The sequence below is a fragment of the Bos mutus genome, chromosome 1 (genome assembly GCF_027580195.1).
Source record: "Bos mutus isolate GX-2022 chromosome 1, NWIPB_WYAK_1.1, whole genome shotgun sequence".
NCBI classification, from domain to species: domain Eukaryota; kingdom Metazoa; phylum Chordata; class Mammalia; order Artiodactyla; family Bovidae; genus Bos; species Bos mutus.
This window is the reverse complement of record NC_091617.1, coordinates 56,265,141-56,405,094: the sequence shown is the minus strand read 5'-3', so window position 1 is coordinate 56,405,094 and position 139,954 is coordinate 56,265,141. Positions and strand designations below refer to the sequence as shown.

Genomic DNA, 139,954 nt, shown 5'->3' with positions numbered 1-139,954 from the left:
TTTTGGAAGTTCTGGCCACAGCAATCAGAGCAGAAAAAGTAAAAGGAATCCAAATTGGAAAAGAAGTAAAACTCTCACTGTTTGCAGATGACATGATTCTCTACATAGAAAACCCTAAAGACTCCACCAGAAAATTACTAGAACTAATCAATGAATATAGTAAAGTTGCAGGATTTAAAATCAACACAGAAATCCCTTGCATTCCTATACACTAATAATGAGAAAATAGAGAAATTAAGGAAACAATTTCATTCACCGTTGCAACGAAAAGAATAAAATACTTAGGAATATATCTACCTAAAGAAACTAAAGACCTATATATAGAAAACTATAAAACACTGGTGAAAGAAATCAAAGAGGACACTAATGGAGAAATCTATCATGTTCATGGATTGGAAGAATCAATATAGTGAAAATGAGTATACTACCCAAAGCAATTTATAGATTCAATGCAATCCCTATCAAGCTACCAATGGTATTCTTCACAGAGCTAGAACAAATAATTTCACAATTTGTATGGAAATACTAAAAACCTCGAATAGCCAAAGCAATCTTGAGAAAGAAAAATGGAACTGGAGGAATCAACCTGCCTGACTTCAGGCTCTACTACAAAGCCACAGTCATCAAGACAGTATGGTACTGGCACAAAGACAGAAATATAGACCAATGGAACAAAACAGAAAGCCCAGAGATAAATCCATGCACATATGGACACCTTATCTTTGACAAAGGAGGCAAGAATATACAAGGGATTAAAGACAATCTCTTTAAAAAGTGGTGCTGGGAAAGCTGGTCAACCACTGTAAAAAAAAAAAAAAAAAAAAAGAATGAAACTAGAACACTTTCTAACACCATACACAAAAATAAACTCAAAATGGATTAAAGATCTAAACATAAGGCCAGAAACTATAAAACTCCTAGAGGAGAACATAGGCAAAACACTCTCCGACATACACCACAGCAGGATCCTCTATGACCCACCTCCCAGAATATTGGAAATAAAAGCAAAAATAAATGGGACCTAATTAAACTTAAAAGCTTCTGCACAACAAAGGAAACTATAAGCAAGGTGAAAAGACAGCCTTCAGAATGGGAGAAAATAATAGCAAATGAAGCAACTGACAAACAACTATTCTCAAAAATATACAAGCAACTCCTACAGCTCAATTCCAGAAAAATAAATGACCCAATCAAAAAATGGGCCAAAGAACTAAATGGACATTTCTCCAAAGAAGACATACAGATGGCTAACAAACACATGAAAAGATGCTCAGCATCACTCATTATCAGAGAAATGCAAATCAAAACCACAATGAGGTACCATTTCACGCCAGTCAGAATGGCTGCGATCCAAAAGTCTAGAAGCAATAAATGTTGGAGAGGGTGTGGAGAAAAGGGAACCCTCTTACACTGTTGGTGGGAATGCAAACTAGTACAGCCACTATGGAGAACAGTGTGGAGATTCCTTAAAAAACTGGAAATAGAACTGCCTTATGATCCAGCAATCCCACTGCTGGGCATACACACTGAGAAAACCAGAAGGGAAAGAGACACGTGTACCCCAATGTTCCTCGCAGCACTGTTTATAGTAGCCAGGACATGGAAGCAACCTAGATGTCCAACAGCAGATGAGTGGATAAGAAAGCTGTGGTACAAATACACAATGTAGTATTAGCCATTAAAAAGAATACTTTTGAATCAGTTCTAATGAGGTGGATGAAACTGGAGCCTATTATACAGAGTGAAGTAAGCCAGAAAGAAAAACACCAATACAGTATACTAATGCATATATATGGAATTTAGAAAGATGGTAACAATAACCCTGTATACAAGACAGCAAAAGAGACACTGATGTATAGAACAGTCTTATGGACTCTGTGAGAGAGGGAGAGGGTGGGATGATTTGGGAGAATGGCATTGAAACATTTATAATATTATATATGAAACGAGTCACCAGTACAGGTTTGATGCACAATACTGGATGCTTGGGGCTGGTGCACTGGGACGACCTGGGGGGATGGTATGGGGAGGGAGGAGAGAGGAGAGGTCAGGAAGGGGAACACATGTATACCTGTGGAGGATTCATTTTGATGTATGGCAAAACCAATACAATATTGAAAAAATAAAATAAAAGCATACACATATAAAAATAAATAAATAAATATCCTTTCACCCGCCTCTCCCCTCCCATTTTCTCTCAGCCCCTGGAAATCACCTTTCTACTCAGTTTCTAAAGGATATGATGAAGAGCACACATGAGCAGCTAGATGAAGACTGAGGTCTGGAAAAGCCCTGGTACAGAAGCTTCTGTTGCTGTGGAGTTGGGGTGCATCACCCTCTCAGAGTGGGTGTATTTGCCAACCTGGAAGATCTCCAAACACCATACTGTTGGAATTACTGTTCCTTACATAGGCATGATCAATATTAATTTTTTTTAAGTTTCTAAATATAAAGGGTAACATGAAGTATTTGTCTTCTATTTAGCTTATTTCTGGTGAAATGCCCTTTTTAATCCATGTTGTTGTAAATGACAGGACTTCCTATTTTCTTAAGGCTGAATAATGTTCCAGTGTATATATACATCACATTTTCTTTATCTGCATCCTTTGAAGGATACCTGGGTTCACAATCTTGGCTATTGTGAATAACATGTGAGTACAGATATCTCCTTGAAATAATTATTTTACTTCCTTTGGATATATACCAAGAAATGGGATTGCTGGATCATGTGGTAGTTCAATTTAATTTATTGAGGAATTTCCATACTGTTTTCCATAGTGACTGTACCAGTTTATATTCCCCAACAACATATGTACGAGTGTTTCCTTTTCTTCATAACTTTGCCATCATTTGTTACCACTGGTCTTTTTCATAATAGCCACCCTAACAAATGTGAGATGATACCTCGTTGTGGTTTTGATTTGCATTTCCCTGATAATTAGTGATGTTGAGTATTTTTTTATGTACCTGTTAGCCATTTGGATGTCTTCTTCAGAAAAATCTGTTCAAGTACTTTGCTCACTTTTTAATTGGATTGTGGGTGTTTTTTTGTTTTTGTTTTTGGGGGTTTTTTGCTATTAAATTTTATCACTGGGGATAATGGGCATCCTTGTTCTGTTCCTGATTTTACAAGAAAAACTTTCAGCTTTTTCCCATTGAATATGTTAGCTGTAGGCTTATCCATAAATGGATTTTATTATGTTGGGATACCTTCTATCTGTACCTAATTTGTTGAGAGTTTTTAACATGAAAGGATGCTAAATTCCGTCAGATGTTTTTCTGCGTATATTGGGATGGTCATGTGAATTTTATCCTTCATTTTGTTAATGCAGTGTAGCATATTTATTGATTTGCATATGTTGAGCCATCCTTGCATCCTAGGAATAAATCCCACTTGATCATGGTGTATGATTCCTTTAATGTACTGTTGAAATTGGTTTGCTGGTATTTTGTTGAGGACTTTTGCATCTATGTTCATCGGGGATATTGCTCTAAGAATTCTTGTCATGTTCTCATCTGGCTTTGATATTAGGATATTGCTGGCCTTGTAAGTTTGAAAGTGTTCGTTCTTCTTCAAATTTTTGGAAGATTTTGAGAAGGATTACTATTAATTTTCTTTAAATGTTTAGTTAGTGAATTAGAATTAGTTAGTTAGTTTAGTTAGTGAATTAGAATTCACTAATGAAGCCATCATCATGGATTTTTCTTTGTTGGAAGATTTTGATTACTGATTCAATTTTCTTATATATGTTCAGAATTTCTCTTCATGATTCAATGTTGGTAGCTTGTGTGTTTCTAGTAATTCATCTGTTTCTTCTAGTGTCTAATTTGTTGGCATATATCATTCATAATAGTTTCCTATGATCCTTAGTGTTTCTGTATTATCAGTTGTAATGTCTATTTCTGATTTTGTGTCTTCCCCTTTTTCTTAGTCTAGTTAAAGTTTCTTTGGTCTTTGCTATTGTCTTTCTAGTCTCTGTTTCTCCTGCTCTGATGTTTGTTATTTCCTTCCTTTTGCTAAATTTGAGCTTAGTTCTTCTTTTTCTAGTTCCTTGAGGTATAAAATTAGGTTGTTTATTTGTACTCTTTCTTTTTTTTTTAGTGTAGCCACTTATCACTAAAAAATTCCTTCTTCATGTTGCCTTTCCTGCATCCATAGTTTTTAGCATGCTATGTTTTCATTTTTGTTTGTCTGAAGATAATTTTAAACTTTTCTTCTTGTTTTCTGTTTGACTCAATCACTATTTAAGAGCGTGTTGTTTAATTTTCATGTATTTGTGAATTTTCCAGATGCCTTGCCTGTTGTTGACCTAGTTTTATTCCAAGTTATTATAAAAATTACTTGGAATGGTTTCAGTTTTCTTAAATTTGTTGACTTTGTTTTGTGTCCTAACAGGATCTCTCTTGGGCAGCGTGTTCCATATACTCATTGAGAAGGATGTGTATTCTTCTGCTGTTGTGTAGAAGGTCCTGTATATGAACTTTCATTGATCTAGAGTATTCACGTCAGCTGTTTCTTTATTGGTTTTCTGGATAGATGTTCTACTCACAGGTGTAAGCAGGGTGTTGAAGTCCCCTACTGTTGCTATATTGCTGTCAGGTGCATGCATTTATTTCTGGGCTTTCTATCTTGTCCCATTGGTCAGCATTTCTGTTCTGCCAGTACCATACTGTCTTGATGACTGTAGCTTTGTGGTATAATCTGAAGTCAGGAAGGTTGATTCCTCCAGCTCCAGTCTTCTTTCTCAGGACTGCTTTGGCTATTCAGGGTCTTTTGTGTTGCCATATGAATTGTGAAATTTTTTGTTCTAATGCTGTGAAAAGTGCCATTCGTAATTTGATAGGGATCACAAAGAATCTGTAGATTGTGTTTGGTAGTATAGTCATTTTCACAATATTGATTATTCTTACCCAGGAACATGGAATATCACTCCATGTGTTTATGTCCTCTTTGATTTCTTTCATTAGTGTCCTATAATTTTCTGTGTACAGTTCTTTTGTCTCCTTAGGTAAGTTTACTCCTAGATATTTAATTCTTTTTGTTGCAATGGTGAATGGGATTGATCCCTTAATTTCTCTTTCTGATTTTTCATTGTTAGTATATAGAAACGCAAATGATTTCTGTGTATCATTTTGTATCCTGCAACTTTGCTAAATTCACTAATTAGCTCTAGTAATTTTCTGATACTATCTTTAGGGTTTTCTATGTACAGTATCATGTCATCTGCAAACAGTAAGAGCTTTACTTCTTTTCCAATCTCGATTCCTTTTATTTCTTTTTCTTCTCGGATTGCTGTAGCTAGCTAGGACTTCCAGAACTATGATGAATAATAGTGGTGAAAGTGGACACCCTTGTCTTGTTCCTGATCTTAGGGGGAATGCTTTCAGTTTTTCAACATTGACATAATGTTTGCTGTAGGCTTATCATATATGGCCTTTACTGTGTTGAGGTAGGTTCCTTCTGTGCCCATTTTTTGAGGAGTTTTAATCATAAATGGGTGCTGAATTTTGTCAAAGGCTTTTTCTGCATCTATTGAGATGATCATATGGTTTTTATCTTTCAATTTGTTAATATGGTTTATCACATTGATTGATTTGCATATATTGAAGAATCCTTGCATCCCTGAAATAAATCCAACTTGATCATGGTGTATGAGCTTTTCAATGTGTTGCTGAATTCTGTTTGCTAAAATTTTGTTGAGGATTTTTACATCTATGTTCATCAGTGATATCAGCCTACGGGTTTCTCTTTTTGTGTTGTCTGTGACTGGTTTTGGTATCGGGTGATGGTGGCCCTGTAGAGTGAGTTTGGAAGTGTTCCTTCCTCTGCAATTTTTAAAAAGTGTTTTAGAAGGATAGGTATTAGCTTTTCTCTAAATGTTTGATAGAATTCTCCTGTGAAGCCATCTGGTCCTGGGCTTTTGTTTTTGTGAGATTTTTTATCACAGCTTCAATTTCAGTGCAATTACAATAATTGGTTTGTTCATAATTTCTATTTCTTCCTGGTTCAGTCTTGGAAGATTGAACTTTTCTAAGAATCTGTCCATTTCTTCCAGGTTATCCATTTTGTTGCCATATGCTGCTGCTGCTGCTAAGTCTCTTCAATTGTGTCCGACTCTGTGCGACCCCAGAGACGGCAGCCCACCAGGCTCCCCCGTCCCTGGAATTCTCCAGGTCAGAACACTGGGGTGGGTTGCCATTTCCTTCTCTAATGCATGAAAGTGAAAGTGAAGACACTCAGTCGTGTCTGACTCTTAGCAGCTCTATGGACCACAGCCTACCAGGCTCATCCGTCCATGGGATTCTCCCGGCAAGAGAACTGGAGTGGGTTGCCATTGCCTTCTCCATTCATTGCCATAGAGTTGTTCATAATAGTCTCTTATAACCCTTTGTATTTCTGCATTGTCTGCTGTAACCTTTCCTTTTCATTTCTAATTTTGTTGATTTGATTCTTCTCTCTTTTGTTCTTGATGAGTCTGGCCCAAGGGTTGTTAATTTTGTTTATCTTCTCAAAGAATCAGCTTTTAGTTTTATTAATCTTTACTATTGTTTCTTTCATTTCTTTGTCATTTATTTCTGCTGGAATCTTTATGATTTCTTTTCTTCTACTAATTTTGGGGTTTTTTTGTTGTTGTTGTTGTTCTGTTTTCAGTTGTTTTAGGTGTAAAGTTAGGTTATCTATTTTATTTTTTTCTTGTTTCTTGAGGTAGAATTGTATTGCTATAAACTTCCCTCTTAGAACTGCTTTTGCTGCATCCCATAGGTTTTGAGTTGTCGTGTTTTCATTGTCAACTGTTTTTTAAAATTTCTTATGATTTCCCTTTTGATTTCTTCAGGAATCTGTAGATTATTTAGAATGTGTTTAAACTCCATGTGTTTGTGTTTCTTACAGTTTTTTTTTTTCTTGTGATTAATATCCTGGAGAATGTTCCATTCGTACTTGAGAAGAAGGTGTACTCTTCTGCTTTTGGATGGGATGTCCTGAAGATATCAATAAGATCCATCTCATTTAATGTATCATTTAAGACTTGTGTTTCCTTATTAATTTTGTTTCGATGATCTGTCCATTGGTGTGAGTGGGGTGTTAAATCCTCTTACTATTATTGTGTAACTGTCAATTTCTCCTTTTATGTCTGTTAGTGTTTGTCTTATGTGTTGAGGTGCTGCTATGTTGGGTGCATAGATTTTTAGAATTGTTATGTCTTCCTTTTAGATTGATCCCTTGATCATTATGTAGTGTCCTTCCTTATTGCTTTATTTTAAGGTCTATTTTGTCTGATATGAGGATTGCTACTCCAGCTTTCTTTTACTTCCCATTTGCATGGAATGTATTTTTCCATTCTCTCACTTTCAGTCTATATGTGTCCTTAGGTCTTAAGTGAGTTTCTTGTAGACAGCCTGTATATGGGTCTTGTTTTTGTATCCATTCCGCCAGTCTGTGTCTTTTGGTTGGAGCATTTAATCCATTTACATTTAAAGTAATTATTGATATATATGTTCCTATTGCCATTTTCTTAATTGTTTGGGGTTGATCTTGTAGATTTTTTTTCTTCTCTCGTGTTCCTTGACTGTATAAATCCGTTGAACATTTGTTGTAAAGCTGGTTGTTGGTACTGAATTCTCTTAACATTTGCTTGTCTGAAAAGCTTTTTATTTCTCCATCAATTTTGAATGAGGTCCTTGCCAGGTACAGTAATCTTGGTTGTAGATGTTCCCCTCTCATTACTTTAAATATATCCTGCCATTCCCTTCTGGCCTTCAGAGTTTCTGCTGAAAGATCAGCTGTTAAGCATATGGGGTTTCCCTTGTATATTACTTGTTTCTTCTCCCTTGCTGCTTTTAATATTCTTTCTTTGTGTCTAGCCTATGTTAGTTTGATTAGTATGTGTCTTGGCATGTTTCTCCTTGGGTTTACCCTGTATGAGATTCTTTATGCCTCTTGGACTTGATTGACTATTTCCTTTTCCATATTGGGAAAATTTTCAACTATAATTTCTTCAAAAATTTTCTCATACCCTTTCTTTTTCTCTTCTTCTTCTGGGACCCTTATAATTCGAATGTTGGTACATTTGATGTGGTCCCAGTGGTCTCTGAGACTGTCCTCAGTTCTTTTTATTCTTTTTACTTTATTCTGCCCTTCAGAAGTTATTTCCACCATTTTATCTTCCAGTTCACTGATTCGTTCTTCTACTTCAGGTAATCTGCTATTGATTCCTTCTAGAGTATTTTCAATTTCAGTAATTGTGTTGTCTCTATGTTTCTTCTTTAATTCTTCTAGGTCTTTGTTAATTGATTCTTGCATTTTCTTCATTTTTTTTTCAGGGTTTTTAATCATCTTTACTATCATTATTCTGAATTCTTTTCCAGGTAGTTTGCCTATTTCCTCTTCATTTATTTGGACTTCTGTGTTTCTAGTTTGTACTTCCTTTGTGTAGTATTTCTCTGTCTTTTCATTATTTTTTTAAAATTTATTGTGTTTGAGATCTCCTTTTCCCAGGCTTCCGGGAAAGTTGAATTCTTTCCTTGAAGAAGGTTGAATTCCTTCCTTTTGGTTTCTGCCTTCCTAAAGTTGGTCCAGTGGTTTGTGTGAGCTTGTATAGGGTGAGATTTGTACTGAATTTTTGTTTGTTTGTTATTCCTCTGATGGGTAAGGCTGAGCGAGGTGATAATCCTGTCTGCTGATGATTGGGTTTGTATTTTTGTTTTGTTTGTTGTGTCCTGCACAGGGTGCTACTGGTGATTGGGTGTTGCTGGGTCCTATATTCAAGTGGTTTCCTTTGTGTGAGTTCTCACTGTTTGATACTCCCTAGCAATAGTTCTCTGGTAGTCTAGGGTCTTGGAGTCATTGCTTCCACTCCAAAGCTCAGGGTTTGATCTCTGATCAGGAGAGAAGATTGCACAAGTGGTTTGTTAAGGCATTAAGTGAGATTAAAACAAATATCCAAAAACGAGAAACCAAAGATGAACCTCAGACAAATGGCAGTTACAAAATCAGGCAAATAATACTTAAAATAATGGAATATACACATATATGTATACACCCATAAGCAAAGTCAAAATAGTCCAACAAAAATAAAAGTACAATAGATTGACCTGGCAAACAAAGGAAGCCAAAAACTATATCTACCAGTTAAGAACAAAACTAACTAAAGCACAAACTGGAAAACAAAACTAAAGCAAAGTGCCAATTGGGGAATAAAGAAAATAAAAGTAATAATTACGTTGAGAGGAAAGGAAAGAAAGAACAGATATGCAAAATTAAATAGAAGTAAATAAAGAAGATTTATATGCATTAAAGATTAACTACAAGGGGGAAAGAACAGTAGGAAAAGCAAACAAAGGAATAAATGTAGCAAAAATAATAATCAGTTTAAAAAATTAAAATTTAAAAAGAGAAAAGAAAAAAATGGAAAACTCCACAGCACTGCAAAAGCCCAACACACAGGCAGAGGTTTGTAACAATTAAAAAAGTGAGGAAAAAAAAAGCTTAATTGGATATCATAGTGCCAATAAAATCAACAACTACAACAAAGGGTGAAGAAAAAGGAAAAAAAAATCCAAAAGAATCTACAGAACAAGTCAAAAAATAAGAATAATAAATATTTTTATTTATTTATTTATTTATTTTTTACATAATTGTATTAGTTTTGCCAAATATCAAAATGAATCCATCACAGGTATATATGTGCTCCCCATCCTGAACCCTCCTCCTCCTCCCTCCCCATACCATCCCTCTGGGTCGTCCCAGTGCACTAGCCCCAAGCATCCAGTATTGTGCATTGAACCTGGACTGGCATCTCGTTTCATACATGATATTTTACATGTTTCAATGCCATTCTCCCAAATCTTCCCACCCTCTCCCTCTCCCAGAGTCCATAAGACTGTTCTATACATCAGTGTCTCTTTTGCTGTCTCGTACACAGGGTTATTGTTATCATCTTTCTAAATTCCATATATATGCGTTAGTATACTGTATTGGTGTTTTTCCTTCTGGCTTACTTCACTCTGTATAATAGGCTCCAGTTTCATCCACCTCATTAGAACTGATTCAAATGAATTCTTTTTAATGGCTGAGTAATACTCCATTGTGTATATGTACCACAGCTTTCTTATCCATTCATCTGCTGATGGACATCTAGGTTGCTTCCATGTCCTGGCTATTATAAACAATGCTGCGATGAACACTGGGGTACACGTGTCTCTTTCCCTTCTGGTTTTCTCAGTGTGTATGCCCAGCAGTGGGATTTCTGGATCATAAGGCAGTTCTATTTCCAGTTTTTTAAGGAATCTCCACACTGTTCTCCATAGTGGCTGTACTAGTTTGCATTCCCACCAACAGTGTAAGAGGGTTCCCTTTTCTCCACACCCTCTCCAACATTTATTATTTGTAGACTTTTGGATCACAGCCATTCTGACTGGCGTGAAATGGTACCTCATAGTGGTCTTGATTTGCATTTCTCTGATAATGAGTGATGTTGAGCATCTTTTCATGTATTTGTTAGCCATCTGTATGTCTTCTTTGGAGAAATGTCTATTTAGTTCTTTGGCCCATTTTTTGATTGGGTCATTTATTTTTCTGGAGTTGAGCTGTAGGAGTTAGTCATTGCTATCAGAGTCCTTTCCTTCGCTGAGAGTCACAGTCCACCTTACCTCCCTTGGATACCCTCCAACACTGCTGATCTCTGGACCTGCTTTGGGGGCAACTCAGATTCTAATCTGAGTCCTACTCCTGTGTATTCTTGCCTTCAATGTCCACAACTACTAGAACTAGTGGATTTCCTTTTGTGGGAGCTCTCAATGACCTTTTATATATTCCATAGACCAAGAGTCTGCCTAATTGATCATGTGGATTTAATCTGCAGCTTGTACAGCTGTTTGGAAGGTTATGGGTCTTCTTCCTTAGCCACACTGCCCTTGGGTTTCAATTATGGTTTTATTTCCATCTCTACATGTGCGTCACCCACTGGGGTTTGCTCCTGCGGCTACCCTGGAGGACTTGGGTCTCCTCCTGCGAGGGCCAGGTGTGGAGGTGGAGCAGCTGCTTGGGTTGCAGGGGTTCTGGAAGCCCTGGGTACTTGGGAGTTGGTGGCTAGGGCAGCAGGAAATATAATGCTCTAGAAGGGTATTGGCCAATACATTCTGGTATTGCCTGGAGAACCCCCCTCCCTAACAGAGAAGCCTGGCAGGCCACTGTTTACAGAATAACAAAAGTCAGACACTACTGAAGTGACCCTGTGCGCATAGGCACAAGACTATTTTTGCCTGTGGCAGCTCTGCCCCAGTGAGAGTTGAGTGTGAAGGTGGCCCAGCTGCTTGGCTTGTGGGTACCCTGGTGGTGCCAAGTGTGCAGGAACACAGACTGCCTCTGCCACAGATGTTATGACCTTATCAGAGTCTTTTTGAGCCTCTTGTAGCTGGTGATCAGGAGGCCTCTTTGGCCAGTCTTTCTCCATAGCTCTGCTGGTTCAGGCACTTAGAGTGCTCCATTGCCTGGGGTCCTTCTCTGTTGTTCCGTGTGTCAGGCACTTAAAGGGGTACCCTGGGTGGGGTCCTACTCTAATTCAGTGCATCAGGCTCTTGATGGGCCAGCCTCTCTGTTGTTCAGCTGCGGATGCTGGCTGTGTGGGGAGAGAGAGGCTACGGTGATGACTCCATCCCCTTCACATGACTCAGCAGTATCACCTTGCTTCCATGGCTGCCTGATTTTTCTCCAACGGCATTTCCCACCACGATCTCCTTCACATCCTCTCAATCCATCTCTCCACAGTCAACAGCGACCCTTGCCCTGGGATTGCTCCATAATCCCTAAACTCCAGCTCCCAGCCGCTGTGCCTTCCAGGGGACCAGCATTCCTGTCCAGGATATGTATGGCTACAGCAAGATCTGTCTGAGTCTCATTCCATTTAGGCTGCCACAGATCTGCTGTTTCACTCTTAGCCTTTAATGTTTCTCCTCTGACTCAGACAACTGCCCCACTGTGGGGATCAGACTCCTGCTTCAGTTCCCTCACCCGCTGAAGACAGGTCCAACCCATTGCAAGAGATTTGGGTTCACTAAACAGTGTTTCTCTTCTGCAATGCAAGCCACTGTGTGTGCAGGTGGTTTCTAGCCCTCTTGTGTCACCCTGTGAAACTGGGGTTTGAGAAAGTAGCACAAGAAAATGATAATATGGTAGGTACTACTATTGTTAATGAAATAAACTATACTTTACAGTGGAACTAGATTTGTGTCTTCTGCTAGCATCCATGACAGGCTGATTTGGTTAACTTGGAAGTAGAGTGAAATCTTAACTGTTTATAATTCTTGGCAATGACCTTAATCAAATTGTGGAAAGTCCCTTCTATTCATAACTTTTATGAGGGTTTTTTTTTTTTTTTTTTTTTTTTTTTTTAAGATCTGATTCTCAGGACTTCCCTGGTGGTTCAGTGGTTAAGACTCTGCTTCCACTGCAAGGGGCATGGGTTTGATCCCTGGTTGGGGAACTAAGATTTACATGCTGCCCTGTGGTGCAGCCAAAAAAAAGTAAAAGATCTAATTATCAGGACTCTCAAGTTGCAGATCATTAAATGTAATAAATTTAGAACTTTTGGTATAAGTGGCTGCCATGCCTGTTGCCATTCTGAATGATGATTATCAGTGTATCACCAGTACATTAACTTTAAAAAATTCAAATAACTTACTCTTTGTGACATTGAAGGAACTCTGAAAATAAAAAAATTATATATATGTACTCCAAGTAAGGCTTGCCTTCTCCTTAAAAAAAACTTAGACTTTTAAAATCATGAATGAGTGTTGAATTTTATTAAATGCTTTATTTTTACCCATTAAAATTATCAAATACTTCCCCCCCCATTTTTGTGAATTACATTGATTTTTGAATGTTAAACTAACCTTAATACACACTATTTGTTTATAATGTATTATCCATTTTATATGTAGCTGAATTTGATTTGCTAATATTTTGTGGATATTTTACACCTATGTTCATGAGATATATTGGTCTGTAATTTTTCCCTTTCCCTTCTCTCCATCCTTTCATTCAGTCTCTCTCTGTGTCTGTCTTTCTTCTTTCTCTATATTTTGTAATATTTTTGTGAGGTTTTGATATTTTGGACACTGACCTCATAAAACTAGTTGGGAAAACTTCATCTTCTATAAATTGACCAGATTTATGTAAGATTATGATAAAATTTATGTAAGATTTTGGGCTTCCCGGGTGGTAATAGTGGTGAAGAACCCGCTTGCCAATGCAGGAGACTTAAGAGACATGGGTTCAATCCCTGGGTCAGGAAGATCCCCTGGAGGAGGGCATGGCAACCCACTCCAGCATTCTTGCCTGGGTCGCAAAGTGTTGGACGTGACTGCAGCAATTTAACAGCAGCAGCATCTAAGATTCTATATTCCTTAAATATATGATAGACTACACTAGTGCAGTCACCTGGATCTATAGTCTTTCTGAGAAAATTTTGATAATAGATATAATTTCTTTAATGGATGTAGGGAGGCCTATTAAAATGTCTGTGTCTTTTTGTGTTTGTTGGTGTTATTTTTCAAAGAATTTGTCCATTCATTTAAGATGTCAAATTTGTATAAAGTTATCCATTATATTTTTATTGTCTTTTTAATGTATGTGAAGTCTGTGGCAATACTTTATTTCTTATATTGAAAATTCTTTCTAGCTAGAACTTTATCAATTTTGTTGATCTTTTCAGAGAACTTACTTTTGACTTTGATAACTTTCCTTGTTGTTTGCTTGTTTTATTTCAAGGCATTTATATCTTCTCTTTATTATTTATTTTGCTTTTCTTTTCTTAGTTCTTTGAGCTCTAAACTTAACCCATTAATTTGACCTTTCTTCTTTTCTGAACTATAAATTTTTCTCTAAGTACTGAGTTAGCTTCATTTACATACTTTGATCGGAGAAGGCGATGGCACCCCACTCCAGTACTCTCACCTGGAAAATCCCATGAACGGAGGAGCCTGGTAGGCTGCAGTCCATGGGGTCACGAAGAGTCGGACACGACTTCACTTTCACTTTCACTTTTCACTTTCATGCATTGGAGAAGGAAATGGCAACCCACTCCAGTGTTCTTGCCTGGAGAATTCCAGGGACAGGGGAGCCTGGTGGGCTGCCGTCTATGGGGTCGCACTGAGTCAGACACGACTGAAGCGACTTAGCAGCAGCAGCAGCAGCACATACTTTGATAAGTTATATTTTCACTATCATTCTATTCAAAATAGTTTCTAGTTTTTCTTATGATTTCTTCTTTGACCCATAGGCTATTGAGAAGTCTGTTGTTTAATTTCTAAATTAGAGAATTTTTCTAAATATCTTTCTATTTATAATTTAATTCATTTGTCAAAGCAGACTCTATGATTTCAGTCATTTTACATTGATTGAGACTTGTTATTCTATCATTGGTCTACTTTAAACCATGTGCACTTGATTTGAAAGAATACCTATTCTGTCGTTGCAAGATATATTTTTGTATAAAAATCAATTAGATCAAAGTGATTGATAGTGTTATTCAGAACGGTCTTTACTAACAATTGCAAGTATATAGCAAATATGTTAGTCACTTCAGGCTATGTAGCATGTATGAATAAGAAGAAAGGAGGGGAAAAGCACCTTTTATCTATGAGTTTGATATTTTAGAACTTGACTTTATTGTAATTTTATATTAAAGATTTCTCTGTATAGTTACTAATTATAGGAGCTACTGGTTGGGATAATTATGGTTAATTACCCATTCATGCTAATAGAAATAAACAAAAGGTCCATGTTAAGGACCAGTGGGAGGAAAAATAGTTAAAAGTAGGAGGGATTAGATTTATGATAGTTTGAGTCATGGTAGGGTTTCCCTGAAAGCTCAGTTGGTAAAGAATCCACCTGCAATGCAGGAGACCACAGTTCAATTCCTGGGTTGGGACTATCCCCTGGAGAAAGGGATAGGCTACCTACTCTAGTATTCTTGTGCTTCCCTTGCGGCTCAGCTGGTAAAGAATCCTCCTGCAGTGCTGGAGACCTGGGTTTGAATATTCATTGGAAGGACTGATGTTGAAGTTGAAACTCCAATACTTTGGCCACCTGATGCGAAGAACTGACTCATTTGAAAAGACCCTGATGCTGGGAAAGATTGTGGATGGGAGGAAAAGGGGACAACAGAGGATGAGATGGCTGGTTGGCATCACCAACTCAATGGACATGAGTTTGAGTAGACTCCGGGAGTTGGTGATGGACAGGGAGGCCTAACATGCTGCAATCCATGGGGTCACAAAGAGTTGGACATGACTGAGCGACTGAACCAAACTGAACTGAACTGAGACATGGTATGTTGTGTTGTGGCAAGTTTGCTATGCAGTCCCTTTCTATTGAAGAAAAGCAATCCACCATTACTGAGTTCACTCTATTTGCAAAACATTGTGCAATAAACTTAACACATGTATGAGGTAGATATAATCATCACTATTTTCCAAGTGACATAACTAAGAAAAATTAATTGCCAGGTTTATGAGGTTAGCATAGCAGAAAACAATGTTTTGTGTTCATCAATATTTATATTGTTTTCCTGCCTAGACTTGAAAAGTTTGCTTCCCATCTCCCTTGTAATTAAGTGGAGCTGAGTAATACTTCTTATCAATGAGCTGTAACAGTAAAAAGTCCCTCAAAATTCTTCAGTGTTTCCCCTCTCCTGGTACTCAGAGATTAAACTATGAATGGAGAATGCCTGAACTGTTGAATCACCACTGAAAATATGGTGCCCTGTGGTTGCACCAAGCAGATATTTGAGAAGTGAGAAGCAAACTTTGGTTAAACACTGAGACCTGGGAGTTGTTAGTGTATAAAAAAATCTATCCTGAATAAAGTAGAGGGAGCTGGAGTTTGAATTCAGGTTTATTAAACTGAAAGCCATGGTTTTTTTTTTTCAATACCTCTGATGTTTCCCCAAAGGTCCAAGAATCAGGGTAGATACAGAAAGAGTGAGGGTTGCACTATAAAGAAAGCTAAGCGGTGCAGAATTGATGCTTTTGAACTGTGGTGTTGGAGAAGACTCTTGATAGTCCCTTGAACTGCAAGGAGATCCAACCAGTCCATCCTAAAGGAAATCAATCCTGAATATTCATCGGAAGGACTGATGCTGAAGTTGAAACTCCAATACTTTGGCCACCTGATGCAAGGAACTGACTCATTGGAAAAGACCCTGATGCTGGGAAAGATTGAAGGCAGGAGGAGAAGGGGATGACAGAGGATGAGATGGTTGGATGGCATCACTGACTCAATGGATATGAGTTTGAGTGAACTCCAGGAGTTGGTGATGGATAGGGAGGCCTGGCATGCTGCAGTCCATGGGGTCACAAAGAGTCAGACACAACTGAGTGACTGAACTGAACTGATGGACATCTTTCATTAGCCAGAGGGGTTGGGATGGATGTGTATATTAAGGCTGTATATTGTCTCCCTGCTTATTTAACTTATATGCAGAGTACATCATGAGAGACGCTGGGCTGGAGTAAGCCAAGCTGGAATCAAGATTGCTGGGAGAAATATCAATAACCTCAGATATGCAGATGACACCACCCTATGGCAGAAAGTGAAGAGGAACTAAAAAGCCTCTTGATGAAAGTGAAAGTGGAGAGTGAAAAAGTTGGCTTAAAGCTCAACATTCAGAAAATGAAGATCATGGCATCCGGTCCCATCACTTCATGGAAAATAGATGAGGAAACAGTGGAAACAGTGTCAGACTTTAGTTTTGGGGGCTCCAAAATCACCGCAGATGGTGATTGCAGCCATGAAATTAAAAGATGCTTACTCCTTGGAAGGAAAGTTATGACCAACCTAGATAGCATATTGAAAAGCAGAGACATTACTTTGCCAACAAAGGTTCGTCTAGTCAAGGCTATGGTTTTTCCAGTGGTCATGTATGGATGTAAGAGTTGGACTGTGAAGAAAGCGCCAAAGAATTGATGCTTTTGAACTGTGGTGTTGGAGAAGACTCTTGAGAGTCCCTTGGACTGCAAGGACATCCAACCAGTCCATTCTGAAGGAGATCAGCCCTGGGATTTCTTTGGAAGGAATGATGCTAAAGCTGAAACTCCAGTACTTTGGCCACCTCATAAGAAGAGTTGACTCATTGGAAAAGACTGATGCTGGGAGGGATTGGGGGCAGGAGGAGAAGGGGACGACAGAGGATGAGATGGCTGGATGGCATCACCAACTCAATGGATGTGAGTTTGAGTGAACTCCGGGAGATGGTGACGGACAGGGAGGCCTGGCGTGCTGAGATTCATGGGGTCGCAAAGAGTCGGACATGACTGAGTGACTGAACTGAACTGAACTGAAGCACTAGTTAACTATTTTTTGGAAACAGAAGTTGGGCTTTGGAGGGCTTCCTGGGCTTCCCTGTTGGCTTAGACAGTAAAGAATCCACCTGCAATGTGAGAGACCTGGTTTTGATCCCTGGGTTGGGAAGATACCTTGCAGAAGGGCACGGCAACCCACTCCCATATTCTTGCCTGGAAAATCCCCATGGACGGAGGAGTCTGGTGGGCTACAGTCAATAGGGTCACAAAGAGTCGGACACAACTGAGCAACTAAACATGCATACTGGTGTCCAGTGGTTAAGAATCCACCTTGAAATGCAGGGCACACAGATTCAATGCCTGGTCAGGGAACTAAGATCCCACATGCCATAGAGCAACTAAGCCCAGTGCCACAACTTGAGAAACTGCACACTGCAACAAATGAAGCCCATTGCCACAACTACTGTGCTCATGCGGCATGACTAGAGAGTCATGCATCACAATGAAAAATCCTGTATGATACAATCAAGATCCCAGATGCTGCAACTAAGATACAGCCAAATACATATTAAAAAAAAAAAGAAAGAAAGAAATTGGATTTCTTAATCTGCTCTATGTACTTCTCTTTTTTAAATTTAACTTAATTTAATTTTTTAACTTTACAATATTGTATTGGTTTTGCCATATAATCAAAATGAATCCGCCACAGGTATACATGTGTTCCCCATCCTGAACCCTCCTCCCTCCTCCCTCCCCATACCATCCCTCTGGGTTGTCCCAGTGGACCAGCCCCAAGCATCCAGTATCATGCATCGAACCTGGACTGGCGACTCATTTCATATAAGATATTATACATGTTTCAATGCCATTCTCCCAAATCATCCCACCTTCTCCCTCTCCCACAGAGTCCAAAAGACTGTTCTATACATCAGTGTCTCTTTTGCTGTCTCGTATACAGGGTTATTGTTACCATCTTTCTAAATTCCATATATATGCGTTAGTATACTGTACTGGTGTTTTTCTTTCTGGCTTACTTCACTCTGTATAATAGGCTCCAGTTTCATCCACCTCATTAGAACTGATTCCAATGTATTCTTTTTAATGGCTGAGTAATACTCTGAGTAATTGTGTATATGTACCACAGCTTTCTTATCCATTCATCTGCTGATGGACATCTAGGTTGCTTCCATGTCCTGGCTATTATAAACAGTGCTGCGATGAACACTGGGGTAAACGTGTCTCTTTCAATGCTGGTTTCCTCAGGGTGTATGCCCAGCAGTGGGATTTCTGGATCATAAGGCAGTTCTATTTCCAGTTTTAAGGAATCTCCACACTGTTCTCCATAGTGGCTGTACTAGTTTGCATTCCCACCAACAGTGTAAGAGGGTTCCCTTTTCTCCACACCCTCTCCAACATTTATTGCTTGTAGACTTTTGGATTGCAGCCATTCTGACTGGCATGAAATGGTACCTCACTGTGGTTTTGATTTGCATTTCTCTGATAATGAGTGATGTTGAGCATCTTTTCATGTGTTTGTTAGCCATCTGTATGTCTTCTTTGGAGAAATGTCTATTTAGTTCTTTGGCCCATTTTTTGATTGGGTCATTTATTTTTCTGGAATTGAGCTGTAGGAGTTGCTTGTATATTTTTGAGATCAGTTGTTTGTTAGTTGCTTCATTTGCTATTATTTTCTCCCATTCTGAAGGCTGTCTTTTCACCTTGCTTATAGTTTCCTTTGTTGTGCAGAAGCTTTGAAGTTTAATTAGGTCCCATTTGTTTATTTTTGCTTTTATTTCCAATATTCTGGGAGGTGGGTCATAGAGGATCCTGCTGTGGTGTATGTCGGAGTGTTTTGCCTATGTTCTCCTCTAGGAGTTTTGTAGTTTCTGGTCTTACGTTTAGATCTTTAATTCATTTTCAGTTTATTTTTGTATATGGTGTTAGAAAGTGTTCTAGTTTCATTCTTTTACAAGTGGTTGACCAATTTTCCCAGCACCACTTGTTAAAGAGATTGTCTTTAATCCATTGTATATTCTTGCCTCCTTTGTCAAAGATAAGGTGTCTCTTTGTGTGTGGATTTATCTCTGGGCTTTCTATTTTGTTCCATTGGTCTATATTTCTGTCTTTGTGCCAGTACCATACTGTCTTGATGACTGTGGCTTTGTAGTAGAGCCTGAAGTCAGGCAGGTTGATTCCTCCAGTTCCATTTTTCTTTCTCAAGATTGCTTTGGCTATTTGAGGTTTTTTGTATTTCCATACAAATTATGAAATTATTTGTTCTAGCTCTGTGAAGAATACCGTTGGTAGCTTGATAGCGATTGCATTGAATCTATAAATTGCTTTGGGTAATATATTCATTTTCACTATATTGATTCTTCCAATCCAGGAACATGGTATATTTCTCCATCTATTAGTGTCCTCTTTGCTCTATGTACTTCTAATTACTGACCACACGTCAACTGTACACTGAAAAAAAATTCATTCTTACATAGGTTTTTGTTTTCAATACAAGCCACCTGACCTGAGTAGATAAAACTGTTGTTAATGGCTGTTATTGGATCCCTGAACAGTGGTTTGCAACATTTTGACTGCAAATGTATATGTGCACTTTTAGAAGTCTATACACTAAAGAGCTGTGGTATACAATATGGTAGCCACTAGCCACTGGGGACTATTTAATTTTAATTGAATTAAAATTAAACAAATTAGATATTCAGTTCGTTAGTTTGCACTAGATCAGATCAGATCAGTCGCTCAGTCGTGTCTGACTCTTTGCGACCCCATGAATCACAGCACACCAGACCTCCCTGTTGATCACCAACTCCCGGAGTTCACTCAAACTCATGTCCATCGAGTTGGTGATGCCATCCAGCCATCTCATCCTCTGTCACTAACCACATTTCAAAAGCTTGATAGTTCATTTCTGGCCAGGTAGCCACTGTATTGGACAATGCCAATATGGGGCATTTTCATCATCCTAGAAAGTTCAGGAGGACAATGCTACTGTAGAACTTTTGTCAGTTATCAAGATCAGATCAGATCAGTCGCTCAGTCGTGTCTGACTCTTTGCAACCCCATGAATCGCAGCACGCCAGGCCTCCCTGTCCATCACCAACTCCTGGAGTTCACTGAGACTCATGTCCATCGAGTCAGTGATGCCATCCAGCCATCTCATCCTCTGTTGTCCCCTTTTCCTCCTGCCCCCAATCCCTCCCAGCATCAGAGTCTTTTCCAATGAGTCAACTCTTCGCATGAGGTGGCCAAAGTACTGGAGTTTCAGCTTTAGCATCATTCCTTCCAAAGAAATCCCAGGGCTGATCTCCTTCAGAATGGACTGGTTGAATGTCCTTGCAGTCCAAGGGACTCTCAAGAGTCTTCTCCAACACCACAGTTCAAAAGCATTAATTCTTCGGCGCTCAGCCTTCTTCACAGTCCAACTCTCACATCCATACATGACCACAGGAAAAACCATAGCCTTGACTAGACGAACCTTTGTTGGCAAAGTAATGTCTCTGCTTTTGAACATGCTATCTAGGTTGGTCATAACTTTCCTTCCAAGGAGTAAGTGTTTTTTAATTTCATGGCTGCAGTCACCATCTGCAGTGATTTTGGAGCCCAAAAAAATAAAGTCTGACACTGTTTCCACTGTTTCCCCATCTATTTCCCATGAAGTGGTGGGACCGGATGCCATGATCTTCATTTTCTGAATGTTGAGCTTTAAGCCAACTTTTTCACTCTCCACTTTCACTTTCATCAAGAGGCTTTTTAGTTCCTCTTCACTTTCTGCCATAGGGTGGTGTCATCTGCATATCTGAGGTTATTGATATTTCTCCCGGCAATCTTGATTTCAGTTTGTGTTTCTTCCAGTCCGGCATTTCTCATGATATACTCTGCATATAAGTTAAATAAACAGGGTGACAATATACAGCCTTGACGCACTCCATTTCCTATTTGGAACAAGTCTGTTGTTCCATGTCCAGTTCTAACTGTTGCTTCCTGACCTGCATACAAATTTCTCAAGATGCAGATCAGGTGGTGTGGTATTCCCATCTCTTTCAGAATTTTCCACAGTTTATTGTGATCCACACAGTCAAAGGCTTTGGCATAGTCAATAAAGCAGAAATAGATGTTTTTCTGGAACTCTCTTGCTTTTTCTATGATCCAGTAGATGTTGGCAATTTGATCTCTGGTTCCTCTGCCTTTTCTAAAACCAGCTTGAACATCTTAAAGTTCACGGTTCACATATTGCTGAAGCCTGGCTTGGAGAATTTTGAGCATTACTTTACTAGCATGTGAGATGAGGACAATTGTGCTGTAGTTTGAGCATCCTTTGGCATTGCCTTTCTTTGGGATTGGAATGAAAACTCACCTTTTCCAGTCCTGTGGCCACTGCTGAGTTTTCCAAATTTGCTGGCATATTGAGTGCAGCACTTTCACAGCATCATCTTTCAGGATTTGGAATAGCTCAACTGGAATTCCATTGCCTTCACTAGCTTTGTTTGTAGTGATGCTTTCTAAGGCCCACTTGACTTCACAGTTATCAAAGGAGTCTGTGATTGCAAAAAGGGTAAAAACGATTGAGTTAGTACAGGCAGTTGCCTCATGTTGTAAAAAAAATAGCTTTGTCCTTGAGAGGTGGGCTATACCTGTGTTAATGATGATTCTAAGGTATGAAATATAAACTCCAGAAACATAATCCCCTGATCCCTTCAGGTGGTGGTAAAGGAAATTAGAAGCTTTCTATGTGAGGGGATCTCAGTCACCTTTTTCTGATGTTTGCATGGTAGAAATCAAGTAAGGGTATTATAGTAGTGTGCTTGGGCTGCCAAAACAAAATACCACAGACTGTGTGTCTTAACAAAAATTTAGTTTCTCACAATCCATCTCACAGTCCACGACTGAGATGCTGGAAAATCTGTTTCTAGTGAGGACTCTTCTTGCTTGCCGGTGGCCGCCTTCTCACTGTGTCTACACAAGGCCTGTCCTCTCTGGGGGTGCAGAGACTGGTGGGAAGAGAAGGAAATCTTTTCCTCTTCTTATCAGGCCACCAGCTTTATCTCCTTATGGTTTCTCTGAAACTTTATTGCCTTCTCATATGTTCTATCTCCAAACATAGTCACACTGGGATTAGGGCTTCACATGAATTTGGAAGGCAGGGGAATAGCAGGGGGAGGTGAAGGAAGACACAATTTAGCCCAAATAGGCATTTTCTATTGTGATACGAATCACAATTCCTGTAGTAAATGGCAAGAAACAGTTTTGGGTGGTTTTTTTTTTTTTTTTTTTTTGGCTGCACCACGTCTTAGCTGTGGCATGAGAGATCTAGTCCTCCTCCCCTTGCATGGGGAGCCCAGAGCTTTGCCACTGGACTACCAGGGAAGTCCCAGAAACAGGTAATTTCTTCACAGAATAAGTGCCAGGGGAACAGTGAATAAAGAAAAGTTTAGTAGTGTTAGCCTGAGGTATGGAGTTCTTTTAAAGGAAACGAGTCTTTCTCGTTCATTTATTTATTTGAGAAAGAGTTATTGGACATCTCCACTATGCCTCAGGTTATGTTAGCATTTGATGAACATATATGATGAGCATATATGAACACATATGATGACCATAGATGATGAACAGGATATGGTAAATGCCATTGACCATCTCGAGTCAGCTGGCTGATGTGGGAATGCACACATTCAGATGTGTGCAGGACGCCGGTAGCCTGGAATCCTGAGCTTGAGTCATGGATCCTGTTGTGTGATCAGGGACCTTTGTTTCAGGGTTAATATTTTTGTTTTAGATTTCCTGTCTTTATTATGTGCCACAATAAGAGATAGTTCGAGATTAGCTCAGAAGAGTTTTGAAGAAAATGAGGCTCCCTGGAGACTTGCTTTTTCCTAATTAGCCCTCCAGCCTCAACATACAGCAATACACCTCAAAATATTAGAGTCAGTGGTGAGGGGAGGCTCCCAGGAGAACACCTTTCTCAGTTGGGCAAGGAGGAGAGTCTGGACAAAAATGATAATTTAGTCAGGGCCTTTCAGTGTGAACTAATACTTAAGGACCACACATTTTAGACTTTAGGGCAAATTTAATTCCCTTGTTGGTGAGGGACAGGGAAACCTGGCGTGCTGCAGTCCATGAGGTCATGATTTGGCAACTGAATAACAGCTTTACAAACAAGGGAATGTAAGCCCAGTGAAATTAAAAAAGCTTGCCTACACAGAGTGCTATTGACAGAGACCAGAATAGCATCCTGGTTCACTTCCTCTTAGTGCTACTCAGGTGTGCTGGTGTTTATTTTATTTTCAAAATGTGTAAGTACAGAAATTTTAAGTAAAGAAATTGAAAGCCCACGGAAAGTTCCACAGCCGTTTGACATTGCCACAACATCCAAGCACTGGATCATTTTTCTATTAATTAACTTTTATTGATTTTACAAAAGATGGCAACACATTGGAAAGAAGAAAATTGGTCTTTCACCACAATTAGTGTGCCAACTCTCAGATAGTACCTGGTAGAGCAGTTGGGTTGATTTAATCCATGTCTGGGGGCAGCCTAAGCACTGGGAGACCCTGGCATTATCCGAGAGAACAGCGCTGGGTCCCTGCCCTGCTGCATCCTGCTCTCCATCCATTTCCTCCTGCCACAACAAATGTCATTCTCTCCCCAGGGCTCGCCGCTGATTCCCTTCTCTTCTTTCTCTCCACTCCTTTGAGTCCTCATTTCCTCTCTCTGTGTTGTATTTATAGACCTGTCTCCCCAAACTCTATTTCCTGCCTCAGGCCCTCTCTGTGACTCCAGTCTCTCATTTTCATTGTCCTGTTTCTCTTCATCAACTTACTTCAAGTTTATAAAGCACAAAATTCTCTTCTGCCTAGCACAAGTACTCAGTCTCTGACCCTCAGTTATCCTTACTCCCTTCCACTTTCTCAGTGCCCTATCTAATCGTTCATCATCGTTCATCAAAAGCATATTTTAATTTTTCCTTCAAAATATTTTTGACACCTCCCTCTTCTTTCACCCCTCTGCCACCATGGCAGTTCAGTTCTTTGATGGCTGAGATCTCCTTGCTGGTCTCTCTGCTTCCACATGCCCTTCTTTTGAACATATTCTTCAGGCACTCCTAAAATGCTCTTTTAGTTGGTAGAACTTTTTCCTATTTAAAAACCTTCAATGACCAACTGTAAGATAAATTCCAAACCTTTACTCAATGATAAAGGCCATGTCCAATTTCCTGGTCCCAATCCATGTTTCCAGTCTTGCTTCTTACTCCTCCATTACATACCATCTGCTGCCAGACAAGTGGAATTTCCTAACGGGTTTTAAGATATTCACTTCATTTTCTCTGTTGCATTTCTGTTCAAGTTATTTCTTCAGGTTAGCATGTTCTCCCTCTCATTTCTGCCCACTAAATGCCACTCATCCTTTAAAACCCAGCTCAGATATTGCTCTTCTCAGCATTGTCAGAACTGATATTTCTGCCTATTGAACTAAAGAATTTTGGTTGTGCCTCCATTGTGACACTTATTTCATATTATTTTGCAATATAGTTATTTGTGCACATGTAAAATCTTTCCTAGATTATCTGCTCCATGGGAATGGAGTTCACATATTTTATGCATGTAGTTGGTATGTTGAATAACATTGACACATGGATTATAATCAAAATATAACTTTATTTTTATCTTTCACCATTCCTTCAAAATTTATTAAGTAGCAGCAATCTACTCCTTACTTTGAGTAGAGTTCCAGCTGACCCATAGCTGTTCTGATCTTTCTTAAATAATAGATTGTACTAGAATCATTTTTGCAGTCAATCATAATTCAATAATCACTATGCTCAATCTAACATGGAAGGAAAAACCCTTGAAGTGACACTAAGCTTTCTCTCTTGGCTTTGCTAGGATAGACATGCTCTTTATTCTCTTCCTGCCTACTTCATTGATCACATTTGATTGATTTTAAAATATTGCAGCTACCCATTTATTTGCTTATGTATCTTATCTTTGGCCAATAGGAACCTCTTCAAGTTGGCTCTGAATCCAAGGCCTTGTCCTAGCTTTGAAGAGGGAGGAAAGGAGACACCAGCCAAGGAATGTAAGTGGTCTCTAGAAGCTAAAAAGTCAAGGAAATGGATGCTGTTCAAGAGCTTTCAGCTGCAGCCTGCTGTCACCTTGATTTTAGCCCAATATGACACATTTTGGAATTTTGACCTCCAGAACTGTAAGATACTGTGTTATTTTAAGCCACTGTGTCTGTAACGGTTTGTTACAGGAGCGGTACAAAACTGATGTTATATGCAACAGCTTCCTCAGTCCCTATGTTTTGTGTTTGCTCTCAGAGTTTCTGGAGGTGGGGATTAAGTGCCTTATCTACAGTGGTAATTGTCTTGAAAACAAACCACATATTTGCTTCCTTCCCATTCCTGTCTAATTTTTTCATTCTCACGTGTTGGAAACACTTCTGAAAAAAACTGCTTATACTCAAGTCCTTGAACTGAGATTTGCTTCTGGGAAAACAATCTAAAACAGAAGCTCAGATGGTTTTGGTGAGAGACTGATATAGGACTTGTTTAAATTCTTCAGTTTTGACTGAAGAAGAGAGTTCTGTATTTATGAGAGATTGTTATTAAAAAATTCTTTCTCAAGATTGCCAGTCCAGGTTCGATGCACGATATTGGACGCTTGGGGCTAGTGCACTGGGATGACCCAGAGGGATGGTATGGGGAGGGAGGAGGGAGGAGGGTTCAGGATGGGGAACACATGTATACCTGTGGTGGATTCATTTTGATATTTGGCAAAACTAATACAATTATGTAAAGTTTAAAAATAAAATAAAATTTAAAAAAAAAAGATTGCTATGGCTGTTTGAGGTTTTTTGTATTTCCATACAAATTGTGAAATTATTTGTTCTAGCTCTGTGAAGAATACCGTTGGTAGCTTGATGGGGATTGCATTGAATCTATAAATTGCTTTGGATAGTATACTCATTTTCACTATATTGATTCTTCCAATCCATGAACATGGTATATTTCTCCATCTATTAGTGTCCTCTTTGATTTCTTTCACCAGTGTTTTATAATTTTCTATATATAGGTCTTTAGTTTCTTTAGGTAGATATATTCCTAAGTATTTTATTCTTTTCATTGCAATGGTGAATGGAATTGTTTCCTTAATTTCTCTTTCTATTTTCTCATTATTAGTGTATAGGAATGCAAGGGATTTCTGTGTGTTGGTTTTATATCCTGCAACTTTACTATATTCACTGATTAGTTCTAGTAATTTTCTGGTGGAGTCTTTAGGGTTTTCTATGTAGAGGATCATGTCATCTGCAAATAGTGAGAGTTTTACTTCTTCTTTTCCAATTTGGATTCCTTTTATTTCTTTTTCTGCTCTGATTGCTGTGGCCAAAACTTCCAAAACTATGTTGAATAGTACTGGTGAAAGTGGGCACCCTTGTCTTGTTCCTGACTTTAGAGGAAATGCTTTCAATTTTTCACCATTGAGGATAATGTTTGCTGTGGGTTTGTCATATATAGCTTTTATTATGTTGAGGTATGTTCCTTCTATTCCTGCTTTCTGGAGAGTTTTTATCATAAATGGAGGTTGAATTTTGTCAAAGGCTTTCTCTGCATCTATTGAGATAATCATATGGTTTTTATTTTTCAATTTGTTAATGTGGTGTATTACATTGATTGATTTGTGGATATTGAAGAATCCTTGCATCCCTGGGATAAAGCCCACTTGGTCATGGTGTATGATCTTTTTAATGTGTTGTTGGATTCTGATTGCTAGAATTTTGTTAAGGATTTTTGCATCTATGTTCATCAGTTATATTGGCCTGTAGTTTTCTTTTTTTGTGGCATCTTTGTCAGGTTTTGTATGGAAATACAAAAAACCTTGAATAGCCAAAGCAATCTTGAGAAAGAAAAATGGAACTGGAGGAATCAACCTGCCTGACTTCAGGCTCTACTACAAAGCCACAGTCATCAAGACAGTATGGTACTGGCACAAAGACAGAAATATACACCAATGGAACAAAATAGAAAGCCCAGAGATAAATCCACACACATATGGACACCTTATCTTTGACAAAGGAGGCACGAATATACAATGGATTAAAGACAATCTCTTTAACAAGTGGTGCTGGGAAAACTGGTCAACCACTTGGAAAAGAATGAAACTAGAACACTTTCTAACACCATACACAAAAATAAACTGAAAATGGATTAAAGATCTCAACATAAGACCAGAAACTATAAAACTCCTAGAGGAGAACATAGGCAAAACACTCTCCGACATACACCACAGCATGATCCTCTATGACCCACCTCCCAGAATATTGGAAATAAAAGCAAAAATAAACAAATGGGACCTAATTAAACTTCAAAGCTTCTGCACAACAAAGGAAACTATAAGCAAGGTGAAAAGACAGCCTTCAGAATGGGAGAAAATAATAGCAAATGAAGCAACTGACAAACAACTGATCTCAAAAATATACAAGCAACTCCTACAGCCTAATTCCAGAAAAATAAATGACCCAATCAAAAAATGGGCCAAAGAACTAAATAGACATTTCTCCAAAGAAGACATACAGATGGCTAACAAACACATGAAAAGATGCTCAACATCACTCATTATCAGAGAAATGCAAATCAAAACCACAATGAGGTACCATTTCACGCCAGTCAGAATGGCTGCGATCCAAAAGTCTAGAAGCAATAAATGTTGGAGAGGGTGTGGAGAAAAGGGAACCCTCTTACACTGTTGGTGGGAATGCAAACTAGTACAGCCACTATGGAGAACAGTGTGGAGATTCCTTAAAAAACTGGAAATAGAACTGCCTTATGACCCAGCAATCCCACTGCTGGGCATACACACTGAGGAAACCAGAAGGGAAAGAGACACGTGTACCCCAATGTTCCTCGCAGCACTGTTTATAATAGCCAGGACATGGAAGCAACCTAGATGTCCAACAGCAGATGAATATACATATACACAATGGAGTATTACTCAGCCATTAAAAAGAATACATTGGAATCAGTTCTAATGAGGTGGATTAAACCTGAGCCTATTATACAGAGTGAAGTAAGCCAGAAAGAAAAACACCAATACAGTATACTAATGCATATATATGGAATTTAGAAAGATGGTAACAATAACCCTGTATACGAGACAGCAAAAGAGACACTGAGGTATAGAACAGTCTTTTGGACTCTGTGGGAGAGGGAGAAGGTGGGATGATTTGGGAGAATGGCATTGAAACATGTATAATATCTTATATGAAACGAGTCGCCATTCCAGGTTCGATGCACGATACTGGATGCTTGGGGCTGGTGCAGTGGGACGACCCAGAGGGAGGGTATGGGGAGGGAGGAGGGAGGAGGGTTCAGGATGGGGAACACATGTATACCTGTGGTGGATTCATTTTGATATATGGCAAAACCAATACAATATTGTAAAGTTAAAAAAAAATTCTTATGAGAAATTTATCATAAAATTTGCTTATGAGAAGTTTCCAAGGTGCAGGAATGGAGGAGCCTTGTGAAGTGAGTGGGAGCCTAAGACTCAGGTGACAAAACAGAGTCACTGCCTTTTTCCCCTCTTCTTTGTGTGTCTTCATTGTGTGTGTCCTCAATACTTGGAGTAAGACTGTTGCAAATCTCAAGTGACACCTAGGGCTTCCACAAACACCAGGGACTATAAATCTGAGTTGGAATTTTAAGGCAGATACAGTAGATTGGTTCACCATACACCAGAGTTTCTCAACCGTGGTACCATTGATATATTGAGCTGGATAATTCTTTTTTTGTTTATTTTTGGCTGCGCTGGGTCTTTGCTGTTGTTCAGGCTTTTCTCTAGTTGTGGTGAGCCGGGGCTATTCCAGTCAAGGTGTACAGTGGCTTCTCTTGTTGCAGAGCACAGGTTCTAGGCTTGCGGGCTCAGTTGTTGTGGCACAAAGGCTTTGTCACCTTATGGTACATGAAATCTTCTGGGACCAGGGATCAAACCCATGTCCCCTCCACTGGCAGGTAGATTCTTAACCCCTGGACCACCAGAGGAGTCCCTGGATAATTCTTTATTTGCAGTCCATCTTGTGCATTGTAGGATATTGAGCAGCATCCTTGGCCTTCACCCTCTAAAAGTTATTTTCACTCCTACCTCTGTTGTGACAAACAAAAGTATCTCCAGACATTATCCACTATCCTGAAGGGATGAAATCACCCTGCAGTGAAAACCATTCCTCATGGAACTCCAACTCCTTTTCTTCCTGCCTTCTGGGACCCCGGAGGCAGAAAATGATGATCACATTCCCCGGACTCGCTTTAGATAGGATTCTGTGTGAGACTCAGAACATGGCTGTGAACATACATCAAAAAGCACCAGACAAGTGACTTTTCTGACAAGCACAGTCATTGAGGTGTTTGTTTTGTTTTGTTTCTAGAACAGTAGTGATGATGGCCTAGTCTCAGGCCTCACATGTGTTGAGTGCAGTGGCAGCAGTGTGATTTTGTTATAACAATCCACACTTCGACCTCCTGATGCGAAGAGATGACTCATTGGAAAGACCCTGATGCTGATAAAGATTGAAGGCAAAAGAAGAAAGGGGGCAACGGAGAATGAGATGGTTGGACGACATCACTATCTCAATGGACATGAGTCTGAGCAAACTCCAGGAGATAGTGAAGGACAGGTAAGCCTGGTGTGCTGCAGTTCATGGGGTCACAAAGAGTCAGACACTACTTAGTGACTGAACAACAACTGGATAACTGGATATTTCTCTTCACTCTATTTCTCCTCATTATGTAACATCTACGTTGGTTTCTTGGCACTTCAAGAAATTTGAAATGAATTCTTTTCTGGTTAAACTAGCTACAGATGATTCTGTTATCTGAAATTCAGTCATTTTTACCAGGACTGTGTGCAGAAAGCATCACAGCGTAAACTGGCTTTGGTTTCATGAGAAAGCTGGGGAAACAATACTAAGAATTTAGACTTTGAAGACTGGGAAGTTTGTGAACCTAGTTATATGACGTTCAACAATCCTTAGATGGCAGAACTCATGCTGACCAAGCTTGTTACATTAACCAATATGTTAGGGAAAATGCAAAATGTTAATGTGTATGTGCTGGTTATTACTGCTTTCATCAAAGTCTGGCAAGATACAGATCAACTCAAACTATAGGCGAAATTAAATAGAACTTGGCTAAAAGAGGTCAAAGACTTGTTGACTGCAATCTAAGTATCTTGAGTCTTCAGTAATTTGTAATCTTGCAGAGTTAACAAAATTCAACTCTGGTGTTTAACCAAATGAGTTGAAAACTTATGTCCACACAAAAACCTCCACATAGATGTTTATAGCAGCTTTATTCATAATTGCCAAAACTTGAAAGTAGCCAAGATATCCTTCAATTGAATGGATAAATAAAATGGGGTATATCCAGACAATGGAATATTATTCAACATTAAATAGAAAGGAGCTATCAAGGCATGAAAAAACCATAAAGGAAACTTAAAAGTATTTTATACTGAGTGAAAGAAGCCAACCTGAAAGGGTGGCATACTGTATGATTCCAATTCTATAATATTCTGGAAACAGTAAAACTGTAGCCACAGTGTTTGCCAGGGGTTAGACGGGAGGAAGAGAGAGACGAATAAGCAGACCACAGTGAGTTTAGGAGAGTGAAGCTACTCTGTACGATACTATGCTGCTGCTGCTGCTAAGTCGCTTCAGTTGTGTCCGACTCTGTGAGACCCGATAGACGACAGCCCACCAGGCTCCCCCGTCCCTGGGATTCTCCAGGCAAGAACAATGGAGTGCGTTGCAATTTCCTCCTCCAATGCATGAAAGTGAAAAGTGAAAGTGAAGTCGCTCAGTCGTGTCCGACTCTTAGGGACCCCACGGACTGCAGCCTACCAGGCTCCTCCGTCCATGGGATTTTCCAGGCAAGAGTACTGGAGTGGGTTGCCATTGCCTTCTCTGTATGATACTATAATGGTGGTTAAATGTCATTACACATTTGTCAAAACCCATAGAAGGTACAACACCAAGAGTGAACCATAATATAAACTATGGACTTTGTGTGATAATTATCTGTGGATTTTTGTTCATCTGTTGTAACAAACCTTCTACTCTGGGGCATGATATTGATGGTGGGAGACGTTGTGCTTGTGTAGGGGAAGTGAGTATATAGGAATTCTTTTTTCTTCCCAATTTTGCTGTGAACCCTAAAACTGCTCTAAAAAAACAAAGTCTATTAAAAAAAAATCAACTGTTTTATTACTCCAACAGTAAAGACTAATGTTTAGCCTTAGAATGAAATAAGTTTCAGATCTCAAGTTTTTTCAAGCAAGTCCCTTAAGAGTTGTTTGTCTGATACCGGGAGCTAGCTTATTAATAAAGATCAAACTAAGCATTATCTTCCCATTTAATCCTTTTTAAAACAGGTGCAAGATTGCTCTCATTAACAGAGCTGGAGGGTGGACAAAGGATAGTGGCCAGTAAGTCTTCTGGCTTAAAAATTCACAACACACGCTCAACTGTGGTCATAAAGGAAAAAGGACCGATGTGTTAGAAGATATGATGCACAATCCAGACCCCCTTTAGGACTGAAGGACAACTCTTCAGCTGCTGGGAGTGTTAGCTGTCAGTCTTATCTGGGAAATTACTGAAGAGAAGTATCAATACTTCACTAAAGGACACACCACCCTTCCTGAAGACAGCCTGCATCCAATGACTTGTTAACACAAGTGCCTAAAGTCCCAGTCCTTTCAGCCAAACTTGAAACTTCTCTAAGGGACTAGTCCAGTTCCAGATGTTCCTCTTGTTGGCTGAAGCCTTTCCTGAGACTGTATCATAGCCTCATTATCCCTCTGCTTAATACTCCTGTCTTCTCTGTCCTTCCATTCAGTGATCCCTAGAGCACTCTTTACTAAATTTCCTGCATGCTCATCTCAGCCTCAGAGACTGCTGTCCAAGAAACTTAATCTTCAAAAACTAGGAAGAGACTTCAGAGCCCAAACGTTAGGGCAATTGGAAGCACAAATGTAGGAACTTGTCCACTGTTGCAGCAGGACATCATTGCTCTTATCAGTAGCTACCTGCATTTCCTTTATACCCTTTTCTATACAGAAATGTGTGTTATCTTTTTCCTACAAGCTGAAAAGAAATCATATCAACATTTTTGCTTTGGGTTTGAAGTACCTTTCTCTATAATATGGAACACTGAGGCTCCATAGTCTAGAAAAGATATGGAGAAATATGTTATTTATATCACAATGGACAAAATATTAACTGACTAGAATTTATTATTGTCATATAAGAATTTAAACTATGGGTACTATGTTCATTCTTCACTTGGGGACTCCAGTTGTTCTTAAAGCAGGCCTCCTTTATGTTGTCGCTGCTGCTGCTAAGTTGCTTCAGTTGTGTCCGACTCTGTGCGACTTCATAGACAGCAGCCCACCATGATCCCCCGTCCCTGGGATTCTCCAGGCAAGAACACTGAAGTGGATTATATCACTGCAAATAACACTTTACTCAATAATCAAGAATACTTATGAATTAAAAAAAACACTATCATAGAAATGTAGGGAGCATATGCCTTAACTTTTAGTTCATAAGTCATAGAACCATGAGAAGCCACATGCAAATCTGATGCAGAGAATATGTGTCCTTCAAATATCTCAACTTTGGACAAACTAGCAAGGTAAGATATTGATATTGTCTCTTTTGAAGAGGGATGCGTGTTCATGGATGTGTAAGTGCTTAAAGCCTTGGGCCTTCTTAGTAATGGAATCTAGAAATTTAGTTGTGTATATTTTTCTTGCCTAAAATGAAAGATTTTATTTCCAAGTCTTCCTTGCAGGAAAATATGGTTATATGATTAAGTCATGTTCAGAGTGTTGTTAAGTGAAAGTTTGGTTATTGGATTTCCAGAAAATCTCCCTAAAGCATCTCAGTCACCCCCAAGGTCTGCTCCCTTTGTCCTCTACCTCCTTCTTTGAACCTATAACTTAGACATGATGCCTGGAGCTGAGACTGCTCATCTGAGATCTTGGCCCCAGAAGATGAATGTCACAGTTAAGATAGTGAAGCAGGAAAAACCAGGATTCAGGGGTGCTGATTAATGAGGAGCCACAATATCAGCCCTGTCCCACCTACCTCTATACTTCTTTTGCATGTAAAAGAAACAATGTTCTATTTTATTAAAACCATTACTACTTTGGACTTTTCCACTATACATAGTGAAAGTCGCTCAGTCGTGTCTGACTCTTTGCAACCCTACAGTCCATGGGATTCTCCAGGCCAGAATACTGGAGTGAGTAGCCTCTCCCTTCTCCAGGGGATCTTCCCAACCCAGGAATTGAACCCAGGTCTCCCACACTGCAGGCGGATTCTTTACCAGCTGAGCCACCAGGGAAGCACAAAGCTGAACTCTATCTAAACTGATATGGAACTCAAGTGATTAATCCTAGAATCGCCCTTTGACCCATGCCATCACTTTTCCTAGGGAAGGTTAGGGAAGTGCTGCCTAGTCATCTCCATAGTTACCAGATTCACAAAGCTTCACAGGAGATGAGCTAGGCTTGAAAATTTCTAGCTTCTTGTGGTTCAGCCTCACCCACACTATTTCTAAAAGAAATTCCATGAAAGTTTTAGAATGTAGCAAGTTTCCTTTTGTATTAGCATAGAAGATTTACTGGACATTAACATTTTGACCTTTGCTGGGAATTTGCATGATGGAGAACAAAACATTATTCTTTACTTTTCTACTGCCACTGTAACAGCACAAACTGGCTTAAAACAACACAAATGTATTCTTTTACAGTTCTAGAGAGTCAGATATCCAAAGTGAGTCTTACAAGACTAAAATCAAGACATCAACAGAACTGGTTTCTTCTGGTGGCTCCAGAGAGAAGAATCCACTCCTGTCTCTTCCAGCTTCTAGAGGCTGCTGGCATTCCTAGGCTTGTGGCCATATCACTTCAATCTCTGCTTCTGTTGTCACATTTCCTTCTCTTCCAACCCTGACTCCTTCTGTTTCTCTTTTATAAGGATAATTGTGATCACATCAGACCTACCTGACCAATCCAGGATAATTTCTCTCAAGATCCTTAATTAAATCAAATCTGTGAATTAGCTTTTGGCATATAAGGTAGCAGGGGTTAAAGGGCTTAGGATGTGGACACATTTGGGAGGCTGACCCCATTTATCTGGACATCTTGATTAGAAATCATCCAGGAAAGATTTTTTTCCTAATTTAAAAGCAGTACAAATTGTTACATGTGGTTACTGTTAGATAGGGTTGCCTTTAAAAAAGGTGCCTTCGGTAAATTGAAAACTACTATTGAAATGATTAATGGCAAAAACAATTTGCTGAAAGTATAATAGGCAAGGTGATGAGAGTTTATATATTCAGCATATGCACTATAAAAATTTTTTTAAATAGTAAGAAAACTGATTCCATTATTTTGATAAACAGTTAATTGTATAAGAATAACAATTCACAAATGATAAAAACATTAAGCATAAAAATCCAAAATAAATGGAAAGGTTTACTTTTAAAATTATGATGATAATAACAAGATATTACTAATGGTAAGGGTACAGTTAACCAAATCTGGATGCTTTCATATCTTGCTTCTAGAAATGTACATTGGTCTTTCTTTATGTAGCACAAGGTTTCAAGAATGCTAAAAATGCTCTACTCAGTAATACTACATTTGGGAAATCATCCAAAATGTAGCAGAGCAAAAATGTTTATCTTTATGTGAAAAATTAAGAAAATTTAAACATTCTGCAATATGAAAATGACTAAATAAATACTGCTATAAGATGAAATATTTCTCAGCTACTTAAATGTATGCTACTGGGGAGTATTTTTTCCTAAATCACTTGGAGAAATGCCTAAGGTAAGGGCATGGAAAGCAGTCCTACAAGGCAACTGAGCAGCAGCTGAAAGTCAGCTCAGAAGTCAGGAGAACATGCTTTTCCTGGACCTGGTCTTTCTGAGTTTCCTTTCAAACCATCATGGGAGAAAATTTAAATATATAATTATTTAAGTTTATTAGCACTGACTCCAATTAGCATGAAAAGGATAACCAGGCCCCAAATCTAGTCAGTTACCACTGATACCATTTATATGAGTCTATGAAATGCAGAATGAAATGCTATACTTCTGAACTGATTGGTGAATGGCAATTAGTTTCTGCCCTGACCTTGAGTCCTCCCTGCTTTTCTGGTGCCCTGGGAATCCTCCTTTAGACCTCTCATTTGGGGGATCTCTTCATTACTAAGCAACTGAAATGTCTGGCACAATTGGGCATCCAGGAAGCTGCTGGATATATAACTATATAATTTCAGATGTGCTGCAGTCCACAGGGTTGCAAAGACTCAGACACAACTTAGCAACTGCACAACATGTAACTTCAAGACAAATTTCTCCCAAATTCTTTGACTTATTCCAAAATAAAGCTAACTCCATTTTGCTTTGCTATGAAGTACTATTTACTTCATTTGCATGTTCTTTTTCTCATAAAGCCATGTAAATAAGGAGAGGATTCTAGTGCTACAAGAAATGCAAGTGAAACATGTGCTGCTGCTGCTGCTGCTAAGTCACTTCAGTCATGTCCGACTCTTGTGACCCCATAGACGGCAGCCCACCAAGCTCCCCCATCCCTGGGATTCCCCAGGCAAGAACACTGGAGTGGGTTGCCATTTCCTTCTCCAATGCATGAAAGTGAAAAGTGAAAGTGAAGTCGCTTAGTCATGTCTGACCCTTAGTGACCCCATGGACTGCAGCCTACCAGGCTCCTCCATTCATGGGAGTTTCCAGGCAAGAGTACTGAAGTGGGGTGCCTTCTCCTGAAGCATGTTCAGTACAGCTCTCAAAAAGACTTTCACTTTATTTGGTCTGATTCCCGCTGTGCTCTTAGCTACTTTCACTGTTATACTTAAAAGGATGTGAATTTTTCAAGTTTGTGCCTGCTTTATGTGCCTGTGTATTTTTTTTTTTTTTACTACTATTCCCATTGGTTGGCTGATCTTCACAATTTTTCCCAAATTGACTAACTTAATACTGTGATTTCTACTAACTAGCTTTCATGTCTTCCCACTTTCTACAAAATAGACTCCCCTTATGAAGAATATTACCCATTGAAAAGGCATGTAGAAAAGCAAAATAAAAAGTTGTATATTCAACATTGTCATAACTATGCAAAATTGATGTATTAGACTGGGTGATCCAAAAAGCAGGCTCCTTGAAATATGCAAGGATTAGATTAGGGGAAATTCCTATGAGGAAAAAAAAGCCAGGGAGAACTATTAGATTACAAAGTAAGTGTGATCCTGAGTGAAAGCAGGAAGCAGGGAACCATGCTTGAGTGCTGCCTACTTCAAGGGAGGTTTGGCGAGATTCTAGGGGAGTCTTTAAGTTAAAGTAAGTCATTAAAATGATGCTGGGAAAGATTGAAGGCAGGAGGAGAATGGGATGACAGAGGACGAGATGGTTGGATGGCACCACTGACTTAATGGACATGGATGAGTTTGAGCAAGCTCTGGGAGATGGTAAAGGACAGGGAAGCCTGGTGTGCTGCATTCCATGGGGGTCATAAAGAGATAGACATGACTAAGCAACTGAACAGCAAAATGGTACAGATGAACCCAGTTCCAGAGCAGGAAGAGAGACACAGATGTAGAGAAAGGACATGTGGAAACAGGCGGAAGGGAATGTTGGATGAATTGGGAGATTAGATTTGACATAAATATACTACCATGTGTAAAATAGATAGCTAGTGGGGACCTACCTAGATAGCATAGGGAACTCAGCTCAGTGCTCTGTGATGACCTAGAAGGGTAGGATGGAGGCATGGTGGGAGGGAGGTCCAAGAAGGAGTGGATATATGTATCAGTTCAGTTCAGTCGCTCAGTAGTGTCTGACTCTTTGCGACCCCATGAATTGCAGCACACCAGGCCTCCCTGTCCATCACCAACTCCCGGAGTTCACTCAGACTCACATCCATCGAGTCGGTGATGCCATCCAGCCATCTCATCCTCTGTCATCCCCTTCTCCTCCTGCCCCCAATCCCTCCCAGCATCAGGGTCTTTTCCAATGAGTCAACTCTTCGCATGAGGTGGCCAAAGTATTGGAGTTTCAGCTTTAGCATCATTCCTTCCAAAGAAATCCCAGGGCTGATCTCCTTCAGAATGGACTGGTTGGATCTCCTTGCAGTCCAAGGGACTCTCAAGGGTCTTCTCCAACACCACAGTTCAAAAGCATCAATTCTTCGGCACTCAGCCTTCTTCACAGTCCAACTCTCACATCCATACATGACCACAGGAAAAACCATAGCCTTGACTAGACGGACCTTTGTTGCCAAAGTAATGTCTCTGCTTTTGAATATGCTATCTAGGTTGGTCATAACGGTCCTTGCAAGGAGTAAGCGTCTTTTAATTTCATGGCTGCAGTCACCATCTACAGTGATTTTGGATACACATATAGCTGATTGACTTTATTGTACAGCAGAAACTAATACAATATTGTAAAGCAATAATACCCCAATGATAATAATAAAGAACAGTCCTGTGTCTTTCAGAAATGGACCTGCCTTGGTGTTTCTGTTGTACTCAGTCACTGGCTAGGAAGCAGAACCTCATGGCACAAATAGGGTGATCAATCTCAGTGTGCAGAACCTGGGGCTTTTAGTCAATTACAACCCTTATATTTGTAAATCTACAAGGTATGCCACCTGTCTTTTCCATGTAAACCCCCTAGTCCCTCCTGGAAGAACAAGTTCATGGCTTCAGACCCTAACATTTTGCTGAGATCTGAAGCTGCAGGCACATCAAAGCATGTGCACGCCCACAAAAGCAGAAGATGAAACAATTTTGCAGAGCAATGATGCATGCATAAACTGGTTTCCTGACAAAAACAATGAAATAAACATACAAAATGGCATAAAAATAGAAGCATATACAAATATAGCACACACAGGTGCCTAAGGAGAAGTCTTCTCTCTCCCTGCCCATGCTTCAAGGATACAAGTAAACAAGACCTAAGCAATCTATACAATTCATCTGAGTGGGAGGAAAGAAAGGAAAACACAATTATCAGGATCCTAGTTTTGTGCTCCTGTGGCTATGGTAAGTGGTTTCATGTTTGTTAAAATATGTTACTATTTTTGTCTCTTATTGAATACTTCATGACAAGGTTCCAGGTAAGTCTAATGATTCCTGCTTTACAGAGGAAATAATGGGACTCAAAGAGATAATAGATTCAGAATTAAGTAACTTGTCAAAGGACACACATCTAGTAAATAACAGAATCAGAATACATTTTAAGTCTACCAATACAGAAGTAAGGAGAGCAGGGTGTTTGGGTGTATTGCATGTATATATACTTTTTGATTGCAAGGAATTTTTTTTCCCCAAAGCATCTTCAATCTTTTGCAGCCAAAGGTATTTTATACCATCCACCTCATAGTATGAGACTGGTTCTCTCATCAAATGGACACTTTAAAGAGCCAAGGGGAGGAGCTTGATATCAAGTCAGCATTCTTGCCCATCTCAGGAGTGGTGGCAATAACTGTGATCCTTTTCTGTATTCCACTGTCAGTAAGTGACCCCTGCCTTGTTTACCCATCCAGCCCTCCAGTCATGCTGTGAATACACAACTACTATACTTTGACCTCTTCCAGGCTTTTGGAGGATTACAGCTCTTTCCCTGAGGGACAGGCCCAGTAGAGAGACCCTTTTTACATCTCCTGTTCTCAAGCCTCTAGTTCTTTTTGCCTTTCATTTCTGTGGCCTCTTTATGAAGCTGATCCATCCTTGTAAAATTTCTGGAATTCAGACCTTCTTTAAGCTGTTACATTTCTTCTCCTCTAATCAAAGCTTTTCAGTCCCATTCTCTGTGCAACGATGACTGCTATTAGCAAATAAGCATTTTCAACTTGTTCCACCATTTTATTAATACAGGGCTTACTGGTATTCATCTTGTCCAAAGGAACACCTATCTTTGGTTCAGAAATAATTATTGATACAAGTTACTGATCACTTTGCATACATTACCTCAGTTAGCCAACATAACAGATATTACCATCTGTGTTCTAAGAACAGAAAATGGAGATGTAGAACAGATTTAGTTCTCTGGAAGCAGACATCAAAATAGACTACAGATCAACATCTGTGAAAGAAAGGTGGTGGAAGGGAGATCGGGCAGAGAAAGACGTCAAACTGTAAGCCTGACGTAATCTTAGCTGTGTCAGCTGGGAGCTCTCAGTCAAGTATTGGCCATCAGCATCCCATGTGGAGTCAATATGGCTGGCCATTTATACACTTTCCTTGTTCCATCACTGGATGCAGGCTGTTATGGGAAAGCATGAGCTTGTACAAGGGGAATCTCAGCTGAGCAGATCCTGGAGGAGTATACACCTGGATGCTCTCTCTTAAGAGCAAATCTGTCCTTGAAAAGAAATCTGAGTGGTGTGTCTGTGTCTACCGCAGGCTCTCAGAATCTGGGAAATGTATTAGAGAATCTGCAGCTAGTAAGTGGCAAAGATTTGACAGCAAGTCTTGTGACTCAAAAGTCCATGCTCCCTGATAACTTATAATTGGTTTACAAATATTTATCCAAACTGGTTATATCAGAATCACCTTTAAAATAGAGATTTCTTTAAAACATGAATATTTGGCTCTAAAGACTCCAGCTCTGGAGGTACAAAGAGCCAGTCATTCTGATAAAAGTCACAAATAGATATCTTTTTAAAAATACATTAGGTGTTACATAATTTTTTTCCAAATTTTATCTAATTAGCATAGACATTTTTATATGAAAAAATCTTTAGGGACTCATGAAGGTTTTAGCTGAGATAAACAACATTTTTAGAACTTCTTTCTGATTTGGGATAATATTCTGAGATCCTTGGCCTTGTGGCTTACGTCTTTTGACTTCTGGGACAATTTTAAAGGCACAATGAGCTTCCCTCTGCTGTTACAGGTCATTTGTATTCCACCTTAAGCATGGGGAAGAAAGCTGTGTAAACATTACATAAATATTTTGCAGGATGTTTACTCCAGTAATGGAAGTACTAAGAAGCTACATGTAGTTTCTCTGGGTTACAGTGTGGTGGTTGAAATGCCTGAATATTTAAGTCTCAACCGTAAAGGCTGATATGAGGAAAGTGCAGTGCTGGTTGACTGAGCTCTTTAAAATCAGGAAAAGTGATTTTTCATCTTTGGGCCTCCAGCCATTCACAGTGTCTATCTGAATCAGTGAATTCATGATAACTGTCTTTTAACCTCAGTATTGGTGATTTAGCCACTAAGTCATGTCAGACTCTTTGCAACCCCTGTTGTCCAAGGTTCCTCTGTCCGTGGGATTTCCCAGGACAGAATCCTGGAATGGGTTGCCATTTCCTTCTCCAGGGGATCTTCCCAACCCAGGAACTGAACCTGCATCTATTGCATGGCAGGCAGATTCTTTACTGTCTGAGCCACCAGGGAAGCTCTTAAGTTAACCTTTAACCTTAAGTACTTAAAGTCATGAAATTTGGCCTTGGAAGAAAATCACCAGCCTCTCAGACAAAGACTTACAACATCAACTTTTGTCAATGACCACATATGTCACAAATCTAGATTTTTAACTTGGAATCTCAAATGAGTGAATTTAACTATCTTCTATTATTAGAAGTGGAGTTGACAAAAATGGTTCCACATTGATCCTGAGCTATCTGATCTTGAACTTTTCCATTTCTTCCTTTATTGTTTCTATTCTATTTAATTCAGATAGTAGCCATATGAAGAATGTTGAAATTGGAAGTTTCCTTTAGTTGATATTCAAGATGTTATTTAGCTCAAAACTTGCATATTTAGAGAAAACATGTAGCCAATACTAATGATGATCTCATCCCATTGATATTTATCTACAGACTGAAGACAGTTGCCTTTCCTTCCTTTGTTGAGGCAGGGTTTCTTATCACTCATTTTTCTGCATAACCTCAGATGAATCTCCACTGGCCTAATGACAAGAAGCATTCTCATCTTTTTATGACATGATGTTTGGGAAGATAAATCTAAAATTTCTAACATAAAAGAAGTTTCAAAATCACAAACTGTCAAAAGGGGGGAAATATATACTTATCATAGGTAGTTTTTACCATGAATTTTCTGACCTTGGTTTGATTAAAATCTCAACCTAAATATTTCACCAATATAAATTTCTTTAGAATTTAATTGTTCATTTCACTGAACTTTGAATGAGAAAAACCCCAATGTGGGGCAAAAAGGCTGACACAAAAGGTGTATTTAAGGACTGAGCTGCTTTACGGATCGAAGCATTTGAAACTGAACAGTCAATTTGACAAGAAGCAAAAACCACAGAACAGAGTACCACCTAGTCTTTGTTTGGTTTCACAAAATATTTGGGCTCTTCTTACTGTCCTCTCCCACCTCCTCTCTCTTTATTTATTTTATAGATGTCATTGAAGCAGATAACCTGATCCAACTCTGAAAGATTCAGGGGAGAAAGGGAAGCTTTCTACCTGAACATCCCTGATATAAACAGGAAATGAAGGCATCACTCACCGTGCTTGGAACTGGGAAATTGTTCTGGGGCTTCTTCCTAATTCCTCATGTAGGCATTTGGAGTATCAATGGTAAGACACCGACTTCTTATATATTTCTCAGGGGATGTTGGAAGCAATGTTCTCCCTTGCTGATCTTAGTAGGATATAGTGTTTATGCTTAGTGGATAATGGTAGATGAAATCAAGGAGTTGGATTTGCTCACTGAAGACATGGTAGAAAGAACATAGACCAAATTAGAAAACAGTATTTAAGTCAGAGTTTGGCTGGTTTTCTTAAAAACATATATAGACCAAATTAGAAAACAGTATTTAAGTCAGAGTTTGGCTGGTTTTCTTAAAAACATATTCTGATCGTAAGAACAGAGAACTGGGCAAATGCTATAAATAGTTCAGTACAAATTTATCACTATACTAGTAAAAGTGTTCTGGATGCTATGCTGTTGGTGAATAAATAGCTTCTTCTTTTCAAACTGAGACTAGAGGAGTGTTCGTTAGGTGTTGGATAACTGGGATTATACATGACTCCATGGTTACTCTGGAATGGTGGTTTAGTCGCTAAGTCATGTCTGACTCTTGCAACCTCATGTACAGTAGCTTGCCAGGCTCCTCTGCCCATGGGGTTCTCTGGGCAAGAATACTGGAGTGGTTGCCGTTTCCTTTTCTAGAGGATCTTCCAGACCCAGGAATTGAACCTGGGTTTCCTGTGTTGCAGGCATATGGCTAAATAAAATCTCCTAAATTGCTTCATGGGGCATGTGCCTTGAGAATACTGAATGAGACAATGCTGAGAAATATGGGATCAGTGCATTCTGTCGCTGCTTTTATTATATTGAAGGTAAAAGGTGTCATGTGATATAGAAAACAGCTTAAAATCTGCATTGATGTTTGGCCAGTTTTGCAAAAATTTTATACAAGTGAAAAAGTGATGAGTTCACTTGCTCCTTTACTTTGTCAGAGATGCGCATATATTATAAAGAGGGAGGGGCTATGAAAGACAACAGACGTTCTTAATTTCCTGGTTTCGAATAGCCTGCCTTATCCCCACAAGCACATACTCTTATAAGTTTCAAATCAGAAAATATGGTCACTGAAATCCTTTAGCATGTCATCTTCAGTTCTGAAACTGTGTTTTGGAATTTGTCTTCACGATACCAGGATGGCACACAAACAGCTGCAAAATTAAAAAATCCCCTTCTCTTAAGCGTTTTTATGTGTGTAAGTATTTGGTATTACGGGGCTTCCCAAGTGTGCAGTGGTAAAGAATCCACCTGCAATGCAGGAGACTCAGATTCAATCCCTGGGTCAAGAAGATTCCCTAGAGGAAGAAATGGCAACCCACTCCAGTATTCTTGTCTGGAGAATGCCATGGATGGAGGAGCCTGGTGGGCTACAGTCCACGGAGTGGCAAAAGAGTCGGACACAACTGAGCACAACGACAACAAAGCTGGTGTTGTGCTGATGAAAAGTTTAGATGGCCGGCTGTATTTTTCACTTTAGTTACAACTGAGGTTTAAATATTATTAAAGAGAAGTTTGAAGGATGTGCAGTGCTGTATCACACAGGGAGTTCAACTCTGCTCCTCCTTTCAATATGTGTCAGCACTGGGTTCATTGACTGGCTCTGCCATTTTCTGCATGACCTTGATTAATTTCTTATCCTCTCTTATACTTAGTTTCCTCACTTGTAAAACAGAGATAATAATAATTTACCTAAATTATGGGGCTATTGTGAAGACTACAGATACAAAAGGTAAAGTGCATAGCATAGTAAACTCACACAATAAAAGTTTGATAAGAGTTGGACACAACTTAGTGACTAAACCACAAACATTAATGCTATTTTTGCTAATATTCTTTATACCAAACAACCCACAGAATATTCAAATAAATGGGAAACAAGTTTTAACATTATCATTTAAAATAGTTGAGGTTTTGAAGCTAAAAATAGAATGAATAAATGAAGTATATTGTACAAAATATTTAGCCCAAAGTATAGTGACTCGAATTATTTGAACAATAGAACAGAAAGCCTTGGACAAAGGATTAGCCAGATAGCTTATATATGTTTTTGGATTGCAGCATTACTTGAATTAAATTAGGGATATAGGTTGTTGAGGGGTTTCCCAGGTGGCACTAGACTCAGTGGATATGAGTTTGAGCAAACTCAGGGAGATAGTGAAGGATAGGGAAGCCTGGCGTGCTGCCGTCCATGGGGTCACAAAGAGTAGGACACTACTCAGTGACTGAATAACAACGATATAGGCTGGTGAGATTTGTACTCCTGACAGCTGATGACTCTATTCCTTTAAACCTCATTTAGTTTAACCTTTATATCTTAGGGATTTCCTGTGATGCAGTTACTGAATTCTTTACACAGGCACAAAGTTTCAAAGTCTTTAAGAATAGTTTTAAAATAATGTTTCCTTTCCACTTCAAAGCAATGTGAGGTATGTGTATATCTTCTTAGGAATGTGGCTGCATCAATAATAAGGTTGTGAAAAAGGTAATGTTCTCTACAAACTTCCTGTTGAAGGTCCTCCTTCATAGTGAAAGAATTCTTGCTTGCATTTTGTGTTTCTCAAAAAAAGTTAGGGGGAGCTTTGTCCCTTTGTATCTGGCATATGATTTCTGTCTGAATGAAAGTAATAGAAGTGTTAGCATATATACATGGACAGATGGGCTGATTATGCTGGCAAGAACAAGGCTCCAAGTGGAGATGCTCTTGTCAGTAGCCTGCCCCATCTTCAGTGAGTGACTCCAGCTGAGAGGCCCTGGACCACTTGATGCTCAACTTATTCAATTTGAGCATCAACCAAGGATTCCAGCATCAAGCAGCCAGCAGCACTGCAGTTAATGTCTGGCTACTGTGTAGACTATACACGTTCTGAATAAAGGCAGGAGGAAATCTTGAATCTGTACTCCACCTCCCTCCCAGATTGTGTTTCCCCAGTATGAGCAGACCATATCCTTGGGTCAGAGCAGAAACGCTGGGGCAAAAAGTGCTTGGAATCTCTCATTCCTTCATATGCTGGTTTTGTAACACAGTGTCTTTATCAGACTTATTTATCTGGATATGCTTATTTGTTCCTCTTGAAATACACATGTTTTATGCCAGAAATAGAGCTTAACCTTCTGCCAAATGCCTGTATATTGTTATCACTAAAGTGCCTGCTATAAGATATGACTGACTTATATGTAAATGTCTAGGAATACATTCTGCAGCTACAGGATTTCCTGGATTAAGGTTTGAAAAGACTAATTCCTGTGTTAATCACAGCCTTGAATAGACTTTTCTAACACTGAACTCTTTAATTAATTATTACTTCCTCTGTCCCACTATCAAAATTTCCTCTATTGTAATATTGAAGTCAGTTTATCTTACTTCTCTGAGACTTTCCAACTTAATTTCCATCATTTGTGAGTTTCACCTTTACTTACATTTTAGAGTTGTTGAAAGAAAAATATTCACAGGCATTTGTAACTAGGTTCAAAAATGAAACCAATCTTGCTTTTTTTTTTCTTGGAAAGGCAATGATAGAGCAGGTAGGATCATTCCAGATTACTAGATTACTCTCCCATCTCTGCCATTTACTGCTTCTCTGATTATAACCTCTCTGGTTCTCTTTCCTCATCTAAATGATGGGGACAACAATGATATTGAACTTATAGGGATGTTGTTAGTAGTAAGTGAATTAATTCTGTGAAACTGTTAAAATAGTACTTGAAGTTTATTCGCTAAAATTACACAGTAAGTGCTGTGTACGTTTACTGATAATGGTTTAGTTTTCTTTTTTCCCCCATTTAGTACAAAACTTTATTAGCCTGATAGTCTCCTTAAAGCAGTATTGGGAGATCATCTCTCATTTGAGGTTTACAAAAACTTGTCTATATACAACTCTTTTTACCAAAAACTATTATTTATGTATTTGGCTGAGCTGGCTTCAGTTGCAGCTTGTGGGGTCTTTTTCTTTTTAGTTGTGGCTTGTGTGATCTGGAGCTCCCCAGGTGGTGCAGTGGTAAATAATCTGCCTGCAAATGCAGGGATGCAGGTTTGATCCCTGGGTCAGGAAGATCCCCTGGAGAAGGGAAATCCCATGGACAGGAGAGAGGAGCTGGTGGGCTACAGTCCATGGGGGTCTCAAAGAGTCAGATACCACTGAGCAACTGAGCACACACATGTGAGATCTATTCCATGACTAGGGATGGAACTCGGGCCCCCTGCTTTGGGAGGATGGAGTCTTAGCTTCTGGACCATCAGAGAAGTCACTATAAACAACTCTTGATATCATTATCTCCTTGGTTATGGACTCTGATTTCCATGCTTCTCAATGGAAGAAATTATTTGTTTGCCTGTGTACACGTGCAGGGGAATCGTGTTAGTATGCACAGAATCTAAACATGTACCATATGAGGTTCACATTAAACACAGACAAGGAGAGTGATAGAGGGGCCATCTAGACAGTCATGGGGAAACATTAGGTTTGTCTGGTAGAGCTCTCTAACTTCTTTTCTCATTCCTGATAACCACATTTATAAGCATAACATGGAACTTGAATATATCACAAACAACCCATTGCCCAGAAGTGGCTATGAGGAGGGCTGGGACATTTAGATTCTAGCTGGGTGGTGATTATCCTATTTCTTTTTGTTCTGTGATATTAGGAGAATTAATATTGGAGGACCACTGGCAGTTTCTGCCCACACTGATAATGCTAAGTATCTTCTAGGGCTTTGAGAATACCAATGAATCTCAGTAGTAGAATATCTTAGGAAGGTGAGGAAGTATCTACAAAAGTAGAGACAGACTTGCCTTGTGTCCTTCCAATAGCACAAAATGGAAGGATGGTTACTCTGAACATCATACATAGCCACTCAAACACTGAAGGCAATATTTAGAAATACTCAGGTTGGTTTCTTATAAAATGCCTAAGGTTCTCTTGAATGCTACTGTTCACAGCTTCTAAGGTATGCTCTAGGCTTTTCCTGTCCTGCTTTTTTCCCTAAGGTCACTGTGAGCAAGGTGGAAGGCCTAGCATCTCTGAAGGATTGGCCCAGCTATGCCAGAGTCTTCCTTGCCCAGAACTATCCTCTAAATTGTCAACAAGAATCATTTTTCTGTAGGGTCTATTGAACTGGCTAGACACTTATGCTATTCCAGAGAGGTGATTACACACTGGCTAACACACTCTCCACCAGATACTCATCTTCATCATATAGGACAGGCAGAACTCTGCAAGACTGGAGTGAATCCTCTGGCCTGGGGAGACAAAGACATGACCAGTAGGGCGGAGTCACAGGGAGGTCATTTGTTACTTGGTGGAAATGTAATGAAGAAATACTCAGAGAAAGCATGAGAAAGCACCCAGAACAAAGTTTTTTTTTTACTTCCTAGTTTTGACCAAGACTGGCCTTCTTCATTAGTATAATTCTGAAGAATTTCATGTCTCATATAGACGGTAAAGAATCTGCCTGCAATACAGGAGACCTTAGTTTGATCCCTGGCTTGGGAAGATCCCCTGAAGGAGGAAATGGCTACCCACTCCAGTATTCTTGCCTGGAGAATTCCATGGACAGGGGTAGCCTGGCAAGCTATAGTCCGTGGGGTCACAAGGAGTTGGACACGACTGAGTGACTAACACACACATAGAAGGACATTTTTCTATGGAATAGAGCCCTTTTTCTATCTCTATTACGTTTATTTGGCTGGTGAATATACAGATCACTGCTGATCTCCAAAAGCAGTTGGAAGTGAATGTTCAGAGCAGAGGCACTTGGGGCAGGCACTGTGGGTTTCCACCTGGCCTCTGCTGCCCACAGGCCTTGTGCCCTTGGACAATTACTCAACTGCTGTGTCACTTCGCCGAATTCATCCTATCCAAAAAATAGTAATGCCTGGCACTTATTATTATGTGTTGTGAACCAGCCACAGTGCCAACGACCTTCCTGTGCGTTCCCATGTGCTTTCACAGCTACTCTTCTAGATAAGAGCTTGTGCCTTGGAGCTAGCCAGGCCTGGGTTCAAGTCCCAGTCCTGGCTCTGACTCCCGCCAGCTGGGGACCTTAAGTAAGTGGCTTCACTTCTCTACACTTGGTTTCTCCCACTTAAGATAAAGATAATAATATATACTATAACTACCTTATAAAATTGCTTTGAGGATCAAAAGAAACTATGTATGGTACATAATAAGAACTCAAAAATATTAGTCATATCCCTGTTTTCCTTCTGTTGGGAGCACCTAGGATGGGTTCATAGTACTTTGATAATGTGAAATATGATGCAATTGTGGGCAAGTGGCAATGAAGATGAGGCAGTGATTCTGAAGGTTGATTTTCCAAATGTGATAAACTATCTGACCTGATGATCACTGAAGTTCTCTGCTTGTCCTATTCTTTAATATCTCAGGAAAAGGAAATAGTGCAGGCACTTTGTATACTTTGCTGTTTGACAAAGCTGTGGCAGATACTAGAATGACTGTATCAAGTCAAAAAAATTTCAGAATTCTGGCAAACTAGATAAAACCAAGAGCTATATGGCTTAAAATCTTAGATTGCTCAATACGACTGAATTAAAGAGATAGACTTCAAACTATTCTCCAAAGTAATCACATCACATTATGAGAAATTCTAGCCCTAGAAGAAATTGTTTCAAAATGTGGTCTATAAATACCACATGAAAGCAAACTTAAAGTTTTCACATACCATTTTAAGAAGATTTTAAGAAGAATATAGTAATAGAAAATGAGTGTGAAAATTCTCTCTATTCATTTCATGGTCTTTGGTTTTTAAGTAAAGGGAATAAATATGAATTCATACTGTACGTATTCTTGGGGTGAAGTTCATTCTTTCCAGTTCCATTTTTGCTAAAGGAATTTTACATCTTCTAAGTCTGTGTGTGACTATGTGTGGTGTATTTGTGTTTAGACAAGGACGGATTGCCTATCCCTAAGGCAACCAGTATCAGACAATATGCACAGAAAAGGGAAAAAATCTTGAACTATTTTTTCATACTACTTCTATGTCTGTGACCTCTATTATATTACATCTTGTTTGTCAGGTAAAAATGTGTGAATCTTTCATCTCACCATGGGAACTGAGATAAGCAAATCTTCATTGCGTCCCTGAAATCAAGCCGCAGGGTTTTCCATTAACAAAGATCATCCTTTAAAATAGAGTTTCTGATTTTAACAATGGATATGTGCATCACCCTTATTCAAATTTCCCCAGATATTCCCAGCACTTCTAGAAATATCTGACTTGTGGTATGGGTCTGTTTACCACAGAGTTAAAATAATAAGTTTAATCAACACTACATAATACCACATTAAATTAGTGGTTTCTGCATGCAATGGAATTCCCCTCCCCTCATCGCAAGTCACCACATTTCTGGTTTTGTGAGCCAGCTTGTGATGGGAAGTAGGTCATGTGGGCTTCCTGATGCTGTGCATGAGATTCCTTAAGGCTGTCTGGGTGGATGTCTTTCCAGGATCTTTGATGTGTAATTACATGGCAGCTGTTGCTATGTGTGGATTGGCCTTGCTATGCCCTAAGTCCTGGAGGAGGAAATGACAACCCACTCAAGTATTCTTGCCTGGGAAATCTCACGGACAGAGGAGCCTGGTGGGCTGCAGTCCATGAGGTTGCAAAAGAGTTGGACTTAACTGCTAAAAAACAACAACATGCTCAAGTCACTGTGTCATGGGACCCCCTAAACCACACCAGTTTGCAAGGGAGAGGCACCTGTTTCCCTTCCTTATTAGTACCCATCTCTCTGCTCCACCCCTCTGCACTCTAAAGCAAGAAAGATCATACTACCAGCATCCTCTGAAGGCCTGTTTCTTCCTGAGTCTGAAGACTAATCTTCTTCTGAGGCCTCCCCATCACATATCTGAAGTTTTTGTTAGTTGTTTTTCTACCATAGTACCTTCTGATAGAAGCTAAAATCCTGGTTCATGTAAGGGAAAATTATTGGCATATTATAAGTGTCATGGGCTTCCCAGGTGATGTTAGTAGTAAAGAACCTGCTTGCCAATGCAGGAGACATAAGAGACTTGAGCTTGATCCCTGGGTTGAGAAGATCCCCTGGAGAAGGGCATGGGAACCCACTTCAGTATTCTTGGCTGGATAATCCCATGGACAGAGAAGCCTAGCCAGCTACAGTCCACAGAGTCGCAAAGAGTCGGACACGACTGAAGTGACTTAGCATGCACACATACTTGTCACAGTCATTTTAGCTTTTAAAAAAATTATTTATGTACATATTTATGGTCAACTCTAATACCACCTTAGGTCAAATTAAGGTACTCAGGCTTCATTACTGTCATTTTACTGTCATTCATTTATTTCAGTGAATGTAACTATTTTGAATTTTCCATAAATGTAAAATTTTTTCAATAGAGAGGTTAAAATCTGTCGGGGTTTTCCTCATGGGAATAGTTATAATCAAGGTATATAATCTTTAAAAATAAGAAATAACTGTATTTCATTTAAGATTCATAACCATAAACCTCTTTTTTTCTTAGTTGTTATTGAGTTTTACAGATTACTTACTCTCTTCCGCCCCTTATGGTATTTACACCTGTGGCTAGGCTTGCTTAGCTGGAAGATATTGGGCCATCCAGTTTTTTGTGGTTGGCATGCCTCTCTAATTGGTTGGTCTAGGTATCTGGATGACCACAGAGTGTCATTTCTTAAATATTTTGAGTTTCACCCCAAATGGACATAAATCAGGCCTTTCTACACTACATACTTATAAGATCTAGTTTTTCTTTCATGCTTAGGTTATAACCACTAAAGCATATGTTAAGATGCATATATCCTTCACCTTGACATTTTGAGTCCACATACCAAAGGATTCAGGGCTTCCCTGGTAGCTCAGATGGTAAAGAATCTGTCTGCAATGCAGGAGACCTGGGTTTGATCCCTGGGTTGGGAAGATCGCCTGGAGAAGGGAATGGCAATCCACTCCAGTGTTCTTGCCTGAAGAATTCCATGGACAGAGGAGCCTGGTGGGCTACAGTCCATGAGGCTGCAGAGTTGGACAGGACTGAGGGACTAAGCACGCACACTCTGAGGACTCAGCTGTGTCTGTTCTGTGTCCTTAGTGCACAGACAGCATAGAGTTGTGAGCAGGGGATTTTTCTCTTCATGAAGCTCTCTCTGTTCAGTCTCAGGGTACATCCTGCTTCTCACTTTCATACTTTTTCTAAGGCCATCTCCTTTTGCTATCCTTGGGAAGCAGAAGATCTCCTTTTGCCATCCCTGGGAAGATGGGAAGATCAGAAGACCGAAGCATAAACACTTATTTAAGTATAATACAGTTAGGCATGTCACGCAAAATAGCATGGGGCATTTGGTGTGGCATCAAGTGGATGTGGGTTACTAGAGTGTGTTGTGTAAGGGAGGGGAATAAGTTCGCATAAAGAAGCAGGGGATAAATGCCATTTGATGAAGGCTGGACATTTTTAAGTAGGTACTGAAGACTCTCTATGGGGTTTCAGGCAAAAAAAAAAATCGTGCAATTGACTTTAAATTTTAAGAATATAAACTGTGACAGTAATGTGGAGAATGAATTTGGTTGCGGAAGGGGAAAAAGGTCAAGTTTGGAATGCAGAAGGCTAGTTGTTAAGCTGTGACAATAATCCTCATGAAGTAGAATGAGACCCAAATTAAGGCAGTGGCATAAAAACAAATTCAAAAGATATTTTTTATGCTGAATTAACTTAACTTGGTGGCTGATAGAATGGGGCAGGAGACAAGGATGGCACCCAGGCTCCAGCCATGTGATTAGGTAGACAGTGATATTATACTGCAATAATGGAAAGGGCACCAGAACTGCCCTAGGGTAAGATTTGGAGGCAGAGAAGATTCAACCTCCTCCTTGAAGTTTTCTCTGATAGTCCAGACAGAAAGGCTTTCTCCCTCTAAGAGATCTGAAAATTCTGAGAGATTATATCTTGTCAAAATTTAAAGAAAAAAAATCATATTGGAAAACTGAAGAGCCAAGTGAAGCTCTTTCTGTATCCCCTTAGCACTAGAAACTGTTCCATTACTAAATAATCATGAACAGTGTGATGTCCACACTCCTGGGACATGAGCAATAAGGGAGTACATTATCTGTACAGAGTTTTAAAACAAAGAACAAAAGTCAGTCTACTTTTAATGACCACATACCAGCAATTCTGAACAATATCAGTGATAAAATATTTCCTCCACACCCAAATATTTTGGTCTAAGTTCTAAATAATTACTATGGTTACTCCTGAGTTTTAGTAATATGTATGTAAGTTTCAAATGAGTACATTTTTCAGTACTTTCCCTTTGATAAATATTGCATCTACATGAAAGTTAACTTAGAAAACATCCCTGTTAGAGAGTTGGCCCTGCACACATACAAATTCAGCTATGTATGGGTTTCCCTGGTGGCTCAGTAGTAAAGACCCCATCTGCAATGCAGGAGGTGCAGGAGCTATGGGGTTCAATCTCTGGGTTGGAAAGATCCCCTGGAGTAGGGCATAGCAACCCTGTAAGAATCCCAGTATTCTTGCCTGGAGTAACCCATGAACAGAGGAGCCTGGTGGGCTACAGTCCATGGAGTCACAAAGAGTAGGACATAACTGAATCGACTTAGCATGCACACAGGCATGTTCACTTCAAGAGTAAATTCATAATGTTCAGAATTACTTGAGCTTGCTTTAGGCATGGTTTGTGTCTCAAACCCCTGTAGTACTACATATTTCTGCATTAAAACAGTAGATTTTAAATAAGCAATAATATCATAGTGATTACAGAGACAAGGAAACACAATGTAAAGTTCCATTTCTTTTGTTCCATGTAAATATTTTGAATATTTGTTTAAAATTCAAAACAATGAAACAAAACACAGGCTGTGAGGTGCAATATTTTTTCATGCATGAACTAAAGTTTATATCTGAAATGTTTTAAATTGAAATGCTTTATTGACTAATAGCTATATAGTTATAGATTTATATTTTATAATCTTTAAAGTGTTGTTTTAAAATTAAAGAATGAATCAAGAAAATAAAACTTTATGATAGTAGTAGTGGTACAGTATAGTAATTGTTTATATTATATTTTTTACAGAACTTTAAAAACTTTAAAAACTGGAAAATTACTTATATAAACCACAATATCAGGCTACAACTAAAGGATCCAAGTTTACACTGTTTCAGTTCAGTTCAGTTCAGTCGCTCAGTCGTGTCCGACTCTTTGCAACCTCATGAATTGCAGCATGCCAGGCCTCACACTGTTTAGATACATATAAAAGTATTAAATAAATACCTATGCACTTTTCCTTTTTTTGCATTCTCTTTTTCAGATATTTTAAAACTTTCTTTGTTTTTTTTTTTTTTAATAAATTTTTTAGCCATGTGGTATGTGGGATCTTAGTTCCCCCAGTGGGGATCAAACTTGTGCCCCCTGCATTGGAAATACAGAGTCTTAACTACTGGACTGCCAGGGCAGTCCCTGCATTGCTTTATATATGAAGTTTAATGACAAAAAAAGTCAGTTTCTTTTCTGGCCATTTTATTATATGTTTCATTTCATGATTATTTCTGAATATAGAAAAAAAAAAAGGTTGTTAAAAATGATGCACTCTGGGCATCAATTATACTAGGTATACCCTAGCCATGGAATATATATTCTGTAATAATGCAGGAGCAGTTTTCATGAGAATTTTTAAAAGGAGAGGCGTCCTAAACCTATAGTGACTTAAAAAGGGATACTTCATCCTATGAGAGCCTGGAGATAGTAGAGGTTTCATCATTCACTGCATGCATTTATTTTAATTATTTTTAGCATTGAAAATGTCCCACCCATTAGATATAAATATTTGAGGAAACAGCAGAAACAATAACTAATATTGACTGATAAATCCAGCCAAAAGCAACTGTGATCTTTATTCTTTTTCAGAAGATGTTTGACAAGACAAATCCCTTAGGAACAGCTTTGGATATCCTGAGCATCATAAAATGATTATGTGCTGTGTTGTGCTTAGTTGTTCAGTCGTATCTGACTCTTTGTGACCCCATGGACTGTAGCCCACCAGGCTTCTCTGTCCATAGTGAGTCTCCAGGCAAGAATCCTGGGGTGGGCTGCTATGCCCTTCTCCAGGAGATCTTCCCAACCCAGGGATAGAATCCAGGTGTCCCGCATTCCCGGCAGATTCTTTACCATCTGAGCCACCAGGGAAGCCCATAAAATGGTTATACATATTAAGAATTCAGGAAAAGCAGCAAAAAAGTGTCAACATGCTTGTTAGATGGAAAATTAGAATTGTATCATTTACTTCAGTGCATTATTCCTGACTGCAAACATCCATTTTAGTTTCAGGCAGGTAGACAGTGTTAACGTCTTTTTCTAGAGGGAATACCCTTGATGAATTTTAATGCCTGTTCACAAGTCTCCATCTGTTTTTTTACCCTCCACTCAAGAAAAATTCCTATGCTACTCAGTGTGACAGCCAATGATCTTCATCCTTCTGATAACATACAAGAACCACAGTGGTGTTTCTATTATTCCATTGCAGGTCATTGATGTGGTCTGGGCTAACAGCTAGCTCATTTCCACTCCTAACCCACTTTATGCACTCCTCCCAAGCCCACAGTCATGGAATCCTGGAACTAGTCAGGATGCTCATCAGTGCTACTAGCATTGGGTGATAGTCCAGTAGCTAAATGGAAGGGTGATTATTGTTGCTGTTTAGTTGCCAAGTCGTGTCTGGCTGTTTGCAACCCCATGAACTGTAGCCCTCCAGGCCCCTCTGTCCATGGGATTTCCCAGGCAAGAATACTGGAATGGGTTGCCATTTCCTTCTCAAGGGGATTTTCCTGACCCAGGAATCAAAGTCTAGTCTGCAGCTTGCTAGGTAGATTCTTTACCACCAAGCCATCTGTGAGGCCCAAATGGAAAGGTAACCCTGTAGTAGAATGAGAGACCTAGATGTCTTAGAGACTTAGCGTCAGTAACTCACTGAGAGAAGTGAAGTTGAATATACGTGTGTAGGAGAGGTTGACTTCCTATTTTCTGTTGTTGTTGTACAATTTTTTCATCTGCTTTATTTATTTATTTTTGCCATAGTATGTGGCATTTAGGGTCCTAGTTCCCTGACCAGGGATTGAAACCCTGCCCTCTGCAGTGGAAGCATGGACTCTTTAACCACTGCACCAGAGAAGTCCCCTTTCATCTTATTTTTTAAAGAATTGAGGGCCAGTGAGGCTGGGTGGCTATCAATATCACACCATCTGTTAGCATTTGAACAACCAGGTTTAATTGAATATTCTCATTTTTAGCTATTTATATGAACTTTATAAATATTCCAAAAGAATCAGGCTCTGTGTTTTCTCATGATAGATAAACATTTAAACTTCTCTCCCCATACCCCAGTGCTTATTCCATTTACTCTGAAACAACTAGTGATCTACATATCAGTATTTTCAGAAAACCATGATCCAAGAGTGTATCAGTTCCCTGAATCTGCCATGAGATACCTGGATAGTGTACCTTTTTCCCTTCAACTTCCTCAGACTTAAAATAGTTCCCCTGTCCTGTTCACTGCTCTGATTATCAAAAAGCTACTCACTCACTAAGGTTCATCTCGAATATAAACTTTCCATTCAGCTTTGCCCCTATAGTCACAGTTGAAATTAATCCTCTGCACACCCAAGCAAGGTCTGCACCTTTTTATAGTGTTATTCATTCTCCCAACTGTCAAGCCTATTTCCCATTAGAAGGCAAGCCCCTTCAAGGGAGGTACCTTGTCTTATTTATTCCTATACCCCCTAATAACTAGCATACAAGCTCCCTCTGAGCCTTCCTTTCAGTTCAGTTAAACTTGAAAAATGGTAGTTAGTAAATTTATTCCAGAAAAGTAGCATTGATGGTTAATCTTACCTCACCAATTAAATGATACATTCTTTGAGGTTAAAAAGCTCTTTACCTATAACCATCTTGTTTTTCACGATGCTGGCACAGAGTTGCAGGCTTCATAGACTGTGATCGACTTATCCAAGAAAATGAAAACAGAAATTAGAAGGCTGAAGTAGTTTATTAACTTCAGGGAGGGGAATGGACTTCTTGAAAGACTGGTTTCACTTGACCTTTCTGCTTTTGGCCTCTTCCCTTTTTTTGTTGCAGTTCCAACCACATTCAGGCATAATGTTTTTTAACACTTTCTTTTGGTGAATTATTTTACCCTTCCTCCTCAATTTTTCAATAACCTCAAAACTTGACTTTGAATTTGCTTAATTTTTTCTGAATTTTTGGAAACCAAAAGTATTTAAGTGACCTTGTCTGTGGTCTCAGAGCACTTGTAAATATCTAAATATTCAAGATTTTCTAAATGTTCTCTGCAGGCCACTTGTCTCAATCTGATTCTTGAAAACCCAAACAGTTTACAATTAACTTTGAGCAGTGTTTGATGAGATGTAAGCATAAATTACAGTGAGAGATTTATGAGTGATAGGAAATAGCTAAAAATGAGAATATTTATGCTGGCCAGGATATAGAAATAAAGTGGAACATTATGCTAGGTAAAGTGGTACACGGAATGCAGGACCATTATTTGTCCCCCAGTTCAATGCCTGACTAGTCCTCAACCTTCTTTATCTTTAAAAAAGAATTTTGATTATAATCTCAGTTATACTTATATTACTGTAACCTATGATACTATGAATCTATTAAAGTCTGTAAATCTAATAATTTTCAGTCACTGAAGGAAATTAATAAAGAGGATGGATGGAATATGTTGCTGAAGCAAAAGTCACTTAGTCATGTCCGACTCTTTGCAACCCTATGAACCATATAGTCCATGGAGTTCTCAGTATTCTCACTCCAGAATACTGGAGTGGGTAGCTGTTCCCTTCTCCAGGAGATCTTCCCAACCCAAGATCGAACCCAGGTCTCCTGCACTGCAGGCATATTCTTTACCAGCTGAGCCACAAGCTGAGGAAGTGTACAAAATGGGGAAAGACCAAGCCAAAAAAGAACTATAAGGATGTAGGAAAAGGAACTCAGAGAGAAAACACTCTTAAGACTTTACTGGAAAAAAATAAGATAAAAGATATGAATCACTACATAGTGCTTAGGCATCTTGGCCTCTTTCAGTTATTTTGTTTCACCACCATACAGTGTTGGGCCCATAGTAGAGTATTTCATGATTTATATGCACTCATGAGGTAACTGACAAAACGATTAAGCAGTTGTCATGAACTGGTGCAATTTCTCATGCTCCCTTTATACATAAGTCTTAAAAAGCACAATGTTGTTGTTCAGTAGCTAAGTCGGGTTCAACTCTTTGCCACCCCATGGACTGCAGCATGCCAGGCTTCCCTGTCCTTCACTACCTCCCAGAGTTTGCTCAAATTCATGTCCACTGAGTCTGTGATGCTATCTAACCATCTCATCCTCTGCTGCCCTCTTTACTTTTTGCCTTCAATCTTTCCCAGCACCAGGATCTTTTTCAGTGAGTCAGCTCTTCAGATCAGGTGGCCAAAGTATTGGAGCTTGAGCTTCAGCATCAGTCCTTCCAATGAATATTCAGGGTTGATTTCCTTTAGGATTGATGGGTTTGATCTCCTTGCAGTCCAAGGCTCTTCTCCAGCACAAGTTGAAAGCATCAGTTCTTCAGTGCTCAGCCTTCTTTATGATCCAACTCTCACATCCATACATGACTACTGGAAAAATCATAGCTTTGACTATATGAACTTTTGTTGGCAAACTGATGTCTCTACTTTTTAATATGCTGTCTAGGCTTATCATAGCTTTCCTTCCTAGGAGCAAGTGTCTTTTAATTTCATGGCTGAAGTCGCCATCTGCAGTGATTTTGGAGCCCAAGAAAATAAAATCTGTTACTACTTCCACTTTTTCCCTATCTACTTGCTACAATGTGATGGGACCAGATGCCATGATCTTAGTTTTTTTAATGTTGAGTTTTAAGCCAACTTTTCACTCTCTCTTTTAACCCTTATCAAGAGGCTTTTTAGTTCCTCTTCACTTTCTGCATTAGAGTAGTATTATCTGCATGTCTGAGACAGGAAAGGTAGTCCGGTATTCCCATCTCTTTGAGGATTTTCCAGTTTGTTGTGATCCACACAGTTAAAAAACACAATATTCTCCAGCAATTAATAGATGGATACTTCCACATAAATGTACATTCTAAATAATTGAATTTGCCCCTTTGGAAGCCAAAACATTTTTTGAAGTAACCATTTCTGATGAAATTTTTGTAAAACAGACTGAACACTTATTTGTTTCTAAAATTGGATGGTATTAATATTAAACATAAAATTTTATCATCGATTCAATGTTATCATTATAATAAGTTATTAATCTGTATTATATAACATAATTATGCTCTGGGTTAAATAGGAAATAATAATGGAATTGTAAGAATTGTGAATAAAAATGAGATAAATTTTGAATCTTGTAATATTTATTTTGTTTGCTTAGAGAGAATTTCTTTTTCATATATCTTGGCTATAAATTATATTTCAGATGCTGAGGTTACCTAGTATAACCTTTCCTGATAAGGGTAACAGAACTTATTCAATAATATAGAGAATTAAAACATTTTTTTCTTAGCTTCAGATTTTATGTGCAACTGACTATTACTAACAGAAGGCTCAGAGAAAATAATAGAAAAACCTGTTTCCAGGAAAATTTGCTCTTCCCACCAAAACAAAGGAAAATATATTTCCTGTATGTCAGGTCAGTAGGCAGAAATTCCAGAAGAGGTGGATAACTGCTCTTCCTCCCACTTAGGAAAACATAAAAAATTCAATTATTTCAAAACATCCTCTCTTCGGAAATTTATCTTGTATTGCATGTCTCCTACATAGAAAAAGGAATGGAAAATTTTCAAGGTGGGTGTCATTAAAGCCATTGAAACACAAGTTTAAAAAAATGTAATGCCAACTATCATAGTGAAATATTTGTCTACAAAAATTTCTTGTCTCCCAGTTATTGAACTATACCTGAGCTAGTAATAGAAAATGTAATTACTACTCAAGAAACAACAGCAGAGTAGTGATAATGAATTATAGAGTAATGGACTCTAGTATGAGTTTAAATCTTGATTATTTTAATTATTAGAATATAACTTTAGGTAAGGTCTTTATTACCTCAGTTTCCTTATGCAGAAAACAAGATTCATAATAATATATTGTTTTATTGTGAGGATTAGGTGACTAAAATATGTAGTATGTTTTGAACAGTCTCTGGAATGTAAGTAGCAAGAAGTTATTATTATTTGCTGCTATTGGAGTAGCTTCCCTTGTGGCTCAGCTGGTAAAGAATCTGCCTGCAATACAGGAGACCTGGGTTCAATCCCTGGGTTGGGAAGATTCCCTGGAGAAGGAAAAGGCTACCCACTCCAGTATTCTGGCCTAGCGAATTCCACGGACTGTATAGTCCATGGGGTCGCATAGAGTTGGACATTACTGAGTGACTCTCACATTAGAGTAGCTACATGATAATAAAATAAACCTAATTAGAATAAAATAATTTTATAATAAACTTAACATTTTAGAAATTGAGGAAATTATTGAACAATTGAGAAAATTGTTTAATTTTTTTTAACAAATATTTATCATGTATCTACTATGTGTCATAGCAGACACTCTGCTAGTAAGGGTTAATATACTGTAAAATGTTATCTGAGAAAATTATAGAATCATGTTTAATAAATCTTTCACAGAAACTGTTGAGGTGGCAAATATTAGTCCTTCCAAAACAGAATTGATTTTAATTTTGCTTTTATCTTCCAGGAGACAAGTCATGTGATATACAACTTTACATTAAGAAATATTCCATGTATGTTGTGTCATCAGGGGACCCATTTGAACTGGAATGCCCTATGAAATACTGTGCTGATAGACCTACTGTGAGCTGGTGCAAGCTTGAAGGAAACAATTGTTTACATCTTGGGGACAGACTCCAGGGGTCTATGGGTTGGGAAGAAAGGAAGCTTATTTCAGTTTTTATTTTGCATTTTAATCAAGTGCTTGCTAGTGACAGTGGGTCATACCGCTGTTTTGTGAACTCTTCATCCGGATTCATTGAAAGCCACTCAATTACCATTAATGTGACAGGTGAGTTCTAGATATCAAGACTATCTAATTTTTTTTGTTATGTTTTAAGAAAAAGAGGGCTCTGATTCTCAAGTGATTATGTTAGACATTGAACTCATGTGAAATCTAGATTGTGATGTGTGGTCACCTACGTGTCTGTGTGTTTTTGAGTGAGACAGTGAAGAGTAGAGAAAAATATATAATAAAATCGTTGGTCTTGCCTCTAAGGGATATAACATTTATTTGATAAGACTAAAATTTTATCACAGAATCATGAGAAAAAAATTGCAAAGTGAATATCAAATTTAATAGTAGACAGCTTTTTACTTTTTGCCCTTAAATTTTTTTTCTTATATTTATCAGTCCTTGACTTTTTTATTATAAATCCTTGAACTTATGTTTGTGCTGCTCAGACAATTACACTCTTGTTAATAGTTCACAGTTTGCACAGAGGGCAATCAGCACACAAACAATCTGACTACTTGATGAGTCTTGCGAATACTCATGGGTTTCGCTGCCTCCCAGTCCCTCCTCAGAGGCCCTCAATAGGCTCAACAACAGAGGAAGGACAGGTCATGTTGGGCCAAACTGTGTTGAATGAAACATGGAAAACAAATAGAGAAAAGCAGAAGAGATTTAAAAATAGTTGGTTTATGAAAATTCCACAGCTAATATCGTTGGGCTTCCCACATAACTCAGTTGGTAAAGCATCTGCCTGCAATGTGGGAGACCTGGATTCAATTCCTGGGTCGGGAAGTTCCCCTGGAGAAGGAAATGGCAATCCACTCCAATATTCTTGCCTGGAGAATCTCAAGGACAGAGGAGCCTAATATCATACTCAATGATAAAAAATTGGAAGCTTTCCCCTCAAGAACAGGAATAAGACAAAGATGTCTACTTTTGCCATTTCTATTAAATATTGAACTGGAGGTTCTAGCCAGAGAAAGTAGGTAAGAAAAATAAAAGACATCTATTAATAACTTGGAAAGGAAGAAGTGAAACTATCTCTTTTCACAGATGACAGGATTTTGAATATTAGAAAATCCTTAAAAATCTGCACAAACCATTATACTAGATCCAATAAATGAATTCAACAAATTTGTATTATCAACACAGACAGTGACAGTTTTACTTCCTTTCCAATCTGAATTCCTTTTATTTCTTTTTCTGTCTGATTGCTATGGTTAGGACTTCCAATAGTGCATTGGATAAAATTGGTGAGAATTGGCAGCTTTGTCTTGTTTCTGATCTTAGAGGAAATGTTTTTAGCTTTCCCCCAGTTGGTTATGATGTTAGCTGTGGACTTGTCATATATAGCCTTTATTATGTTGAGGTGTATTTCCTCTGTACACACTTTGCAGACAGTTTTTATCATGAGTGAACACTGAATTTCATAAAAGCTTTTAATGTACCTATTGAAATGAGCATATGGTTTTTATTCTTCAATTTGTTAATGTGGTATATCATATTGACTGATTTGCAGATATTGAACCATCCTTGCATCCATGGGATAAATCCCACTTGGTCATGGTATATGATCCTTTCAGTGTATTATTGGTTTCTGTTTGCTATTATTTTTGTGAGGATTTTCCCATCTATGTTTATCATTGATGTTTGCCTGTAGTTTTCTCTTTTTTTATGATATCTTTGTTTTCTTTGCATCAGGATCATTCACCATGATTTTTACATGTATGTCCATCAGGAATATTGCCCTGAAATACTCTTTTCCTTTAGTTTTCTTATTTTTCTATCAGGATATTACTGGCCTGGTAAAATGAGTCCAGAAGCTTTTCTTCCTCTGCAATTTTTGGGAATAGTTTGAGAAGGATAGATGTTAAGTCAGAGCTGAAATTAAGATCTACAATCTGTCTCCCTTGAGGCCTAACTTCAGAGGGAAGGGAGGCAGCATTCCCTCCTAAACTGTATGTCCCAAGGGGATGACTGGAGAAGAGTGTGAAGGGTGAAGTAGTGAGAGGGGATATCTAAGAGCAGTGCAGGAGACATGAAGGGCATTTTAAGTTCCCTCTCAAGATTTCTGTTCTTCTAATTTCCTACTCTCTCACCTTCTTATCATTCCCTTTCTTATCACATTGATGATTCGTGCTCCTGAGCCCATTAGAAATTCTCCAAGACTCTGTACTCTTGTCTGTCAACAGCCTTCCACTCTGTAATTGGTTCCTCCTGGAGTTTCATGATCAGGTCAGACCTTCACTATCTCCCTTCTAAATATTCTAATTAGTTGTATAAACTACTTATCTTTTAATTATCCCCACTTTTGGTTCATTTCAGCCAAAAATCTTCCTGACATACTTAATTTGCCTAATAGGCTTCTTTCATAATGCCACTCTTTAGTTGAGTCCCCTGCAGAGCATTCCCAGTGCTTACACTATTGGGCTGACACCAATCTGCCTCCACTTATCAAAATTCTACCTCTCCTGTCAAACCCAACTCATTTTCTAATTCTTTATGAAGTTGTCTATGTTTATCCTAGAGAAAGTGACTTCTCTTTCCTAGTAATTTTTGTGTCGTTTAAGGTCTTGCCTCTCATTTATCACAGATTTCCTTGTACCACAGATATGTAGGGAAATGTCTTTTATCCCATGAAGGGTTATGATACACTGGCAAGCAGGAACTATGCCATATTTCTTTGGATCATCCTTGCTTCCTTTACAATAGTCAAATGACTCATTTAGAATTGTCTTTGAATTGGGTGTGGATTTTCCTTTTGTGAAGTGATTAAAACAAACATAACAAGAAGAGTGTCAAAGAAAATTATTTTCTTTCTGTATCAGGGAGTACTCAATGAACTGAGCATCATGTAAGGAGAAAAATATACTCTGAAATTATATTTCAGGACCATGCTTTTGGTAAATAAATTTTGGAGCTATGATATAAAATCTTTCATTTTTTCCCTTGAAATATCTTTCTTATGGAGTATTGGAACTTTTCCTGTTTTTGTGCCTGACTCTGCTTTGCTTTTTATGTTTAAGTTAAAAATCAATGGGTTGCCTGGTGGCTCAGACGGTAGAGTCTGCCTACAATGCAGGAGACCCAGGTTTGATCCCTGGGTCGATTAGTCCCTGTGAAAGCAGGATTGTGACAGAGTCCGGGTTTGGGTGCTTATCCAATTGTTATCCAGGAGAGCAATTATCTCCCAGAAGGAAGAAAAGCAGTTTGCAAAGTCTTGAGAGGAAAGTCAACAGAACAGTCACTGAAACATACACTGGCCTGCAACTCTGTTCTCTCCAATCTGCCTTTGGTCAATTAGTCCCTGATTAGGAGCTTCACAAAAGCAGATGGTGATGATTTTAGCAGGAGAATGGGGGTGTAGGAGTGGGCAGAAGGTGAGAAGCACTATCTTTTTTTCAGAATTAGTTCCCACCACATCATCAAAAGCCTTCTTTCCTCGTGGCATTCATTCTATACTCCCTTGGAGCACCTGCTGAATGTATATCTTGTTATTCCAAGTGCTAAAAGAAGTCCTATAGGCTGAGTTGTTTCCTTATACTTAAGGAGGTGGAAAGAGGGAGTCAAAGCAATCAGAGGAAGGTTGGGTTGTATTTATACAGTCTCTCTCTCCCTTTTTTTTTTTTTTTAAGTTTTATTTTGTATTGGAATATAGCCGATTAACAATATTGTGATAGTTTCAGGTGAACAGCAAAGGGACTCAGCCATACATATACATGTATCCACTCTCCCTCAAACTTCCCTCCCATCCAGGCTGCCACATAACAATGAGCAGAGTTCCCTGTGCTATACACATTTTGGTTTTTCATTTTAAGTGTAGCAGTGTTTTATAGTCTTTCTTTAAGACTCAAAATAAACCCAGGGACTTTTGTCCATGAACTCGAAGTGATGATCTACACATTTTCCAAACTGCCTTTCAGCTGGATTATTGAATTCTCTGTTAGTATGTAAATACAGATGTCTTCTCAGAGACTAGCTCTGATTTTGGACAAACCTGAGTAGAACCTTCGTTGTTTTCACAACCGATTTCAATTCTTTATCTTGTTTTTCTGTTTCAGAACGGACTCAAAATAATTCAGAACATCCTCTTATAAGTAAGTATCAAACTTGCCAAATAAAATCAAGGAAATAGATTGTTATGTGGTTGGAAAGTAAAACAGGTTGCATCTTCTTCATTGAGTGGATTTGTTTGTACTAAGTTATCTGTTGTGGGAGAGTCCTGTGCTCCTATCCATTCCCCTCCCCAAGACAGCTAAATTTGTCACTGTTCGTAATAAGTTGGCTGCTCGCCTAAACAAAATAGCAGCTGCCACATGAACAATACAGTATTTGTTAGCACTAAATTACCAAACTACTTCATGCCCAGATCCAGTAGCTCCTGACCACATTTACCCCAAAACCAAGGATATGAGGAAGGAATGTATAACTAGGTTAATATATCTAGAAATAAAGCCTTCCTGAACAAACAAAATTGAGTACAAGTACAAAGTTAAAAGATTTATGATGAATTCTGATATTTTCTATTTTGTTATCTTTCATTTTTTTGACTTCATTTGTTATCTGTTAAGTTCTTGCACGACACACTAGTAAGTTACAACCTATCATGAAAAAACAGGGCCTTAATGCACATTGTGTGTGTGTGTGTGTGTTTGTGTGTGTGTTAGTCGCTCTCTCGTGTCCGACTCTTTGCGACCTCATGGATTGTAGCCCACCAGGCTCCTCTGTCCATGGGATTCTCCAGGCAAGAGTACTGGAGTGGGTTGCCATTTCCTTCTCCATAATGCACATTAACATTGATCAATAATAATGGGAACCAGTTGTGTGCCCATAGAAGCATATCTGGAGATACCAAAGATATTTGAAGATAATAAAAGTACTTGGAAATATCAGGGTTAATGAGACAACACAAAGCATTGTGTTAAAGGAACTTCAATTTTGTTTCAAAAACATGTTGGCTTGAGTCCCAGCAACTGCCATTTACTAGCTGTTAGACTTCTGGCAAGTCTTGGGACAATTACTCTTCTCAGAACAAGTGACTGGATTAAAAAAATATATATATTCCTTACTTTTCTTCTCCTCTGTTTACTGTTCTCTGCTTAGTTTTCTTAAGTGATCATTATGAAAATTAAATGAGACATTGTAAATGAAAGGGCATGGTGAAATACTTTCTGAGAGCTGTTACGGATAGTGTTTTACAGGCGATTAACCCTAGCAGACGGAGAAGGCAATGGCACCCCACTCCAGTACTCTTGCCTGGAAAAATCCCGTGGATGGAGGAGCCTGGCGGGCTACAGTCCATGGGGTCACTAAGAGTCAGACACGACTGAGCAACTTAACTTTCACTTTTCACTTTCATACGTTGGAGAAGGAAATGGCAACCCATTCCAGTGTTCTTGCCTGGAGAATCCCAAGGACGGGGGAGCCTGGCGAGCTGCCGTCTATGGGGTTGCACAGAGTCAGACATGACTGAAGCGACTTAGCAGCAGCAGCAGCAGCCCTAGCAGAATTGAAAGATAAATTATAGCCACTCATACACACACTTGAAGAAGGCAATGGCACCCCACTCCAGTACTCTTGCCTGGAAAATCCCATGGACAGAGGACCCTGGTGGGCCGCAGTCCATGGGGTTGCTAAGAGTCAGACACGACTAAGCAACTTCACTTTCACTTCTCACTTTTATGCACTGGAGAAAGAAATGGCAACCCACTCCAGTGTTCTTGCCTGGAGAATCCCAAGGATGGGGGAGCCTGGTGGGCTGCCGTCTATGGGGTCGCATAGAGTCGGACACGACTGAAGCGACTTAGCAGCAGCAGCAGCAGCATATACACTCAGCATTAAAGCAAGAGGTGGGGGAGAGGACTAAGTCCTGGGCTTCTTGGGAGAAACCTCCTAAAAGAGAAATAGAGGCATCAGCTAGAACTCCATTCAAGTTCTGACAGTTCAGAGGGTGTTACTTCATTTGTCTCATATTTTCTAACCATGTTGAGTATTAACGAACATTTCAGATACAAAGAATGCCTCAAGACCACTCTCCAAGGAAGAGATGGTGGACCGACAATGGATCCTTTATAGTTTGCTTCCTTTGGGGGCTTTACCTCTACTTATTACCTGTTTCTACCTATTCTGCTGCCTTAGAAGGCACCGAGGTGAGTTCCATCTTCTCTCTGCTGTTCTGTGCCACACATTTGGGGTTCATTTACATTGGCTGATAGATTTTTAGTTAGTTTCCCAATATTGTGGGTTTTTCCCACAATATTCTACTATAAACCATGGACAGTGGTTTCCTGGGGAATAACTCATCTTTCCACCAGAAAGCCAAATGGATGAATTCAGATCTCCTCTAGTCTTGAAGAGGCATGCTCACCACAACAAAGGCTTGTGGTGAGGAGGTAATATTGCTGGGACTTACTCATTCTACTTGGGTCCATCATAGGAAGAATTCTTCTAACATTCAGGGTGTTGAAAAGGAGGCTGAAATAATTTCGCAGATCAACATGTCTGCATTGAATTAGTTTGTCTGGTCCTGTTTTCCACAGTCATATCACATTATGCCAGTCATCCACACACCTGTCTAAATGAAGACCCAATGTCCCCAGAGGAAATTCTTATGTCTGTGCTTACTGTTGCCATCATAAACAGACGCTTGAACTGAATCCCTACCCAACATTAATGCGTTTGAAAACGTGGTTTTGACTATGATCAGAGAGGTGATAGTTTGAAAACAATTACTTTCTATTTCTGTAAGAATTCACTTAAGGTCATTAGTGAACACTTACACACGTTAAGAGAGAGGGGTATGATGAATCTGGTCTAGCTGGGGTTGAAACCAGGTCAGTCCTTTCTCTCTTTCCTTTTTCCCCTCAGTCATCTTGTCTAATTCCTTTCTCCACAGCAGCAGCCACAGTGTAGCTATAGAAACTAAGCTGGACAGAGCAATCCTTATTTCTGCCACAAGAGAAAGCCTTGTCTGAGCAAAAGTGCTCTTGGTGTTTTGTGGTGAGGACTTCTGGAGCCTAGAACCTTCTCAGGATGCTGAGAGACTCCTCTGTGACTCCAACGCCACTTCTGCAACACCAAGGCTCTTTCAGTGGCCCCCCTCCAGTTTCCACTGCCTTTTTTGAGGTAGCTGGAGCTTCAGAAAAAAAAGCAAGGATAAATCTTTTGATTTACCACATCCAAGGGAACTAGGCCAGAGGAGATCCCAGCTGTGTAGGTGAAAGGAAAGCTGTGAGTGTGGCATTACATACAGAATGTCCCCAGAAAAAAGAGTCCCAGGTTTTTAAGGTGCTGGGCTAGGTCCTGTGCCCTCCTCTTGGCTATGCCATAGGCCGTTCTGGAGTGAGGAGTGAAGAACCAATGAACAAAATGGACAGCACGAATTCTCACAAACAGAGATTTGTGTATCATGATGGACATAGCAAATAAAGAAGTCCAAACTAATAATAACGCTGTGGATGGTGTGCACATGGGTGAGTTTGCGTGGGGAGGCGTCCCCACCTCTGGGACTGAATTTCAACCTAGCAATCTGATTCTAGAACCTGTATTCTTAAATGACCCTAACTTACAAGGAATTGAGGAAGAATTTTATTTTGTGCTATTCTTTACCTCTTTTGGTATTTTATTTTATTTTTCTTTTTGAATTGCAGGGAGACAAAAGAAGCTTTCTAATTCAACAGGAAGGGATACTAACCTGGTATGTTTGATGGTATATAACACAACCCGTGTTATGCCATGCTAATATTTATATATTTTTTAAAATTTAATTGGTATGTAACACCATGTGCCAAGTAGTGTTCTAAATGCTATATATATTTACCTACTTTTTAAAATGTGTTTATTTTACATTTACTTTAGTCTGTAGCAAAGATGCTTCCAGATTGTTGCTTAGTGGCTAAGTCATATCCAACTCTTTTGCGACCCCATGGACTGTAGCCCACCAGGCTCCTTTCTCCAAGGATTTCCTAGGCAAGAACACTGCAGTGGGTTGTCATTTCCTTCTCCAAGGGATCTTCCAGACCGAGGGACTGAACCTGTGTCTCCTGCATTGGCAGGCAAATTCTTTACCACTGAGCCACCTGGGAAGCTCTTCCTTGGGATTAGCAAATCTCATAAGTGAGGCTTATAAGGCATAGAAGGCAGTGTAGAACCTAAGCAGAAAAGTCAGAGGCTGAACTATACAACGTTGACTCTGTTCTCAACCTGTTATGTGACTTCAGGCTATTGATTTATTCTCACAAAAGTGCCTTAAGTGTTTCCAGAAGGGTTGTTCAGTCACTAAGTCATGTCCGTCTCTCTGTGACCCCATGATCTGCAGCATGCCAGGCTCCTCTGCCCTTCACTATCTCCTGCAGGTGGGAGTAAATAAAATAATGAATTATAAATAACCTCATAAAATCAAGTAAGATTTCTTAATGAGTCATACCAGCAGATAAAGAAGCATGATCACAGGTCTAGTTACTATGCAAAAATCACTCATAATGTGTGTGGGCTCATTAAGGAGGAGACCTGGTAGACAAAGCAAAGGGTTCTCCGGAAGCAGAGCAGTTTCCCAAGTTCTTGGAATACCAGTTTAGACCTTTCTTTTGGATTCAATGTTCTGTAAAGACTGGAACTCAAAATAGAATGCAAAATGAAGCAACATATTTCTGGAAAAAAATTTTATGTAGCTCTGATTAAAAATAAGTAGTCATAAACAAGGTACCACAAAAAGAATTTATGTGGATATGGGTTTTTCCATTAGGAGTAGTAATAAAGATGTATTCAACGTCTTAAAATTTCCAGAAATGCCAGAGGCAGATATAACCAATAGTTCTACATATAATATTAAATGGTACTCAGCATTCCCCACCAGGTAGCTTAATATTAAATAAAAGTAAATACATTCAAATTAAGAAACTTGTATGAAATTTTTAGTATTATTGTGTTGGGTGCTAAGGTTTTGTTTCTTCACATAGGGAAATTTTCTTAAATGTGATTTCCTTTCTTTCTATAGTGAACAACAACAAAATACACTCTGTTACAATCAGCCCTAAAAGCTATGACAACATTTAAAACAATGGTCTAGGGGCTTCCCTGGTTCCTTAACCAGTCCAGTGGTTAAGATTCCAAACTTCCATTGCAGGGGCCTTGGGTTTTATCCCTGGTCAGGGAACTAAGATCAATCATGCTTTGGCAAGGTAAAAACAAAAATCTAAATAATTTACTGGACATGTAAAGCCCAGGTTGGCTAAAATATAGTTACATTTCTTTCTCTGTAAACTGGATGAATTATTTGCAGTTGAACTCAAGAGGGGGTTTTTCTATGTGTACAATTATCGGGGAATTTTGTTTTATGATCTTCGTGTTTTTCATAGGATTTCAGAGTTTTGCCCCATTTGAGTTATCAAGCATTTCAGAAAATAATCAAAGAGATACTGTATTAGATCTTTGAGACTCAAATTTTGTCAAGAGGGAATTGTATGTGAACCAGCAGAATAGAAATCCAAATTAGAAAAAGGATAATATAAAACATACTTTTAAAAGTCAAAATTTTAATCCTATTCCAGGATGTCCTTTGAGGGTATGAAAGTACTTGTTTAGTATAAACAAGTGAATTGCATATTTTCTGAAGTGCTTTACAGACTGTGGCTGCTGCTGCTAAGTTGCTTCAGTCGTGTCGGATTCTGTGCGACCCCATAGATGGCAGCCCATCAGGCTCCCCCATCCCTGGGATTCTCCAGGCAAGAACACTGGAGTGGGTTGCCATTTCCTTCTCCAGTGCATGAAAGTGAAAGGTGAAAGTGAAGTGGCTCAGTCATATCCGACTCTTTGTGACCCCATGGACTGTAGCCCACCAGGCTCCTCCATCCATGGGATTTTCCAGGCAAGAGTACTGGAGTGGGGTGCCATTGCCTTCCCCATTACAGACTGTGGAGTGCTATACAAATATAGAATAAGACAGCTGCTTCAGTTTTGCCATCTCTACCAACCAGACCATTGTGCACCAGCCTTGTGGCACCCACCCACTTTGATCAGGTGCCACAGAATAGGTTCAGCCACCATGCTTTCTTTTACCTAATTTACTCTAACAAAGTTTTCCATGGAAACCAGCCACCTTTTGGGATGGGAGGCAGGTAATTGAGTTGACAAACTACATAAATTGAAAAATACAACAGAGACCTTGTTGATATGTTAAAGATTTACGGCTAGATATGAGAGGGTAACAGGCAGGAAGGCCAGGGGTCTCCAAACGGAGGAAATAGGCTGCAAGTGTCAGACATTTTTTTCTCTCTCTCTTAAGTAGCAGAAGGAAACAAACTAGTGATATATTTTTTCCCCTTCTCTATACAAATTTAAAAAGAGGTTTTTCTTAAAATACTGTGTTGCCATAATGACACCTGGTTCCGCCTGAACTTAACTTTTCTCAAATTTTGAGCTAACCAATACATTTTTCTTATGGAAATGTTTGTCTTAAGCCATGTTCTGTACTATGCATCTACCCCAGTTTCTGTCCTCAAGTCAGTTCACCTAAAGGCTCAGAACTGACTTGACAAAACAATATGTTATACTCATACATTGCTCTCTTAAGCCATGTAAACAAAACTATTTGCATGGTAATCTGCTTTTCTTCAAGATTCAAATCAATCATTTTATGGCCCAAGATGACTCCCCTGGTGCCAAAACTATCTCAAAATGCGTCTTGTGGGTGAGGAGCCTAGTGCCATTCTCTGAGTTTTGAGACATTCCTTTCTTTCATTAACAGACTGCTAGAGAAGGCATTGGCACCCCACTCCAGCACTCTTGCCTAGAAAATCCCATGGACAGAGGAGCCTGGTAGGCTGCAGTCCATGGGGTCTCTAAGAGTCGAACACGACTGAGTGACTTCCCTTTCACTTTTCACTTTCATGCATTGGAGAGGGAAATGACAACCCACTCTAGTGTTCTTGCCTGGAGAATCCCAGGGACGATGGAGCCTCGTGGGCTGCCGTCTATGGAGTCGCACAGAGTTGGACACGACTGAAGCGACTTAGCAGCAGCAGCAGTAACTATATAACATCCAGCTAAAGACTAGTAGGCGGGTACTCTTTCTGTCCCCTTCTGATGTCTATGTCAGAAGCTTTCTCTATCTCTTTTATACTTTAATAAAACTTTATTACACAAAAGCTCTGAGCCATCAAGCCTTGTCTCTGGCCCCCGATTGAATTCTTCTCCTCTGAAGGCCAAGAATCCTGGCATCTTTCGTGGTTCAGCAACAACCTTTCAGTTATTAGGTCACATGACAGTCTTCTCCAGAGCTCCTCCAGAGACTTTAGTAGGGCTTCTTTGAGACACTTTCCATCTGAGTTAAGAGATGAAGACGCTTAAATGAATCTTGCTTCTTTCAATCATTCAGCCTTGGTGTTATTTCCTAGGCAGCTAGGCCATCCGAGGGAGGCAGTATACTCAACAGTTAATACTTCATTTGTCAGAACAGAGTTAGACATGTTTGCATGGTGTGTGTGTGTGGGTGTGTGTTAGTTACTCAGTCAACACTGACTCTTTGAGATCCCGTGGATTATAGCCAGCCAAACTCTTCTGTCCATGGAATTCTCCAGGCAAGAATACTGGAGTGGGCTGCCATTCCCTTCTCCAGGGATCAAACCAGGCTCCCCTGCATTGCAGGCAGTGTCTTTACCACTGAGCCACCAGTATAGAACTCTGTATACATCACAATGTGGATGACAAAAGAGCAGGTAAGGGATATAGGTTATCAGGTTATGCATATCAGGTTAAGGACCTGATACCTCAAAGAAATTAGGCTGAACCTCAAGAACATAAATTGACTGGTAACACTGGGATTTAGAAAATTGAAATAAGTCTTAGCATTAACATGGTATCTTCATTTTTTACCAGCCGGGTCCCTTGTATAGGTAGAAACAGCTAACAAATAATTGAAAAAAGTTTTTTAAAAAATCAGGTTTCAGTACTTTTAGTTTACTTAAGTTCATGTCTTTCTTGAAAACTTTAAGATATTTGACTCAATTTGGAAGTGTTAGAAAATCCTTGTGGTGGAAATAACAACTGGAATATCTTTAGAACTTTTCCCCAAGCTTTGTCCACCCACATCAAATTGACAGCAACTTCCAGTCCCAGGTTTCAAATCATAATAATATATCTTGGATAATATTCATTCTTCATAGTATATTCTTTTTGTCCCTTAGAGAGTAATGGTTCTGCTTTATCTTTAATTGCTGTATTCTAAACTGTGTTAATGCTATACATTATATTACACATCTCCTGATGTTCTGAAGGGATATTTTATGCTTTTCTCATTAATCTGATGTGTGGTTTCCATTTCAAAGAGGGGTCAAAAAGGGTTCTGTGAGCTCAAAAATTACCATAAATAAAAGGGAGCTGAACCCAGTGCTCTGTGACAACCTAGAAGGTTGGGATGGGGTGGGAGATGGGAGGGAGGTTCAAGAGGGTTGGGACATATGTATAGCTATGGCTGACTCATGTTGATGTATGGCAGAAAACTTCACAATATTGTAAAGCAATTATCCTTCAATTAAAAATAATTTTTTTAAAGCACAAAATATCTCTTTCAGAAGAACATAGTGGTCTTTAAGCCTTTCACCCTTTAATAAGTGAGAATCTGCTTTAAGGAGTAGATGTCAACACCTACAATGAAGAATAGATTATTTCTCTCCATGTATAACCACTCAATTTAGCCTACACTCATGATTTCCTAGTGGATATGAACTATCACATCCTTAAGTTGTAATTAAAGAAATCTTTTTTTTCCTCTCTTTTAGGTTGATGTTCCCCAGTTCTTTAGGAGTGAGCCAACTGAAATCGACATCATGGAAAGTTCCCAAACATTGCATTTGGAAACTGGAATTTATGATAACGACCCCTGGTTCAGGGTCCGGAGAGAGTCTGGGGTTTATTTTAACCCAAGTCTGGAAGAAAACAAACAGGGCATTGTTTATGCTTCCCTGAAGCATTCGGTCATTGGAATGAACCCAAGACAGGCAACACATGTGCAAGAAGCACCTACGGAGTATGCGACCATATGTGTGAGGAGCTAAATCTGGTCCTGATCTCCCACCAGTGATCAGCAACTGATCTGTTAGTCAGCACCACTACTGAAGACCAACAGAAAGTCAAACAGTGGTCCTTGGCTTGAGAAATTTCACTTTCAGGAGGTTCACCTCAGTGCTTGGGTCTTAAGCATCCACAGGACAAATGACTAAAATTTCTCCCAGAAACTTCTTTGGGACTTTTTTATATTTATAGCCTTGGGCAGTAAAATCTTTTTTTTTCCAAAACCAAATGATGTCATTTTTAGACATCATTTTTCGAACCAGCTACATTTAACCTGCTACACAAACTCAATATTTTCTTTGGGACTACAGAGAATGTAGGACAGAAAGGTTTAGATTCTCTAGATCAGTTCACTATATACTCTTGAAAAAGAAGTCCCAATTCAGATAACTAAACATAAATACAGTGATGATTGTGTGTCTGTTTCCAGTCTTCCATAATAAGAAATTTTTATCAATCTAATATTGGAATTTCTTAAATGTAAAGGAGAAATAATTTTAAACTTGATGATATAAGAAAAGAATGGAAAGAATAAATGATGCAATAAAGATGTGGAATATACCAACTGGATACAGGGTAGATGTTCCCCATGCCTGACAAGCAAATGCTTATATCTATCCTGTTAGATTACTAAGCAAATAGAGGTAGTAAATATAGCAATTAATGTATGATGCATTTATAAAGTGACTGTGTGTGGATAACATAGACTAATATATATGAATGTGACATAATGCTACTGAGTTATTACATTGGGACAAAAGTAATTGCAGTTTTGAACTGTGAATTTTGGATCATTATAACTAGGTTCAAAGACATCTTTATTAATCAGAATAGGAGCCATTACAATCAACACATTTTTGCCAACAAGAAATAAGTTTGTTTATTCCTGTAGCACAAAATTCATACTTCAGGATTTGACAACTCTTGGAAAGGATTTTCTGCCTCCTGCTGGTTGTGGAAGCATTTTCCCTGCAAAATATTGTCCAGATGCTTGAAGAAGTGGTAGTCGGTTGGCAAGAGGTCAGGTGAATATGGCAGATGAAGTGAAATTTCGTAGCCCAATGCATTAAACTTTTGAAATGCTGGTTGTGCAACATGTGCTTAGGCATTGTCATTGAGAAGAATTGGGTCCTTTCTGTTGACCAGTGCTGGGTACAGGAGTTGCAGTTTTCTGTGCATTTCATTGATTTGCTGAACATACTCCTCAGATGTAATGGTTTTGCCAGGACTCAGAAATCTGTAGTGGACCAGACCAGCAGGAGACCACCAAACAGTGACCATAACCTTTTTTTTGGTGCAAGTTTAGCTTTGGGAAGTGCTTTAGAGTTTCTTCTTCATCCAACCACTGAGCAGATCATTGCTGGCTGTCATATAAAATCCAGTTTTTGTCACACATCACAATCTGATTGAGACATTTCTCAATCATTAACATTTTGTTATTGTTGCATAGAGTAAGAGAAGACGACTCTTCAAAATGATGATTTTTTTTTTTTTTTTTGATTTGCAGTCTGCTTACGAGGCACTGACTTATAGAGCATTGTCACCTTTCCAATTTGCTTCAAATGCCAAATGACCATAGAATGGTTGACGTTGAGTTCTTTGGCAACTTCTCCTGTAGCTGTAAGGGTATCAGCTTCAATGCTTGCTCTCAGTTGGTCGTTGTCAACTTCCGATGGCCAGTCACTGTACTCAACTTCAAGGCTCTCGTCTCCTTTGCAAAACTTCTTGAATCACTGCTGCACTGTACATTTGCTACCAGTTCCTGGGCCAAATGCATTGCTGATGTTGCGAGTTGTCTCTGCTGCTTTACATCCCATTTTGAACTCGAATAAAAGGATCTCACGAATTTGCTTTTTGTCTAACATCACTTCTATAGTCTAAAATAAATATAAAATAAATAGCAAGTAATAAGTCATTAGCAGAAAAACATAAAGCAAGGAATGCACATTAAAATGATGTATAACATAACCATATTTATTTAGAATGTATTCCAATATCAAAGAGCAAAATTCAACAGTGCAAAGCTGCCATTTCTTTTGCACCAACCTATGGGTTTCATGCACTGGAGACGGAAATGGCAACCCACTCCAGTGTTCTTGCCTTGAGAATCCCAGGGACAGGGAAGCCTGGTGGGCTGCCGTCTATGGGGTCGCACAGAGTCAGACACTACTGAAGTGACTTAGCAGCAGCAGCAGCATGGGATTCCCTGGTGATTCAGTTGGTAAAGAATCTGCCTGCAATACAGGAGACCTGGATTCAATCAATGGGTCAAGAAGATCCCCCGGAGTAGAAAATGGTAACCCATTCTGGTATTCTTGCCTGGAAAATTCCATGGACAGAGGAGTCTGGTGGACTAAAGTCCATGGGGTTACAAAGAGTTGGACATGACTGAGTGCACATGCACACTCAATAATATACTAGTGGGTGTCTGAATAAATGTAAAAATCATTGTCAACAGGTATAATCAAGTAAGTGCAGATTAATGGCTTAAACTGCATCGTTGTTTACCTGATACCAAATTAAAAGCATAATTGATGGAATGGAGAAAAGTCCAGAAGATTTAATTGGCCAGTATGGGTCAACATACTTTGATTTACTGTATCTGTATCTTGCTGTTTTTCTTACCAAAGATTAGGGGCAGATCATACATGGTAAAGTAGTGCAATTTGATAGCCATTTATTTTAAAATAATGAGGTTGCAGCCACTTAAAAGTAAAGAAGAGATGAATTTATGAATTTCCAATGTACATGGTCTAATTATTTCAAAAATAGCTTGTAACATTCAACAGCTTGAGGCTCTTAGGATGCTCAGATGCTTCTGAGAATAATGCAATAGATCTCATACAAAGTGGATAACAAAGGTTAGGATCTATTTGAGCAAATACATACACTACTGCACAAGTGAATGTGGGATGTGAGAAAGTATGTGTGTGTTATTGTGTAGAAGGGAGGGTAGATGATTTACAGAAATGGTTAAAAAAAACTGAAAAAACTGACATTCCATTTAAGCTTACTAAAGAAACTCAAACTATTAGAGTAAATGGGTCATTAAAGAAAATATATGAAAAGAATGTATTATGTCATGGCAGTTAATATGTTGGTTGGAAAAGAATTTCCAGACACAGAGTATCACAGAAAGGAGTGGGTTTATTAAGAATAAAGGGCAGAGAGAATGTGGTCTCTGCAAGCACAGAGGGCTGACCTCCTGACAGGCTAGCAAGAGTTGATTCTTTTAGTGGGTTAGTAGCCAATTTTATAGCCTCAAGATAAAGAAAATTCCTGCGGAACGTTGGGTGATTGATTAGGGTGTTATAAGGTGAGTACCAGAGTGAGCATTTTTGCCTAATATGGGTCAGGAAGCTTCCTGGTGATGTTCAGCAGAGCTTTGGCAATGGTTCCAAAGGGGCTCAGTCAGTTCTGGAAATGACTTTGGATATGGCTCCGCCTTTGTGGCCTCGGTGAAGGCCTTGTGGCTTTGGGGAAAGATTCCACAAGATGTGGGGATGGGAGTATGACATTCCATAAAAGTTTTTGTTCCAGAAAGACACAATTGAGATTTGGTAGCAGAGATTTTCTTATTTAACACTGGCGTTCAGATTTTGCTGCATAGGATTGGGTTGTGGAAGTTGTGTTAGAGTCACTGTCATCTAGCCAGTATGATAGCACCTCTCCTAGCATTTTGAACAACCAGTTCTAGGTAAGCTCTTTCAGCCAAGACACACTTATGGGCAACTAACTGCAAAAGATATACTAGAATGGCTGCTATGCTTTTAGAAATAAAAACAGGAAGTATGGGGAGGATATATTTAGCTGTCCTTATCAGATGAACACACAAAGCTGAACAGTTTCTTCATGATTTTCTTGAATTTAAACAACAAAATATTTCTATTATTGAGACATTCTTAGCATATCTTGTGGTAAAGATAGCATTAATAATGATTGCAACTTTACATGATTTATACTTAAACATTTGTACCACACTGCCCAAACCACAAATCATTTACATTTTTTATTCCTTCTTAATAAAATGTGTCAGAGTTATATATGTCCCCAATAAATCTATTTCAGTATTATCTACATTGTTTATATCATTAATAAAATATGAAAAATATAATAATTTAATGAATATTAAACTTGCTGATTATTCCCAATAAGATAAAGTTATTAAAAACATTTGGAATCAATTTGTTATTGCTTTATATAAAGTGTGAAAATGAAAGAGAAGAATGATTCTCCAACCTTATGGAATATAAAACAACTTGAAGAACTTTAAAAACTGCAGATTACCAGCTCCCAGCACTAAGAAATTCTAATTCGGGAAATCTAAGATATGACTCCACAATCTTCACTGTTAAAGGACACCTCAGGTAATTTTAATGTAGGTTTCCCAGTGGATAGGCTAATTTGTTTTATGTGGTTAATTTGACAGCTTTTCCCACTAACTGAAACTTTCTAGGCCCCAGAATAGATTATCTGGCCTGATTATACTTACACACACACACACACACACACACACACACACACATATACACTTCTTTAAAGAGCAGTTTTAGGGTCAAGGAAGTTGAGTGGAGAGTACAGAAAGTTCCCATATGTCCCCTGCCCTCAAACAGGCACAGCCTCTTACATCATCAACATCCTGGTCCAGAGCAGTGCATCTATTATAATCAATGAACCAACCCTGATACATCAACCAAATTCCATAGTTTACATTAGGGTTTCTTGGTGTTGTAACTCTTCGTGTCTGACAAATGTATAGTGAAGTATTAGTCAGTTCAGTTGCTCAGTCGTGTCTGACTTTTTGTGACTCCATGGACTGCAGCACCCCAGGCCTCCCTGTCCATCACCAACTCCCAGAGTTTATCCAAACTCATGTCCATTGAGTCAGTGATGCCATACAACCTTCTTATCCTCTGTCATCCACTTCTCCTGCCTTCAATCTTTCCCAGCATCAGGGTCTTTTCAAATGAGTTAGTTCTTTGCATCAGGTGGCCAAAACATTGGCATCAGCATCAGTCCTTCTAGTGAATATTCAGGACTGATTTCCTTTAGGATGGACTGGTTGGATCTCCTTGCAGTCCAAGGGACTCTCAAGAGTCTCCTCCAACACCACAGTTCAAAAGCATCAATTCTTTAGCGCTTAGCTTTCTTTTTGGTCCAATTCTCACATCCATACATGACTAGTGGAAAAGCTATAGCTTTCACTAGATGGACCTTTGTTGTCAAAGTAATGTCTCTGCTTTTTAATATGCTGTCTAGGTTGGTCATAACTTTTGTTCCAAGGAGCAAGAGTCTTTTAATTTCATGGCTGCAGTCACCATCTGCAGTGATTTTGGAGCCCCCCAAAATAAAATCTGTCACTGTTTCCACTGTTTTCCCATCTCTTTGCCATGAAATAATGGGACCAGAGGCCATGATCTTAATTTTCTGCCAACTTTTTCACTCTCCTCTTTCACTTTCATCAAGAGCCTCTTTAGTTCTTCTCTTTCTGCCATAAGGGTGGTGTCATCTGCATGTCTGAGGTTACTGATATTTCTCCCAGCAAGCTTGATTCCAGTTTGTGCTTCATCCAGCCCAGCGTTTCTGATGATGTACTCTGCATAAAGTTAAATAAGCAAGGTGACAATATACAGCCTTGACGTACTCCTTTCCTGATTTGGAACCGTCTGTTGTTTCAAATTTAGTTCTAACTGTTGCTTCCTGACCTACATACAGGTTTCTCAAACAGCAGGTCAGGTGACCAGGTATTCCCATCTCCTTAAGAGTTTTCCACAGTTTGTTGTGATGCACACAGTCCAAGGCTTTGGCATAGTCAATAAAGCAGAAGTAGATGTTTTACTGGAACTCTCTTGCTTTTTCAATGATCCAGCAGATGTTGGCAATTTGATCTCTGGTTCCTCTGCCTTTTCTAAATTCTGCTTGAACATCTGGAATTTCACAGTTCATGCACTGTTGAAGCCTGGCTTGGAGAATTTTGAGCATTACTTTGCTAGAGTGTGAGATGAGTGCAATTGTGCGGTAGTTTGAGCATTCTTTGGCATTGCCTTTCTTTGGGACCGGAATGAAAACTGACCTTTTCCAGTCCTGTGGCCACTGCTGAATTTATATATCTATATCTATATAGATAGATAGATAAACATATATATATATATATAGTGATGTATATTGTTTATTATAACAATGCACAGAATAGTTTCACTGCCCTAAAAATCTCTTGTGTTCTACTGCTTCATCCTTCCCTCTCCCCAAACTCCTGGCAACCATTGGCACTTCCCATAGTTTTGCCTTTTCCAAATTGTTGCTTAGTTGGAACCATATAGCGTGTAGCCATTTCAGGCTGGCTTCTTTCACTTAATAATATGCATTTAATGTTCTCCCAGGTTTTGTTTTGTGTGTGTGTGTGTGGCTTAATAGCTCAGTTCTTTTTAGCACTAAATGAGAGTCCCTTGGACTGCAAGGAGATCCAACCAGCCCATTCTGAAGGATATCAGCCCTGGGATTTCTTTGGAAGGTATGATGCTAAAGCTGAAACTCCAGTGCTTTGGCCACCTCATGCGAAGAGTTGACTCATTGGGAAAGACCCTGATGCTGGGAGGGATTGGGGGCAGGAGGATAAGGGGATGACAGAGGATGAGATGGTTGGATGGCATCACTGACTCGATGGATGTGAGTCTGAGTGAACTCCGGGAGTTGGTGATGGACAGGGAGGCCTGGCGTGCTGTGATTCATGGGGTCGCAAAGAGTCAGACATGACTGAGTTACTGAACTGAACTGAATATTTCATTATCTGGAAGTATCAAAGTTTATTTATTTAATCACCTACTGTAGGACATCTTGGTTGTTCCCAAATGTTGGCAATTTTGAATAAGGTTGTTGTAAGCATCTGTATACAGGTTTTTGTGTAGAAATCAGTTTTCAATTCATTTAAGCCAATACTAAGGAACTTGATTGCTACATCATGCAGTTTGTTTCAAGCTTCCCAGGTGGTGCTAGCAGTAAAGAACCTGCATGTCAATACAGGAGATGTAAGAGATGCAAGTTTGATCCCTGGGTTGGGAGGATCCCCTGGAGGAGGGCATGGCAACCCAGTCTTCTTGCCTGGAGAATCCCATGGACAGAGGAGCTTGACAGGCTACAGTCCATTGGGTCACAGAGAGTCAGATACTACTGAAGCGACTTAGCACATGCATAGTATGTTTAGTTTTGTAAAAAACTTTCTTCTGCCTTCCTAAGTGGCTATGTCATTGTGCACACCCATCAGCAATGAGAGTTCCTGTTGCTCCACATCCTCACCAGCATTTGGTGTTTTCAGTGTCTTGGATTTTGTCCATTTTAATAGATATGCAGTGACATCTTATTGTCTCAGTTTGCTCGGTTGCATCTGATGATGTGACATTGATCACCTTTTCATATGCTTATTTGTCATCTGTGTATCTTCTAGGTAAGGTATCTGCTAAGGGCTATGGCCCATTTCTTAACTGGGTTGTTTCTTTTCTTATTGTTGTATTTTAAGAGTTCTTCGTATAGTTTGGATAACAATTCTTTATCAAATATGGCATTTGCAAATATTTTCTCCTGGTCTAGTCTATGGCTTGTCTTCTCACTCTGTTAATGATCTTATCATTTATAGAACTTATATGTTACTATGCTTGCTGCCACATTAGGCTATAGGTTTCTTATGAGTGAGGATTATGCACATTCCACTTTCACTTCTTGGCTCAGTGTTTGACACATAGTGGAATGTTTAAGGAATAAATGGTTGTGTTTGTGTAGTGTCATCTATACTCTTGCTACTCAAAGTCTGACCAAGTCAATCAGTTGGACAGGTATCCTACCACACAAAGCTGTGAATCAAGAGAACCTTGAGCATCTTCACAGTTCATCATTTGTCTGGTTTGAGTGAATTATTTGGTGAAAGAGAAACATTTATTTCCTAAGTAATTTATTTTCTTTATATTATATCTTTTTTAAAACCTCCAAACCATTAAACCAACACAATCCACTCAAATTACACTCTTAGGATAATGAAAAAATTGAAATTATATACCAAAGAATTTTTTGACCACTTCTCTTGATTAGTGGTGGGTGGTAACCTGTGATATGAGCTTTTTCCTGTGAATCACTTATTTGCAATGTCAGATGCATTGATGACTACTCATTCCTTGTTAATTTTTATCGCTGTGACTTTAACCTCAGAATTCTTAAAACACAATACCTCAAAGAGCTATGAGTCAGCTGTTGAGACGGCAAAGGGCAGAAATTTTTACTTTTCAGCTATTCAGGAGAAGATTTGATTGACATGTGAAATGCACTCAAGTAACTAAAAATTAAATGGTGACTTAATGAATAAATGCACAAGGCTCAGAATAAGAGAAATTACACCATGAAATATAAGAGAAAAAAAGAAGCACAATACTTGACAGATTTACAAAGGATTAGAACAATATGATAATTAATTTCATTTATCAATTTGTCTAGGCCATGATATTCAGGTATTTTGTCAAACATTATTTTAGAAATTTCTGTGAAGGTCTTTCCTAGATGAAATAATGTTTAAGTCTGTAGACTTTGCGTTAAGCAAACTGCCCTGATAATTTGAGGATAGGTCTCATCCAGTTAGTTGAAGGCATTAATCAAAAAGACTGACCTCCCTAGAAGAAGGGTTTCAATGGCCTTTGGACAAAATTGCAATGTCAATTCTGGGTCTGCAGGCTGCCAACTCACGCTGCAGATTTTGGACTTGTCAGCCTCCACAGTCATGTCAGCCTATTTCATCTCTCTCTCTCTCCATATATATATGTGTGTGTGTGTGTGTGTTTATATATAGTACTGGAGTGGGGTGTCACTGCCTTCTCCATATAGATATACAGATATATGGATTTGTAAATATATATAGATATATGTATGGCTTCCCAGGTGGCTCAGTGGTAAAGAACACACCTGCCAATGCAGGAGATTCAAGTTTGATCCCCTGGGTCAGGAAAATCCCCTGGAGGAGGAAATGGCAATGCACTCCAGTATTCTTGCCTGGAAAATCCCATGGCCAGAGGAGCCTAGCAGGCTACAGTCCACAGAGTTGCAAAGTATCAGACACTACTGAGCGACTGAGCATGCACATGTAGATATATGTATATCTTCTATTGGTCTGTTTCTCTGGTGAACACTGAATAATACAGGCAAATTTCCAAGAAAAAATTACTTTTGCATTTTAATAGAGCTTCTGTTTCACTGAAGGAAAAACTTATTAATATTTTATTGTTAAAAAGAACACTCAGTATTGTTACTTAATTTCTGTTGCTCAACAATTAAAATCCTTAATTTTTTAGGTCTACTCAACTATAATGCAGTGCCAATAACCCTAAAAGCTTTTCCATCATAATTATATAAATTATAATTTTTCATTCTTTTTATTTAAAGAAGAAATAAATTACCGTTTATATTTCCAAAGTATTTACTTTTGCCTGGACTGATTCTCATTGACTTCTTATTTCCAGCTTTACCCTTTTCCCTTTGCATTTGAGAATCAAACCATCCTAAGAACTCAACTTTGCCCTAATAATTTTTTAAAATTATTTATTTGGCTGCACTGGGTTTTAGTTGCAACACTCGAGATCTTCAATTTTCATTGCGACATTTGGACTCTCAGTTGTGACACGTGGAATTTTAGTTTCCTGACCTGCTAAGTTCTCTTACTTAGTTCCCTGAGCAAACCTGGGCCCCTTGCATTGAGAGTTTTAGCCACTGGACTACCAGGGAAGTCCTGCCCTAATAATCTTGAGGAAGTGAAAATAGGATAAATCACAAAAACTGAAACTGCCTCCATGAAAAATGCTGCTGCTGCTGTTAAGTCACTTCAGTCGTGTCCGACTCTGTGTGACCCATAGATGGCAGCCCACCAGGCTCCCCCGTCCCTGGGATTCTCCAGGCAAGAACACTGGAGTGGGTTGCCATTTCCTTCTCCAATGCATGAAAGTGAAAGTGAAGTCGCTCAGTCGTGTCTGACTCTTAGAGACCCCATGGACTGCAGCCTACCAGGCTCCTCTGCCCATGGGATTTTCCAGGCAAGAGTCTGAGAAGCAATCACTCCCTGAGAAATTGTACCCTATTGATCCTGATTGTACCCTGGGATCCTACACACATCCCCATAGTAATGATGACTCTTTGCCGGTGGAACTAAGGATCCTTAGAACATTTCCTCAGTATTTTATTCATCTCTTCATTTATGCAACAAAAGTATACTGACTTTCACCTGGCAACTGGGAATAAAGTAGGAAGATGTGTAAGACATACCATCTACCTTTAAGGTGATTAAAGACGTAGAGAGAGGAGAGATATGCAGACAAATTAGTACAGAGCCTTAGAGGTATAGTGATAGAAGTATTTGTAATATATAATAAATGTGTATATTGGAGATCAATGAAATGCTGGCCCCAGATTTTTTTCCTGTGCCTAATGCCTGTGCCTTTATACATGTGCCTATAGATTTAACTCTGTTTAGGCACAGGTAATGATTATTCAAAAGGAATTGCTGCTAAAAAATTCAAATAATATGTTTCCTGTGACTTTTTTTGCCACTAGAACTTTAAAAATTCTGCTCTAACTGGTGTGCACTCGTACTTACCCTTACTAAATCTGTGTGACTCACTCATCTGAAAAGACTCAGACTGTAGGCTATTTCATTTTACAAAGTACACCATCAACTTTCCTCGTGTTATATACCCATCACCTCAATGACATTTATAGACTATTTTCAGTTTTGTTTTTAATACATTTTTAAGATTCTCAAGCCAATTATATGTGAGAAATTATCAGAATAGAAATGGTGTTGCCACCCCTCCCAAATTGCCTCTCTGCCAGCAGTTTCATCCCAGGCTGTTTTAAGCATAACCTGTTAATGGCTCACAGCTGCCTACCCGCCCACTTCCTTGGACAGCTGCCCTTGGACAGGATGAACGCCTGTCACCTGTTGGAGTGACTACCAACTTCTCTCCACCACTGCCTACAGCCAATGACGGACTGACTAGTCAACACTGGGTATGATAGAACTACCGCTTATGTCAGCAGAGAACAGCTCTGTGGTGCATTTATGTTCCTGTGCACCCGCACTCCGGCAACCCCCTCCAGTACTCTTGTCTGGCAAATCCCATGCACGGGGGATCCTGGTGGGCTGCCGTCTATGGGGTTGCACAGAGTTGGACATGACTGAAGCGACTTAGCAGCAGTAGTAGCAGCAGCACCCCCACCCTGAGAGATCCAACCGCCTGAGGTCCTGTTCACCTCTTTCCACTTCCCTCTCCTGCTTCACACTCCTCTTAGAGATTCATCCTGAAGAGCACTCCCTCAATAAAACTTGGGCATAAGAATCCCTTTCTTAGGTCCAGTATTGGGAAATCTAACCTAACCTGGTTAATCTCATAACTGATGGCTATGTTTTATCTTATACAGTAGCAGCCTGTGGGAGTGGAGGGGCGGGGAGCGGAGAGCAGCTCATGATTTCAGTTTAGAAAGGAAATGATTAAGCAGTAGAGCTATAATCCATATTCTCTTTTTACTGGTGGACCCCTAAGAAAGATGGTAGGCACAACAAATCCTCTGATAGTCATAGGAGACAGAGAAGGTGCACTAAAGGTCCTGAAGATAAAACTGGGAGGGTGTAAAAGTGCCCCAGATGGAGGGAACCAGGGCAGGGGGGAAGTTGCACAGTGACTGGAGAGATAATTTGGTGGTTATCACCCCAATCTGAGTGCCTCAATGCATGGTACCACTGGAATTAGCTGTCCTTCTTAGTAAATATTAAGTAACACAGAATTGCAGGAAGCAAGAGATAACTGATAAAAAAAATAATTGAGGAGGCAGTTTTGATTTCTACTAACTCCCTTAAGAGTCCTGTCTAGCTTCAGAACATAAGGCAGATGGTTCTTGAAGGTTGATAGTAGACTACGGAGAATTAAAAAACTGGTTTGTCTGATAGCTTTAGCAATGTCTGATGTGGTAAAGGTAATGTATAAAGGCTAAAGGAGATTGTAGAGCCATTTTAGGCCTTGTTAATGATTTCTTTTCAGTCAATTTCTGAGTCCAGCCAAACACAGTGGCAATCTCATGGGATGAAATCCAGGATGCATTTACTATTTTTGACACAAAAATATTTGAATTTGCTTACATTATCTATTTCTGCTTTATTGACTATGCCAAAGCCTTTGACTGTGTGGATCACAATAAACTGTGGAAAATTCTGAAAGAGATGGGAATACCAGACCACCTGATCTGCTTCTTGAGAAATTTGTGTGCAGGTCAGGAAGCAACAGTTAGAACTGGACATGGAACAACAGACTGGTTCCAAATAGGAAAAGGAGTACATTAAGGCTGTATATTGTCACCCTGCTCATTTAACTTATATGCAGAGTACATCATGAGAAATGCTGGACTGGAAGAAACACAAGCTGGAATCAAGATTGCCAGGAGAAATATCAATAACCTCAGATATGCAGATGACACCACCCTTATGGCAGAAAGTGAAGAGGAACTCAAAAGCCTCTTGATGAAGGTGAAAGTGGAGAGTGGAAAAGTTGGCTTAAAGCTCAACATTCAGAAAACAAAGATCATAGCATCCGGTCCCATCACTTCATGGGAAATAGATGGGGAAACAGTGGAAACAGTGTCAGACTTTATTTTGGGGGGCTCCAAAATCACTGCCGATGGTGACTGCAGCCATGAAATTAAAAGATGCTTACTCCTTGGAAGGAAAGTTATGACCAACCTAGATAGCATATTCAAAAGCAGAGACATTACTTTGCCAACAAAGGTTCGTCTAGTCAAGGCTATGGTTTTTCCTGTGGTCATGTATGGATGTGAGAGTTGGACTGTGAAGAAGGCTGAGTGCCGAAGAATTGATGCTTTTGAACTGTGGTGTTGGAGAAGACTCTTGAGAGTCCCTTGGACTGCAAGGAGATCCGACCAGTCCATTCTGAAGGAGATCAGCCCTGGGATTTCTTTGGAAGGAATGATGCTAACGCTGAAACTCCACTACTTTGGCTACCTCATGCGAAGAGTTGACTCGTTGGAAAAGACTCTGATGCTGGGAGGGATTGGGGGCAAGAGGAGAAGGGGACGACAGAGGATGAGATGGCTGGATGGCGTCACTGACTGGATGGACGTGAGTCTGAGTGAACTCTGGGAGTTGGTGATGGACAGGGAGGCCTGGAGTGCTGTGATTCATGGGGTCGCAAAGAGTCGGACATGACTGAGTGACTGATCTGATCTGATCTGATCTACATATCATCAGTCTAATAAGATGAGATTAGATTTGGTAACCATTAAGAGCAAGTTTTGAGAAGGCAATGGCAACCCACTGCAGTACTCTTGCCTCGAAAATCCCATGGATGGAAGAGTCTGGTAGGCTGTAGTCCATGGGGTTGTGAAGACTCAACACGACTGAGCGTCTTCACTTTCGCTTTTCACTTTCATGCATTGGAGAAGGAAATGGCAACCCACTCCAGTGTTCTTGCCTGGAGAATCCCAGGGACGAGGGAGCCTGGTGGGTTGCTATCTATGGGGTAGCACAGAGTCGGACACGACTAAAGCAACTTAGCAGCAGCAGCAGCAGCAAGAGCAAGTTAGACCACCATGGGGCTTACCAGGTGGTTCAATGGATGAAGAATTCACCTGTAGTGGAGGAGACCCAAGTGATGCAGGTTCAATCCCTGGATCAGGAAGATCCCCTGGGGAAGGTCATTTCCACCTACTCCAATATTCTTGCTTGGAGACTCCCATGGACAGAGGAGCCTGGTGGACTACAGTCCATAGGGTGGTTGAGAGTTGGACATGACTGAGCGACTAAGCACAGCACAGGCAGTTGTTTGAATACTTACTGTGTGGCTGCAGTTAGTAGCATCACTATGTGGTCAAGGCAGATGAAACATAGATGAACATAAGGAAAATCCCTGTATGAGTAACTTAGTTTTGAATTACCTGTAGAAACTTGGATGAAAAATTAAAGTGACTCACTATGCCCAACAAAAAACCCCTTGCTCACAAGGGGATTGGAAGACTGAGGTGATTGTCTTAATCATTTCACTAGCTAGAAGTTATTAATACCTTGAAATGAATAGGCGTGAATGAACTCAGGTCATGCGTTAATGGGCTTAAGGATTCCCTTTGTACCTGCTGACTAGTGTGGTAAGAAATTATATCTTTGTCTACAAAAAAGAAATTCCTAGAAATAGCTCAAGTAAGATTAAGGTCAAGGACCTCTATACAGCTGGTGTGTGGATTGCACTCTACCATTACTGGTAGTTCTGGGAAGCTACAAGTGGGTTTTAAATGGGATTGAGACTATACTAAAATAGGTTTGCTTATCTTGTAACAGAAGCAACTTTGGAGAATAAAATTAAAGTTCTGTAAGAGCAAATTATCCATCAATTTGGCTCATTTGGATATATTTCACATGTTTTTCTTCTACCAGTGTACAGAAACGAAGAAAGAAAAATAATATTTTATGGCTATACCACAGTCCTTTTCATTCTTAGATCAGTGGTTTCATTGAAAAATTGGGTTCAGTTCAGCTCAGTTCAGTCACTCAGTCTTGTCCAACTCTTTGCAACCCCATGAACTGCAGCATGCCAGGCCTCCTCATCCATCTGGGAGTTGGTGATGGACAGGGAGACCTGGTGTGCTGCGGTTCATGGGGTCACAAAGAGTCGGACGTTACTGACTGACTGAACTGAACTGAACATGTCCATTGAGTCGGTGATGCCATCCAACCATCAGATCCTCTGTCATCCTCTTCTCATCCCACCTTCAATCTTTTCTAGAATCAGGTATTTTCCAATGAGTCAGTTCTTTGTATCAGGTGGCCAAAACATTGGAGTCAGCATCAGTCCTTCCAGTGAATACTCAGGACTGATTTCCTTTAGGATGGACTGGTTGGGTCTCCTTGCAGTCCAAGGGACTCTCAAGAGTCTCCCCAACACCACAGTTCAAAAGCATCAATTCTTCGGCACGAAGCTTTCTTTATAGTCCAACTCTCACATCCATATATGACTACTGGAAAAACCATAGCTTTGACTAGACAGACTTTTGTTGACAAAGTAATGTCTCTGCTTTTTAATATGCTATCTAGGTTGGTCATAACTTTTCTTCCAAGGAGCAAGTGTCTTTCAATTTCATGGCTGCAGTCACCATCTGCAGTGATTTTGGAGCCCCAAAAGTAAAGTCTGCCACTGTTTCCACTGTTTCCCCATCTCTTTGCCATGAAGTGATGGGACCAGATGCCATGATCTTAGTTTTCTGAATGTTGAGTTTTAAGCCAACTTTTTCACTCTCCTCTTTCATTTTCATCAAGAGGCTCATTAGTTCTTCTTCGCTTTCTGCCATAAGGGTGGTGTCATCTGCATATCTGAGGTTATTGATATTTCTCCTGGCAAACTTGATACCAGTTTGTGCTTCATCCAGCCCAGCATTTCTCATGATGTACTCTGCATATAAGTTAAATAAGCAGGGCAACAATATACAGCCTTGACGTACTCCTTTCCTGATTTGGAACCATCTGTTGTTTCAAGTTTAGTTCTAATTGTTGCTTCCTGACCTGCATACAGGTTTCTCAAACAGCAGGTCAGGTGACCAGGTATTCCCATCTCCTTAAGAGTTTTCCACAGTTTGTTGTGATGCACACAGTCCAAGGCTTTGGCATAGTCAATAAAGCAGAAGTAGACGCATTTCTGGAACTCTCTTGCTTTTTTGATGATCCTTCAGATGTTGGCAATTTGATCTCTGGTTCCTCCGCCTTTTCTAAAACCAGCTTGAACATCTGGAAGTTCACGGTTCATGTACTGTTGAAGCCTGGCTTGGAGAATTTTGAGCATTACTTTGCTAGCATGTGAGATGAGTGCAATTATGCAGTAGTTTGAGCCTTCTTTGGCATTGCCTTTCTTTGGGATTGAAATGAAAACTGAGCTTTTCCAGTCCTGTAGCCACTGCTAAGTTTTCCAAATTTGCTGGCATATTGAGTGCAGCACTTTCACAGCATCATCTTTTAGGATTTGAAATAGCTCAACTGGAATTCCATCATCTCCACTAGCTTTGCTCATAGTGATGCTACCTAAGGCCCACTTGACTTTGCATTCCAGGATGTCTGGCTCTAGGTGAGTGATCATACCATTGTGATTATCTTGGTCGTGAAGATCTTTTTTGTGCAGTTCTTCTGTGTATTCTTGTTACCTCTTCTTAATATCTTCTGCTTCTGTTAGGTCCAGACCATTTCTTTCCTTTATTGTGCCCATCTTTGCATGAAATGTTCCCTTGGTATCTTTAATTTTCTTGAAGAGATCTCTAGTCTTTCCCATTCTATTGTTTTCCTCTATTTCTTTGCACCGATCACTGAGGAAGGCTTTCTCTCCTTGCAAAGGAGAAAAGGAAAGATATATACCCATTTGAATGCAGAGTACCACAGAATGGCAAGGAGAGATAACAAAGCCTTCCTCAGTGATCAATGCAAAGAAATAGATGAAAAATTGTGATGTAATCTGAAGTCCTTGTTTCTCAAAAACTGCTGAAAAAATATTTAAGGGGTGGATTTTTTCTTTTTTTTGATGTGGACCATTTTATCAAATTTACAATATTGTTTCTGTTTTATGTTTTGTTTTTTTGGCCCTGAGGAATGTGGAATCTTAGCAGCCTGATCAGAGATTGAACCTATACCCGCCTGCAGTGGAAGAAGGCAAAGTCTTAACCAACGGATCACCAGGTAAGTCCCAAGGGTTAGATTATTCAAATGATTGAATATGAGGGAAACTAAAGTGAGGACTCCAGTGGAACTCTCTCTATAATTTGGAGATGGGAATACTGGGTTGGGGAGAATGCAATTATAGTACTTTATAAATTTCCCATCTTAAATTTTTCCATTTAGTTTATCTGTGGTACCAGGCTTGGGTTTAAATATACATGTGCCCAAGAAAGGTGATATAAATGAACAAGATACAATATCTATGCTATTAATTTTGAAAGTGTATATTCCCAAAGGTACTTTTGGGGAGCATACTTTACCCCATGTAACAAAATTGGGGCTAACTGTAAATATGATTCATTTCTAATCAGCAGGGCATATTACCTTACCTCTTAAATACTATAAAGTAGTATTTAAGGTATTCCTGACTTCAGTTCCCCCTCACAGGAAGACCAACTAGCAGCTATCCACAGACAAGATATCAAGAGAAAACTCCAGCATATGGAGGTGAGACTGAAGCATCTCCCTGAATCATAGGAACCTAGAAGGCCCACATTAGAAGGGGAAGGGGAGTCGCTACATCTCTCCTTCCGGTGGCTGGCACTGAATCTCTGGCCCTCTCTGAGTCTACAGTCTCTGCAGTCTCCCAAGTTTGCATTGCTCCTCCAATGTTGTCGGACATGTCCTGGTAGTCCTACAACTCCCTAAAGTCTCATCTCAGACACCACTGAGGGAATCTAAGGAACTTGGCCACTGGGAATCAGATAGACACAGCAAGGAGGACAAGGCTTATAGTAACCAGTGCTCAGATCTTAGGGGACAACATTCTTACCTGTGGTGGTGCCCAAGCAGAGATACCAGCCAGTGGCTCTGCCCATCTGCAGAGCTGAGCCAGTGATCCTTGTCTAGCCAGGGAGCTTGGTAGGCAGCTCTATCTAATTTAGGTCCCCAGCTTCTGAACTGTGGTGTTGGAGAAGACTCTTGAGAGTCCCTTGGACTGCAAGGAGATCAAACCAGTCCATCCTAAAGGAAATCAACCCTGAATATTCATTGGAAGGACTGATGCTAAAGCTGAAACTCCAATATTTTGGCCACCTGATGCAAAGAACTGACTCATTGGGAAAGACCCTGATGCTGGGAAAGATTGAAGGCAGGAGGAGAAGAGGATGACAGAGGATGAGATGGTTGGATGGCATCACTGACTCAGTGGGCATAAGTTTGAGAAAGCTCTAGGAGATGGTGAAGGACATGGAAGCCTGGCATGCTGCAGTCCATGGGGTCACAGAGTTGGACACAACAGAGCAACTGAACAACAACAACCAGCCAAAAAGCCACAAGGGCAGTGGAGCCTTTTATATGGTCCTGCCCAGGCAGATAAGAAAATTTTTAGCCCTACCACCTGCTGAGTTTAGCCTCTAGTCCCACTTAACCAGGAAGCCTGACTAGAGAATCTGGGCAGCTGCAGAGTCCATCCTACAGCTGTGCTCAGGCAGGAAGCCAGGCCAACAGTACTGCCCAACTATTAAGTACAGCCACTGGCTCTGCATAATGAGGGAACCTGAGCAGTGATCTCTATACCTAAAATCGATAAGAAACTCATACAACTTAATAGCAAAACAACCAAATAATCAGATTTTTTTAGTGGGCAAAGGACCTGAATAGACATTTTTTTCCAAAGACATACAAAGAGCCAAGTACACAAAAATGTGCTCAGTATCATTTGTCATCAGTTCAGTTCAGTTCAGTCACTCAGTCGTGTCCGACTCTTTGCGACCCCATGAATCACAGCACGCCAGGCCTCCCTGTCCATCACCAACTCCTGGAGTTCACTCAGACTCACAGGCATCGAGTCAGTGATGCCATCCAGCCATCTCATCCTCTGTCGTCCCCTTCTCCTCCTGCCCCCAATCCCTCCCAGCATCAGAGTCTTTTCTAATGAGTCAACTCTTCACATCAGGTGGCCAAAGTACTGGAGTTTCAGCTTTAGCATCATTCCTTCCAAAGAAATCCCAGGGCTGATCTCCTTCAGAATGGACTGGTCGGATCTCCTTGCAGTCCAAGGGACTCTCAAGAGTCTTCTCCAACACCACAGTTCAAAAGCATCAATTCTTCGGCACTCAGCCTACTTCACAGTCCAACTCTCACATCCATACATGACCACAGGAAAAACCATAGCCTTGACTAGACGAACCTTTGTTGGCAAAGTAATGTCTCTGCTTTTGAATATGTTATCTAGGTTTGTCATAACTTTCCTTCCAAGGAGTAAGCGTCTTTTAATTTCATGGCTGCAGTCACCATCTGCGGTGATTTTGGAGCCCAAAAAAATAAAGTCTGACACTGTTTCCACTGTTTCCCCATCTATTTCCCATGAAGTGATGGGACCGGATGCCATGATCTTCATTTTCTGAACGTTGAGCTTTAAGCCAACTTTTTCACTCTCCGCTTTCACTTTCATCAAGAGGCTTTTTAGTTCCTCTTCACTTTCTGCCATAAGGGTGGTGTCATCTGCATATCTGAGGTTATTGATATTTCTCCTGGCAATCTTGATTCCAGCTGTGTTTCTTCCAGTCCAGCGTTTCTCATGATGTACTCTGCATATAAGTTAAATGAGCAGGGTGACAATATACAGCCTTAATGTACTCCTTTTCCTATTTGGAACCAGTCGTTGTTCCATGTCCAGTTCTAACTGTTGCTTCCTGACCTGCATATAGATTTCTCAAGAGGCAGATCAGGTGGTCTGGTATTCCCATCTCTTTCAGAATTTTCCACAGTTTATTGTGATCCACACAGTCAAAGGCTTTGGCTTAGTGAATAAAGCAGAAATAGATGTTTTTCTGGAACTCTCTTGCTTTTTCCATGATTCAGTGGATGTTTGATCTCTGGTTCCTCTGCCTTAAATGCAAATCAAAACCACAATCAGATACTCCTCACACTTGTCAGAAAAAGACAAGAGTAACAAGTGCTGACATTAGTGCAGAGAAAAGGGAACCCTTGTGAACTGTTGGTGGGAATGAAAATTGGTGCTTTCACTATGAAAAACAGTATGGAGTTTGCTCAGAAAGTTTTTTAAAAATATAAATAACATATGATCCAACAATTTCACTTCTGGGTATGTAATGAAAGGCAACCAAATCAGTATCTGAGATGCTGAGATGTCTGCAACCCCATGTTCATTGGAGCATTATTCACAGTAGCCAAGATACCTAAGGAAACAGCCTAATTTTTCACCAATGGATGAATGGATAAAGAAAATGTAGTTTACATATACAGTGGAATGTGCCACAGCCATAAAAGAAGAAAATCTTGCCATTTATGGTGATATGTTTGAAACTTGAGAGCAAATGTGAAGTGAAATGTCAGACAAAGAAAGATAATGCTGTATGATCTTACTTATGTGTGGAACCTAACAAAAACAAACTCATAGAAATCGAGGGCAGATTGATGGCTGCCATGGGCAAGAGGGCAGGGTTGGGGAAATGAGTGAAGTTAGTCAAGGTGGCTTGGTAGTAAAGAATCTGCCTGTCAAGCAGGAGATGTGAATTCGATCCCTGAGTTGGGAAGATTTCCTGGAGAAGGAAATCGCAACCTGTTCCAGTACTCTTGCCTGGGAAATCTCATGGACAGAGGAACCTGGTGGGCTACAGTCCATGGGGTTGCAAAATATCAGACATGGGTTAGCAAGTAAAAAAAAAAAAAAAAAAAAAAGACAAAAATCAAAGTATACAATTACCAGGGGAGAGTGCAATCATGCCGTTTCTATTATGGCCTTTCAGAGCAATAAAATAATATTCTATCTCTCCAGTGCTAGCTCTGGCTGGTGCTGGGAGGATAAATTCCTGCGTAGATCTATTTTATTAAAAAAGGAAAAAAAATTCTGGAAGCCACTCAACACAATTTCTCATAGCTGGTGCCACAAATAAGCAACAGAGTTGAAGGAATTCAACTCTCTCTTTAGAGTGTTAAGGAAAAAGGGAGTTGAAAATGGCTGTGGGTTTGCCTCATTAACGGTGTATTCCACCAGGAGTGATAGGGTGGTGACCAGATTTATATTTTTGAAATGTCATTGTACCTATAGAGTAGAATCTGGGCAAAAAGGGCAGGGCTCTGGAGCTAGAAAAACTAGGATATTGAGAGAATAGAGGGGATGAAGGCTGACACTAAACTTGTGATTTAGTCCCTGAGAAGGAGGCACTATATGAGAGATAAAATGGTATACATGTCGGCACTCAATCACTGGATGGGAGAGATTAGGAAGCAAGATAAATGACTCCCAGGATCTGATCAGAGTGAGGACAGATGCTAAGGCAAGAGGTGAATGTCAAGGATAGAGAGGATTCATTTAGTTATTTGTGTCTACCTCGTTCCACTTATATTGGAGAAGGAAATGGCAACCCACTCCAGTATTCTTGCCTGGAGAATCCCAGGGACGGAGGAGCCTGGTGGGCTGCCATCTATGGGGTCGCACAGAGTCGGACACGACTGAAGCGACTTAGCAGCAGCAGCAGCAGTTCCACTTATTGTTCATCATCTATTTTTACGTGTCTTTTTATTTTTTGGACCATACTGTCCAAAAGTGAAATGGCTCTGGAATGTTATGACAATTGTGACATTTACTGAATCCCAAATCTTTTAATAGTTGTGTCATGGATTCTGTGTTTGGATTTTAGAATTACAAGGCTTATAGTTACTTATGGAATTCTTGTTTCAAGTCCTCAACTTGCTGCTTTTCAGAACTCTACAAGGGCCAAATGAGATAACTATGGAAAAAATCCTTTTTTATAAACTATAAAATGTCATGAACATGCACACTGTTGTAAGAAATCATTTTAGATATGTTGATTATCAATGGGAAGATAATCTCTGGTTCTTATATTTGTGAAAGTGGAAATGAATTTTGACTCCATTCAACAGGCAGCCTTATATAAAACACCTGTAATTCTCTACCTCTCCTATGCACCTGGGGAATTTGTGAGAAGAAATTGAACTAGGTTTGTTCTCACTTTGGATCTGCCTGGCTGCAGGTAGGCTCATTCGAATCTGCTCTTCTACTCCTTGTGGAGGGTCAGGTCTGGGCACTGTGAGAGAAGCTGACTATTTTTATGACTGCATCAGCTTCTTTTAATCTTCATTAAGGGTATTCAGTTCAGTTCAGTCGCTCAGTCGTGTCCGACTCTTTGCAACCCCATGGACTGCAGCAACCCAGGCCTCCCTGTCCATTACCAACTCCCAGAGCCTACTCAAACTCATGTCCATTAAGTCAGTGATGCCATCCAACCATCTCATCCTCTGTTGTCCCCTTCTCCTCCCGCCTTCAATCTTTCCCAGCATCAGGGTCTTTTAAAATGAGTCAGTTCTTCGCATCAGGTGGCCAAAGTATTGGAGTTTCAGCGTTAGCATCAGTCCTTCCAATGAATATTCAGGACTGATTTCCTTTAGGTTGGATGTCCTTGCAGTCCAAGGGACTCTCAAGAGTCTTCTCCAACACCACAGTTCAAAAGCATCAAGTCTTCGGTGCTCAGCTTTCTTTATAGTCCAACTCTCACATCCATACCTGACTACTGAAAAAACCATAGCTTTGACTAGACAGACTGTTGTTGGCAAAGTAATGTCTCTGCTTTTTAATATAATTATATTAAAAAGAAACCTCATTTAGCTTACTCAACTCTGTTTCTCCATTTTAGTTTCTTCCATTCATTGAGTTTACTCTCTCTCTCTCTTAGGTTTTGGCTTCCTCAAGTAGCTTATTATTCTGGATTGTTTACACTTCTTTGTAGTGGAGTTTTATTTTTGATTATCTGGTTGTAGGTGTTCATGCAGCCTGCCAGAACATTGTTTCACTGCAAGTATGGGGAAAACATGGCATGCTGACAGTATGGGACTTCAGTGCCTATTCTTTCTGAGTGTGGGTGTTCATCATTTCCTCCCAGGTCCGCAGTCACATGCACATTGTTTACCATCCTTTCTCTCCTACCAAACCATCTCATCCTACAATAAGCAACTCCCATCACGTGAGGAGTCACAGGGCAGGGCTGTTCACCTCGCCTGCTCCTACTAGCCACCATGTTTATTGCCTCTGACACCCATCACTCTCCAGATGTGCAGTTTTTTGATACCAAGTTCCATATTTTCAGTAGTTTAATTATGCATAGGTTTGGGATAGTGGCTTTTAATCAGTCCAGCCTGCATAATTTTTGTCTTTCAGAGATTCCTCCCAATTCCTTAGAGAGGGTGCCTTAGAGAGGGTGCAGTGATGGTTTTAGTCACACATTTATACTGTATGTGCATTTTTTGCGTGTGTATTTATATGTTTCCCATTGCTGCTATAGCAAATAACCACAAACTTGGTGGCTTAAAACAATAGAAATTTATTCTCTTACAGTCTGGAAATCAATTTTAGTGGATCAATATCAAGATACTGGAAAAGATGTGATTCCTCTGGAAGCTCCAGGGGCAATTTGGTTCTTGCTTCTTCTAGATTCTGTTGGCTCCCAGCAATTCTCAGCTTGTGGCTGTATCACTTCAGTTTCTGCTCCCATGGTTTAACTTGTTTCTTCCTCTTCTGTAGGTGTCAAATCTCCTCTTGCCTCCATCCTACAAGGATATATGGGATTGCATTTAGGGTCCACCTGGATAATCCAGAATACAACCACATTTCAAGATCCTTAACTTAATCATCTGCACAAAGATTATTTTTTCAAACAAAGTAATAAAGATAATTTTTCCAAATATAATATTTGTAGGTTCTAGGGATGAATATTTGATAACTTCAGGAACCATTTTTAGACTATCACTATACACATGTACCCCACCCCAATTTATTGCCAGAAAGATAAAATATATATATGTGTGTGTGTGCACTATACAGATTATATCATTTACATAGATATATGCATATATTTATCTGAACATTTTAAAAAAGTTTTCCAGAGTTTATAGCTTTTATCCCAAAGGTATCAAACTCAATTCATATTCAACAATAGAGCTTTGAAAATGCTGAAATCAACTGATACTACCTGAAGGATGTAATATGATTGATAAATCCAGACCATGTTTCTTTTCAGTTACCTTAGAAATAGCACATGTTGTGAAAGTTCAGAATTCCAAGAATCCCTAGTAGCAGTTTATGCTAATTAATACACAAAAACCAAGCATGGAGTGGAAAGAGTATCACATTCTTTGGCAAAGGCAAGAGAAAGAAGGGGAAAAACAACTTATCATGAAAAGGGCAGGGACCCAAAGCACACATGAAAGCGTGGACCTTTGGCAAAGCCCTGAAATAGTTCTTTTAACAGATGGTCTGTTTTGCATTTAGAAACAAAATAGTGATCAACAAGTCTGAATGTAGTCTATGCATATATGTGTACATAGGTGCTTGCATATGTACATATTTTAGTCTTTTTTTAAGAAGCTTTGAAAATAAAGTTTATTAAACTTCCAGTTATAAGATGAATAAGTTCTGACAACCTAATATACACCATGGTGATTATAGTTAACAAAACTATATTTTATACTTGAAAATTCCTAATGTTCTCACCACAAAAAAGGAATTATAATTATATGATATGACAGAGGTGTTAACTAACCTTGCTATGGTAATCATTTCACACGCAAGATAAACATATGCCAAATCATCACACTGTACACCTTAAACTTACTCAGTGTTATGTCAGTTGTATCTCAAAAACACTGGAAAAAATTAAAATTAATTGTAAACCTAATAATACATAAAGAAAATAATCCTTACAAAAATAAAACTTAAAAGACTTAAAATAGGTCACCAAGGCATAAGCCTTTGGTCTTTAATGATGGTGGTGTTTTCCCCTTTTCTTTCTTCAAATAACGTCTTTTTCAAGTTCATAAATACTGTTTCCCCTCACTTTCCTTAGGTTCCATATCTGTGGATTCAACAAACTGAGATTGTGTAGTACTATATTTACAATCCATGCAATGTAATGTTAATTGCAGCACTATTTAGGATAGCCAAGACATGGAAGCAGCCTAAGTGTCCATCAACAGATGAATGGATAAAGAAGATGCAGTATCTATGTATGTATATATATATTCCATTTTGTATATATATAAAATATCAAATATTAGACATAAAAAGAATGAAATAATGTCATTTGCAGCAACATGGATGGATCTAGCGATTATTATGCTTTGGGAAGCAACCCAGAAAAAGCAAATAAATGATATTGCTTATATGTGGAATCCAAAAAAAAAAGATACAAATGAACTTATTTACAAAACAGAAAGAGATTCACAGACTCAGAAAACAAACTCGTAATTACCAAAGGGGAAAGAGGGTGTTGGGGGAGATAAATTAGGAGACTGATATGAACATATTGACACTGCTGCTGCTGCTGCTGCTGCTGCTAAGTCACTTCAGTTGTGTCCGACTCTGTGCGACCGCATAGACGGCAGCCCACCAGGCTCCGCCGTCCCTGGGATTCTCCAGGCAAAAACACTGGAGTGGGTTGCCATTTCCTTCTCCAAACATATTGACACTACTATGTGTAAACAGGTAACCCAAAAGGACCTACTGTATAGCACAGAAAACTATACTCAATGTTTTTTAAGTTAAAAAAAAATTTAGTATGTATTGGAGTACAGTTGATTAAAGAAATGTTGTTGGTAACTATACTTAATATTATATAATAATCTACAAGGGAAAAACACACACCTGAAACTTATATGCTATTATAAATCAATTATACTTCAGTTACAAAATTAAAAAGAAAAATTAAAGTCGAAAGACTCTTGCTCTTCTAAGAAAGTTAAATGAATTATTTGCTTTCCCATTTATTCAACACACTTTCTCCTGTGCTAGTCTCTGTGTAGGGCTTCTCTGATGGCTCAAATGGTAAAGAATCTGCCTGTAATGTGGGAGGATCTGGGTTCAATCCCTGGTTTGTGAAGATCCCCTGGAGAAGGGAATGGCAACCCAATACAGTATTCTTGCCTGGAAGAATCCATGGACAGAGAAGCCTGGTAGGCTATATAGTTCATGACATCTCAAAAAGTCAGACATGACTGAGCAGCCTCAGTCTCTGTGTATGTGCCAGGCAGTGAGTACAATAAGCATGGTCTTTGCCCTTGTAGAATTTAAAGTCTAGTTTGTCAAGAAAGCTTCCCTTGTGGCTCAGGTGGTAAAGAATCTGCCTGCAATGTGGGAGACCAGGGTTCAATCCTTGGGTTGGGAAGATCCCCTGGAGAAGGGAAAGGCTACCAATTCCAGTATTCTGGCCTGGAGAATTCAGTCCATGGGGTTGCAAAGAATAGGATACGAATGAACGCCTTTCACTTTGTCAAGAAAAAGCTTTTTTAGTTCTACCATAGTGTACTTCTAGGAGAAAGCAAAAAGCAGGAGATATTGATACAGAAAAGTCTAGTCTGAACTTTAGGTATTCATCCATTTGCCAGCCCATTTTTATTAAAAAGCAGATTTTCTTCCAAGTATGTTACCCTAAGTTGTTATAGCTTCAGTTAGCTTCAACCCAGACCAGTGAGTCAAAGATGTGTTCATTTTTTCCCTCAAGAATGAGGTACAATTCACAAGCCATAATATTCACCATTTAAAAATGGGCAGTTCCGTGGTTTCCAGTATTTTCACAAAGTTGTACAATCATCACCACTGTTATCACCCCTATTTCCATCACCCCAGGAAGAAACTCTGTATCAATTTGCAGTCACTTTTCCTATTTCCCACTCAGTGCCTGGCAGCCACTAATGAGCTCTCTAGGGATATGCTTATTTTAAATAGTTTATATCAGTAGAATAGTTACAATGTGTCTGGCTTCTTTTGAACCCATGGGTGAAATCCATTTCACCTCCTTTTGCTAATGGAGGTTTTAAGACTCTCACGTCCTCCAAAGACCTGGTAGCCTGAACAACACGATTTTGCCTGAGTTGTTTTCCCAGAACTTGGAGTCGGCTGCATCTAGTTCAAGCAGAACGAAGTCAGCTGTGTCTAGTTGAAGTTGAGGTCATTAGAAAGGACCATTGACTCGAACTGGGCATGTGCAGGCAAGCACATTCGTGACCTTTAGATGTGCAGAAGCCGGTAGCTTTGTTATGTGCTGTGCTCAGTTGTGTCCAACTCTTTGTGACCCCCTGGACTAGGCTCCTCTGTCCATGGAATTTCTCAGGGAAGATTACTGGAGCGGGTTGCCATTTCCTCCTCCAGGGATCTTCCCCACCCGTGAATCAACCCACACCTCCTGCACTGGCAGGAGGCCCACCTGCGCCACTTGGGAGGCCCGTCACTTAGATGCCTGCATAGAAAAATGAGCATCTTGCCTTCTTGGAGCAGATGGGACCTGTTTTCCTCGCTTCACTGCTCACATTAGTGACTGATCATTTTGGCCTGCTGTAGGCACATTGGGCAAAACAAACCTGGTGAATAATACCTTCACTTAGCTTAAAGTTTTCCAGGTTGATATATGTTGTGCTTGTTGTGCTTAGTTGCTCAGTCATGTCTGATTCTTTGCGACCCTGTGGACTGTATTGTAGCCTGCCAGGTTCCTCTGTTCATAGGATTTTTCATAGTCTCTGGCATTAGCAGGCGGATTCTTTACTACTGAGCCGCCTGACATATGTTGTATCATGGAAAAGTACTTCATTCCTTTTTGTGGCTCAATAATCCATTATACGGATATACTATACTACATTTATTTATCCTTTTTTTTTTGGCTATTATGAATAATGTTGCCATAAAAACGTACATACAAGTGTTTATGTGGAGCCATATTTTGTTTGTTTGAACTGGTACCAAATAAAGCCCATAGAATGTGGTTAGATGAGAAATCTTTTAAGTCTCTATGGCTTTTCCTCTACAACTTTTTCAAATTTGTTGAAGAAATTGAGTCATTTGTCCTGTACAGTTTTACAAAATCTGAATTTTGCTGATTGCATTCTTTTGACATAATTTAACATGTTTTTCTAACATCTATAGTTTCATCAATTGATAGCTGAATGTAGAGATTTGATTGGATTCAAACTTGATGGGAGAAGGTGAGCTGACAGATTATATTATACTCTTGTTATTCTACAAGGGGAATGCCTGGTTGTCTGTATTAGCAGCCATTGATGCTCTTTGCCTAGATCCATTATGGAATGAGAAGTAGAGATAGTTTGGTTTTGTCACTTCTTCTTTATTCATTAGCTAGAATATAGTATATAGGGAAAAAATGCCCTCCAATATTTTGTTTTAAAAGAGATTCTTTTTAACTTTCCCTTTTTGATATTTCATTGTTAACACTAACAATGCAATGGATTTCTATATGATAATCTTGTTTCCTGCTACCTCACTAATCTGTTTAGCAGTTCTAGTAATTTTATATTAAATATATATTTAATTTTTAATTGGAGGATAATTGCTTTAATTTGTTATGTCGGTTTCTGCCATACAACAATGTGAATCAGCCACAAGTATACATATGTTCCAGAGAAGGCAATGGCACCCCACTCCAGTACTCTTGCCTGGAAAATCCCATGGACGGAGGAGCCTGGTGGGCTGCAGTCCATGGGGTCGCTGAGGGTCAGACACGACTGAGCGACTTCACTTTCACTTTTCACTTTCATGCATTGGAGAAGGAAATGGCAACCCACTCCAGTGTTCTTGCCTGGAGAATCCCAGGGATGGGGGAGCCTGGTGGGCTGCCATCTATGGGGTTGCACAGAGTTGGACATGACTGAAGTGACTTAGCAGCAGTATACATATGTTCCCCCTTTCTTGAAACTTCCTCCCACCCCACTAGGTAGTTATGGAGCACCAGGTTAAGTTCCCTGTGTCACACAGCAACTTCCCACTAGTTATCTATTTTACATGTAGTAATATACGTGTCAGTGCTACTCTCTCAGGTCATCCCACCCTCTGCTTCCCCTGCTGTGTACACAAATCTGTTCTCTATGTCTGTGTCTCTATTCCTGCCCTGAAAATAGATTCATTAGTGGCATTTTTTCTAGATTCTATATATGTGTTATTATATGATATTTGTTTTTCTCTTTATGACTTACTTCACTCTGTTTTTAACAGGCTCCAGGTTCATCCACATCACTAGAACTGACTCAAATTCATTCCTTCTATGGCTGAGTAACATTCCATTGTATATTTGTACCATAACTTCTTTATCCATTCATCTATCAGTGGACACCTAGGTTGGTTCCATGTTCTAGCTATTGTAAATAGTGTTACAATAAATTTGGGGGTACATATGTCTTTTGAATTATGGTTTTCTCAGGGTATATGCCCAGTAGTGGGATTGCTGGATCATATGGTAGTTTTATTCCTAGTGTTATTTTTTTTTTTAAAGAAATCCCCAATAAGTTGCAACAAGATCCTCTATGATTCACCTCCTGGAGTAATGGAAATAAAAACAAAGATGTATTCATTTTAATATCTTCCTTTTATTGGGGAAAATTAATCATTCACCTAGATTATGTTGGAACTTAATAAGAAAGAAGGGCACTAGGGTGATTTCTCTAGTGGTAAGCAATCCACCTCAGCAATCTCTACCAGCCACTTTGTTACTGGGATAATGAGATCTTTTTAAGATCAATGTAGATAATGAGAAATTGTTGTCTCTTAGGGCCATCAACTTTCTTATCTAATTCTTATTCCATCCACCATTTTTTTTTCAGAGACATTTGGAATAACATTTGAAAATTTGGAAAGGAGAATTTTTATATTTGCCTCCAAAACATTTTGAATCAGAAATAAGTAGCCTTTCAAAAAATTTTATTTGACTGTAACCAATTTACAATGTTGTGGTAGAGAAATAGTCTCTTAAAATCAGTCTGAAAGTCCAATTGAGAGCAACTGAAGAGCAAGTAACTGGTGAAGTTCAGACCATCAGTGTTTATTCTTTATACTAGAGGAGGCTTAGAAAAGTGTTTTGTTTTGGTGTACACCACAAGAATGTCAGGTGGTCTGGTATTCCCATCTCTTTCAGAATTTTCCACAGTTTATTGTGACCCACACAGTCAAAAGCTTTCACATAGTCAATAAAGCAGAAATAGATATTTTTGGAGCTCTCTTGTTTTTTCGATGACCCAGCAGATATTGGCAATTTGATCTCTGGTTCCCCTGCCTTTCCCAAAACCAGCTTGAACACCTGGAAGTTCATGGTTCACGTATAGCTGAAGCCTCAGTTCAGTTCAGTCGGTCAGTTGTGTCCAACTCTTTGTGACCCCATGAATCGCAGCACGCCAGGCCTCCCTGTCCATCACCAACTCCCAGAGTTCACTCAGACTCACGTCCATCGAGTCAGTGATGCCATCCAGCCATCTCATTCTCTGTCATCCCCTTCTCCTCCTGCCCCCAATCCCTCCAACCATCAGAGCCTTTTCCAATGAGTCAACTCTTCGCATGAGGTGGCCAAGGTATTGGAGTTTCAGCTTTAGCATCATTCCTTCCAAAGAAATCCCGGGGCTGATCTCCTTCAGAATGGACTGGTTGGATCTCCTTGCAGTCCAAGGGACTCTCAAGAGTCTTCTCCAACACCACAGTTCAAAAGCATCAATTCTTCGGTGCTCAGCTTTCTTCACAGACCAACTCTCACATCCATTCATGACCACTGGAAAAACCATAGCCTTGACTAGACAGACCTTTGTTGGCAAAGTAATGTCTCTGCTTTTCAATATGCTATCTAGGTTGGTCATAACTTTCCTTCCAAGGAGTAAGCGTCTTTTAATTTCATGGCTGCAGTCACCATCTGCAGTGATTTTGGAGCCCCCCAAAATAAAGTCTGACACTGTTTCCACTGTTTTCCCATCTATTTCCCATGAAGTGATGGGACCAGATGCCATGATCTTCATTTTCTGAATGTTGAGTTTTAAGCCAACTTTTTCACTCTCCTCTTTCACTGGCTTGGGGAATTTTGAGCATTACTTTACTAGCGTGTGAGATGAGTGTAATTGTGCAGTAGTTGGAGCATTCTTTGGCATTGCCTTTCTTTGGGATTGGAATAAAAACTGACCTTTTCCAGTCCCGTGGCCATACCAGACCACCTGACCTGCCTCTTGAGTAACCTATATACAGGTCAGGAAGCAACAGTTAGAACTGGACATGGAACAACAGACTGGTTCCAAATAGGAAATGGAGTATGTCAAGTATGTCAAAAGGAGTATGTCAAAAAGGCTGTATATTGTCTACCCTGTTTATTTAACTTATATGCAGAGTATATCATGAGAAACGCTAGGCTGGAAGAAGCACAAGCTGGAATCAAGATGGCCAGGAGAAATATCAATAACCTCAGATATGCAGATGACACCACCCTTATGGCAGAAAGTGAAGAGGAACTCAAAAGCCTCTTGATGAAAGTGAAAGAGGAGAGTGAAAAAGTTGGCTTAAAGCTCAACATTCAGAAAACTAAGATCATGGCATCTGGTCCCATCACTTCATGGGAAATAGATGGGAAAACAGTGGAAACAGTGTCAGACTTTATTTTTTTGGGCTCCAAAATCACTGCAGATGGTGACTGAAGCCATGAAATTAAAAGACACTTACTCCTTGGAAGGGAAGTTATGACCAACCGAGATAGCATATTAAAAAGTAGAGACATTACTTATCCAACAAAGGTCTGTCTAGTCAAGGCTATGGTTTTTCCAGTGGTCATGTATAGATGTGAGAGTTGGACTGTGAATAGATAAAAAAGATGTGGTGCAAATATCCAATGGAATGTTACTCAGCCATTAAAAGCATGAAATAATGCTACTTGCAACTATGCAGATAGATCTAGAGATTGTCATACTGAGTGAAGTCAGAGAGAGAAAGAGAGAAATATTGTGTGATATCACTTATATGTGTAATCTTAAAAAAAAGATACAAATAAACTTATTTACAAAACAAAAACAAAGCTGAGTGCCAAAGAACTGATGCTTTGAACTGTGGTGCTGGAGAAGACTCTTGAGAGTCCCTTGGACTGCAAGGAGATCCAACCAGTCCATCCTAAAGGAGATCAGTCCTGGGTGTTCATTGGAAGGACTGATGCTGAGGCTGAAACTCCAGTACTTTGGCCACCTCATGCGCAGAGTTGACTCATTGGAAAAGACTCTGATCCTGGGAGGGATTGGGGGCAGGAGGAGAAGGGGACGACAGAGGATGAGATGGCTGAATGGCATCTCCGCCTCGATGCACATGAATTTGGGTGGACTCTGGGAGCTGGTGATGGACAGCGAGGCCTGGTGTCTGTGGTTCATGGGGTCACAAAGAGTTGGACACAACTGAGCGACTGAACTGAACTGAGCTGACCTGAACAAGAATGTCAAGGATGAAGAGTGCCTTATTCTTTATTGTTGTCACAGTACTTAGCACACATTTGGTCAACTCAACAAGATCAACAAACTTTTGTTGGAGAAATAAAGCAAATGATTACACAGAGCTCCAAGGAGATCCATGATGAGGGTCCTTTGGGCAGGAACCACTTCTCTTTTATCTCAGTATTTCTAGTTTCTACCACAGTAGATTCTTAAAAGGTGGTTGCAGATTTCGATTCAATGTAATTGAGTGGGTCCGTTATTATTCATTGTAGATAGCAGGCATTTATAAGACAAATGGTCTCAAGGAAGTTTGCAGATTCAGTTCAGTTTAGGAGAACTGAACTGAACAAAATGAACAAAATCAAGTATAATACATAAAGGCAATTTTAGATTTTTTTGTGTGTTTTTACATATATATCTGATTATATGTACTTCATGATCCCGTCTCTTCAAAATATTTCTTTGTTATTGAGTGAAAACTTTTTCTCTTATTCAAAATTTCCTGTGGAAAAAGTTTTGATTATTAGTATGTTATGTCCTTGACTACCAGTCCCAGGTGTCAAGGGAAAATATTACTAAATGGAATAAAAATTCTTCTCAGTTCAATCGAGTTTCCATGACTATCCGCTTATGTTAGTATTTTCACTCTTTTAGAAATAGTATACCAAGTATGTTGGAACCATTTCTAATCTTAACACATTTTTAAAAACTTCTCATTTTATATTGGAGCATACTTGATTAGGGGAAAGATTGAAGGCAAAATGAGAAGAAGACAGCAGAGGATAAGATGGTTAGATAGCGTCACCAACTCAGTGAACATGAACTCGTGCAAACTCCAGGAGATAATGGAGGACCAGGAAGCCTGGTATACCACAGTTCATGGGTCACAAAGAGTCAGACACAACTTAGGGAGGGAACAGCAACAGCAACGTAGATTAACAATGTTGTGTTAGTTTCAGATATGCAGCCAAGTGATTCAGTTATGCATATACATATATATATATATTTTCAAATTATTTTCTCATTTAAGTTGTTACATAACATTGAGCAGAGTTCCCTGTGCTATACAGTAGGTCCTTGCTGCTTATCCACTTTAAATATAGCAGTGTGTGGATGTAAATCCCAAACTCCTTAACTATCTCTCCCCTGCTCCCACTGTTCCTCTCTGGTAACCATAAACTTGTTCTCTAAGTCAATGACTTTGTTTTTGTTTTGTAAATAAGTTTATTTGTATCTTTTTTTTTAGATTCCACATATAAGTGATATCACACAATATTTCTCTCTCTCTCTGACTTACTTCACTCAGTGTGACAATCTCTGGATCTATCTGCATAGTTGCAAGTAGCATTATTTCATGCTTTTTAATGGCTGAGTAACATTCCACTGGATACACGTACCACATCTTTTTTATCTATTCATCCATCAGTGGACATTTAGGTTGCTTCCATGTCTTGGTTATTGTAAACAGTGTTGTGATGAACACTGAGGTGCATGTATCCTTGCAGACAGGTATATATTTTTTTCTTCAGATATGTGCCTTGGAGTAGGATTTCTGGATCATATGGTAGCTCCATTTTTAGTTTTTTAAGGAACCTCCATACTGTTCTCCACAGTGGCTATACCAATTTACATTCTCACCAACAGTGTTGGAGGGTTCCCTTTTCCCCACACCCTCTCCAGCATTTATTTTTTGTGGATTTTTTCCATGATAGCCACTCTGACTAATGTGAGGTGATGTCTTACTGTAGTTTTGATTTTTACTTTTCTAATAATAAGCAATGTTAACATTCATGTGCCTCTTGACAATCTGTATGTTTTTTGGAGAAACGTCTATATGGGTCTTCTGCTCATTTTTTGCTTGGGTTGTTTGTTTTTATGATATTAAGCCACATGAATTTTACTATTTGTAAATTTTGGAGACTAATCTCTTGTTGGGCTTCCCTGGTGGTGCTAGTGGTAAAGAATCCACCTGCCAGTGCATGAGATGCAAGAGACGTGGGTTCAGTCCTTGGGATGGGATGATCTCTTGGAGAGGGAAATGCAACCCACTCCAGCATTCTTGCCTAAGAAATCCTATGGACAGAGCATCCTGGCAGGCTACAGTCCATGAGATCATAAAGAGTCAGACATGACTGAGCACACATACACTTAATTCCTTGTTGGTCACATTGTTTGCAAATATATTCTACGGTTTATCTTTTCATTTTGTTTATGGTTTCCTTTGCTGTGCAAAAGCTTTTAAGTTGAATTAGGCCCCATTTGTTAATTTTTGTTTTTATTTCCATTATTCTGGAAGACATAATAGAAAAAGATACTGCTGTGATTTATGTCAGAGAGTGTTCTCTCTGTTTTCCTTTAAGAGTTTTATACTGTCTGTCCTTACATTAGGTCTTTAACCCATTTAAAGTTTATCTTTGTGTGTGGTATTAAAGTTTGTTCTAATTTCATTTTTTTAACATGTAGCTGTCCAGTTTTTTCAGCACCATTATCGAAAAGATTGTCTTCTTTTCCATTGTGTAGTCTTGCCTCCTTTTTTGTAGTTTTATTGACCATAGGTGCATGGGTTTACTTCTGGGCTTTCTATCCTATCCCATTATCTATTCTTCCATTTTGGGCCAGTAACATACTGTTTTGATGCCTATAGCTTTGTAGCATATGGTAGTCTGAAGTCAGGGAGCCTGAGTCCTCCAGCTCCATTTTTCATTCTCAAGATTACTTTGGCTATTTGGAGTCATTTGTTTGTCTCCATACAAATTTTAAGATTTTTTTTTGTTCTAGTTCTGTGAAAAAAATGCCATTGGTAATTTGGTAGGGATTGCATTGAATCTGTAGATTGCCTGGGGCAGTACAGTCATTTTGACCTCACTGATTCTTCCAATTCAAGAACATGGTATGTCTTTCCACCTTCTTTGTCATTTTCTGTTTCTTCCATCAGTATTTTATAGTTTTCAGAATACAGCAGGGGTCTTTTATTTCCTTAGGTAGGTTTATTTCTGGTATTTTATTGTTTTTGATATGATGATAAATGGGATTCTTTAATTTCTCTTCTTGATCTTTCATTGCTAATATATAGAAATGCAATAGACTTATGTGTTATTAATTTTGTAACCTGCAACCTTACCAAATTCATTGATGAACTCTAGTAGTTGGCTGATAGCCCTTTTAGGATTTTCTATGTATATTATCATGTCATCTGCCAACAGTGACTGTTTAACATCTTTTCCAATTTGGATTTCATTTCTTTCTTTTTCTTCTCTGATTGCCATAGCTAGGACTTCTAGAACTATGTTGAATAAAAGTGGTGACAGTGGACAACCTTGTCTTACTCTGTTCTTAGAGGAAATGCTTTCGATTTTTCATCATTAAGTATGTTACCAGTAGGTTTGTTGTATATGGTCTTTATTATGTTGAGGTATGTGCCCTTTTATGATAAACGGGTGTTGAATTATGTCAAAAGCACTGGGAAAACCTAGAGGGATGGGATGGGGAGGGAGGTGGGTGGGGAATTTGGGACGGGGGACACATGTTCACCCATGGTTGATTCATGTCAATGTATGGCAAAAACCACCACAATATTGTAATTAGTCTCCAATTAATAAATAAAATTAATTTTTTAAAGTTTTTTCTCCATTTATTGAGATGATCATATGGTTTTTATTCTTCAATTTGTTGATGTGGTGCATCACACTGATTTGCGGATATTGAAAAATCCTTGCATCTTTGGGACAAATCTCACTTGATCATGGTGCATACATGCTCAAATGCATCTGACTCTTTGCAGCCCTATGGACTGTAGCCCACCAGGCTCCTCTGTCTATGGAATTCTCCAGGCAAGAATACTGGAGTAGGTTGCCATTTCCTCCTCTAGGGGATCTTCCAGACCCAGGGACTGAACCCGCCTCTCCTAGATTGGTAGGTGGATTCTTTACCACTGAGCCACTTAAGAAGCCCATGATCATGGTGCATAATAATCCTTTTAATGTATTGTTGGATTCAGATTGCTTGTATTTTGTTGGGTATTTTTGTGTCTATGTTTATCAGTGATATTAGCTGTAATTTTCTTTTTTTGTGGTATCTTTGTCTGGTTTTGGTGTCAGGGTGATGGTAGCCTCATAGAATGAGTTTGGAGTGTTCCTTCTTCTGCAATTTTTTTTTGGAGGGGGAGGAGAAGTTTCACAAGGATAGATGTTAACTCTTATCTAAATATTTGATAGAATTCACCTGTGAAGTGATCTAGTCCTGGACTTTTTTTGGAGGTTTTCTAATCATTTTCAATTTAGGTAATTGTGACTGGTCTGTTCATATTTTCTATTTCTTCCTGTTTCATTCTTGGGAGATTGTACTTTTCTAAGAATTTGTCTGTATTTTCCAGGTTGTCCATTTTATTGGCATATAGTTAGTATAGTCACTTATGATTCTTTGTATTTCTGTGATGTCTGTTGTACCTTTTCCTTTTTCTTTTCAAATTTTATTGATTTGAGTCCTCTTTCGTTTTTTATTGATGAGTCTGGCTAAAGGTTTATCAATTTTGCTTAACTTTTCAAATAACCAGCTTTCAGTCTAGATTCTTTTAATTTCCATTTGAATGAATAGCTTTTCCCATCTCTTCACTTTCAGTCTGTAAGTGTCCTTAAATCTGAAGTGAATCTCTTGTAGACAGCATATAGTTGAGTCTTTTTTTTTAATCCATGTAGCCACTCTATGCCTTTTGGTTAGTGTATTCAATTCACTTACACTTCGAGTAGTTACTGATATGTTAAGACTTGCTAATCTGTTCAGTCGCTCAGTTGTGTCCGACTCTTTGTGACCCTATGGACTACAGCATGCCAGGCCTCCCTGTCCATCACCAGCTCCTGGAATTCACTCAAATTCATGTCCATCATGTCGGTGATGCCATCCTACCATCTCATCCTGTGTCATCCCCTTCTCCTCCTGCCTTCAATCTTTCCCAGCATCAGGGTCTTTTTCAAATGAGTCAGCTCTTCACATCAGGTGGCCAAAGTACTGGAGTTTCAGCTTCAGCGTCAGTTCTTCCAATGAATATTCAGGACTGATTTCCTTTAGGATGGACTGGTTGGATCTCCCTGCAGTCCAAGGGACTCTCAAAAGTCTTCTTCAACACCACAGTTCACAGGGCTTGCTAATGCTGTCTTATTAACTGCTTTGTGACTCTTTTGTAGTTCCAATCTAGATTTGTGCTTTGTGATTACCATCAGGCTGACATAAAACATCTAATAAATAAAACAGTCCATTTTAAATTTGAAGGCATACAAAAGCTCTACTCTTGTACTTCCTTCCCCCTTTTATATTTTTAATGTAATGATTTACCTTTTTCCATATTATATTTTTATTAACCAATTAAATTAGCTGCAATTATTTTAAATACTCTTTTTCTTTAACCTTTAGACTACAGTTAGGTGGTTAACACACTGTTCTAATAATTAGAATTTTCTAAATCTGACTCTGTATTTAACTTTACCCATGTGTTGTATGTTTGTGTACATTTTCATGTCACTAATTATCACTTTTTAATTTTAGCTTGAAAAACTCCTTTTGGCATTTCTTGCAAGGCAGGTTTAGTGGTGATGAACCCCCTCAGTTCTTCTGGGAAAGTCTTGATTTCTCCTTCATATTGTAATGATAACTTTGTTGGATAGAATATTCTTGTTGTGGCAGGTTTTTTCTTTCTTCACTTTGAATATGCATTCCACTCTTCTGGCCTAAAGGGTTTCTGCTAAGAAAACTGCTGATAGCTTGAAAGGAGTTCTTTTGTGGGTTACGATATTTTTTTCTCTGGCTGCTTTTAGAATTTGTCTTTGTCTTCGATTTTTAACAGTTTCATGATACTGTTTTTGAGAAGATCTTTAGCAGAGATAAAAAAAAATGATCTATAAATTTCATGAACTTGAATGCCCAAGTCTCTCCTAAGGTTTGGAAAGTTCTCAGATATTTTCTTTAAATAAAATTTCCTCTCCTCTCCTCCATTTGGAGTCCAAATTATCCTAATACTTGCATGCTTGATGGAGTTCTATAAATCACATTCACTTTCTTTACTCTTTTAAATTTTTTCTTTTGTTCTCCTCTGGGTTATTTCAAAGTTGTTACCCTCTACGTCATTATTTCTATTCCATTTGGTCTACTCTGCTATAGATACTCTCTAGTACATTTTTTATTTTACTTGTTGAACTCTTCAGTTCTGAATTTCCTTTTAGTTCATTTTTATGACTGTTATCTCTTTGTTAAATTTTTCATTTTGTTCTTATATTGTTTTCCTAATTTTGTTGGATTATCTTTTGGTATTTTCTTGTAGAGTGCTAAGTTTCCTCATTAAAAGCTATTTTGAACTCTTTATCAGCTAGTTTGCAAAATTCCATATCATTGAATTCAGTTATGAGAATTACTGTTATCTTTTGATGATGACATATTTTCTTAATTCTTCATGTTCCTTGGAGTTTTTCATTACTGATTTCACATTTAAAATAGCAACCACCTCCTCAAAGCTTTACTGATTGCCTTTGGATGGGATGTACAGTTGGTCCTGGTATAGATGAAAGTTTCTCTGACCTGCATGAATACACCTACTTGACACTTCTTTCTCCCTCTCAAGGCAGAATTCTTAAGTGTTTATATCTCCTGTTCTTACATCTCAAAAGGTTGAAAAGTGAAAACTTCTCTTTTATTTTCCCGGAAGTAGTGCTACAATTCAAGTTTATGTTCTCCCTTATCACAGATCCTGATCTGATTTTCTGAGAGCACTCTGTTTATCGGAGTTCACTTTCGTCCCCACACTCAGTAGCATGCAGAAGAGCTGGCCACAGAATAGGGGAAGTTCGGATTTGGCACTTGGGACATTTGGGGTGTCCACAGGCCTGGGGGTGAAATCCTAGAGTGAAATGCTCCCAGAAGCTCTTGGTAGATTTCCTGCTGAAGTTCTAAGCACAGTCAGAAGGAACCATATCCTTTATGCCCTCTGATATTCTTCTCTCTCTCTTTCCCAGTCTACCCCTTGCTATAGTCATGGATGTCCCACCTCAGTACTTTGGGTGCTGCTTGAGAGAAATGGGTTTCTTCTGCAGTGTCCCACAGCTGGGATAGCCAGACACTCCCTCACCCTCTTCCTTTCCCCCTCAGTGAAATCTCCACCAGCTAGTTTAGTCCTGTGCTGTGTAGCCTTGGGGAAGGGATGGCGCTTCGCAATGTTTCTTTTGCCCTAGCCAGTGCATTCTTTTGCTCCAATGGCATGCTGTAATTTTCCCTTGGGAAGGCTGGAGTTCCACAGACTCTTTGTTGTCCATGGTGTCTGCCAGTCGGCACTCTCCAGGTTTTCCCTGTTCATGGCCAAGAGGGGTTGGTGTAGGTTTGCAGGCTCCTACTAATTCTGCAGACTCTACTGATGTTTATCTGCTTATTACCAAATGTACAGGTGGGAGAGACTCTTCCTCAGACTCTTGGAACATGATATTGGATCCACACCTTCCACAGAGGTGCTTTTGTTTTGGGATGGATGCCTATTTTGTTGTTTAGAAGGTAGAAAAGAAAAGAGGATATCTATGCCATAATGTTGCTGACATCACTGACTTATAGTCTTTTAGGCAGACTTAACATGAGAAAAGAAGCCAGTCGAGAGACTGATACAAAACTCAGGAGAAGAAATAATGAGTGGTGTGAAGTCCTGGATAATGGAGACAAGGAGTGAGACACAAGAAAAGAAGGAGCATCCTTTTGAGTCATGAGGGAAAGAGGGGATGGAACAGGGACAAGGGAAAAATGGGAAACTGGATCTGGGCTTGAATATTTCTACTGTGGTCTCCTCCTGTGTCATAAACATAAACACTCTGTTCTTCATTCCCCTCTGTGACTGATAGTGTCAGAGAAAAATAAAACCATGCTGCAAGACATATAGATACCTCTATAGTTAGATCCTGAGCTGTGAAATCATTATATCCTTGGAAGTTCCAGTCAGAAATGTTTGGAATACGTACCTGTTTCTGCAGGCACCTCTTGCAGAAATGTAGCTAAGAGGAACTATGAATCGTAAACCTGAAGGGTACAGCAGTTGGTTTAACATCCCTCAAGTTTTGCAGTTTTGGGAGCAGCAAGAGATAGTACCCAAGGCAGGGGGCACTGTTCTCACATGGAGGATTGGCAAAAGTGGTCATGGGAAATGCCTCCCACATGAATCTTGGGCATTAGTCTCAAAGGACATGTGCTCCTGAGCACATCTGAGAAACTTCCTAGGGATGCTTCATAACTAGAAGATATTTTAACTGGTGAGACACAGAGGCAGGGCCTGACAAAGGTCCTGATTCAAGTGCCAGGAGATGAGTTGGCAGAATCTAGACTGTCAATGTTAATGTTACATTATTTGTACCCATAGGCTCATTAGATTAGAAGACATTTAGACAGCATGAATTTCAGCAAGTCATTTTTATTTATTTCTGAAATATCTAAGAAGTTAATCAACAGAAACTTCAATCAATTAAAATTGGGAGACCAGAGGGAAGCTCTCACACCCTGAGATCTCCTTGTCTTTCCTGGCAATGATTCAACCAATGACAAGCCATGGACTCTTTGTTTATTATTGCCCTCCCAACTTCCTTTTCCACCCTATAAAAGAGTTCTCCTTCCCTTGCTGTGCAAGGACTTGCATGTGGTTTGCCATATGCAAACCAATTAAAAAGTATTTTAATTGTAGGATAGTTAACTTTATAATATTGTGATAGCTTCTGCCAAACATCAACATGAATCAGCCATAGGCATACATATGAACCCCTCCCTCCTGAATCCCCCTCCCACATCCCTCCCTACCTCATCCCTCCAGGTTGTCACAGAGTACCAGCTTTGGGTTCCCTGCATTACACATCAAACTCCCACTGGCTGTTGTACATATGATATTGTATATGTTTCAACGCTATTCTCTCAAATCATCCCACTCTCTCCTTCTCCCACTGAGTCCAAAATCTGTTCTTTATGTCTGTGTCTCCTTTGCTGCCCTGCATGTAGGATCGTTGGTACTACCTTTCAATTCCATATATATGTGCTAATATATGATATTTGTCTTTCTCTTTCTGACTTACTTCACTCTGTGTAATAGGCTCTAGGTTCATCCACCTCATTAGAACTGACTCAAATGCATTCCTTTTAATCACTAAATAATATTCCATTGTGTATATGTACCACAACTTCCTTTATCCATTCATCTGCCAATGGACATCTGCTTGCTTCCATGTCCTGGATATTGTAAACAGTGCTCCAGTGAACACTGAGGTACATGTGTCTTTTTAAAGTATGGTTTCCTCAGGGTATATGTCCAGCAGTGGCACATACCCAGATTGCTGGGTTGTATGATAGTTTTATCCCTAGTTTTTAAAGGGATCTCCATACATTTCTCCATGGTGGTTGTATCAGTTTACATTCCCACCAACAGTGTAAGAGGGTTTCCTTTTCTCCACACCCTCTCTGGTATTTATTGTTTTGTAGACTTTTTGATTATGGCCATTCGGACCAGCATGAGATGATATCTCATTGTACTTTTGATTTGCATTTCTCTAATAATGGGCAATGTTGAGCATCTTTCCATGTGTTTATTAGCCATCCGTATGTCTTTGGAGAAATGTCTGTTTAGGTCTTCTGCCCACTTTTTGATTGAGTTGTCTGCTTTTTTGATATTGAGCTGCATGAACCGCTTGTGTATTTTGGAGATTAATTCTTAATTGTTCCATTGGCTATTATTTTCTCCCATTCTGAGGGTTGTCTTTTCACCTCACTTATAATTTCCTTCATTGTGAAAAGGCTTTTAAGTTTAATTAGATCCTGTTTGTTTATTTTTGCAAAACACTAGTTTGCCAGGAAAACAGCTAGCAATCTATTTGTTTTAGGTCAACAATAGAAATCACCCTCAGTAGTATCAGCATTTAGCTACAGGGGTTTAAATCCTAAATTAGAAGCTGGAGCACAGATAGCACAGCTCATGTGATAGCCACGTATAAGATATGAAGACATTTCATTTTCATGAAGAGATGCTATCGCAGCTCATGGTCTGGGGACATGTGTACTCTGGACTAGGGAGAGATGAGTATCACTGAATGTGTAAGACAGTGCCATTGTTCAGATCATACACATATATGTATGTGTTTACTCCTGTCAAAATTATCAATATACTTTTGTCTTTTACTTCCTCCTAAATTACAGTGCTCAAGTACTCCTCCTGGTGTCATTATATTGTAAAAAAAACCTCCCTGAATAGCAAATTGAAAGATAACATTCTTACTTCTTTTTAAAAAGCAGCCTAACATATCTTTTCATTTGTGTTGCTTCACATGAAATAACTTCAAGCATGAAATGTGTTCATTATTCCAGCATTCTAAGAATTCGATTTATAAATTGTCCTTCTAAAGGCATACCCTTCATATGCCAATAATTCCCCAACTTTTATCTCTAATCTTCATCTAAACTCCACATTCACACATCTAACTCTGTAACTGATAACTCCACTTAGATATCTGATATAAATGTCAAACTTGGCGTGTCTGACACAAAACTCTTAACTTCCTTCCTCTTCCAAGCCTGCCTCTGATGTCTTTTTATCTTAAGTAAATAACACCTTACCCTTTTAGCTATGCCAAAAACCTTAGAATCACCCATGACTTCTGTTTCATTCTTTCTGTTACATCAGCCCATCAGCTCCCTCAAAAATGTATCCTTATTATACCCATTCATCACCATACCCTTTGAAAAAAAGTGGAAGTGTTAGCTGCTCAATCGTGTCTGACTCTTTGCGACCCCACAAACTGTAGCCTGCTAGGTTCCTCTGTCCATGGAATTCTCCAGGCAAGCATAGTGGAGTGGGTAGCCATTCTCTTCTCCAGGGGATCTTCCTGATACTTTTTACCCTATTTAGTTATTTTTAACTTTTTGTTTTATATTGGAGTATAGCCAATTAACAATGATGTGATAATTTCAGGTGGGAAGGATGGGGGGAAGGGATGGTTAGGAAGTTTGGGAGTATGTGGGAAGTACATGGGAAACATATGTACACAGTGCTATATTTAAAATGAATACACAACAAGGACCTACTGTATAGCAGAGGGAGCTCTACTCAATGTTACGTGGCAATCTGGATACGAGGGGAATTTGGGGGAGATGGGTACATGTATATGTGTGGCTGAGTCCCTTTGCTGTCGGCCTGAAACTATCACCCTATTTAAAACCATTGTAGTAAGCTGTCTCCAGACTCTCCCACCTCCCCTCTTGACTATCTAAGACATGTCTTCACTCAGCCACCAGAGTTACCTTTTAAAAACAACCTTCCTTACATTGCTTCTCTATGTAAAATCCTCCTATCGGGATTTTAGGGAGATAAGAAACAACTCTTCCTTTTCAATCCCCAAGTCTGGATTCAATTAAGAGACAGACATATTTGGACAGATGAGATGGAAATACTGGTTTCATAATTGATAAATGCTTCCTTCCCATTTCCTTCTCTCTCTCTCTAGCTCTCGCTCGCTATTTCTCTTTCTTTGTCTTTTCCCTTTTAAATCATCTAAATATTTTGTATGTAGTAGATATTTTCTTAACAAACACATATACACGATGCTATAAACTGGATGATTGTCTCTCTCCCCTGCCCCAGTTCATATGTTAAAATCTAACTCACAGGGTGATGGTATTAGAAGTTGAGGCCTTTGGAAGGTGATTAGATCATGAAGGTGGAGCACTCATTAAATAGACTAAAGTGTTAGTTGCTCAGTGTTTAATTAGTTGCTCTAATTCTTTGCAACCCCGTGGATTGTAACCCTGTAGGTTTCTCTGCCCATGGGATTCTCCAGGCAAGAATACTGGAGTGGGTAGCCATTTCCTTCTCCAGAGGATCTTCCTGACCCAGGGACTAAACCTAGGTCTCCTGCATTGCACTTGGATTCTTTACCATCTGAGCCACCAGGGATGCCCATGAAATGGAATGAGTGCCCTTATAAAAGAGATCCCAGACAGATGGCCAACAGCCACGTGAAAAGATGCTCAATATTGCTAATTATTAGAGAAATGAAAATTAAAACTATAACAAGGTATCACCTCACACCAGTAAGAATGGGCATCATTAAAAGGTCTACAAATAATAAATGCTGGAGAGGGTGTGGAGAAAAAGGAACCTCCATACAGTGTTGGTGGGAATGTAAATTGGTGCAGCTATGATGGAGACCAGTATGGAAGTTCCTTAAAGAACTAAAATAGTTGTCATATGATTCTGCAATCCCACTCCTGGCATATATCCAGAGAAAACTCTAACTCAAAGGGATATATGCACCCCTATATTCATAGCAGCACTATTTATAATAGTCAATACATGAAAGCAACCTAAGTGTTCATTTTGATAGATGAATAGATAATGACAATGTGGTATACATGTATGTAATAGAACATTACTTAGCCATGAAAAAGAATGAAATAATGCCATTTGCAGCAACATGAATGACCCTAGAGATAGGTCTTATTAAGTGAAGAAGTTGGGGAGAAAAAAACAAACATCACTTACATGTGGAATTTAAAAAATGATGCTAATGAACTTATTTACAAAACAGAAAAAGACTCACAAACATATAAAACAAACTTGCCAAAAGGAATAGTGGGGGTAGGAGAATATAGATTAGGATATTGGCATTAACAAATATACATTACTATACATAAAATAGATCAACAAGGGCCTACTATATATAACACAGAGAACTATATTAAAATCTTATAATGACTTACAATGGAAAAGAATCTGAAAGTTAACAGATTCACCTTGCTCTACACCTAAAACTAACACAACATTATAAATTAACTACAAGAAAAAGGGACCCCAAAGAGCTCCCTTTCCCTTTCCACCACATGAAAGCATATGAAGACAAAACAAGAAGACAGCTATATATGAAACAGGAAGCCAGATACTGAATCTGCAGGTACCTTGAACTTAAACTTCCAGCCCTCAGAATTATGAGAAATGTTATTTAAGCAACCCAGTCTATGGTTGTTTGTAATAGCATCATGAAAGAACTAAGACACATGTATTGTTAGTATTATGGTTTATTATTAATAGTCTTTTTTAAAAAATTCTTATTATTTTTATTTAATTGTAATTGATTTCACCATATTAATTAGTCTTAAAACACCAAACTAGATTTTAAGAGGGATTTAAGCTAAATAAAGGTATCCATAATTACTCTATTGTGTAGTAATATCAACTAACTATCTATTATATTCACCTGTTTGTCAGCTTTTTGGACAGTCTATACTTTGATATGTTTACCATCTTTTGAATCTTGCAAAACGTATTTTAAGTATAAACAAGTGACTGATAAAAGCACATCTTGTCTCAGTACCTGATCACTATTTATTTCTTCTAATCTATGTGACCAAAATGTACTTTCTGCCTCTCACCTATTCATGCTCATCAGTTTATATCTGAAAAGAGCTGGACAGGTTTTCACCAAGATTGAAAGTTGCATTTAATGTGGTGAATTGATTCATCAGCAAGTGAATTTATAAGCTCACATAATTGAAAAGCTGAAAATAGATCATCCTTAGAGAAGCTTGAGCAGAAGCTGATATTAAACCTACCAGAATCTGTATATTTTTATCTATCTCCTGGTTCTGCTCAGTCTGTTTTGGGTCAGGCTCTGACTGCAGCAGCTCCAGACTTCAGGTGCAGCAGAGGAGAAAGTCCTGATCTCAGGAACCTCATAGACTGATAGTCCAGACTTATTGTATCATTGTCTATATCTCATGGTCATGTCCCGATGCACATTTGTGAAGCAAGCTGTGACCAGAACAGACTGTGATGCACAAATGTGTTGTCTGATTTAGGATTTGGCTATAAGAGGATCCCCAGAGCCAGGTATAAAGTCAACTTCACGCTACACATATGGACAGAAGCTTGGCAGAAGGGTGACTTTGCAAAACCAAATCAGGGTTCTGTGCCCACAGGCTTAGGAGTCTTGACTTTGATAGCAAAACCAGCAAAGACCCATTATAGATGTTCTGCTACATGATACAGTCTCTATAGTACATACAAACATTTCTTTGAGGGCTTCACAGAATGAGGCAGTCACCTTTCAGTAAATAATACATTGATGTTTGGAAAGATACCCGTAAACTCTGATCTAGAAAGATCATTCCTATTAAAAGGCAATTAACAAATAAAGAAAACACTGCTTCCAGTAGGAGCCAAAAATAAAACAATCATAAAGCAGATGCTTCAGCTTTCCATTCATGGTGCTGCCTCTTAAGAGAGCTATTTCCTAACTAAGCAGCAACAGAATTTATTTAATTTCACAACTGTTAACATTCTGAAAAGCAACGTCTGGGGGTCAGCTAGGGATCAGATCAAATTATGCATCTGGAACTTGTTCGCTTAAACTCTCTGCAAAAGTTTTCCGGTTCACATATGTTGGCTGTGTTCCACATTACAGAGAGCCTGACAGGAAAGAAGGGAACCTCTTTAGTCATCAGTCTGAGGAGATTGACAGAATATGAATGACTTTCTGAAGCACTTCTCTGTCATGGTACAAGGGAGTGCTGTCCAAATGTAGGAGGAAACATGCTTTCTTTGCCACCATAATAAAGTATTTATTGAACACTTAACATGGTTTTAGTCCTGCTAGAGCAAACTTAGTAAGAGTGCCTGCATGCTTGCTCAGTCATGTCCAACTCTTTGAGACCCCACGGACTGTAGCCCGTCAGGCTCCTCTGTCCATGGAGTTTTTCCAGGCAAGGATACTGGAGTGGGTTGCCATTTCCTACTCCAGGGGATCTTCCCACCCCAGGGGTTGAACCTGCAACTCCTGCATCTCCTGCATTGGCAGGTGGATTTTTTGCCACTGAGCCACCTGGGAAACCCTAGTAAGAGAGTGACACCTGTTTAAATTCATACTTCTTGTTTATGTCATTCATAGCTACTTTGAACTTTTAAATTCTTTCATTAATAAAATTTACATACATACATAATATACATTTTTTTAAAATTAGTATTCTGAAAGCCTGCCGTGTTGTACCAGTCATTGTTTTAGATGTCAGGAATCTGAGAAAGACATTTCCCCTGTCTTCATTGACCTTCCAGGATAGTAATGAAGATATTAAGAAAATAACCACACAATCATTAGTTATCTTTGTAACTGTTACAAACCAAAAAAAAAAAAAAGTATCTGTGGTATGCAATGAGAGCTAATTATTATGATGAACTCACTTAGTCTGGAGGTTAGGGAGAAAATGAGATTAGGAATATGAGCTGCTATAGGAAAAGGGAGGGCATTGTCTGTGTCCCATCAGGAGATAGTCATTTAGACAGGGAAAGTGTAATAGAAAAAATTATCAAGCTGATTTAGGAGACTATGTACATGGAAAGAGAACTCTAAAAGGTACCTGAGGGTTGGGTGGCATACCTAAGGAAGAACAAACTTGCAAGAAAAGTTCAGCTTTCATGGAAAGAGGTGGTTAAAGGAGATGCAATTGTAGCTTCCTGGAGGGTAGAGAAGATTGCTAGACTGCCTGGGCCAGAGTTGGTCCACAGTCTCTGTGCAGGGGATGAGCAGATTGGTAGGCAGCCATGAGGAAAGAGCAGGGTGCACAGTGGGAGTTGCAGGTGCCCCTGGAATGGAGAGGATCCCTCTATACAAACCTAGGACACTCCCACGCACAGCTCAGGCTAGGGCAGCTCAGAGCAGCGTGTGCACACATGGGGTTGAGAGTGAAGAAAACAGTGATCTCAACTGGGGACAGGCTCACACTATCTGAGCCACTGCTCAGTCAAGAATTGAAGAAAACATGTGGCCAAATGCTGGAGAAATCTATGCCAGGCAGGCACCTCTCACAGATGAACACTATGTGGGCTAAGCACTGAAGAAAAAAACATGCTCTCCAGAAACTTAGCAAATGAGGCACTGGAACAGGAAAGGAAACTTGTTCCCACAGTACCTGTCCAGTGCTCTCAACTGATTATGCTTTCTATCATGTCAGCTGCCAAAAGGGAAATATTTAAAGGACCCAGACCCATTTTCACAGATCAGGCAACGAGGCCAATTTGGAGCTGAGAGACAGTACATTGATCATGGTCCAGGGGTCCAGTACATTTATCATGGTCCCTGGTCCATTGATCTCAAAGCTGTCAGTTTTCCTAGAGGTTCTGACCTCTAGGAAATATTAAAAGATTGAAAAACAAAAAATAAATCTCACCCAGTTCTCTCTTGAAACAGTTGAATGCTGCTTTTCCCTAAGGCTCTACTAAACACTTCCTCCAGTCTCTTTTTCTCAAATAGGTATGTGTTTCCCGAACCAGACAAATGCTGCACTTACTGGCTGAAACCAATAAAGGCCTGCCCATAATAAGGACAACTTAGATTATGGGTGAGATCACCTTCCTCAAAAATACATAAACATTGGGGTTATGTTTCAGGGAAGGATAGGCAATTAAGTCTGACTGGTCAGCAGACTGACTAACAAAAATGTACACCTAATGTGAGGATTCTATTCTAACTGGAAAATCAGTAGCTCATGTATGGACAATTAATTGGGGTGGTGGGGGGGAGGGATGAAGGGAGACAAATCTTAAATCTCTGGAGGTCATCTAGGTGAGAGAGAACTTTGCCAGTGGAAAATGGAGAGGTGGAAGTGGATTCCAGAAATATCTAACAAGTAGAATTTTGGGGGCTTGGTACCAAGTTGGATTTGGTGACTGAGTGAGAAGGAGGCATCAGAGATAATATCCAGGATTTGAATGCCTAGGAAGAAATGGAGGTTCCTTTCACTGCAGATTCCAAGGCAGGGGAAGTAGTTGGAGGTCAAGTCTCACTTCAGTTTTAGACATGTTGAGTAAGTGAACACAATACTATAGAAAAATTACAAGGACAGTATTCAGGGATTGTTTTCACTATTTCTAAATTCAGGAGCTTTATATAAAACCATAATCAGAACTCATAGAATTTAAAAAACACATGAAACTAAATATGCAATACATTTCAAATGCAAAAAAAAAGTGTTTATTACAAAATATAAAATGTATTTGTATTACAAAAGATCAAATAAAAGTAAAAAGTGAACTATAAGTGAAGGTAAAAGTGAAGTATAAGTGAAAGTAAATTATCCTTGCTAGCTCTGCTCTTCTTTCAACATCAATTCCTTTGGCCCCAGAGCACCTTTTGAGCTTTGTCTCTGACGGAGCTGGTCCCTCTGAGCACCAGTATTAGTATCCTGTGCTTAACTTCCAGAGTTTTCCTCTGCCCTGGCCCTGGTCTGCAGGGCTTTTTACCTTTCTTTGTTTCAGCCTTGTCTTGGCCAGGTTCTAAAACCTTCCCTTCCTTAGGGGAGAGATCCTCCCACTTCAGATGGCATCTTCCCCAGACATTTCTAAGTCTTTTTTTTTTTCCCCCAAGTGGAGATGGGATAGGGAGAGCAAAAGGAAGATGAAGGATGGGGCGAGATGAAGAATGGGGCTAGATGAAGGATGGGGACTGCAGGATCTGGCCAGGCTTGTGGTCAGGGTGTTAGGGATGAGAGCTAGGGGACTGATGTAGAGGATTTGTCTGAGGAGAATCCATCCTCTTCTCTTCTTCAGCACTCTGTTAGTCTTAACCATTTGAGACTTCTGGAATTCATTTTGTGCCTTGAATCACATTTTCTAAAATAAAGTTCTTTTTCCTGTTTCAATGGAAATGTGAATGCAGTGTTAACAGACTTCTTTCAGTAAATGAACAAAAAAAAAGTGTTTTAAGAAATTTCCCTTAATAAGAATTCTGGGTCAGTATGAAAGATGAACTTTAACAGGAAGAAATTACCTTTTATTGCTATCAACAGCATCATTATTCACTGGATTTTCCATGAGTCTCTTGTAATATTTTCTCCAGAAAAGTAACTCAGTGAATTAAATTAAGGAAATACCCAACCATAATGAAGTTACAAAGATTGCATAATACTTCTTGGATACAAAAATAAACTTTTAATGAAGAGTCCAAAGGAAGATTTTACAAAATACTGTTCAAACAAAGGGAAAGTGCAGTTCAATGAGAAACATGAGAAATAGAGTAAGACAGAGAAAGAGAAAGGATGGGATTCTGCATGAATCACATGTGTTTTATAGTCAAGCTACTTGGTATCAGGAGATGTCACTGTTGTTTAGTCACTAAGTCGTGTCCGACTCTGCAACCCCATGGACTGTAGTCCACCAGACTCCTCTGTCCATGGGATTTCCTAGGTAGGTAATATGGGTTGCCATTTCCTTCTTCAGGGTATTGTCCTGCCCCAGGGATCAAACCTGCACCTCCTGCATTCTTAGGTGGATTCTTTACCACCGAGCCAGCAGGGAAGTCCATCAGGAGATAGCCCCTGCTATCAGAATGGACTGTGTTCCAGTGTCCATATGTGGTCTTTGGTTTAGGTCTTAGAACAATGTTGAGAGAGTAATGCCCTAACACATCGGTAATAACTTATTTAACCTTCAATATGCCTAAAGTTCTGCAATAGCAGTGACTTACCAGCCCATAGGATTGTGATACCAAACAAAAATGTACTCAGATCCACAGTGTCAGATATGGGAACGTATCTCCACATTCAGGAAAGAGATCAAGTTCCCCATATTCTATATACCAGTAACAATGACTATCTCCTGGTGGTGACCTCATGGCCTAGGCAGTCTTTGGAGTGAGAATGGGAAAGGAACTGGAGAAAGGTGAGGCTACCATAAGAACAGAGAATGGCTAAGGAAGGGCTTCAGGAGACTGAAGTGGGAGGATGTGTGGGGCTTTGACCTGTTGCTGGATAACTCCACAAAGACGGTTTTAGTTTTGATTGCTTTTTAAAAATTTTTGTTGGACTATAGTTGATTAATAATGTGTGTTAATTTCAGGTGTATAGCAAAGTGATTCAGTTATACATTTACATGTACCTATACTTTTTCAAGTTCTTCTCCTCTTTAGGTTATTACAGAATATTGAGCAGAGTTCCTTATGCTATACAGTAGTTCCTTTCTTTGGTTCCTTTGTTATCCTTTGGATAACAAAGAATTATTCATTGCCAAATTTCATAGTACTGAGGTGGAGAAACTGTGGCATAGAACATCACCTTGGAATTTGTTAGAAATACAGATTATCAAGCCCCACCCAGACTTAAATGAAGTGGAATCCAAGGGCAGGACCCAGAATTTGTGGCTTAAGATGTCTTCCAGATGATTTTGATTCTCAATATAATCAGAGAGATTACTTTTATTGAACTATAATTTTTTTAAAATGTAAATCTTTTGCTACTTTCACTTCTTTAGGATACTCAATTTCACCATAAGATTGTTTTCTAAACACTTCACAACCTACTGAGACCATTTGGCCAATCCTATTATCAATCATATTTAGGTGAGATGTCAGTGATTTCTTAACATGGTTAATTTGAAATTCTGAATGATGATAAGTGTCATGATAACAAGAATGACTAATCAGAATATCTCACATCAATAGTCTGACAGGGTGTCCTAAGTATAACTGGTGATACAGGAAGGATGAATGATCAATCCAGAATTTCACCTAAGGGACAAGGCAGATCTTTAAATTTGACATCTAGTATACATAGTGAAATGGTAAGGTTTTAGCGAAGATAAAGGAAAACATGGGAATTCGCCTCCCTCAAACTAAACAAAACATACACTACTCATAGTGTAACCTGTGGATCAGGAGTGTTGGCAGCGTGTGGGGACTGTTAGCTGTGCAGCATCTCAGGACCCACTATAGACTCGATCAATCAAATATATAAATGCTACATTTCCCTAAGTTCTCCAGGTAGTTCATATGCACATAAGAGTTTGAGAAGCACTAGAATAATTCAAGAACCATGTTGTCTGAGAAGTACCTCATTTCCTTACTGTTTTTGCTTTTGATATACGATGTCTTTATGGATTCCATTACTAATACACACTTGAACACATAAGGAAATTAAATTACAAAAACTTTGTTCTCTAATTTCCTTGGAAATGAAGCATCCTAATTTTGAAATAATAGAAAATATCCTAATCAACTTTCTGCTGTTGCCAAAGTTGAGTAACATCCAGATCAGATCAAATCACATCAGTTGCTCAGTTGTGTCCGACTCTTTGCGACCCCATGAATCACAGCACGCCAGGCCTCCCTGTCCATCACCAACTCCCGGAGTTCACTCAGACTCACGTCCATCGAGTCAGTGATGCCATCCAGCCATCTCATCCTCTGTTGTCCCCTTCTCCTCTTGCCCCCAATCCCTCCCAGCATCAGAGTCTTTTCCAATGAGTCAACTCTTCGCATCAGGTGGCCAAAGTACTGGAGTTTCAGCTTTAGCATCATTCCTTCCAAAGAAATCCCAGGGCTGATCTCCTTCAGAATGGACTGGTTGGATCTCCTTGCAGTCCAAAGGACTCTCAAGAGTCTTCTCCAACACCACAGTTCAAAAGCATCAATTCTTCGGTGCTCAGCCTTCTTCACAGTCCAACTCTCACATCTAACTGTCAACTAAAAAATATAGTCACAGCCTGAAAGTAGAGAGTTATATTATTTGGTGGGAGTATTTAGGACTCCAAGCCCAGGAGACAACATCTCAGTAGCTCTGAGAAAACTTTTCCAAGGAGTCAGGAGGGGAAGTCAGGCTATATACAGGTTTGCAACAAAGGGAGCAGGCAGTCTGAACGTCGAAGATCAACTATCAAGTTAAGGGATTTACATCTACGTATGGGAAGATGCAAGCCTCTGGGCTCACTGAATTCATTCCTTTCATATGCACCTCACATATTTGGGTCACCTTAAGGAGTGGCAGATGGCTGCTTCTTGCATCCTCCCAGCTCTACAGCAGTCACTGTGGGGGTGGCAGCATCCCCTGGATCACAGTTTTGGGAGCCCTCATTCACCTTTGGAGGCCAGGGGTCGCAGATGCCTGTGACGTTTCTTGTTTATTGGTACGACAGGCAATATTTTCATTTCACAGAACTTGGATGCCACTATCCAGGCAGATAAATGAAGGAAGCTCATGTCTGTGATATACAATTCTTTCCTTTTTTCTTTCATTACTCCTTCTCAGCCTCCCATCACCACTGCTTGGTTTGTACTTTTATTCATTCGACAAATGCCTTTTAAGCATCAAGTGTGTGCTAGGGTCTGTTCTAAGTGTTGGTGGTTTATGGAATGAAAAACATAGCTCGTGACTTTCTTTAAATGAGATAAAGGACAGACTCTCAATTTTTTTCAAGTGTCAAATAAATTTGATACAAGTTTAAAACATTAAATGGATGAAGTAAGTGACAGCTTTATAGTCTAATGTTTTTTGATTGGACTTCCCTGGTGGCTCAGACAGTAAAGAATCTGCCTGCAATGCAGGAGACCCAAGTATTTGGCACGTGTTTTACAAATATTTTCCTTTATGAACCTTCTATTGTAGTAATTTCTTTCCATGTCTTAATCTTTGGAATGGATGACAACTGAAATGAGCAAGGATAAAGCAATAGAAAGAAGTCTAGGATGAGGGACATCTTTATTTTGGCCCCTAGATCAGTCCGTTTGCCTTGAATTAAAGTCACTTTCTGTTATATCAATTCAGCCAGTGAATCAGTATGTCTCCTCCCATACTAAAGTGGGGAAAAATGTACTTTAATTTTTTTCATATATTTGACAGTCTTTTGGGCAAAGTACACTGGAAAGGACGCTGTACTGGGTGTTGGGAGAAGGCAATTTGAGTTCTGGCTTTGTCCCTAACTAGTTATGAGACTGAGTCCATACTGTCACATTTCTGAACTTCAGTTTCCTAAAATGTAAAATGACAATAAAGATAGTAAAATTTATGAAAGTACTTTGATATAAGGATATCATGTAAGAAAGAATTACTGTGTTTGGTGTCTTGCATTATTTCAGGAATAATGCTTAGTCAGGGTTGTTATCATGAAATGAGGAAGTAAGCTGCAGTTGATGGAATTCTGAATAATTCCACGTGAAATATGTTTGAATTTGTTTACAATAGCCTCCTGAAGACCCAGAATTACTTTTGCCTATTCACTGCAGATGGTGACTGCAGCCATGAAATTAAAAGACGCTTACTCCTTGGAAGAAAAGTTATGACCAACATAGATAGCATATTTAAAAGCAGAGACATTACTTTGCCAACAAAGGTCCATCTAGTCAAGGCTATGGTTTTTTCTGTGGTCATGTATGGATGTGAGAGTTGGACTGTGAAGAAGGCTGAGTGCCGAAGAATTGATGCTTTTGAACTGTGGTGTTGGAGAAGACTCTTGAGAGTCCCTTGGACTGCAAGGGGATCCAACCAGTCCATTCTGAAGGAGATCAGCCCTGGGATTTCTTTGGAAGGAATGATGCTAAAGCTGAAACTCCAGTACTTTGGCCACCTGATGCGAAGAGTTGACTCATTGGAAAAGACTCTGATGCTGGGAGGGATTGGGGGCAGGAGGAGAAGGGGATGACAGAGGATGAGATGGCTGAATGGCATCACTGACTTGATGGATGTGAGTCTGAGTGAACTCCAGGAGTTGGTGATGGACAGGGAGGCCTGGCGTGCTACGATTCATGGAGTCACAAAGAGTCGGACACGACTGAGTGACTGATCTGATCTGATCTAATCCTGTTTAGAATTTCCAACAACTGATCTCCTGAGTATATTTACAGATCTAACTTTACCATCAGATGTCTCTAATGGAGGTCACTTGTAATTCCAGGTTGAGGCACTGTTAGAGAGAAGAGGTTGTCAATATTCAGTCCCTGCTGCACTCTTTTGCAATGATTTTCTATTAACATACCAGGTAGGTATGAGTGAATGGTCAAAAAAGCAACATTTAAGGTGGCTATTCTCTTTTAGATGAGCAAAATAAGTTTTCTTTATCTACTAATAAATGAAAATTATTGATTATAATTGTTCCACTGTGCATATATAGTTAAGTAAAACCAATTATTATAATCTTTTAAATTTTATCATCTTGATAAAAGGGGGAAAGTATACATAAAATGAGATATTCTTCTATTTTTATCATTAAAACTCACATTTTTGTTTGTTTTTCTCCCTGTTTGTATCCTCTCAACCTTATGCTAGATTGAATTGATTGACCCTTTAGGAGAGATTGGTCTAGGAATTTGTTTCCAGTCTTTGCCCAATTTTACTCTTTTTTTTTTTAATCAAAAAATATTATTATACATGACACTGCAGTTTCTGTATCCTCAGCTCCCTCTTTCTTCATGTATAGCCAGTCAGAACACTTTCCTGTTATTGTTGCTCATCTATGCAAAAAAGAAAGAAAACTAACATTATGTTTTTGTTGTGCTTTCTCACTTAATCTTCAAAGCAATGCCAAGAATTATTCACAGATGAGAACATGTGAGCAGGAAAAGTGAGTTTGTGATTATGTAGTTAGTGTACTGCAGAGCTTGGATTTGCCCTGGGGTTTGACTCCTATTTGATTCCCATCACACTCCTATACTACTTATTTCTATCCTGCTGGTCTCTTTGAAAACTAACATGTTTTTGAACGTGAAAATCCAAATTTTCTTTCTAGTCTATCATTTAAATCACAATTACTTCATAGGAACACCACAAGTGCTAAAATGTTAAAAGTCATAATGCAAATCCCAATTAATCAGGCACCTTAGTATTTGATAGTTATACATTACCTCTTGTATTTCTTTCAACAGTAGTACAAGATGAATCTCTTTTTAAAATTTTCATTTGGAGGATAACTGATTTGCAATGTTGTGTTGGTTTCTGCCATACAACAACGTGAATCAGCCGTAAGTATACATATATCCCCGCCCTCTTCAGCCTCCCTCTTATCACCCCCCTGCATCCCACTTCTCAAGGTTCTCACAAAGCACTGAGCTGCGCTTCCTGTGCTATGCAGCAGCTTCTCAATAGCTATCTATTTTACACATGGTACTCTATATATGTCAATACCACTCTCAGTTTGCCCCTCCCACTCCTTCCCCCCATGAATATCTTTTTTAAATGGGGAACCAAGGTTTAGAGGGGTAACTGACTTGTGGGAGATGGCACAGTGATGTTTTTGACAGTGTGAACCTTGGTTTTCTGGCTCCAAATCCACAACAGCTGAATGACTGTACTATGTTCAGAGTGTTTTGTTGAGGAAACATCTGTAGCTTTCTTTCCGGGGAAGAGACCATCAGAGGAAAGACAACAAAGATCTCAGTGGTCTTTAACAGTGGTTTCCTTCACTAACAATTTCAAGAGTGGTCCCTCCCCCATTTCCTTTCTATTTTCCAGTGAAGGTCTAGAGTGGTAGGTAGTCACTATGGCTGATATTTGAGGTGTTTTGTTTTGTTTTGTTTTTTTGTCTTGGAGAGATGCTTCTTCTCTCCCCTTATTTCTTTATGACAATTCATTGAGAGGTTCAAACACAGTTTGCAGTGTGGGTGCAAGAGTGTTAGTAAGTAAGTGTTAGATGCCCAGTCATGCCCGACTATTTGTGGCACCATGGACTGCAGCCCACCAGGCTCTTCTGTCCATGAGATTTTCCAGGCAAGGATACTGGGGTGCGTTGCCATTTCCTTCTCCAGTGGGTGCAAGAACTTGTTACTAACTGGAGAATGGCTGAGCCAAACTATTGCAAAAACCAGTCCCACTGGCTGCCATCATTGCCAAAGTGGGAAGGCTCTTTGTCCACTCATCCACCATTACGGGAATTCTTGCTTTTCTTGGGTAACCTTTTCTCTCAATTTCTTTAGTTTTCTTGCAACATCATCCATGTTTGAATTCCTTTCCTTAGTATGTGGAGACCTGAGGGCTGTCCTTGGCTGGGTTTCTGAAGCCTGACACTGAATTTGATAAGAACATGAAGTTTCACAAAGGAAAAGGTTTTTGGGTAAAGGGGAAATAAAACAGAATCTTTGATAAAGTGAAGTTGTGAGTCAAGTAAACCGAACAAAATATGCATTAAAAAGGGTGAGAATGTATGTCATGGGAGAAAATCAGATAAGAGGCCAGGATGATGGTAAGGTGCCGGGAGCTGGTGTGAGGAGCTCCACCTGTGGCAAAGGTCATGAGGAAGGAGGCTTGGCATACGCAAAGGTGGGATTGAGCCTCAGGAGTCCCCCTGGATATTCTTGAGCATCTACCCCCCAAAACCAGAGTCTGCCTACTTTACTGCTTTGTGCTCTCACCTCTGACTTTACTGGGGGCTGTCCCCCACCACCATCTCGCTCTCTCTGATAAAGAGTTAACTTACAGCTCCAGTTAATAAGTTCCAGGGCATTAGGAGTGTTTAAATCCAAACCCCTTAGATAGCTCTCTAACTCACCTGACAAGTTTACCCGGACTCCTACAGCTATGCATACGATTGTTTACAGTCTCTCAGCCTCGAGAGTCACGGGAAGCTTAAGATATTCAAATAGCTTAGAGCCTCTCAGAGAGTTAGAAACTGTCAGAATAAAACTAGTAAAAGATTTCATTGATGAGCCAATGCTTGCTGCCAAGTTTCCACATCCCCTGTATTGTATCCTTGAATGTGTATTAATTAATATACTTGGTAGGTAGAAAAAATAAGTAGTGGCCTTGGTGTTAGCAACTTTAGACCCTTAAGGTAATAAATTATTTCCTTTGTTGTAAACCCACTGCACCTCTGCCCTATAGGAATGCAACTTTATCTAACACCTTCGGAGGATGGCACCAAACCTTAAAATAATTACTCTTAGAGAAAATAAGTCTTACGGTTGACAAAACTTTGTCAAGAGTCATAAAATGTTAATAGGCCTTCTGGCCAGAAGATTATGTGAATCACCTAAACCATTTGTATACGATAAATTTGCAGGAAAGAAACCCTGGTTTTGATAAGGATCAAAGACTGCTGACTTTGCATGATTTCACATCCCCTATTATCCTCTATGTGCAACTTAGGGTATAAAAGCCCCTGTTGAAAATAAAGCCAAGGGCCTTGCTCACCAAAGCTTGGTCTCCCCATGTCATTCTTTCTTTTCACATTCTGGCTGAGTCTCCATCTGGAGCGCAGAGGTCCTCTGTGACCATTTATTTGCCTGGGCTTCTAAGACCCACTCGAGAAGGTGTCTAAGGTGGGGCACCTTCTGCTATTCGAGAGGGCGCCTGCGGCCTCTGTGGTCAGAGCTAACCTGGTGTCACAGGTTATATTGATTTTCCACGTAAACCAAGCTACTCAGCCTCTTTTCTCCACTGAATTTTCCTGCTGAGCTATCCTCATTCTATTACTCTTTATATCTCTAATGAATATTTAAATAAAGCTATTGTACACAGTGAACTCACCGAAGCCGTCTCCCCTTCAAATTCCCTGAATCAGCCAGGGCTGGACCTTGGCAGTGAGGAGAAAGGCAAGGGCTAGCTTAGAAGTGCCTATGAAGACAAAGTATAAGGAGTTTTATGGAAGTATCCAAGGTAGAGATAAAACCCTTTTAATATAGGCCAGGGTCACAGCTTCTTTACCAACTGAGCTATCAAGGAAGCACTCAATATGTCAGCAAATTTGGAAAACTCAGCAGTGGCCACAGGACTGGAAAAGGTCAGTTTTCATTCCAATTCCTAAGAAAGGCAATGCCAAAGAAAACTCAAACTACTACACAATTGCACTCATCTCACACGTTAGTAAAGTAATGCTCAAACTTCTCCAAGCCAGGCTTCAGCAATACATGAACTGTCAACTTCCAGATGTTCAAGCTGGTTTTAGAAAAGGCAGAGGAACCAGAGATCAAATTGTCAACATCCGCTAGATCATCGAAAAAGCAAGAGAGTTCCAGAAAAACATCTATTTCTTCTTTATTGACTATGCCAAAGCCTTTGACTGTGTGGATCACAATAAACTGTGGAAAATTCTGAAAAAGCTGGGAATACCAGACCACCTGACCTGCCTCTTGAGAAGCCGGTATGCAGGTCAGGAAACAACAGTTAGAACTGGACATGGAACAACAGACTGGCTCCAAATAGGAAAAAGAATATGTCAAGGCTGTATATTGTCACCCTGCTTATTTAACTTATATGCAGAGTACATCATGAGAAATGCTGGGCTGGAAGAAGCACAAGCTGGAAACAAGATTGCTGGGAGAAATATCAGTAACTTCAGACATGCAGATGACACCACCCTTATGGCAGAAAGTGAAGAAGAACTAAAGAGCCTCTTGATGAAAGTGAAAGAGGAGAGTGAAAAAGTTGGCTTAAAGCTCAACATTCAAAAAACTAAGCACACGGCTTCTGGTCCCATCACTTCATGGCAAATAGATGGGAAAACAGTGGAAACAGTGTCAGACTTTATTTTTGGGGGGCTCCAAAATCACTGCAGATGGTGATTGCAGCCATGAAATTAAAAGACTCTTACTCCTTGGAAGGAAAGTTATGACCAACCTAGACCATATAATAAAAAGCAGAGACCTTACTTTGTCAACAAAGGTCCATCTAGTCAAGGCTATGGTTTTTCCAGTAGTCATGTTTGGATGTGAGAGTTGGACTATAAAGAAAGCTGAGCACCGAAGAATTGATGCTTTTGAACTGTGGTGTTGGAGAAGACTCTTGAGAGTCCCTTGGACTGCAAGGAGACCCAACCAGTCCATCCTAAAGGAGATCAGTTCTGAGTGTTCATTGGAAGGACTGATGTTGAATCTGAAACTCCAATACTTTGACCACCTGATGCAAAGAGCTGACTCATTGGAAAAGACCCTGATGCTGGGAAAGATTGAGGGCAGGAGGAGAAGAAGACAACAGAGGGTGAGATGGTTGGATAGCATCACTGTCTGAATGGACATGAGTTTGTGTAAACTCTGGGAGTTGGTGATGGACAGGGAGGCCTAGCATGCTGCGGTTCATGGGATCACAAAGAGTCGGACACGACTGAGCAACTGAACTGATCTGAACTGGGTCACAACTTTCATTATAATTCCTTTGCTCTTCACTTGAGAATGTCAATTCCAAGTGAAATGGAGAGGATGGAGCCTCAAGTCAGGTCAGATGCTCCATTGAGAAACTAGAGAAAAATCACCCTTGGCTTAGTCAGAAGACATTTTGGGACATTTAAACAATGACACTAGGATTTACACCTAAGAATATTAATTTTCTGGGGCTTCCTTAGTGGCACGGTGGTAAAGAATCCTCCTACCAATGCAGGAGACATGGGTTTGACCACTGATCTAGGAAGATCCCACATGCTGTGAAGCAACTAAGTCCATACACCACAGCTGTTGAGCCTGTGCTCTGCAACAACAGAAGCCACCACAATGAGAAGTCTGGACCCTGCAGCTAAAGAGTAGCCCCCTGCTCGCCACAACTAGAGAAAGCCCACACAGCAACAAAGACCCAGCACAGCCAAAAATAAATAAATAAAAATTATTTTAAAAATTTGAACACAGAACTTGAAAATCCAGAGCAGACAGTTGTAAGTATAACAGGTATTCAGGTTTAGACAAAAATGAGAAGGATCTGTTTACCTCAGAGAAGGATGGAGTTGCATCAAGCTTCCCTCCAAGATGGGATTGAAAGAACCATAAGACTAACAATACGGCAGAAAGAAAAAGTTACAGAAATAATTTCACTTAAAAACACTATCATCAGATGCTAAGTAGAACACAAGCACTTGTCATATAGTAGAAGCTCAATAAACATCTATTGAGTGGATAAATAAATGAATCAAAGTCATTATCATGCACACAACAGGTGTTTGGCTTTAGTAGTGAATATAACATTTGATAGTATCAAGAAAATGGGCATCTTCTTCCCACATCAAATATTATTATTTCCAAAAGGTAAGCTGAAGCTCCAGTAATTTGGCCACCTGATGCAAAGAGCCAACTCATTGAAAAAGACTCTAATGCTGGAAAAGATTGAGGGCAGGAGAAGGGGATGGCAGAGAATGAGATGGTTGGATGGCATCACTGACTCAATAGACATGAATTTGATCAAACTCTGGGAGATAGTGGAGGACAGAGAAGCCTAGTGTGCAGCAGTCCATGGGTTCACAAAGAGTTGGACACGACTTAATGATTGAAAACAACAATCAAGAAAAAACAAAGCTCTAACAATCGAGCAAAAGAAATAAATGTTAATATTGCCCTAAGAGTTTAAACAACATTGGTAGTTGAAAATGATTTATTTCTTAAATTTTGTGGGGTGGATTGCATTTTTAGTATATTACTCTTTATTCCTTATAAAGCCTTTCTTAATATCTTAGTTTTAAAATAAATAACAAATTTCATGAATTAAAGTAAAGCTCATTATTTTGTACCTTGCCAAAATGTAGGTTCTGCAGGGTCAGGGAGGAATTGAAGCTGAAGCTGACAAGGAGTAAGCAGACAAACCCCCAGAAATCTTCCCATGCCGAGGATCTAGGATTATCATGGAGTCCATTCTGCTGGCATTTGGGAGGATTTTACTAACCAGCTCATTTCTCTATTTTTCTATCCATCATGAAGTTTTGTATTAAAAAAAGTCTTAATATACAGTAAAATATTTTTCTGAATGCCCCTTAGGATCCAAAACACTAATATGACTCTATGAAAGTTATTATGGAGCCCTTTAAACTGACTTTCTACTGCCATTGAACTCAGTACTGGGAAGTATAGTCTACAGTAAGGAAACCATCCTTTCTCAACCTTTAAACCAGCTAGTTAGTGAACTAGATCTGAGTTCCATATCCAAATTTCCTATTGTTTGATCAGAGTTTGATTGAGTCAGCTATAGTCCATTAATCTGCTGGCACCTCATCTAGAAGCAATGATGAGGAAGCTCAGCATTGTCTTAAGGAATAAAAAACTACTCCAAACCTACATTGTTTCTAATCAATGACAAATTTATATGAATGTCAGGGATGCAGAAATTCTTGGCCTTTATTCCAAGATTGCTCAGAAGTCACCCTGGACGAAAAATATCGTACCTTAATTGTTTACCCTTATTTAAAATTAGGCATGCAAACATACTTGAATGTTATTTTCTATTTAAATTTATAATCACCTACACATATTCTTAAAAATGGAATTCAGCTAACATGATAATGGTGAGAAACAGCTTTCCTGAAAAGATCAGGAACAAAGCAAGAATGTCCCCTCTAACCACTCCTTTTCAAAATTTTACTGCAAGCCCTAGCTAATGCAGTAAGACAAAAAACAAACAAACAAAACAATATATATTGAGAAGAAAAAAATAAAACTGTCTTTTTTAGAAGATAGCATATGTGGGCAATCTGACAGAACTGGCAAAAATATTCCTGGGACTAAGAAGTGATCATTACTATGTTGCAGGATTCAAGATTCATTTGCAAAAGTTAATCACTTTCCTATATGCCAGTAATGAACAAGCAGAATTTGAAATTTTTTTTAAAATGCCATTTCCATTATTTCCTCCTAAAGTGAAATACTTACATATAAATATAACAAAATACATACAAGATCTATATGAGGAAAACTACAAAACTCTGATGACAGAGATAAAAGAACTAAATAAATGGAGAGATACTCCATGTACATGGATAGAGTCATTATTGTTAAGTTGATCTATAGATTCAGCATAATTCCAGTCAAAATTCCACTAAGTTATTTTGTAGATAGAAACAAATGGATTCTAACGTTTATATATTCACTGGCAAAAGACCCAGAATGGTGAAGACAATATGGCAGAAGAACAAAGACCAACACTATCCAACTTCAAGACTTACTACAAAGCTACAGTAATCAATACACTGTGCAGTGGTAAAAGAATAGACAAATAGACCAATGGAGCAGAATAGAGATCCCCAAATTGGCCCCATAAATATATTCAAGTGGTCTTTGACTAAGGAACATAGGCAACACAATAGAGCAAAGAATATAGACACAATCTTTCATCCTTCACAGAAATGAACTCAAAATGAATCTTGAACTTAAATATAAAATGGAAAGCTATAAAAACCCAAGAAGACAACATAGAAGAAAAATTCAGGTGATCATGAGTTTGGTGATGACTTTTCATATACAACACAAAAGGCATGGCCCTAAAGAAATAATTGATAAGCTGGTCTTCATTAAAATAAAAAATCTTCTGCTCTTCATAGAACACAGTCAAGAGAAAGAGAAAGCAAGCCACAGACTGAGAGAAAATATTTACCAAATGCCTTGCTAATAAAGGACTGTTACCCAAAATATAAGATGAGCTCTCAAAACTCAACAGTCAGACTATAAACAACCCAGTTCTTTAAAAATTCCAAAGATTTGGACTCTCAAAGACAACTCACCCAAGAGGATACACAGGTGGCAAATAAGCACCTTTATAAACAATGAGCTACCACTGTACACTTAATAGAATGGCCAGAAACCATACACAAACAACGCAAATGCTGGCAAAGACACAGAACAACAAGGGCTGTCATTCATTTCTGGTGGGAATGTAAAATGCTACAGCCTCTTTGATTTCCTAAAGGAAATCAGTCCTGAAAATTCATTGGAAGGACTGATGCTGAAGCTGAAGCTCCAATGCTTTGGCCACCTGGTGCAAAGAACTGACTCATTAGAAAAGATCCTGATGCTGGGAAAGATTGAAGGCAGGAGGAGAAGGGACAACAGAGGATGAGATGGTTGGGTAGCATCACTGACTCAGTGGACATGAATTTGGGCAAACTCTGGGAGTTGGTGATGGACAGGGAAGCCTGGCTTGCTGCAGTCCATGGGGTCGCAGAGTCAGACACGAGTGAACAACTGAACTGACTGACAGCCACTTTGAAAGACAGTTTGAAAGTTCCTTACAAAATTAAACATTCTGTTAACCATACGATCCAGCAGGGGCACTCATTCATGTTTACCCCAAGGAGCTGAAAACTTAAGTCCACACAGAAACTTGCACAAGGATGTTTATAGAAGCTCTATTTATAATTGACAAAACTTGGAAGTAACCGTGACGTCTTTGCTGAACGGAAAAACAAACAGGTCCTTCTAGATGATGGAATATCATGCAATGCTAGAAAGAAATGAGCTGCTGCTGCTGCTGCTGCTGAGTTGCTTCAGTCGTGTCTGACTCTGTGCAACCCCATAGACGGCAGCCCACCAGGCTCCCCCGTCCCTGGGATTCTCCAGGCAAGAACACTGGAGTGGGTTGCCATTTCCTTCTCCAATGCATGAAAGTGAAAAGTGAAAGTGAAGTTGCTCAGTTGTGTCCGACTCTTAGCGACCCCATGGACTGTAGCCTACCAGGCTCCTCCATCCATGGGATTTTCCAGGCAAGAGTACTGGAGTGGGGTGCCAAAGAAATGAGCTATCAAGATACAAAAAGACACAGAAGACACTTAAATGTATGTTACTAAGTAAAAGAAGTCAATATGAAAAAGCAACACATTGCATGGTTTAAACTATATGACATTCTGGAAAAAGCAAATGTATGAAGAAACTAAAGGACCAGTGATTGCCAGGGGTTGAGGGGAAACAGGGATGAAATGGTTGAGTACATAGGATTTTTTGGGTGTGAAACTATTCTATATGATGTATACTATATATAGTGTATACAGGGCATTATACATCTATTGAAACCCATGGAAGGTACAGCACCAGTGAAGCCTAATGTGTAGTATGGACTTTGGGTGATCGATGTTTCAGTGTAGATTCTTCAACTGTAACAGATGTACCACTCTAGTGCAGAATATTGATAGTTAGGGAGGCTGTATCTGGGGAGCAGGCAAGAATGGGAAACCTCATACCTTCTGCTCAATTTTACTGTGAACCTAAAACCAAAGTCTGTTCTTTAAAAAACAACAACACTAAAATGTAAAATCTAGAGACATGGGTTTCATCCCTGGGTCAGGAAGATCCCCTGGAGAAGGAAATGGCAACCTACTCCAGTATTCTTGCCTGGGAAATCCCATGGACAGAGGAGCCTTGCGGGCTATAGTCCATGGGGTCGCAAAGAATTGGACATGACTGAGCAACTAACACTTTTTCACGAGACACTAGTATGAAGGGAAAAAAAAAAAGACTGTGTACATACACAGAGTCCATCTGTCCCTTTAAAAAGATTTGCTTTATGAGTTTTCCAGAAAGCTGCCTGTTCCTCTTTTGAGTCCCTAAGGATGATCATAGGGACTTTCTTGTGCAAAAGATGGAAAAAAATACAAAGGGTCTTCTCTGTCCCTTGGATGAACTAAAGCAGAAAATGCTGAAGAGGCCATTGAAAGTCTTTCACATTGAAACGTGAAAGAGTGTTTCACATTTCCTGTTTTCCACTTAGGCATCCACTCATATTCTCTGAGTGACTCTTATATAAAGATACTGTTCTGGACACTGAAAATATAGGAGTGGACAAAACAGAAAGTTCACACTTGATGTAGAGAAAACAGCAAATACAGACAAAAACCCTAATCTGTTAACCAACAGATTCCTGCCAGCAGCCAAGCTCCATGTGGTTCAACCCTGGTAACTGAGAATTCATTGTAGAAGGGGTGGCAGGGGGAGGAGGTGGGGCTTCCAGGGTGGGCCAGCAGCAGGATAGACCTCTGCCTGGTTTACATTTTATTCCATCTGAACATGTTTCTCCTGATCTGCTTCCTCCCATTCATGCTCTGACCCTGACCTCAGTGCAGATGGACATTCTCTGCCTATAAGGGGAAGAGGTCTGACTTGGTAGTGCCGCCTGCCAGGAAAGTCTACTAGGTTTAAAAGAGTGGGAAGGGGAAGGAGGGACAATTGAGCTCTATTTACTGAGTCACAGAACTGGCACCAGGCTCTGCTGAAAGAAGTACAAATCACATCCTTGTTTTCCAAAAAGGCGCTGCCCATCAAAACCCCATCAGGGAAAAGAGTCTGGAAGAAGCCAGCCAGATTCATTTTTACCATAGCAAGTATGTGTATGTGCTTTGAAAGTGGGAAGCATATTGAAGAGGGTTTTTATTTTTTTCTTCTTAGCTGCCTCTTGCATAGTTTTTCCAATTAAGGGATTTTGGCATCTATCTTCCTCGGGATCCCTAATTCATTCTCTCTGCTCCATTGGGAGTGAAGTTCCATGGTCCTCTGTACACTGTTTCTCTCTCTAGCTCAACCTCTTTCTGTCCTGGCTTTCTCTCAGCCTCACTTTCATCAAAAAGATTTTTTTTTTTTAAGATCCATCTCAGACTGACAACAGTTGGCTTCTTTTTTTGATCGCATAGAGGCTTTTGTGGACAGGAAACAGTACAGTAGCCTGTGTTATCACTGATGTTCTATCTACTACAGTTATAAACTGAAAACCTTGTTCTTCTTAAACTATTAAACACAATTGTAAAAATCTAGTAAATTAAGAATTTTAGATTGGAGTTAAGCACAGTATGTACTTTATTGTTAGATTAGCTTATACATTTCATGAACAAACAGTGCATAATCTTTCAGACACAACATACAAATTTATTATTTTATTTAAACATATAATTCAACAAATGGATGTGTAAAGCCATTAATTTGAATGTTTTTATATATTTGAACACATTTTAGAGACCTGGTTACTTACATTCCTATAAATATTTCCATCTATATTCACATTTCATATAGTGGATTTCCTTGTGAGCAGCTAAGAAAGCAGATATGCAAACCCCATAAACAAAACCTTCCTAAACAGATACACAACTATAGTAAACCTAATTATAACAAAAACTTATGCAGATGATCCTTGAATAACACAGGCTTGCCCTTCATGAGTCTATTTATATGTGGATTTTTTTCAGTAAATACACACTGTAATACTACATGGCTGGCTGAACCAAGGATATAGAACTGAAGATAAAGCGAGGTGGGGGAGGGGGTCAGCTCCCCTAATCTCCTTTTTGTTCAGTGGCCAACTATGTATTTACATATGATTCTCATAAGCATTTCAAAATCTTAAAGCCTAATTTAGTAAACTTCTAATTTAGTAAATCAGATTATCTCAGGTATTGAAAATTGACTATAAATATAAATGGGTAAAATACTTTAAGTGTCTCAGTAAAAATCATTTGTCTACTATGTTCAGTTCAGTTGCTCAGTCGTGTCCAGCTGTTTGAGACCCCATGGACTACACAGCA

General features: G+C 39.4%; 1 protein-coding gene across 1 annotated transcript; it reads left to right on the top strand.

The window, feature by feature from the left end:
• Nucleotides 1–38,298: 38,298 nt before the first annotated feature.
• BTLA (B and T lymphocyte associated) lies at nt 38,299–75,332 on the top strand. Its single transcript, XM_070373708.1, has 7 exons — nt 38,299–38,433; nt 41,766–41,945; nt 59,658–59,981; nt 63,986–64,021; nt 65,933–66,073; nt 67,574–67,620; nt 72,701–75,332. Exons 2-7 carry the CDS (start codon nt 41,858–41,860, stop codon nt 72,974–72,976), a joined length of 912 nt encoding a protein of 303 aa, XP_070229809.1. The 5' UTR covers nt 38,299–38,433; nt 41,766–41,857; the 3' UTR covers nt 72,977–75,332.
• Nucleotides 75,333–139,954: the final 64,622 nt, after the last annotated feature.

What these genes read in the sequence shown, in the direction of transcription:
- BTLA (XM_070373708.1), top strand. Translation starts at nt 41,858, where the DNA reads ATGAAGGCATCACTCACCGTGCTTGGAACTGGGAAATTGTTCTGGGGC. An exon ending in AATTACCATTAATGTGACAG is followed by an intron (nt 59,982 to 63,985) that starts GTGAGTTCTAGA and finishes TTTCTGTTTCAG; the next exon opens with AACGGACTCAAAATAATTCA. An exon ending in CAGGAAGGGATACTAACCTG is followed by an intron (nt 67,621 to 72,700) that starts GTATGTTTGATG and finishes CCTCTCTTTTAG; the next exon opens with GTTGATGTTCCCCAGTTCTT.